General features: G+C 36.5%; 1 protein-coding gene across 2 annotated transcripts; it reads left to right on the top strand.

Moving 5' to 3' along the window:
• Positions 1-36,897: 36,897 nt before the first annotated feature.
• On the top strand, positions 36,898-138,678 carry ADGRL4 (adhesion G protein-coupled receptor L4). Of its 2 annotated transcripts, XM_039346567.1 has the most exons (16): positions 36,898-37,470; positions 38,386-38,550; positions 90,444-90,596; positions 100,393-100,548; positions 101,302-101,369; positions 102,689-102,865; positions 102,964-103,147; positions 105,472-105,588; positions 109,032-109,225; positions 110,928-111,104; positions 112,648-112,848; positions 113,646-113,866; positions 115,783-115,849; positions 132,354-132,445; positions 134,413-134,581; positions 136,542-138,678. In XM_039346567.1, the coding sequence occupies exons 1-16, from the start codon at positions 37,350-37,352 to the stop codon at positions 136,602-136,604; spliced, it is 2,325 nt and encodes a 774-aa protein (XP_039202501.1). In that variant the 5' UTR covers positions 36,898-37,349; the 3' UTR covers positions 136,605-138,678. The 2 variants fall into 2 exon arrangements, with proteins under 2 accessions (XP_039202501.1, XP_039202502.1); XM_039346568.1 differs by lacking the exon at positions 38,386-38,550.
• Positions 138,679-144,179: the final 5,501 nt, after the last annotated feature.

Raw genomic sequence — 144,179 nt, 5'->3', positions numbered from 1 at the left:
GAATTGAGGCCTTTGAACTATGGTGCTGAAGAAGACTCCTGTGAGTCCCTTGGATTGCAAGGCGTTCAAACCGGTCAGTCTTAGAAGAGATCAACCCCGATTGCTCTTTAGAAGGCCAGATCCTGAAGTTGAAACTCAAATACTTTGGCCACCTAATGAGAAGGAAGGATTCACTGGAGAAAGGCCTAATGGTGGGAAAGATTGAGGGCAATAGAAGAAGGGGACGACAGAGAATGAGATGGCTGGATGGAGTCACTGAAGCAGTAGGTGTGAACTTAAATGGACTCCAGAAGATGGTAGAGGACAGGAAGACCTGGAGGAACGTTGTCCATGGGGTCGCGATGGGTCGGACACGACTTCACAATTAACAACAACAACAACAACAAAAACTGAAGTTAACATGGATTTTACCATTTTATTAGATATGCCATATTGTGAATATATCGATGTTTACTCAAGCTGTGCCCTAAAATGCCCCTATGAATATAAGTGAAAGAAGCATTTTACAGGAAAAAAACATCAGGCAAAGACAAATGGTTAACATAAAGAAATTATTGGATAATCACTAAAGGAAATATAAAATTAAAACAAGAGACCAAGTAATGGCAGAAGAATATAGATGACAAGTTATCAGACAGATTTAAAATAACTAAAAAGACTCATGATATAAAGCAAAGTAATTGACAAAATTTGGGATGCAATTATGTACCAATGATGAACATATAATTGCTAAAATGTATAAACTTTTGTTTAAATTGGAAATGGAAAAAGTGGGCCAATAATTTTGATTATAATATACAGATGAATCAATGGAAAAATATGTGATTGAAAAGAATGAAATTTAAACTGTGTTCTAATCTTAAGGAGAATTTTTCTTAAATGATATGTCATTGTTACATAATGCCAGAAAAATTGTCTGGAATGTATAAAGCCATTGCAGATGTACTGTATGTTGGAAAGATGAACAACATGAAAGGAGATTGTATCCTATTTGGTGAATATGTAAGAAAGCTAAAAAAAAAATGAATTCAAATACACATTTGGATTTTAAATATTAATATTCAGTTAAACTATTTTTTTCTTTTTAGGACTGATGTTAGAAAAGAGTCATGGAATAATATTTCAATGTATGATTATTGCTGTGAGATAATATGCATAAAATGGAATGATTTGGCATTACCTATGTTGAAAGAAAAGTCTTTATCAGGGTCTATTCCAAGCCGGGAATAACCAAAATAGAGACTGCTTTAAAAAGAAGGTTGTAGTTTATTGAAGAGCAGAACCACAAGACATGAGGCTCAGGAGCAGCTGACCACATGTTACTGGGAATAGTGCATTTTTATATCTTTTTGGGCTTGAGGTTGTTTCCTGTTCCTATGGCATGAACCTTGAACTGAGTTTTTGAGTGTGTCCTTTTTGGTATTGGTGGGTTAATCTTATTGTGTCCTAAATGTCATGTTTTTAGAGTTTGGTGGGGTATGTAGATTTTACGGGGTTTTGTCTTCCTAATCTCATCAGCTTCCAGCTTCCTGGCTCCAACTTTCCTGAAAGGATTATCGAATTTGCATTTTTACAGACCTGCCCTCTGCCTGGGTTTCTGATGGGGGGGGAGTTTCTACCTTTTTAAGATCTTCTCCATTACTATATTCCTTTGGGAAATATAATATTCTGCCTTTTTAATATTCCCCAAAATATTTCTTTCTCTGGGGAGGGTGCTGTCTTTCCACACCTATAGCAAACCTACCATGGTTTGTGAAGTTGACTGAACTTGCTAAGATGGCCAGATGGATTTCTTTGATTGGAGAAAGATCATTATTAACATTCTTAACATTCACTAATGACTGTAAACCCCTTATGGACTTTTTGTATAAAAATAAAATTGCGATTAGATGAATCTTTTATGATTTTTATGATTAGAAATAATAAATTTCAGAAAGAAGGGAAATATGATGTACTCGTAGAGAAAGAGGCTTGATTAGAATGTATCTATAATTTCCTGAAGGATAAATCAGAAACAATTTCATATAACCATATTGATGTTTTCTGTTCTTTTATTTTTTGTTTTCTTTTTCCTTTGTCTCTTCCTTTTTCTTTTTCACTTTTACTATATATTTTTCTTTGAATGTATTTCTTATTACATACATTAAATCTTTTAATAAAAATTATTTAAAAAAATAAATTTCAGAAACTGCCTTGATACAAATCCTAACAAATGCACCGTCTTCTCATGGATGCTAAATAAAACTCTGCTTTCCCCAATATCTTCCATCAAAGAAAAATAATCCTAATCAATTGGGACATGAATGTGCTATATTTAATCTGAATGCCTTCCATATTCACATTTCTTCCTTTTAGCTAAATATTCAGTTTGTACCGAATTCTCCACATCCTGTGACCGAAATCCAACATTAACAGTTTCCAAATGTCTGCACAACCCAGAAAGTCAGACATAAAAGAATAAAAATTTGTAATCTGGGTACAATAATCTACTAAAGATAGTTCTTTGACAGTCCAGGCAGAGGAGTAATGAACAAAATCATCATCACTACGTAGATGCAGCTCATAAAAGCAAAAGTGCAGTGACATTTCAAGCCTGATTTGAGAATAACTGTTTCTATTCATGAATGCTCAACTCTAATGAGATAAGCCCCAAATATCCATGAAATAAGAAAGTATGGAAAATCAGATTTAAATGAGGACTGGCAATTTAATGAAAACTGATGCCAGGCGGTATTTATTTATTTGGGTCTATATTCCTATTTTAATTTTTGAAAGAAAGTTAAGGATGTATTGAATATATTCCATTAAATATAGTCATGATGACCCTATTTCATTTGGTAAATGTACTGAACATAGGAGAGACAGTGTTTGCTTTGGGAATGAGATTATTTTACATAGCCGTAAGAGATGTGATTTTTGAAAAGATATGCAAAGGGGACTCCGCTTTGTAAGCAACACAAAATTAGTATTTTTTCAGGACAATGGAAAAATGTGGAAGAATATCAAATGAAGAATTGATCTTTGCATAGTTTTCTCCACCAAACTATTTAATGTCAGAAGATGTGTAAGCATTTTCTTTCAAAAGTGAAAGTAACAGGAATAGTCCCAATGCAAGCTGTTAAGAGCAGGAACATTAAATTAATATTATAATTTCACAATGAAAAGCTTTTCACTGCGGTGCAATTTAATGCTCATTTGTTCAGCATGTTCTATTTAAGAAACATATTTCAAGAATTGTTCTGATGATGAACTGCAATTATATATATCCCTAAATATAAAGTTTCATCTAAAAGAAAACATTTAACATACTTAATGTAGGTGATTAAAATAACTATATCATTTCAGTAGTAAATTTCCAGTGTGATATGAATAAAAATAAAGAGCCAGCTTGAAATCAAGACCTGCTAGCATTGTTTGTTTTATTTTCATCTCCTGTATATTTACTTCTGTTTTTCAGTGAGATTTATTTGTTAGATTAAAGGACAGGAAAGAAAGTTAAGTAATGACCCGAAGAAATGTTGAGTATCATCAGAAACATAAGAAACATAAAAGAAACTATATGTTATAGAAAGAATCAGAATAGATAATGGATAATGAAGGAGAATGTGTCATAGAGTCCAGTGACATGTTGAACAAAAGGCGAAAGGAAAATAAAAGAATTTATCATTGTTGGGTGTACACATTTTTTTTTAACAAAAGAAAGGTCATTCTTCAGAGCTCCTATCTATCTACCCAGATCTTTTATCTCTCTTTCTCTTTTCTATAACTGAAAGTTGGGGGGAGAGGGGGATAAACTCTTTCAACTTAGAGAAATGACCAGCAAGTGGATGGGAAACACATAGCAACTTATCTCAGCATAATTAACAGAGCCGAATCCATGGAAAGCCGTCTCTAAAATCTGTGGCTTGCTACCAATTCTCTTGAGTTCTGCTATGCTATGAAGCATATAAGTCCACATGAATAAATTAAGTCACCACAACAAGGGTGAGTCCTAATGTTATATAATGAAAAGAAATAATTATTCAACAAGTTATTCAGTCTGTTTTATATGAAATAAACTTGACGTATATTTGCTGCAACAGACTTGGTACATTCAGTTCAGATTGAGGGTAAAATACAGGCCACAGGTCTACTGGTTAAAATAAGATCTGGAGCAGAGCAGTGTCAACATCCCTTACCATGTTCGGTTGTCTGCTGAGTTTCTTAGGCCAGGGATCTCCAAATTTGGCAGACTTATGGACTTCAACTCCCAGAATTCCCCACCCACCACGGGGAATTCTTCTAGGTGGTAGAATGTTGCACACATCCATTCTCCAATCAAGGATCGCCTAGCTAAACAATTGTGGTAGAATAAATAAAATTGCATCAATGCGCATATAACACTCATGAGTAGAAAGTTCCAAATACAAAGTTGAATTGCTAAGAAAACCTAACTTATTAGGTCACATATGAGCTACAGCTATCATGTGATAGAACATATAAATAAGCGGCAGAACAAATTATGAAATTTAGTTCTGCCCATTCTTCATTCTCTTCTTCCTGGGAGCAGATTGGTTCTCTTTTTCCAAAACTCTGTGAATCTTTGGATCAGAAAGCAATATAAGTGAAAGCATATTACAGGACCTTTTGATGGTTTCCACCAAGCTTCATTAAAAAAAATCCAAAGTTAGGAAAAGTGTGAATAAACTTAATTTTCTAGGAGTTATTATAATGCTAAATGATAATTTCAAGAAATGTGGGTGATAACGTCTCACAGGACACAAAGATTAATAGCTACCTAGAACATGTTTTTTCCTCTGTCTAAACGTATTATTACTCACAATCTGTAGCTTCTTTCTGCTTCTGCTGCTATAGAACTGTACAGAACTCCTGCACCTATTAGTCTGCTCCTATCTACTCAGTGGGCTTTCCTTCATGGAAACTAGCTACCTTATATTCTATTTTAATCTTTATAGCAGCCCTTCTGCTTTTTTTAGAACTTTGAGGAGTCCCTCTAAGTGTGATGATAATTTAGATTGGCACACTGAGTTAAAGTGGCCACTTGGCCCCAAGCATTACCAAGTATCTGTGATGAAAATAATTCATAATTTACTATATCTTAAGAGGAACAATCCCATTAATGCTTCTTTGGGAAAGAATTAATAATTAAGAAGGAAGCAGAAATGGAGTAGGATAGAAGAAAATGGGAGGGAGAAAGAGTAGCAAACTTTTTTTTCCCTGAGACTATCTATTGTCTATCTCTCTATCATCTCTCTCTATCTCTCTATCATCTCTCTATCTCTCATCTATCTATCCATCCATCACCCTATCATCTATCTAATGTTTAATATAAAATATTATATATATATGCATGTGTGTGTGTGTGTGTGTGTGTGTTTCTAATTTCATTAAAAACACGAATCCTGGGTAAAGTCATATTATAAAAATAAATAAACATGAACACCAGGAAAAAATTTAAACTAAAAACGTTTAATCTAATGCCAAGCTTTCGTCGGTAAACTACCGACATCATCAGGGCTTAAAACAGGTTGATGGGAGTCTCCTTTATAGTGTTGGCCAATTTTTGCGCACGGCTCCTGGACCTCGTCACCGGTCCACTCAATGGTCCTAATTGATTAAACTGTGTACTTATTTCCCTTCCTCCACTCTCCCCCTTTATGTGTATGCTATTATCTATCCCCCCCGCCCCAGGCTCCTAAAGCCCGCGTATTCCTTCCCCCCCTTTTTTGGCCATTTATTTCCTCCGTATATATCCAATTGTTCCCTCTCGCCCTGTTGGGCTGTGGGCTTGATATTCTTTCCTTGTCTTTTCCTTCCGTCATCCTTCTCATGTCTCCATAGCCATATCCTGTGCCTATATCACTTCTTATGGTCCCTACCCCCTCTTCTTCCTCTTTGGTATTCATTTCATTTTGTGTATTTGATCCTGCCCCCCTGTTCCTATCACTCATCTCCACCTTATCGAGTCCTGGGCTTGTTGTTCTTTCTCCCCCCCCCCTTTTTTTTAGACGTCCTTCTCGTGTCTCTGTGATTGCCCGCAGGGTTGGTTGCTGGAGTGACCATTCATTTCTCCCCCCCAAGCTGCATCAGAACGTTGTTTAAACGGATAGACTCTCACTGTAGCACAGCCAAAGCAAAAGCAGAGGAAAGGAACCATCTCTTCCATGTCTGCAAACACTACCAAGCAACTTTACAGCAACGTGGATGAAACTGGGTGAACCTGATCCTTTCTTTATGATTTTAAGACCTCTTCCTGAAAATCTACCCAAAGCACTCCCCCCCCCCTATGAAAGAGGGAAAGGGAATTTCCGTCCCATTCCCTCAGAAAAGAAAAGCGGTAAATTAATTACTTGGGGGAAATGGTGAAACCCATAAGACCTATTTGGAATTAATATACAGCTTGAAAATTTGGGAACTAAAAGTGTTTTTAAGACCTTTTTTTAAAAAAAAAGACTGAAAAATTTACAATATAAGTGCTGGATCTAAAAACTGAAAAGTGACATTGATGACATCTAGTGGTGAATTATGGCACTACAACTTGTTTATGCTTAAAAGACACCTGGCTTGAAGCCCAGAACTAGATAAGAGTGTGGCTGGCCTTGGAAGCTTTTACTATTGAAAATTTCAGATGAGAAAAAAAGGAACAGGAACTATCTGTGTGGCAAAGATGATAAATTTTCTAAATTTGGCCTGTCTGAATGTTGAACATAAATACTGACTTCAGAACTGTATTATGGATTTATTTTCTTGTAGAAGAAACATATAGAACACTTTGGATTATAAATCTTGATTGTTGAACAATCTTCTTTTTTATTCCTTACTGTACAGAAAAAATTGAATTTTACTTATATCTGCTTAGGGGAGACTCAGGAATGGACAGTTGGTTGGATAAATCTATAAAGACTACTTATAAAAAAATAAAATAAAATGGATGTTCCATACTCAGCATTAAATAGTAAAACATCATCTTTAGCATCCATTCCCTGTAGCCTTAACTCGCCACATTACCAAGAAAATACTGATGAAACACAGAAATAAATTCTTCTCATTTTGAAATTAATACAAAAAACAATTATTTTAGCTTGTGAGTAGGTTAATAATAACACAGATAAAAGAACAATTTTCTAACTTAAATCTACAAACTCAGAAAACAACTACAAAGAAGAACCAGCAACCCAGAAAATAGAAGGAAAACTAGAGAATGCTGATACAAACATTGACAATCTAAAGAAAGAAACTAATGACCAGACTCATATAAATGACAACTCAGAAAATACAATGATAATACTGGAAATGGAAAAGACATTTTATAAACCAAGGTTTAAGAACATACTGGATGACAAGGAAGGAGAGCTGATGGAATGGAAGATAAAGTTGTTAACAGAACTGTGGAGTGCTGGAGAAGGAGGGAGGCGGTTTAATGACTATCAATGGGCTAGTTCAGTGATGGCGAACCTTTTAGAGACCGAGTGCCCAAACTGCAACCCCAAACCCACTTATTTATTGCAAAGTGCCAGACCCGCATCAGCATTGTGGTGCCCTCGGGGGAGAGAAGACAGGAAGGCACCTCTGAGTGCCGCCTCTGGCACACAAAAACTGGGGGCACAAAAATGGGCCCCCGTGCTGCAAGGTGCAAAAATGGCCACCACCACGCCACAGGGTGCAGATACAAGGCACTGCACCACGTAAGAACAGGGCAGGGCTAGTGAGTATCACGCAGGCACTAGCCCTGCCTCATTTGCAGCACATGTGTGCTCGCAGCCCCATGCATGCATGCGTGCATGTAAAATGCTTCCCCCTCCCTTTTCTTCCAGTCCACCAATCAACAATGGTTGGTGAGCTCTGCTCTACCACCTCTACTCAAGCTTGCTAGTCGGCCGCTTCGCCTCCTTTGTGCTGGGTGGGGCTCCTGCTCTGGGCAGTGGGGGCAGCCTGATGGACCTGCTGCTGGTGACAGTGGCACGCGTGCTGACAGAGAGGGCTCTGAGTGCCGCTTCTGGCACGCATGCCATAGGTTCACCACCACTGGGCTAGTTCTTCCAAAAACACTTTACCAAATTGTTTCTCTTGTTCTAAATAATATATACAAAAATAGAGGAAGAATTATTTGATGATCCAAATGCACTGACTTGGAAAGTTAGTTGGCAAAGAAAGAAAGGTAGAGTAAGATTGAAGGAAACAGAAGTTTTGACCTATTAGAGGGGATGCCATATTATTAATTAGAGGTTTGAATATGGTTAAGAATAGATTGTTAGAAATAGAAGTATTATTATAACTAGATAGTTAGGATTTGTAATCAGGATATTATTTCTTGGTATGAAAAGAGTTATTTTCTTTCTGTTTAGCTAGTTTATACATAAATTTGACAACTCTGACCTTGCTGACCAAAGTAGGTACAGCACGTTTCCTTCATAAGGTAGTGTTTAGGGATTGTTATTTACTTTCCCTTTCCTATCTCATCACTTCCTATTACAAGCATTGATGGGAAAGAGAAGGGAAGCAAGGCCATTCCATTCTCCATAATCCATTCATAGAAATGGATTGCAGTTTTCAGCTGCAATCACAACTTATCTGGGGGTATCATAGGTGAGCAGCATCTCCCTACACATCTTTAGGCAGTTTAGGCCCTGGAGGATGTTGGGGCAGTTATATTTGGCCTGGTCCACAAATAGGCTAGGAGCATGGCTGATAGTTATTATATATTCATGTTGTAATCATATGCCATTGTTTATTTTCTTATAATTTTACTGGGTCTTGCAGCATTGAATAAAGTTTAGATGGTGGAATATTGTCCCCTTTATTGAATGGCAAGAAAAGTTAATTACCTGGATAGCTTTCCACAGAGCCACAGGGTTACGGATTAGCGAGTCCAAGTAACATGTGAATAACTAATTCAAAACTTGGACATAGCTGCAAACTTGCATGTGCACATAGATACATTCTGTAATCTAATACTGGTTAATATATAAATGCTTTCAAGATCTCAGAACCTTATTCATTCAACCTGCAGTAATTAAATGGTTTCTTTTCTGAGTACTTCATAAACCATCAATACCTTGGAATTTGGAATGATCTGTAGTGCCTAGCCTGAAGTCATAATCACCAGTATCATTTACTCTAAATAGAGTAAAAGTAAAAGACTTGTGAAGATCAGACAAAACAGGCCCATATGTAAACAAATATAAAAACGATGCTTCTGAAAAATAGTTTGTTTTTTCAATTTCTACAGTTATGAATTTAGCACTGTAGCAATAGTCCATGGTTTTTAAAATGACTTTCATTTCTACTGGAATAAACCTTTATTTTTTTTTAACTCTCATCCTTCCAAAAGGTGTCTTTTCAAAAATAGAAAAAAGAATAGAAAAAAGAAATGTCTAATAGTCTGGGAGGCTTATGTTATTATATTATTTTACCTGTGCAGTTGGTTTCCTGTTACTGTCTACATAAATATTTTGAAAGGTATCAAGAAAAGTAAGAATTCAAGCAAACCCTTGGATTTTTTTTAAAAAATGTACCACCAATATAATATATCCTTAGCTCGTGAACTGAAGTATACTAAACAGTGAAATTCTTCACATCAGCCAGTTCAGAAAGTCACAGTGGTCAGCAATATTGCTTTTAATAAAATGAAATTAAGCCAGAAAATCTGTCTTGGCAACACCTATTTTTTATTGTTATTATTAAATTTTATTTCTAATTGGAGATGAAACAAACACAAGCCTGAAAATATAAAATGAGCAAAATTCTCAACCCATTTTTGACTAGATTTTACTTTATAGAGAGAATATTCTACTACAATTTCTTCTTTAGAAAATAAGAACAGTAAAGACGTTTTCTTGGGACTTAACTAAACTGTAATTCCATGTTTATGTCTTGCAAAAAAAGACTCTCATATAACCCTCTTCAGAACAAAAATATTTTGACCATGATATAGAAAAGACAAGAATATTACAGTCAGTGGTAGGATTTAGCCAGTTCGCACCACTTTAGCAGAACCAGTAGCTAATTTTTTGTTGCCCAGGCCCAGAATGGACTTCCGGAAGCACCATTCACACAGAGAACCAGTTGTTCACATGTTTGAATTGCACCACTGATTATATTACAAAAAAATAACTTAAAGTATACTTAAAGAATTGTCTTGGTTTGGTTTGGTTTGGTATGGTTTAGTTTGGGTTGGGTTGGGTTGATTTGGGTTGGGTTGGGTTGGATTGGATTGGATTAGGCCTTTAGTAACGTCAGCCTCATAAATAGAGAGATACCTGGCCCTATTTTTGATTAAGTAATTCTGTCTTATTTCCAGCTCTACATTCTATCTGAGATCTCTGTAGAATCCCACAAAACCAGTACTACATGTCATTTATTATAACTGCAAGTGTCTATTTTGTGTTTTTTTTTAAAAAGTGAATGTCTTGTAGGTTTAGAGATGTTCATCCTGATCTATAAATAACAAAATAAACTTCATTGTGAAAACATCATTTAATGGAACCGTTTGTTGACCATTAATAGTTTGAAAATTCATTAGACTCTTGATTTCCCTTCCACAGTGAAGGAAGACTGAAGATAGTTTTGATAACTATTAAAAATATTGCTATGTTGAAACTTGCCATATGCTTGTTGGTAGGATCCACATAGCTGATAAATGCAAATCTATTTGTGTTCTTGTCACAATATCAATGTTTTAGAGGCTACAATGCTTTCAGTTTCATGAGAGGAAACTTTTATTATCTTGTTATGCTACAGTCTCTAGTAAATATTTCAAGGATAATCAGGTCAATAAATTCAAAGGTGAGAATAGGAATTCCCGCAGAGAGGTTTAGTGGAGATACAAAAGGTTAATTTAAACTTCACTCCTCCTGAGCAGGAAGTACAGAACAGGAATGAGAACCACTTGTGTTTCTACACAAAATAGTGTGTAAAATGTAATGTCTGAAAAATGTATCAAAACGTACTTCTTCTCATAGCCTAATTAGCATGGCAGAGGTCACCAACCTTTCTTAGTTGGCAGACCAGAGGGAAAGGGAGGGGGAATCATTTTATGTACACACGTGCACGGGGCCGTGAGCATCATGTGATGCAAATGGGGCGGGGTTAGTGCTTGTGTGATACCGGGTAGCCCTGCCCTGTTCTTGTGCACAGCACCCTGTTTCTGTGCCCTGAGGCGCAACATTGGCCCATTTTCACGCACCAAGGCATGGGGACATCCCATTTTTATGCCCTGAGATGCAGCATTGGCCCATTTTTGCGCAGCAGAGCAGTGTGGCATCTCATTTTTGCACCCCATCGTGCAGAGGCATCCCATTTTTGTGACCTATGATGTGGTGGTGTCCTGTTTTTGCACCCCATGGCATGGCAGCATTCCATTTTTGCACCCTGAGGCACAGCAGCAGCCCATTTTTGAACCACGCAGTGCGGCATCCTGTTTTCAAGCCTCGAAGTCATGGCATTAGCAGCCTATGGCCCACTACCGGGCAGCAGCCAACAGATTGGGGACCCGTGTAGTATGGTATCGGAGCTCTGTGTTTGTGTGTGTATATATATACATTTATAATAGAAAAGTGTATGAAATGTATATAATAGGGAGGCTACAATAATTCAATTCAAATGGAATTCATTCTATTAACATATTCATATTATATTTAAATGATTTGGAATGGATATACAAAATTCCATCAAAAATGCAGTGCAAAAATTAAATAATATAAATTGGATTGATTTGTAAGAATGATGTTATAATTCCCACTGTAGATGATCAATTGTTTCAGAATATGCAATAAACCCCTTTTTTACTCTCCAGGTATTTTGGTAATCCACATGACAAAAAATGAGGAACACAAATGAAAATTCTCCACATACATGGGATATCCATACAGTGAGCCATTTTCAAATTTTACAGCTTCATGTGCTACCCTAGTGAATAATTGTATCAACCATTGCTTCGGGGCATCTGATGGGGCAAATTATTTCCAATTTAGTTAGCACATTACACACACAATTTTGTTCTGTGTTGGGAAAAATAGCCCCCAAAAAATTCTTTCTGAGTCTGAAAGCATCCCAAACTTGCACCATTTGTAAGACAGATATTACCTCCTATTGCTCCAGGAATAAAAAACAAACAAAATGCTGAATATGACAAGTGCCATTTGCTTTTGAATGATTGATCTGGAAATGGTTGGAAAGATTAGGTTTTCTGTGACTGATGTCCCAGCATTATTCTGCTTGTTAAAATGCAGAGGTGGAACTATTATAGGGTAAGTGCTTATGTTATTCGACCCAATATGTTTCAGTTCTTAGGGCAATCTGCACAGGACACTCGGGCTGTTATTTGTGATTCACAGCTGGAAAAGCAATGGATTTATTTGTAATATATCCATGACTTTCACCACAGGCCTTTCTAGCAAAACTGAAGCATCTGTGAATCAAACTGTTCCCCAGCTGTTCATTCACTACCTGTGGATTCGTCTAGCATAAAATTCCTATTAATAGTGATGGCTACACTGAATCCCTGTTGAGCTCATATCACATTCTTCCTGTCCCGCTACAGTTAAATGCATTAATTCAAAACTAGAATAAAAGTGTTGATTCTTCCAGTCAAATGTTCTTGCCAGCTTTTCATAGCATTCTCTCCATATTTCAGCTGAAGTCTTTTCTCTTGTATATGCTTTTTTTATTATTTTTTCCACAAAGCACAATCACGCTTCCAGACAGAAACACCCAGGGTGGGTTTCTACACAAAGCACTAGAAAAATTTCCATTGTAAAAAAGGGAGGAGTAAAAAAAAAAGACGTCGGTGCCAAATGCATGTTACGTCAGTGCTTATCTTCTGATAGCAATATCATTACTCCAGAAAACTCAATAATTAACAATATTAATAAAACTTTTTAATATATATATATCTGTATTTAAGGTTTATTTAAAAAGTGTTCATTGATATTAATTTGAACCATGGTAGGTATAGGTTTCTGCAAGCCGTAAATCATTTTCTAAAAGTTAATATGATGGCTTCTGCTAAAAGAGATGAAAAATGGAGAAAAGTTACATAAAATTTTTAAAGGAGCTGGACTGTCATGTTGATATACTGTATTGTGCATATTTCTGTATAATCCTTTCTCACTTTTCAGCAACCATTTCTTCCTCTAGTGCCTTAAATGATTAAACAATTCATTGACATGTATTAACTATGCACAAAGCTAAACTTATACTTAAATCAAGATCCACAGAAATTCATAACTGTTTCCTACAAATGTCAACCTGTATTTTACATCTTTCTCTCAATATCTCAGTTTGTGCTGATCATAACATACATATTTGTATGTGTGTGTGTGTGTGTGCATGCACACATCTGTGTTTTACAAGCATATCTCTCTGATAAATTCATTTTGTGTGTAATTTCCCAAACACACACATACACACACAAATATACTATATATGGTTTTAGTAGGGCTATTCAAGCCTTCAGTTTAGCATTCTAATTCAGTGACAATTCAACTGAATCTACAACTGTTCAAACTGAATTGATGGTTCAGAAAATAATGTAACCAAATCAGATGCACTCAAATTGGGTTTGACAAACAACATTTGCACATACACAAAGCCTTGGATCTTTTGCCTAAATATTCAAAGCATTGATTTAGCTTGATTTCACAGATCAATTTGAATTAGATAATCGATCAAACTTAATTAGATTAAAGCAATTATTTGAACTGGGGATGAATCATGCCTGCTTACTTCTTACACAAGTTGTTGAATCAGTGAATCATGAAAAAACCCAGCATAGGGAAAAACAATAATAATGTTCTAACCTACTAAACAAAGCCCATTCATAGTAAAAGTCATATCATATATATGGAGGAGTGGAAAGGGTTTATTATTTTCTTTAGAGTTTTAGTCATTTGTTTATCTTTAACTGCTTCAAGGAGAGAGATAATATTCGAGATCTGAAGAATATTGTCAATCCTGCTGATCCAAATTTTCCTATAATCCATCTTTGTTATCATGTCCCCTAATGCTATTGAAATGGGAGAAGTAAGGAGATCATGAAAGCTAGCAAGGTGGAGGGAGCATCAAAAGTATCATCTCTCCAGCAGGAAGAATCTAATTTAGCCTATAGAATTATATCCTATTGATTTTACTCAAGACTATTCCTGTTCAGTACGAAGGCTACAAATGATCACTTTGTTAATATTACTATTGATAAATGTGAACCTATTATTCAGTGGACTCCTCTCAGTGCAATTAATTATTATAAGGTTATAGTAACAAAATATTGAAAGTCTGCATGAATTTTCTTCACTGTGTTTTTTTTTTTTCTTTAAGCAAAGCTTTGGAGTCTCATTAGACATATAATCTCCCTGAGTACCTCCAGGATTCTTTGCACAGAGGATGCATTATATATAATGCAATCCAATCTAAAGTCATCATTATTCCCTTGTTCCAGGAAGGTACTAAGGCCTTAGTCAAATTGTGCATCTGTAATTCAGAATAACCCCAAACTAATATGGTGTAATGGACTAGGTACTAGATTATGAGCATAGAGTAATATTCTAGTCTTCCCTTAGGCATGGAAGCTGCCTGAATGTTATGGTCATTCTCACTGAAGCCTAGATAGACTAGGAACTCCAAAAAACATCTATTTCCTGACCAACACTGGACCACCATTGTAAATTACCACCCATTATCTTAAAAGTAGTAGATAATTTTGGTCTGAATATATGTGTGTTTGTGGGCATACAAGTAGAGATATAGTGTGATCAATTATAACTTCAAAAAATTAAGAGAAATAATTGAAAGAGCAATTTCCAAACTTTTTGATATGAAAAACAAAATGAAAACTTGACTATCCTTCTTGAGAAAGAAAGATTAGCGATAATGACAATTGGGTCAAGAGGGCATAATTTGTTACAGTCAAATAAAAAGAAGACAATTGACCAGACAAACATTAATACAAAACACAGTCAGTCCTAAGCAATTCTAAGCGACAACTCATAGGAACATTTAACCCAGGTCAATTGCCTTATTTGTTCATTTAGCTTTCCAAGAAAAAGAACTGAACTAAATAACTAGTTGAAAAAAAAAAAACAATGCTATGATTTTTTGCCATAGTTTTTTTTTTAAAAGATGTGTGCTTTTACTGTATGCTTTTGGAGAACCTTTATTTCCCCTGTTTTAATTCCCCGTTTCCTATCATAGATAAGAGATCTCAATTTATTCAAAAGAGAAAGTATCTGTAAATTCCCCAAGAGAGAATGATAATTTCAGGACATTCTTCCTGGTGTGTAATTGTCTTTTGTTTTCTAATCATCTTTAAAATTATGAACACTCCAAAAACATTTTGAACAAAATAGTTTAAAATATTCATAATGAACAGTGAAATTGATGATGCTCATAAACAAAGTTGCAATGAGATCACTTTAATAATCTTTAATTTATTTAATTTATTTTAGTTAATTTTGTATTGTTTCCAAATTCTTGTATTTGTTAGACTGTGTTAATTAGTCATCTGTAAAATATTCATTAAAATTGCTTCTTTTAAAAAAATATTGCAAATTTACGATTCTAATCTCATAACTAAAATAAATGCCACAGGGTAGAGGGACTATATTAATTCTGATCAACCTTTTGAAAAGAGAAGATTGCACAATAAGGGTTAGGGTTATGAAATGTTTGTGTGTCATAGAACACAAGTAGCATGCTTTTTTATTGTCAGAAAAACAGGCAAAAACCTCAAAGATCCATTAAGAAAACACTTTAGGAAGATTTGTGATTCCCCCCTTATGTTGTGTAAGCTTAAAAGGAATCAATTGTCAGTTTTGTGAGGTAGCCAAACAAAAAGCACACAAAGAAGTACAAGCTGTGACTTTATTGTAAAGCTAAAATTAACAGAATCTTGCAAGTCTGAAAGTATATGTCTTTCCCCCTCAGTTTTACAGACTAGTGAAGGGGTCTTCTGAGATATTTGCATGATCACAATGTTTCTGTGGGCTAAGTTGCCTCTTATCTGTCCATTGTGTAGTCTGAGGCTCTTCTTCTGTCTCCCAAGGATGTTCCCACATACTGTTATTTACAGTAATTCATAGAAAATGAATATTAATAGATTGTGAAATAAACATTAAAAGGAATTTGCTGATGGTAAATTGATTAAGCTATCTTATGACATTGTATGATCCTGCTCAATAGAGATCTTTGAATAGATATTGATTGGTCATCTGCCTGAAATTTATTTTCCAGAAGGGCCTTGAACATTCTGCAAGATTTTATAAGTCTTGCAGAAGATGACTTCTGAGATCTCTTCTATGTTTGTAAGTAGCCATGTCAGGCAATATATTCCTATAAATAATCTCATGGGAAGAATAGTCCTTTCTTAATTTTGCAGATAACATCAGTGAACTTCCCAAGTATAGCTATGTTGGCTAGTGCAAATGCAATAATGATAGGTGGGTAGGTAGGTAGGTAAGTAGATAGATAGATAGATAGATAGATAGATAGATAGATAGATAGATAGATAGATAGATAGATATAGATTAGACCATGAAATAAAATAAATCTCAGGAAGTAAAAGATCTACTTATCACTATTTTTAGATTGCACATCTTCTAGATGGGCAAGAATTATCTTTTAATAGTCAAAGGTCATTTTAATATGTTACTGTTTTCTTCAGAAGCTTTCATATAGCACTCTTATATTATAAAAAAGGACTAATATATATATATATATATATATATATATATATATATATATATATATATATATATATATATATATATAAATAAGTCTCGGTACTGTGTTATTTCCAAGCTAGCCACCAAACTTAATTTATGTTCATCATTGGGATACCTATATTTTACAGTAAGAAAGTGTCACATACATTTATAAAAATACACGAGGAGACAATTCCATCTTGTTACTGCTCCTGGCAATGAAAAAGAACAGGAAAAATGACTGTTTATATTATTTATGCCAATATTGTTTGAAAAAAAATATTTGGAATCAGGGCATCGTTTAGCAAAATAATGCATAAATTATGGTCTATTTTCATCTCATTTAGATGATGTGTTTGGTACCTTTATGGTCACGTAGCTGCAATAAAACCTTTTTTTACTTTTTGTTTTCTTTTGTTAGTAAGAATAGCATGGACCCAACAGCAGTAGATGTTACTTATTCTTCCCCCATGAATAACTTGAAAAGAGTCCTAGTAAAAGAAAAAAGGGTCATGCCAACATTGCCAGTTAATTCATATGATTTATTTGGAAATACATACATATGCATAAATGTACATATATATTTTAATATTTTTATAACCCTGTAGTCCTTTGCTTCAGGGTGGAGTCAGGGAGACTGAATGGATCTGAGCATTTACTGGCCAAATGCCCTTCCTACTGCCTAGGTGGAGTTCACAGAAGATATTTTCTCTTTGTACCCTGATAGAGAAACATCTGCTTCTGCCTAGGATTCAATCTCAGTCTTCCAAGTGAGAGGCGAGCATCTTCACCTATAGGCTACTACACTAATCACATATGCACATACATATACATTTACATGAAATTATATATTTATAAATCACACTGATTTTAATGTCTATTTAGTAAAAATTTCCAAAGAAGATAAATATATCTTAAAAACATTTACCCCAGCAAAAGACATAATTATTCTTAGTTATAAAAGGAAAACAAATCTCATTTCAAAGAAGTAGAGTTATTATTAGAACTGCCAGAAAATGGGAGCTATATTGCTTCTTTTAAACAACTAAATTGTACAGTATTCTTTTCATTCCACCAGACTGTCACATTCTTGCCATTAATACAATCAGTGATTTGTCTATTCCAGACTAATTAGGGTCTAGGAACTGATATTCCAGGATCTTAATCTAATCGCTTGAGACATCTTATTTGGCTTCTACTAATATATCAAATTCCAGTATTGTAGCTTAAAGTCATATTACATTAAAGACAATAAAGGTTATCTATCTATCCATTTTTATTCAGGTAAGAGAAGCAAGATTCCAATACAACTAATGTATGGATAAAAGTAAACAAATTAGTATCATTATCATTCCAAATGTTAAAAGCATCTATAATTTAGGCATCTATGTATGAGCTCTGGTGGCGCAGTGGTTAAAATGCAGTACTGCAGGCTACTTCTGCTGACTGCCGGCTGCCAGCAGTTCTGCAGTTCGAGTCTCACCAGCTCAAAATTGGTTCAACCTTCCAGCCTTCCGAAGTGGGTAAAAGGAGGACCCAGATTGTTGGGGGCAATATGCTGACTCTATAAACTGCTTAGAGAAGGCTGTAAAGCTGTGAAGCGGTATATAGATATAAATGCTATTGCTATTGCTATAATTTAATGGTACAGTACGGGTTTTGCACATAGAAGTTCCCAGTTCTTTTTCCTGGGCTTGAAAAAGCCAACCCAGAAAGATTAGAGAATTGCTACTAATAATAACAAGAGAGCTATGCAAATATTTGAATAGGTGGCTTGTTTCTATGAAGTTCAAACTAAACATCTCCATGGAACATATTTCATTTGGCATCAAGAGTGGTTCCTGTACATGTAGTAATTTCCATCTAAAAGAAGAAGGTGATCAAAACTGATTAGGTTCTTCTCACCATTTTATAGAACTGAAATAACTTAGGCCCATTAATTGTTCCACTGAAACAAGATAAAGTAATACATCTCCATTAGTCCAAGGACCCCATTGATCTGGATTGGCTGCAGTCCTCAGAGATCCAATTAGTGACCATCTGCTATTTAATCTGGTAAAGAAACATCTGCAAGCAAATACCAAGCTCAGAGAGCACCAAGGACTCCATCTGTTTTCCTCTATTTAAGCCTCTTTTCATCTTTGCATGAACAGCTTTGTCCAGTGGACGTGCCAGAAGATGGGCAAACAACAGTGAGAATCCCAATATTAGTAGTCACTGCTCCCACTTGGAGCAAGAAAGCAGGAAAAGACGATTGAGAACATCCTGTTTATCAATGGCTGAAACAATAGATAGAACAATTGTTATAGCTTGGGTATATGTATTACTGCTTACTTGTTCTTCACAACTCATTTCATTTACAGAAAGCACATTATTTAGTTCACTACTTTAGCAATCTTAAAATACAGATTAAATAAAAAATGTCCCTTAACATCTTTAACACTGAAATTGATTTCCATATACTTGTATGAAATTAAAACTCTCCTACTTTCTGAATCTTCTTTCTGAGTTGAAAGATCCTCAGGTTCTTGCTAAATTTTGTAATTTAACCAAATACAGTATGTCCCTAGCCTGTGCTAAATATAGCTGCTGATTAATGTGTAAGAAGAGAGATTACCATTATTTGAGATAACGATTCAGGCACCCTTTTTCCATTAACAAATGTGTACTATTAAGATATCTACATGCAATTTCTATCACATCTCACTTTCTAAAGAAAACAAGAACAATTCAATATTATTCATGTTATGTGCGAATTATGTCATCTGGGATGAAACCCTTGAGCATTAAGTCAAAAGAAAAACTAACCACAAATAAATGTTTTATATCAAATTTTTATTTATCTCATTCACGTTGCACAGAATTGGATGCATATTTAATTTATAACTAAAGATTAGCACTATTCTGTTTACTTTTATGGCAATGTTTCTCAATGCTGGCTGAAGAATTCTGAACTGAGGTCCAGACATCTTAAAGCCACCAAGATTGAGAAACATTGGTTTATGGTCACATTCATTGGGCCATAAATGATCAGCACTTTCTCTGAGATTTCATTCTTGTGTTTCTTTGTGTATGCATAGCTGACTGTCCTCTTTCTAGCTCTTCTATGATTCCTTCATTTTTTCATTTATGAAGAATATTATGAATGAACTTCACATTTATGAAGAATACTCTTCACTTAGAGAGCCACGGTGATGCAGTGATTAGAATGCAGTATTGCAGGCTAATTCTGCCGACTGCCACCAGTTCAATTCTCACCAATTAAGGTTGACTCAGCTTTCCATCCTTCAGAGGTCAGTAAAATGAAGACCCAGATTGTTGGGGGCAATATGTAAACCTCTTAGAATGCTATAAAGCACTGTGAAGTGAGTATATAAATCTAAGTGCTATTGCTATTTCTTGTAAAAAGGCATGTCGAGAAGTCTCCTGGCTCATGATCTCCTTTAGCGAAAACTGCCACAAACTCTGTTTCCATATTTTTTATTCCTTTGATCATTATCTTCCTCCTGTCCTTCATTCTAATCCTATCTCATTAGTAGTTTCTCCCACTGCCCTACTTTCATTGGCATTTTATTCACTCTCTGTTTCACCTCTGTTATTCTTTATTTATCTTCCTCAGTGTTTCTCCTCTGTCCCTTTGCTTCTGATCTCTTCTCTTTCCACAATCAGCTTGATTGGCACTACATCTTTATAAAAGATGAATGGTTTTCTCTGACAACAGAGAGAGCAAAAGAAAAATCATACTGTTGACGGGGATAAAAAATATTCTGCATATTGCCAAGGCATGTCTATGTTTTTGAATGCAGCCTAGGTGGAAATGCTTTGGGAAGGCAGTACATTGAAATGGTTTATCCTTAATTTAACACAGGAGTAGTTTCATGAAAACATCTTAAGTCTTGGGACAATGTATACTGTATCCACATCAATGTACTCCATGCACGAATAGTTTGAGTTTTAGAATGGATCGTACAAATATAAATTGAGGTTAATACAAAGATGGCTTTATTGTGATTTACTGTAAACACAGATAGAGTAGTAAGTGTAAAATACATACTTTGGAAAAGGTCTGTCCTTCAGAACCCATTATATGGTTAACATATCCAGATTGTGAAACCTTGAGTGACTGGATCAGGAGGAAAGAGTTTGTGAACCATCTTTATAAGTGATCCTGTAATCATGTTCCTATGCTCAGCTGTTTAAAAAAAAATATGAATGCTTTGTTTTTCTTTTTCCAGACCTTTATCTTCAGCAGCAGATGATTTCAAAAATATATCAAAACATTGCTAATAATTTTGCTAATTTGTAAGTGGAGGTTTGGCTCACTGCCGCTCTTTTTTTTTAGTTTACCACTTTAAAAAAACTTCTTACAGCAAACTAGTTCTATATTGTATTGTTGTGTTTTTCCATTTGTATTTTTGAGTTTTCTTGGATTTTGCGTCTATGTCTTTCAATTATACACATATCAGTAGTTTTTTTTTTCAATTTTGGAGAAGTGAGAATCCTTGCTATATTATACTTTATTATATGAAAATTGTACAGTGGAAGAATGACCCCTCTTTAGATAACCTTGAATATATTTGAAAACATAACTTTCTATACAACAGTCAGCACAAATTGTTCACTTTTCTTCCTAACAGCACATGATTACTACCATGTAGTTTATTTTTTTCTTTGTTTCCCTCGAGAAATACTTTATAAAAATCTTTCCTTCTTCAACTGCTTTTATCTCCCCCCCCCCCCATTATTAATTTTGAGCTAAAATTGTTCTGTCATTCACATACACATACAAAACTAAACTGGGATAAGGTAACTCAGTGAAAAATAAAAAGTAGCAACTAACTATGAGTTTCACCTTAAGGTCAAATGGGTCTCTAAGAGGTAAGCAATAAAAGCAAGCAACAAAAGAGAAATTAAAAATCTTGAGCTGTTCCAATAGCTTTGTTTTGCGTACATAAAATCCTACTGTTAAATACAAAGAATATGACTCCATTTGCAGTGGGCTGACCTTTTTCCACTAAAGGTAGTCCTCTGCTTACAACCTAAATTGGGATCAGAAAGCAGCAAATGATGTCACAAGACTGTGGGACACTCCATTCAGTTATAAAGGCAAGACGGTTACCAGCCACATAAAATCATGTGACTGGGGGCATGACCTTTCCAGACCCATTTCAAATAGTTGTTAAGTGACCAGACATAAGTTGAGATAAGTTGTATCAAGATTTTGTTTGCTTGAGAACTGTTTACAACAAGTAGCTTATTATGACTTTGTGGCTCTACAAATTACCTGTGTGAGTTGTAGATTTGCTGAATTATAATTAAGAGTTACCATATCTGGCTGCAAAAATCTGATTTACCAAAGTGTTACAGTAGCAGGACCAAATTAGAGCTTTCTATGTTCTATTGCTGTTCTATCTACTGAGCATCCAGGTTTTTGCAGTGCAGATATAGTGATCCTAATAGAATGTCATCATTCTTAGAATTGCGATTGCCCTGCTCATGGCTTCCACCTACTCTCTTCTGCAATATTTCATTTATTTTCTCTTTTCCTTGTAAACTGATCATCTGATCCTAGTGAGAGGAGCAGAATTTTCAGTTCTGAACATCACCAGAACCATTCTGACAATTTCCATAAACTTTTGCTTATGTACCATGATCCATCAGACTGTTGATATGACCTAGTTGATAATGTATATTTTCTTTTTTTAAAAAAAGTGCTTGGATGAATGAGATACTCTATAGACAGCTATTAGGCCCAAAGATGCTATTAGAAGAAAAGAAAAGGCTGTATTTAGCTGGAGATAATAGGTCTCCAATGTAATATAAATTAATTTATTACACTTAATGTGATGGAATATCTGTACAAAAAAGGACCCTCAATGAGAAATTATCTCTTGCTGTCATATGATCATCTACCTTAACCATGAAGTGCCAGTAAAGATTACATCAAGTGGAAATGTGAGAGTGGTTCTTTAGATCCACTATTAATTCTATATAGTTTTGCTTCAGCTTGAGTATTCAGTGTCATTCTTAAAATAGTTTTCCTTGAAATCATGGTATAGTAGTAACATTACCAACTTTGATCAAATATGCCTGTTAAATATCTTCATTTCCTCAAATATGTGTAATCATTTTGGAGAATTCAGAAATGATAGGATCAGTTTTTTTATTCATCCTTGTCATGGTCCACTAAGGCAGATAAGCAAGGAACAAAACTAATCACCCTGAAGTTATACAGAATATATGTCATACAATACTCAACAAACAAGACTCATTCCAAAGTCATCCAGTTAGATAGAATCACAGAGAACTCCCTTGCCCTTTGCTCTAATTGATATAATTTCAGCTGCAGTTGCCTAGATTATGTACAGCTTGCATGGTATGGTGTTCAATGTCTCACACATTAGCTTTTTAAATACAGCCCTTCATGTAGTGCACATTGATTTAAGTAAGAACAAAGATGTTGCTTCATTGCAGTCTGCCTGCTATTTCCTGATGAAAAGAGGATGTTGGAATTTCTTCCCCCACATTTCTTCTGGGATGCAAGGAAGGCTACAACTGCCAAAGGAAATTGTTATTAGAAGTCTGCATTTCAAAACTGATTAAAAATAAATTCTCCATGTCTTACTGAAATTTATTCCATAGTGGGCCTTAATTTCTATCAGCACAAGCGTGAATATTCAATCCCCAGTTGTTAACTTGATTCACCTCAAATTTACCACAGCAGAATTAAAACAAACTATATATTTCATATATTCACTATTCTAGCAAGCTTCATCAGGGACAGATATAATAAAGAGACTTTTTGAGACTTTTTATCTTTATTTGCTAAACAATGGTTTTATTGTTCCTGAATATATTATAAATACCTTAGAATAGTAATAAAGGAGTCAGCTTCACTCTGTAATATTCAATATTTTGGCTCATAGACCACTTGAAAAATGATGAGGCATAATAAGAAAAATGCAAATTCCACCTGTCCTTGTTTTTTTAGGTACTTGGGAAGAAAAATGAAACTTTGTAGAATGTCCACATGCAAATTCATTTCATCTGTTTTTTTTTTCCTTTTTCTCTCATATCATTCCATCAATAAATAAGGAAGAAAAGTGAAATTCTATCACATGCATTTTATACATTTCACTTTAGCTTTCCGATGTCACACCTGCCATAAGTCTGTTATTGGCTGCATTTCAGTCAACAGACATTACCATTTGTTCATTGTACTTGTCTTACTGCCTTGTGAGACTTCATTTATGTAACACTTGAAATAAAAGCCCCAAGCTTCTATAAATGTAATATGCCTAGTGCTTGAAAGGTAGACAGTTGACATCAAGCTCTCTGCGGAAAAAATATTGCATCAAGTTAATTAATTGACAAAATTTATACCTTCTACACTTCAGCTGACATGTTCTGGGCCTTAAAACCCGACTACTGAGACATTTCATAAAAAAAAGAAAAACAATATCATTGATAAAGATCCTTTCACAGGTATTTTCTCTTATACGGCAAAATAAAAGTAACCAAGGAGCTCTTCCTTTAAAACACAAGTCTACACATTTCTTTCTGTTGTTTCATTTGCTTCAGAAATTTTGAAAGAAATAAACATATCTGTCTCTAGTATATTTATCAAAAAAAAAAAGGAATTCTCAAAATCTAACAGATTTCCTGGGGTTTTTTTGTGTGCAGTTATCTGAACAGTATCAATTTATTTATTTATTTATTTATTTATGAGACTTATATACTGCTTTAAGTGCAAGCACTCTCTAAGCAGTATACACCAGTAAGCAATGTATATATATATTTACATTGCCCCCAACAATCTGGGTCCTCATTTTACCTACCCCGGAAGGATGGAAGGCTGAGTCAACCTTGAGCCAGTGAGATTTGAACCGCTGACCTGCTGAACACAGTCAGCTAAAGTGGCCTGCAGTACTGCACTCTAACCGCTGCGCCACCTCAGCTCTTTGTATACTATTGTATACTATTTGTATACTATTGTGACAGAAAGTGATGAACCCAAAACTTTATCTGCGGTCCAGTGGAAAATTGAAACCTTAATTTCATTGGGTGCAAATGGATACAAACACTGGAAAAACTTTGGCAAAATGGGTGACTTTACAATGATTCATACAATATCAGTACGGATTACTTTCCTCTTGCAGGTATATGTGTCTCTTAGCGCATTTGCTATTTAAGTTTGTAGATAGATAATACATGACAGATAATGATAGATGATTGATAGATGGAAGATAAATAGATAGGTAGACAGACAGACAGACACTTGAGGCCATTCTTACCAATTTCTAATGGCCTCATTGGATGCATGTCACTCGTATCATGTTCCTTAAAATTTTACCAATATGCGAGACTCCAAGACAGAATTTTTCATTTGCTTGCTTTAGTTCTGAATATTTATATCGAGGACTCATAACCTTTTAATTAACTCTTTACCTTGTTTGTGATTTACATACAAAATTGAATACTGCTGCAGTAAACCCAGTGTCATGAATCTTTTTTTAAAAAAGGTTATTATACAGTAGTCTTATCAAACCTCTAAAGGCCATAGTTGTTCTCAGGGGCTGAGCATCCATTATAAGATAGCTTCCCAGTCACAGTTTTAAAGAAGCCTGATTAGTGAGGCATTCTTATCCCTTCTTTTGCTATTTCTGACTGTTTTCATGTGTCAATTATATTTTTGAGTGCAACAAGCATTCTATCAGACTTCTGTACAAATCTGATATTTTCTAACTTGAGAAAATCCTTAAAAAAATTATCAGGATATTTGCAATAAAACTCACTCTTAGTCTTCCATCCAAACTGATTTGGATAGTCATCAAAATTATAAAAAAGTAAAACATGATTAACTTCTAATATCACTTATTTATTTCAACTTTAATTGCATGAAATTTCAACTTGAGGGAGGAGTATAAAGCCAAGATTGTTGAAGCGAGGATGATTGTCATATGTTACGCTCAAAACCCTAAAGCAGGGGTTTTCAAACTTGGTCCCTTTATGACTTGTGGACTTCAATTCCCAGAATTCCTCAGCCAGCCAAGATGGCCAAGCTGGCTGAGGAATTCTGGGAGTTGAAGTCCACAAGTCATAAAAGGGCCAAGTTTGAAAACCGCTGCCCTAAAGAATTCCAACCAAATGTGCTGAACATTATGGACAATCAGCATTTAATTTGAGAATAGGTTAGAAAAAGTCAACTCAGAAATAAACAGTCTTTGTCCAATTACATATTCAAAGGAACTGCATGTATTCATGTATTTTTTTAAAAGAAAAAGAAAAACAAGTCAGATTGGGAGCTTAATTAGCAGCAACACAGACAGTCCAGATTAAACAAATTTCAGCTGAAACATTCTCTCCTGGTTTTAAGCTTATATACTAAAAATTAACTGTTATGTCCCAATGGTCAAGAGTCCAAAGTTCTTTTATGGGGCTTTGCCATATCAGTGTTGGAAAGATTTTCACCAATATTGAACTAACCCTAAGTAAGAACCTTAGTTTCTAAAGTCTAATGTTATATCTGTTTATATACTAGACCAGGGGTCTTCAAACCTGGCCCTTTTATGACTTGTGGACTTCAAGTCCCAGAATTCCTCAACCAGGCACACTGGCTGAGGAATTCTGGGAGTTGAAGTCCACAAGTCATAAAAGGGCCAAGTTTGAAGCCCCCTGTACTAGACACACTATTTCATTTGGTTAATAGAAAATTTTACATACAGTAGCAATAATTAAGTATATATTGGAGTCTATTCAGTATGAGGCAATTGCTCATTCCTAGAAAACCCCAATGCTATTTGGCAATTCTCAAAGTGTACCCTGGCCTCTCCCTCCCCCACCTTTTTGGAAAAGCATTTCTCCACAAAAAAGAAAAGCCATGTTGATTTTTTTTTTTTTTAAACCATAGCAATTCAGATTTTCCAGAGACTCTTGGGAATAGAAAGAATATTCTACAGTGTTGTCTTGTACATTATAGCTGTTTATTCAGAGATATTTGTTTTGATTTGCTATTGCTTATTGTTTTACTTTGATTCATTATTTTTATTTTGTAGTAATTTTTTTTTAATCTTGATTGATAAATCTATGCTCCACATTCAATTCCAATTTCTTTGTCAACCATCTCAGTGTCAGTCTCATGAGCTAAGCAACGGGCTGGGTATATACTGGCAAAACATAAAGAAAGAATAGGAACTTAGAGGAATTAAACATATTTCATTTAAGACCATTGTTTTCTCCACTCAGAAATTTGAAGCTTTTCCCCCTTAAAGGTCTGAAGAAGCTTGTCCAAAGACATAAAAGCACTAAATTATAGTATATAGACTATACTATCCCCAACTCATTTAATAAGTATGAAATTGATGAATGACAAGAAAATAAATAGTAAAATTAGTAGTTTTGATTCCCCCCCCCTTTTTGATGGAGTGGGGCTAATGCAATAATTGCATTAACATAAGATTCCATGTAAATTATTATTCCATAAAAATATAAGTTGTAGTTGGCACATTTCATTCTCAAAATAGTTTCTTGAGGACTTACATAAAGAAATAATCAGCAGCTGATCTATAACCATTTAAACTGCACAACCTTCAGTATGAAAGCAATTTTCTGGCAGCTTAAACCTATAGAGATTCCAGACACATTATTTTGGCCACTGCCATAGGCTTCCTCCATTCCTTTTAAATTGACCATCACAAACCACCATATGTCAATGATCTTGGCTGTGTCAAAGGTCTAACCATGGTTTATGTTTACAGTGAATGATCCAGACAATCAATTCCCATAATGCAAGCTATCTAGGTGTGGGAAAACCATCAGCCAACTATTGATTTTTGTACAAGTGTGAATTGAATTAATCTGATCAAAAATCAGTTTCTCTGGAGTCAATGGAAAAATTGATTGCAATTAAAGGAATATGTATTGTCTATATCAATCCATGTGTGAATGAGTTGTCCCTCTGGAATGCCATTTAAAACTGACTTATCTAATAACTAAATATTCTTTTCTTCCTCTCCTTCCCCCAGTGATATGAATCACTGAAGAAAATGCATAAAACTACAGATCAATTTTTGAGATAAGACTGCATTACAATTTTTGCCAAATGACTGAAATACAGACTGTGAACAAAGTATATTTGGCATTAAATTCAATAAGTCATTGTTAAAAGAAAGAATTTGTGTTCACGTAGGCACAAGTTTAATTTATTCTGATGTCAGCTATGTGAATCAATCAGAAACAGAATAAGATACTAAGGTTTATCCATCCTATTGACAAGGACAATGATGGGAACAGGAAATGGAACAAAATTAGTCTATTTACATGACAACCTAAGACTATAATCATATGGTTCCACTCAGATCCTACAGAAATTGGCATAAGAAGCATCATAAACAAGACACATCACAGCTTTCCAGTTTCTCTTCAGCACAGAGAAATAAAAACAGTGAAGAAAAAAAAAGGTTATCTCAAACCTTCTAACTTGCTCTAGAACTATTGTTTATAAGCTAAACTGTGCATTAAAATTGTTTTCATCCAGGAAGGGAGGGAGGGAGGGAGAGAGGGAGGGAGGGAGGATGGATGGAAGGAAGGAAGGAAGGAAGGAAGGAAAGGAAGGAAGGAAGGAAGGAAGGAAGGAAGGAAGGAAGGAAGGAAGGAAGGAAGGAAGGAAGGAAGATGTTTCAAATTTGCATTAGCTATATATAAACAATACTACAGTTTTATTTTAAAGATGTTGCTCTTAGATGTATCCAATTTTATGTGGATGGGCATAGTAGGAACATTAAATACATGTCACATATTTCCCAGAGTTGCTGCAATGAATCTTGCTAATTCACTAACTGGGCTGCCATTCAGGTACAACATGTCACACACTGCCTTGTTACTCAAATGGAAATTAGTAAAGCAATATCCCATTTTGATGGATATGGTGAAAAATATCAAGAAGGTGGTTGCAGCTCTGCAATCTCTGCCCTATCTGTGGTGTGTGTGTGTGTGTGTGTGTGTGTGTGTGTGTGTGTGTGTATTTGTGTGTGTATGTGTGTGTGCATATGACTTGTGCATAAAAACACCCTTGTTAAGCTGCCTGAAGTTACTGAGAGTGAGTTGGGCAGCCATATAAATTTTATTAAATAAATAACAGGGGGAGATTGAATTGTACCATCATGTCACTATATTAACTTTTTATAACCAGATTCTGCTGACACCCTTGCCCCCCTCACCCTCAAATCTAGTACTAACCTACAATTATGGTTTATTATTCTTTTCTAAGAATGTTTACTAAAGTTTTGTAGGAAGTCAGCACCCTCCCCCAGAGAATATTTAATATTTTGAGGAATATTAAAAAAGACAGAATAATAGAAAGTCTTAGGCAGAAACCACCCTCCCCAAGTCTCTCTGCCCCAAGCAAAAAACAGCTGTTAGAAATGCAGATTTGGTGGTTCATTCAGGAAGACTGGGGCCAGGAACTGATGGGATTAGCAAGACAAAGACCCCTAAAATCTTCATTCCCCCACCCAAAATCTAAAGACATGACCTTTGGGACACAATAGCATTAACCCACCACCATTAGAAAAGCAAAAGGGCACACTGAAGCTCAGGTCAAAGATCATTGCACAGGAACAGGAAGAACCTCAAATACAAAGCCACAGGAACAGGAACAACTCCAAACACAAAAGCCCAAGAAGGTATAAAAACCAACCACTCCCAGCTCCAGTTTGTCAGCTTTCCCAGAACTGCATGCTGTTTTTGTTCTGTTCTTCAATAAACTGAACCTTCTTTCCTAAGCAGCTTCCATTTTGTTTATTCCCGGCTTGGACTGGACCTGAAGATTTTTCTTTCAACAGCTTTATAGGCCCAGAGTTTTTATTTTTAGAGGAAAAAAATAAATTTGGAAGCTGCTCTTTTGCTTTGTGGTCTTTCAACTTTATATTTATTTTTACATTAAATTAGATGAATATATTATTAACAATACTATTGTAAAAATCACCATAAAGTTGACTGTGGGCACTTCAGTCCAATAAACATCATGTTCTCAAGATTATATGAAATCTCTTAATCCATGTTTAAATAGTTATGCCAGAAAGTAAATAAAAAAGAAATAGATATTGTGTCGTTCAATGATAGTTGTTTAGATGAATAAATAACTTTGCATGCATAACACTGAAACAAAGCCTACCTGTTTCACAATCCTTATTCATATCAATTATGCTAATTATGCTAATACAACAACAACAACAACAACAATAATAATAATAATAATAATAATAGTTGGAAGGTACCTTGGCGATCAACTAGTCCAACCTCCTGCTCAGGCAGGAAACCCTATACCATTTCAGACAAATGGCTGTCCAGTCTCTTCTTAAAAACTTCCAGTGTTGGAGCATTCACTGCTTCTGGAGGCAGGTTGTTCCATGATTAATTGTTCTAACTGTCAGGAAATCTCTCCTTAGTTCTAGGTTGCTTCTCTCTTTGGTTAGTTTCCATCCGTTGCTTCTTGTCCTGCCTTCAGGTGCTTTGGAGAATAGCTTGACTACCTCTTCTTTGTGGCAGCCTCTGAGATGTTGGAACACTGCCATGATATAGAGAGAGCATGTTTGTTAGAATGGCTAAGGTGCTGGCCTAGAAACCAGGAGACTGTGAGTTCTAGTCTTGCTTTAGGCATGAAAACTGGCTGGGTGACTTTGGGCCAGTCACTCTCTCTTAGGCCAACCCACCTCATAAGGTTGTTGTTGTAGGGAAAATAGGAGAAGGAAGGACTATTATGTGTGTTCACTACCTTGAGTTACTTGTAAAGTAATAAAGGTAGGACACAAATCTAATAAATAAATAAATAATAACATACAAGTGTGTTCTATAAAAAAAAAGTCAAGACAGTGGCCACAACTGTATAATTAAAACCCCACCCTTCATGTAACTGAATTTATTATTTCTATGTGATTCTGTCTGAGAAAATCTTTGCATTCAACATTGATAAATGCACAAAATAAAATCTATTCAAGAGGGTACACCAGACATGTCCGAATGACTCCTTTTTAATAAATATATTCCTATACAATTACCTAAGAGTAAGTACCTCTGCACACAGTGATACTTATTTACAAATAAATATGCATATAGTATAAACATTGCAGTCCTAATCCAATTTTCTGCTTCAGGCTTCATATAATGGTTGTTGTTTATTTTTGATGTCTTCTTTCTTATTAATTTTTAATCTTAATGTTTAAACATCTTCAATGTGGTAATGTTGGTTATTGTTTATTTCTCTTGACTTGTCATAATTTGATTATGTAGTTTTTAATTATGCATTTTGATTTTGTTGTATACCATCCTGAACATTTGGTTGGAAACAGGCATAAAAGTAAACAATAATGTCAGACGAATGTACCTAATTCCTTTAGCTTTCCTTTTTTTTCAGCTTTCCTTTTTCTTGAGGCTGAATTCCTTTAAAGACTGTAATCTTACTTGTTGCTGCACTAAACTTCTGTGTGATGTTTTTTTGAATCACATCTGCCTGAGTGAAAAATACTCTGCCACGATGTATTCTCCTCCTTCCTTCAAAGCTTTTCTCCCCCCCCCCCCCATGAGAGGCTCAAGTTTCTGATTCATTTTCAGGTTATTTTTAGAATTTCTTTTGGTGGCATTCTAAGCTCACCTTTGTTGAGAGACGGTTGATTGAGGAAGCTCCCAGTTGTTGTTTTTCCTACTTCATATCTCTCCATAGCTCAGCGGATCCTTGATTGCCCCCACTTCCTGATCTGAAAAAAGCCACAGCAGAGAGATTATTGCGTGTCCATTTCCCTTGGGCTTTAGGATAAGTACAGAAAGCCAGAAATGCTGCAAAGCATTGCAAAGCTGATTGTAAATAAGAAATAGAAAGCTGCAACCAAGATAAGCACAAGATCTCCACGTTTTACAAATGAGAAACCTTCTCCTTTGAAAACCTGTCTGAAAGCAATTTGCTTCCTATCAGCGTATATAAAAATGCTGGATATGCAAAAGAAAGTGAGCAGCCCCACAGGCTGCTTACAGTTGTATGAAAGACCTCAAAACTTAAATAATTTGGGTGCTATGGAGGCAACTGATCTTACAGTTGTATGAAAGATCTCAAAATTTAAACACAAATAATTTGGGTGTATGCCTAATTTGGATGCTTATTAAGAAGGGCAAACTGTTGTGTTTGTGTAACACAAGGGTGTACACAACTGCTGTTGTGTAACAGCAGCCCAGGCTTTAAAGTTGGAAAACTCCAACTTTAAATTGCTCTTAAAATATTGTTTCTATATAATTCTTAGTTCTGCCTGACATTTCCTCTATTCTGCTGTTTGGAACTGGAGCAAGTATTGCAAAATTTATTAAAATCATAACTTTTTTCTTTTCTAGTGACAGATGCTGGTTTAATTTAAAAGGATCTCCTGCTTGAACTTCTAGGAGGTTTTACAATGTGAATTATAACTGTCTGAAACCTGGAGGCTTTCCTAAAAACGTTGGCAGGCACAACAGTCTGAAACCATGGGAAATCCTACCTTTGCTTTAAGAGGTCACAGTTATGCAGTTCACAGAGGCAAAGGTAAATATTACTGACACCGCCTCACCTAGCCAACATGGGAGAATGATGAGGTAAATTATGTTTTTAGAAAGAAAAGGCAATATGATGGGCTTTTCCCTCCCAGAAAACCATGTATTGTGAGCAGGCAGCAATAAAACACAAAGGAATCCAAAAGCACAAATACAGAGGCCTTTTGGATAGTTCACTGAAAACATCAGCTCAATATGCTGCAAAGGTCAAGAAGGCAAATGGAATGTGACAGACTATTAGGGAAGAAAAATTACAGACAATCTAACAGCACTGTAAAATTTGCAGCTGTGCAAACTGCAGATTCTACTTTGAGACGGGTTAGGATGGCTGAAAGTTTGACAGCCCACCAAGGAAAGTAGATCATGGCTGTGGTGCAAAAGGGGTAGGACCTCTCTCACCAAAATAAACAAATAAACCAGTAGATGCAATCCTCTACCCAGGATTAAATAACACAGCTTGGGGTTATTTTGGGTGAGAAATCATCCCCCTGTCAAAAGCCTGTTGCACATGGAATATAAGGATACATTATTGAAGGGAAGATATCTAAATCTTGTCTGGCCTAGCAGAGTCAGTCCTGATTAATAGTTTGACTGGAGGCTCCCAGGGCTGTAGAAGACCACGCAGACCATTTCTGTCCTTTTGCCCAGAAAACTGCACAACTATGTTGAAGATTCACTAGGAGTTGAAGTCAGTGTTAAGGCATCTTGAACAATGAATCACAATCCCAATAGTCCTAAGGCAGACAGATACAGTATGCTGATCCATATCAATTGAATGTCCTTTATTTATGTGGGTAGGTTGCAAAAATCTGTAATATAATAACCCTTTTGCTCCCATTCTAAGGCAGAATTACAAGAAAATTATAATGCATATTTAGTTCCAACCAATTTTATGTCTTCCAGGAACCCATCTTTAGTAAAGTGACAGGAGTCTTAACTGGCCCCTGAGCACACAAAGGAGAGATCACAAAAAATAGCTCTTTCTCCCAAATTACAACTAAACTTGAGGAGGGGAAGGTCGATGACATTACTATTCACAAGATTCATGCAAAGTATTAACAAAGTCAAAATGGCAACCATAATGATGCTCTGCCCCATTTTTATTTATGGCACATGTTTTTACAGATGTCACATGTCCAATGTACAAAAGGGACAAGTTTTTAATTGTGTGGTCACAACTTCCATTTGGACTTTTTTGACACTTCCCCCAACAACAAATCTTTCTAGTTGTTCCTATAATAAAATAATACCAGTGCTGTCCTCAGCAGCTGAGGAATTCTGGGAATTGAGGTCTACAAGTCTTAAAGTCACAAAGTTTGGAGACCTCTGCTATAAAGCATGGCATATACTGGTGCAGAAACCATAGTTCAAGAATAAGTGTACAATGTTATGCACTTAAATATAATGGAGATTGTTTCTAAGTAAACATAGGACTGGCAAATCTGAAATGAAAGGCCAAATCTCCCAAAAAATATGTTTGCTCTATTATTTGCTGACCAACCACTGTATTCTATAGGCTTGCTTTTTTGAGGAAAAAAAAACCCTTACATTTAAGTTTAAATTTACACATGCAATATTCCATAAAATATGGAAGCTTTTCCTGTATCATCCCATAATTTATGTAACAGTTGCAGTAAATTGCTCAAGAAAGATTTTTAATGTGATTCACCCAGCTTCCATACTTTGACATTTTCCTTATGCAGACTTTTTAAATGCAAATGTTATTGCATATGACTTCCACTAGCACGCGTTCTCACTGGCACTTTTTTTTTCAGATTATTGATTGTAAAAAGACAAACACTAGTCCATTTTGTTTCATGCTAGGATTTGTATCTCTGTTGAAATTCAGACACTAAAATTTACTGCTGACCGAACTGATGATTAGAATGTTTTTTACGTGCTTAACCAAATGCAGATTTAGCATTTCGCGCTTTTTTCTCTATTTGATTATAGAGAAGAGCTTAACATTTTCTGATTTTTCACTCAGGAAGGTTTCCCTCTCTCCACTGTGATTTCAGAGTCACCAGAAAGATAATACAGCCGATTTTGAGGCATTTTTTCCCCCATACTCTATGGTCTCTTTCTCAGGTGTCACTCGACTCTTTATCCCCATATACAGATAGATATGATCGCTAAATCCAGGTGGTTTTATCTCCCAAATGTCTCTAAAATCTTCCATTTCCTCTTCATTCTCACCACAGAAATATAAAACTTGTCAAGTCCATCATCCTCTTCATCCTTGATTATTGCAACCTCGTTTTCTTCAGGTTCCTGCTGATACCCTCAACATTCAGGTTTGCCACTAATCCGTTGTGAAAATAATCCTCCATTAAGATAGTGCTGTGACATTCCTAAATTGTCATCTCTGCCAGTTCTCTATTGCCTGCTACATCTGATGTAAGCTTCTTGTATTATCCTTAATAGTCTTATGGGTTGACCCCTTTCCTGCTCCCGTCTGCTTTTCACTTTTCATTCCTGTCTTCTTGGCTCATCTAAGCTCCCCATCAAATTCTGTCTTTTTCCCTCCTTTCCACCTCTGAACTTTTTATGTGGTTTTCTTTCTTCTTTTTCTTTTTTGTCGGTCTTATAAATGATGGCGAAATACAGCTGAAAAATATGACAAGGGAAATGGAGTGAACAATTCCAATTATCCAAGATGGCAACAAATTAGAGCCAGCAAATGAATTTGTGCACCTTGATAATGTATTTACTAAAATGACAAAACTGATGGGGGATGTGGAAATACAGGTGGAAATATTGTAATAAATTAAAGAAAGGGTGGGATCTGTTGTGAGGATGAATGTTAACTAAAAGAGAAATTGGCTAGGTTTAAGGACATGCTTCTTCCTGCTTTGTTATATGAAGTGAGACTTGTTATAGACAAAAACACTCAAGAACACAAATTTCCCTTCATAACACACACTGCAACCAAGCAGAGATTAATCTAAGGCATTCTTCCTGCATGATAGGAACCAATTATGCCAATGTTTACTCAATGCAGTTTTTGTGGACATGAAGTCAGAACTTTCCCCATTTTATTTCTGGTCCTTGTTTGTTTGTGTTGGATTTTTTTTAGTGGGGAGATTGAAAATGGGAAAATCTCATTGACAGGCATAAATGCTGCAGCTGCAGCAAAAGCAGCGGGATTTTGCTTTAATATCATTTCCTACCCAAAACCTCCTCATCCAAAAAGTGATTGACAGCTTGATGTACTGTACCTTTTTTGTGTAAAACTGGACAAGCTGAGGAAGGTGGCTCTTAAACGGTTTACAGACTAGTTATTTATAAATCCCTTGTAAAATGAAATACAGTCCAGATAGAAAACAATAAGATGGAAAAGAACCCCATCTGTCTCAGTCCTTTTGGGAGTGAATTTGGGAATCCATTTTCACTGGAATTTATGGCAGGAGACTTCTCACTACTAGCACAACAATTTTAAAGCTTTAAAAGTTGTAAGAACCCATGGGTCTGCTTTTCATCTTAAAAAATATATATTGGCACCCATAGTATAGTTTAGTGAATTTTTCCAGACTAGAAAATTATCCTATCATATTATATGGTTTTATATGTCTGGGCATTTATTTCATTCAGTCATTGTCCAGGCAGGATAGGTATAAAAAAAAAGGAATTATTGGACATCTGTGAGATCATTACAGTTCTCCTTTTCGGCCTTTCAGCTGTTATTTATTGCTATTGGTACTTGTGTAAACTATCCCTAAAATGAACAAAACATGGCAGGAGAGTGATAGGCAACAGACAAAAAAATTGCTTCCCTTTCTGTAGACTTCTTTTGTAGAGAAGCACAAGCAAAATGGCATGGAGTATGTTGGAGTAAGGATGGTGTATATCCAAAAAAGGGGAAAAAATCCTTTCCCATAAGCATCACGAAAGTGAGGATTGATACTTCTGTCAGTCCAAGATCTTCTGAATTTAATTTCTTTTGAAGAGTTTGCTCAAAGTGAAACAGGAGGCAGCTTGAGAATACACAGTAAGATTTCCCACAGCTTTTGTGCTTAGCGGAAACTACATCCAATTGGGAGAAAGAGCCCTCTGCCTTCACACATAAGGCCTGCACACACCTCATTATTAATATTATATGGTATTTTCAGGTAAACATTGGAATACTTTCTCAAGAACTCTTGAGCACTACATCTTATTTGTAGTCAAGCTTCTATTCAATCAAAGTCTTGGAAGATGATGCCATAAAAGAAACAATGAGGTATTCCTTATGTAGGAATGACATTTCAGTACATCACATTGGAAGAGGTTTACAGCAAGCTTCCAAAGAGTCACACAGACCAGAGGCTATAACAGGAATTAACACATCAGAGATAAAGAGAATGCATTTTTTTCATCATTCTTTGTTTGGTCTAAAAAAATTATTGTTTCCCACTTCCCCACTGCACAATATAGTTTCATTGCTCCTTTTATCCCTTAATTATTGTGATGTCACCTCCTTTAGAATTTCAACCTATATCTCCCTGCGTAAGTTTCCCTGCTGGCCCTGAAATTCTTTGCTGCACATTCAGTTTCCTGCCTACTTCCTTCCAGAGCTTTACAACTTTGTTTTCCACACAAAAGAAATCTTAGTGGATTTCCTGTACCTCCTTCTTATACTGCTGCTGTTAAAGTGACAACATTTTACATAGCAGCTGGGATATTTTGGATACTCAAGGCAAGCCATCAACAAGGCAGAATCAGTCAGACTTCACAAGCTTTGAGGATACTAGAGTTTTGATATGCTCAACCACCTTCAACAAAGAGAGATAATAAGTTAGCACCTGCTTTGCTCCTTGTTTTTATTTCTGCTCTGTTCTCCATAGCCTTCCAAAGCCAAGTTTGGTTTACAGCTCTTTCCACAGCCCTTAACATCTCAACCTCTGTACTCATCTTCCATGCTGATCTTGACATTCCCATCTTTTCTGTTAGCCTTTCTATATAACTCTTTTCTTTTGTCTCCCAACTCGTTATTCACCATTTGAACCTACCTTGCCCTTTCGTTAAAAGATCTGGAAGAGCATATCTAAGGATACATGTCATTGTAAGGTCAGCAGTTTTACAAGGATTTTGTCTTCTGTTGACATGTATGGATATTGGGCACATGAGCATGCATCATCCAACAAGATTCCTTCATTTGTAACAACAGAACTCAAAACTGGACACTTCGTAGAAGCACCATCCATGAAGCTTCTCTTGCTTTTAGGTAGGTGATTTCCCTTTCTGAATAAAGATTAAGACTAAATTACAGTTAGGAAAGAAGCAAGGTTCTTATAACAATACAGAAATCCCTTTATGGTAGTTGCTACATTTGACAAGTGCAACAGATTTTTAGCATCTGTAAGAACTGGCATGCAAGAATCATTATGAATTCATTGTCATTGAATCTGGAGGAGAAATTGCATTGTAATAAAACACAGCCAAAGAAGATTTATTTGTTTATAAATGGCCAGGTTTTTTTTAAAAAAGATGCATTCTTTGCATGAAAGAATATTAATAATGTATAAAAATGCCACAGAGGATATGAGCCAGTTCAACATTATATTTACAAAGTTATTTAATCTTAAGCTTTAAAGAGGGTTGTGTTATTGAACAGATATGCCCGGGATTCACATTTTTGCAGTTATCAAAACTTCTTGATCATTAAACTATAGTTTGTTTTTAAAATGTGGGAGTAAATCCCACTGAATGTTTGTTCATTCTTTTTTCTTTATATTAATATCCACAAGCAAACATGTACATATATTTGTATACGTATGTGTGGGGAGATGTACACACACACACACCTATAAACACATGCACACATATACACACATGTATACATAAAACAAAGGAAAGAATTTTTATGAAAGCATGGAAAAAAACAGCAACATAAAATATGACAGAGACAATAAAACATTCCTAACAAAAATATTTTGAAATGCTTACTGAGATATATAACTATTTTTTAGGAGAGCTTTTAAAACTTTAGTTGTGGGAATGTAATTTTCCGTTTGGGAATAGGATGCCTCAAGTTCATGCTAGCAAGTCCCAAACTTATTGAAGTAGAGCTAGTTTTAAAATTCAGCATGTGGTTTACTCTTAACATGAGCAATTTTGTGTTGCTTTTCAATCCCTGTAGTGTTTCTTGCCACTCTGCTGGATAGTTGCTACAGCCTCCAGAACTGTACCAACCCATGTCACAAGTATGCAAAATGTGAAGTTCGCAATGGAATCCATGGTTGTTACTGTAGCCCAGGATTCACCGGACCTGGGATTGATGCAGATGGTAACAGTGGTTGCTCTGGTGAGAGACTAGCTTTGTTTGATAACTTTTCCTCCTTTTGATAGTCTTGTAATTACATCCAACATCGTATGGGGGAGAACATTAAATGTAGATATATGAAGGTTGTATAATAATATTGTAGAGCTGGGGATTCTTTTGCAAGTCATTTGGAGGAAATGCTTTGAATCCTGCCCAAGTGCAAGCACAGCAGTTACCTGTTTTTAAAGCAGACTTTTTAGATTTCCATCTAAAAAAAAAGATACAATTGATACAGGCATTAATTCATTAGAATTAAAAGACTCTTAAAGCAACAGCATCCGTTCTGTTAAGGCTCACTCAGAAGCCCAAAAGGAGATGTGGCTGCTTTAAATGGTAAGGCATGGAGAGGGGTTGTTGGATGTTGTGTTCAGTTTTTTCTGTATACAGCTGTATAATGTAGTTTGTTCCTGAAATTTTGGCATTTCTTAAGGCTTGTGCAACTGCTCAGGCAAGCATATCCTTAATTCTGGAATTCCGGTAGAATGTTGTGATGTCGTTGCAGTTCATGAGAAACAAGCATTAGCAGTATGAGCTTTTCCAAACCAAGAATAGATCACATAACGCTTAGCACAATAGATTGTTAGCCAGATGAAAAATTCAATGGCAATAAAAATTATACTTTACAATGCTAGTTTTCTGAAAATTATATCCTGTTTGTTCAACAGTCACCTGCAAAGTTTTTACTCACTGCCACTTTGCTTTGAAGTAACTTTCATAATAGAGCAACCGAAGACAGAATCGCTGGAGAGGGATAATTATTTGTTGATTCCTCTCTAGGTTTTAGGTGCTAATGAAGGATTTTATCTATGGTTTAAGTTTTAATAAATGCTTAACCTGTCAATCCTAGGCATGCTTATTGTAAAATTATTCCCAAATTATTCAGAAAAGTTCTTCTTACTGAATAAGCTTTTACAGGATAGCCATATCGGCCTATGATTCTGTGCATGTTTTTGACATGTCATTATTACAGCTATTAAGCTGCCAACGTAAAAACACAGATTAAATATTCATATTTATACATATTGCAAGCACATATAACAAATATAGAAAATAATCTGGTTGCAAATACAACAGATGGCAAATTAATGCTCATTTTCATGATTATATTCATGATACTTTCTATCCAATTATAATAAACACTGTTCTGTGGTGTTTCTCAAGATACTGATTACGGTAATATATTGCATTTTTGCTGTCTTATCTAATTGTTTTGAAATTTATGATCAACCTTCTCCTCAATTAATAGAAAACCAGATTCCATTTTAAACTCCCAAAATGCCCAGGGGTGTTGCTGTATACCTGGGATATACAAAGATGCAGCTTTTCATGTGAAGAGTACTCCAAATCAGCATGCAGAATTTCTGACTAGATTTTATACTTTTTATTATGAGATCCTTTCTGAGGATCTAGGATAGCTGAAATTACCATTGTAATATTAATTAAAATAGAAATAATTAAATAAATGATATTAATTTCATCGCACAATCAGCCAAATGTTCAGAATGGATTTGGCATTTTTATCACTTATTGAGTTCTTCCCAAGGACCTGGCTAGGGAGAGGTTGATGTTTTATTGTGTTAGATGTATGTTTTCCTTATTTTCTTTTTGTTGGCTTCCTTGAATATTTTGTGCTGGAATGCAAAAAAGAAGTAGTTTAACTAAAAGAAACACTTCCCACAGCAAGGAAATATTATGTCTAAGAACAAGATAATAGAGCACTTTAAAATTAAAAGAAAAAAATGTTTCTGGAAGGCAGTAATAGTATGGGGGTTAATATTTTCTGTCTTCTAAGAACATATCTACTATCTTGTAATTGGATAAGATCTTGGAAGGATTAAAAGACAGTCAGGATAATAATTAGCTTGAAGCTAAAATATGGAACAATGCTTTGACTTAATGATATGTTAGATATTGTGGTCTATATGCCCCCCCTCCCAATTTCTTTTTTTCATAGAAAGACTTTCACTGTTGTAGAGATAAATGCTGGCTTCATTTTAATTGATAATCTTTGTTAGCAGTTATTCTTCTATCAACACAGATTCATTTTCATGTGCTCACAGGAATCTTAGTTCCCCAAATAGCACCCACAGTGAAAGCATATTAGTTAGATAGGTGGTAACGTTCACTGTTACTGTTATTAGCATCAATTTAACAATTTTGCACCTGTTCAGTAATAGCTAGTTTTTAATGATATTGTTAATGATGTTATTTAAATACTCATTTTTCCCACTCTATTTCTGGCACTATTTTATTGGAATAATCAAAGAAGCCACAGGAGCTATTGCTTACAAAAATAAAATTCAACCTTTGGAAAAAAAATAATTTATCATGGTAAAGAAAAGATCAAAGTTATAAATTTAATTTCTTCTAAGCTTATTCAATTATAAATCTAATTCTTATCTGTTTGAAAAAGCAGGAGAATTGCAGTCTGAGTAAAGTTTCAGTTCTCCTTGAGCAGAAAGAAGTGGCTGGGAGCCAATATTTGTCATTTATGCTTCACCTTCCAGACTTGATTGCTTATCAGTTTACAAATTGACTATTAACAATCAGATTATTATTTAACTATTAAGAGCAGCATGTTTCTATCACCTCTTTCTTTTGCAGAAAGCATCTGCCAATAGCTTTGGGAACTTTTCCTTCAGTCATTCTTGGTCTAATCTATGACTGCAATCTGTCTTCTCAGAATGACAATGACAGGAAGTGGCTTGAGAACTATACAGTATAAGTTTTATTATCCATGTGGCAAGTGGAATCTAAAAATCAAGGAGTTAAAATTGCTGCCAAATCTCTAGGGTTTCTGCAATAACTCTTAAAATCTTTTTTCCATGCCCCAGAATGTGAATCCTGAGAACTTTCACATATATAGTCAGATCTTCAACAAGAATACATTTGTACATCAATACATGCACTCTCTTTCTTTCATAAAACACATGCACATATACAAATCTATAATCAAATTAAGATTACTTTTCCCAGTATATGTGCATAATGATGCAGAGGGGACAAATGATAAACTAAGTCACTTGTAGGCAATTCAATAGTTTAGGTTCACAAAGAGCTCTTCACTTAATTTCATTGTTAATTTCAAGCAACAAATTCAGATATTTGGTGGTGATCCATTACACCTTTGGGTATGTAAGAAGGGAAGGGAAGGAAGTTAAACAGGATGTGGAAAAGGGTGAGAAGGAGTCAGATGAGGGCTTTGTATTTGAAGATTGAACCATTTCTGTAAATTACAATTACAGTTTTATCTTTGATTTAAATATAAATCAAATATTTGCAGAAAAATGCAGAAAAATAAAATTAGTGCTATGTATAATCCCTATTCAAAAACAATTCAAGTACTGTTAGATACCTAAGGGTGACAAAGAGATAAATGAAATGCAATGTTTGGAATGTTTCCCTTCCTTTCCCCCATATTAGAGATAAAAAGAGCTGACATACAGTCTGTTTTGTAGCTTTACTATTTTATTATTCCTTATCTTTTGACTTGCCAATTGCCAATTTGCTGTAGAAATAGCACAGTACTCCACAGTAGCAAAATATTCAACTAGTAGTTGAATCATAGTAGGGTTTTTTTAAAAAAAAAACTTTCTAAAGTATGTCAGGACAATGAAGCAAAGTTGTTTGTTCAATTGAGCCCCACAGGGAGAGTGGAGACACAACAGCACAATATTATTTTGCAAATATGTATCACAATTTTCATTCTTACAAAACAAATCAATCTCCCCTGAAAAAGCAGAAGCAGCTTTCCTAGATATCAAGAATAGGGTAGTCAGGTCTACTTTAATTCATATGTAGCTATTTCTCTGAAAAGTTATAGTACCTCTCTTTCCAAATACAAAGCAATTGTATTTGCTTTAGAAGTAATTCTGCAACTCAGGCTATCTTTTAAGAGAACCAATATCACAACATTTAGCATACATTCTGAAACACACCAACAATATAATGCATGAGATGTACACAATAAAGATATTGATATCATGTGTGAGAGTTGCTTTGATTTCAGATCAGGTGATTTTCCTTTAGCTCTCTATCATCCAAAAATATTAACAACTGTGTTGAAATAATTATTAATCATCTCAGTACTTAGCTGTTGGTGTTTCTTGTTTCTTATGAGTAATGGGCACTAGTTTTCTATTCTCTGTTGCAGACTTCTGTCATATCTCTTGAAGTATTTTTTTTTATTTATCATATTTATATACCCTCTCACTTCACAAATGTAAATATTGAAGAAAATATGCTGAAGCCAGAGATATATTGCAGCAAATATCAAAAAGATCAAGCTCGTTTTGACTCCCCCCCCACCCCCGTTCATATTAGCTTCCAGAATGTTTTCCTTGGGTAATGTCAAAATCTTCTCTAAAAAGATGTCCTTTAAACCTGTCTAAGGAGTCCCCCTGCAGATTTTACTTCGCTAGTCATTGCCAACTATAGTCGTTGCTCATCTCTGTTTCAAGGCCATTGAGCCAACGCTGTCCAAAGACATTTCTGTGGTCATGTGGCCAGCATGACATCACAGAGCATGGTTACCTTCACACCAAAGTGGTACCTATTTATCTACTCGCATCTGAATGCTTTTGAACTGCTAGATTGGCACTTGCTGAGGTGAGGACAGGAGCTCACCCTGTCATATGACACTTGGGTCTCGAACTTGGGCTGCCAGCTTTCCAGCTGACAAGCCCAACATCTTAACCTCTGAGCCACCAAGCTACCATTAAACCTGTCTAGGGTTGAGAAGATGAATTACAACAGAACATTACATTTGCCAACTTGATTTCATTCAAATGTGCTTGGACAATAGATAGTCAACAAAAAGCACTGATATGTTCTGAGTTTCCAGGAAAATTTTAAAAGGAGAAAAAAAGTGTTACCTTCTGTTGACTAACATTGGAGGGCTGCTACCATTTGAAGTAGTTCCTTCTAAAGAAAAATGACATAGCTCCTAAAATATTATTTGCTATATTTCTAGCATGAGAAAATATGTGGCCTAAACCTTAGTGTAAACCTTAGTGCAGGCATGTTAAACTGCAGGCCCGTGGGCCAGATGTGTCATGCTGAAACTGCGCCCACCCCATTGCTGGCAATGGGGAAAAAGTCATGATATGTCGCACGACGTCACATGACATCGTGAGTTTGACATGCCTGCCTTAGTGTCTACCTTAGTTAACTATGCCTTAGCCTCAGGTTACAGTCTGGTTCTGGCAAAGTCTGGCCCAGGGGTAGGCAACCTTGGCTCTTTTATGACTCGTGGACTTCAACTCCCAGAATTCCTGAGCCAGCTTCCCTGGTCTGGCCCAAGGCATTGTACATCAAACCGACAAGTGCAACCAGATGATCAAAGTTCCACCACTTTATATTATGTGTTCCATCCATCATCCACATGTAAAAAGGGGTTGTACCCACTGTTTTGATGCCACTGATCCATTCCTGCAGATACTCTGCCTATATCCCAACCCTTCTTTACTCTACCAAAAGATTCTTAAACATTCTAACATACAAATCTGCCAAATAACAGAAAGCAGCAATCAATTCTACTTGAATATTTGTTCTTCTCCATAATTCATTCTTTAAGAATTGCAAAGTGAAATTCGGTGCGAGGTGCTCTGTGCTCTGCTTGCATAGTTTCTATGTAAATTATATTTTAACTTATCTGAGCAACTTGAATAAGCCATACCTATCACAAGTTCTTTCATCCTTCATAACTGTAAACTCAGAGAAAAGTTTCAAGCACATCATAGTAGACCTTGGGATTTATTGGAAGACTCTGGAAAATTCTGCAGAAAACACCATGACTTGGGCAGAAAATGCCTCAATTTCATGATTCTGCTATGCAACAATTTTCATTTAACCAGACACAATTCTCCATAAGCTCAGCTGATGGGAAGCTAAAAAAGATGAATCCATACACAGTAAAAAGGTTGTTATACTTTTTGCTTTAGGTGCTTTTTCCTTTTTATTATTATTTTATAATATAGAATACAAAAATACAAAAGAAAACAGTAGGAAAAATAGGGGATGGAAAAGGGAAGGGAAAAGTGTAGGAAAAAGGAGAAAAAGAATGAAAAGGTGTTGATTTCCAACTCCTTTTGGTGCAGATAATAACATCAAACCTCAACTTTTTAATTTTACATAATAATATAAACTAGCCATTTCTATTACAACAAACCTATCTAATTGGTAAAACCCAAAATCAAGTGTTTTTCCATCTCAAGCACAAAGTCCAGAAACGGTTTCCAAGTAGAAAAAAAAGTAATTGTGTTTTTTTCTTTAATCAAAGCAGTCAGTTTAGCCATCTCTGCTAACTCCAACAACTTTTGCAGCCATTCGTCCATTATGGGAATCAAAGTATCCTTCCATTTTTGTGCATAAAGTAATCTTGCTACCACCAACATACATAACATCAAAGTTCCATTTTTTTTCAAGTCTTTTTTCCATTAAACTCAAAAGAAAAGTTTCTGTTTTTATCTTTATATTCACTTTGAGAATCTTCTGTATTAAGATGTGAATCCTATTCCAATATTTCTTTGCTTTATCACATGTCCACCATAAGTGATAAAAGGTCCCTTTTTTACTTTTGTATTTCCAATATTCATTTGAAATATTTTGCTTTAGATGCTTGACGTATTGGAGCAGATTCACGCCAGGTTGGGATCCTATTCCAACTGGGGATCCAATGCTGTATGCATCCATGCAATATTGCTCTTTGCCAAACGTAGAGTTTGCAAGATAGTCCACCTCTGTTCTGCAGGCATAATTGATAGTTCAAAGGAAATATACATGATTTATGGCAACCATCTTCCCTAAAAGGAGCCCCTGTTAAACTAAGTGAGACTTATTTCCAAGCAAACACGTTGAGGATTGTACTGCATCTTATATTTCTTCTTTTGTCAACTTTCTCATTAAACCTTCACATGCCAGTCAGTCTTTTTATGCTTCTCCATCGAGATTTGCAGTTGCAGAGTGAGAGCAGCATGGTGAAAAGAAAAATTTATTTTACAGACTGTCTAAATTATAATTACATGATTCACTAAAATGCTCAAATATTAATAGTAACAGTTCTTTTAAAGCATCTTCATCTATCACTCCTATGAACGCAGCTTCAGCACCTTATGGTAAATAAAATAATATCTAGTGAAGCCACAATAAAAAAAAACATTTGAAAGCCATGAAAAGGGGGGATGTAGTTGGGAGTGTTGGAAAGATAAAAATACACTGAGAATAAACTCTAGAAACAATTGATTGAGACACTTTTGAAAAGAAAGACTGATGATGGCAAAGTGGAAATATAATGTTCCACAGTAAGACTGGATCACAGTGACAGAATCCCCAAAGAGCAGGCAATTATAAGGAATTCAGAAAGAATGCATTTATTTAAAGCAATAAATGCATTCATAAAAGCTAAAGCAATATCACTCTCAAGTCCCTAGGTGGTAAACAATAGCTTGATTGTTCAAAGCTGCCATAAAGCTGAATCATATTATTTTTCATAGGTGATGAAAGTTGGTTTTGATTGAAACTGCACTTTTGCTTTGTTTTTTTTTTAAATTCCACTGTAACAGATCTTGAATGGAAACAGCTAACAACTTAAAAACCCATTACCTAGATTGACTGTGTTTATTTGGTCACAATGGAAAAATGACCTCTCCATGTTAGAGGGAAGTTTTATGGTTGATGGGTGTATTGCCCATACATCCATGAGTATAGCCTACAAATTGTGATTATAATAATTTGTTAATACCAGTCATCATATGAAAATACTGGTATATTCATTTCTTCCATATGGGCTTCATTTAAAAATCTGGATGGAAAAAGGAAACAGAATATGATAGATTGCTGGTTTGAGCCAACAATTTCCTTCTTATGCTCCTGGTTGGAAACCAGGGGCGAATTGGCAAAGACTGCATGGAATGATACTGTTGCAGTTAAGAGGTCCTTTGTGGTGCCATCTACAGTACATGAAAAATTATTTTATTGTTTAACAGTTTGACCTGACCTTGACTGGTATTGTTGAATCAATTATTTATATTGGATCATTACAATATTGTTATGCCTTCTATATAGGGTTGCACTTGACATACAACTGATCCAGAAAGTAGCAGCTTAATTTGTAGCAGCGGTTGATGTTTTAAAAAATTTATTTATTTATTTATTTACTTACTTACTTACTTACTTACTTACTTACTTACTTACTTACTTAGTTAATTTATTTGGAGCCTTCCAGTTAATATTGATTCTTAAGTCCTGCAATTTCTTGGCAAAATTTCAGAAGTGGTTTGCCATTGCCTGCTTCCTAAGATAGAGTGATAGTGACTTCCCAAAGTCACTCAGTTGGCTTTGTGTGTAAAATGGGACTAGAACTCACAGTCTCTCAGTGGATGGCTTGACCACTACACCAATTCTCACTAGTTGCTTTATTCATGTAATATTACTACTTGTTATTACTAAGCATCTGATATAAGCCATTGAAAATGCTGGTTGTCACTCTTGAACTTGCTAATGACTCAGGGGTTGTGTAGCTTTGAGACAATCTCTTTCAGGGGCTCTGACCACCTAATCTAAAAAAGAAGGCTCCCCTTAGCTCCTTACTCCAGGGATTGACATCTGCAGAATTTGTACAGTACCCTACATGTTGGTAAATTTGCTAGGCTAATTTTAGTTTAGACCAGTAGTCTATAATTGAAATAAATGGCACTAGATTTTAATTAGATGGTGCTAAGAAACTATAGTCTGGATTATTATAGTTTGGATTAGTGTTTTTTTTTTTCACTGTTAACAGTCATGTTAAAAACACAGAATTCATCATGTACTCTAGTGTTAAAAGCACAGATTAAGAGGTTTGTTTTGCTAGAATATGAGTAAACCAAACAATGTCTTTATTATCTAAGGAATAGGTTCTTCAGTGATAATCTTGTAGTAACATCATAGTATTTTCCAGACATTTGTAGCTGGAACATGCAGAAGAATAGAATTTCAATATAATATGTTTTAAGTACATTCTTATGTTGTTAGGATTATTATGTACCTTATATCTCTCCTTGTTTTTAATATTGACCTTGGTTATGCTTTTGTAATTCATTCTTCATGAGACCGTTGCCATATTGTAACCATTCTGTTACAATATTGTAATCATTCTGTTTTTATTTGGGCCAACATCCTTTTCCTTTCCTAATTAGAAAAACATGATTACTTTTGCCTAGAATTAGTTTCCATTTGTTTTGATCAAATAAATAAATACATTGATGTTGTAATTACTGTATTTGATGGGGCAATTTGAATCCTGTTCTCAGTTAATACCTGTGATGTATGAGGCGTTTAAAACGCTTTTTCTTGAGATAATTAAATTGGACGTGGTTTTCTTCTTGGTTTTCTTCTTTGGTAAGTAAGGCGAGCCAAGTGAGTTTAGCACTGCAGCATGCCTTCATATGTATGTTGAAATAACATAGAGACTCTTTAAGGTCATCTTATGAAGAGTTCAATTAAAATTGCAGTGTTGGAGGGGCATGGTCAAAGGTTTAGTGGATAAATAATAATAGTTGTTTTCATTTCTCACGCAGACTTCTGACTCATTCAAGGAATTATCCTTTCCTATCTACTCTAATAAAAGCAGCATTTGGAAGACGCATATTTTCACTCAACCCTAGCATTTGTTTGCTTATTTGTTATCGTTCTTTAATGTATCTTTTTAAACTGACCGTTAGTATCTCAACAATATCTTCCATATTACAATGATGTTATATTTCTGTTAAGAATGCCAATCATTAAATGTTCATTAATTGTGTTGTGCCAATATGGCAGCAGGGATAAGCTTTAAACAGTGCATGGAAATGGAAGAGAAGCCTATTGTCATAATCTGAATTCCTCTTTTATAGACCTGGGATTTATATCAGAGACATAGCTTTGTTGTGACAAATGGCAATGTATTATCTTTTAAAATACATGCTATATAGGGGACACATTGCCTCTCAAAAATGGAAGTTTGGACATATTAGTCACTGAGGCTAAGGGAAAAACTCAATTTGAGTTCATTTATGTTACCTTTACAATTTTTTTTAAAGAAAACATACCTTCGTATCGTATATACCATTTAGAAGTGCCTGAGTATCTTGTTTTTAAGGATCACCTAGAAACGTGTATTTATGGAGAAAAATGCATAGTCAGTCTTTGAAAAGTATATGAAAACAACCCAGAAGATAGTTTAGATCGTCTGCAAATATACAAACTTAAACTCAGACAGCAAATACATACAGAACAGCATTTTGTAACACAAACAGAATGAGATCTCAGGTCTTTTTGTTATGATTTAATGTTGGACATTTGTTACCAAGGCACCAAACTTTTGCTTTTGCAAGAAAAAACTTGTCCCCCCCCTTAAATAAATGGTTATTTTCTTTCAAATATTTGAATCCAATCTTTGTATATTTTAGAGGCAGCTGTGTAATGGGTGCTGCAATTTAGAAACATAGCTCAGGTGGAAATGTGAAGGTCTGATGCTTTATTCATAATGAAAGCTATTCACATGGGCAGCCATCTAAACAAGTTATTTTAAGAGCTGGCATAAGCTCTTGTAGTGACTAGCATATTTCTTGATTTAATACATATTTCTTATACAGACATTCTAGATTTCTTGGAAAGAAATTGTGACTTAGGCAAGGAAAAAAATGATGTTTCTAATTGCAGAGCAGATTGTCCCATACCCAAAATAAAAACAACAATTTTTTAAAGAGAATAGTAAAATGTTTACACTGGCTATGTCATATCCTCTATAAAAAAAACATGCTAGAAGGTATTTATTAAGAGAGAAAAACAATATGAAATATAATATATTAATTTATATTATTTAGCATTAATGCCAAAGCCGTTTTGGTGTAGTGGTCCTGATATCTAGTTAGAAATCAGGAGACCATAAATTCTAATCCCACCTTAGGCACAAAGCCTGCTGGATGACCCTGGGAAGGAGACAGGAGTGAATCACTTCCAAATGATTGTCAAGAAAGCTGCAGGAACTCATCCAGTTACCAGGACTCAACACTGACTCAAAGGCACACACACACATACACACATATAGAAAGAGAGAGAAAAAAAGTTAACTGTACTTCTTACCCATTCATCTGCACCTGCAACAGCAGTAATTAGGCTTATAATAGATAAATGAAAATCTACTCTCTTATATGCATTGTATTTCCTATTAGCAATTCCTAACTTTGGGACTATCTATTCACTGTATTGTTTGCAATGGCTCTGGAAAATGCTATGATCGAAATATAGACAATACAGATACAACAATAGCGTTATTAAGTGTCCTTCTCCTTATCTGTTGTTCATATCTTTTTTCGCTCTCTACTTTTGTTGGCTCTTTTATCTGCTTTTGCCAGATAATTGTTTTTGATGCTTGTTGATGTTTAGGAAATAGACATTGGATTATATTTTTGGGAGCTGAATCCAGTGGTGCTTCTTCTTGTTTTGATCTGGGTGCAAAGATTGACTGGAAGAAGAAAGAGTTAGGGGCTAATATTAAGATGTTGAAAGAATTTGCTGATGGTCTGGGTGAATAGATATAATCTTTGAAAAAAAAACTGAAAATTGGTGAAATGCCAGACTAAAGCAGAATGGCAAGCATTGTCCTTATTTTCAAGGAGAGTTTGTAAAGAATTAAAGGAACTAAAGAATTCAGCTATAGGGAGATCTGGATTCAAAAGGTGAATAGTAATTCAGGAAGTACTTGGAGATAAATGTAGTACTTGTGAGAAGTTTGTTAAGCTAAATTTTTGTGAAATGGGTGGGCATATAAATTTGATAAATAAAGACATAAATAAATATAGAGAGGGCCTATTCAGTTGGCTAACCTTGTTTGAGTCCAAAGAGAGGTTGGTTTCACACACACACACACACACACACACACACACACACACACACACACCGAAGACCTGCCAGGCACGCAACTTGGGTGTCCTCCTGGACTCACAGCTAAATTTGGAACAACATCTATCGGCTGTGGCCAGGGGGACCTTTGCCCAGGTTCGCCTGGTGCACCAGTTGCAGCCTTATTTGGACCGAGAGGCTTTACTCACACTCACTCATGCCCTTGTCACCTCAAGACTGGATTACTGTAATGCGCTCTACATGGGGCTACCCTTGAAGAGCATTCGGAGGCTGCAGTTGGTTCAGAATGCAGCCGCGAGAGCGATTGTGGGCACGCCAAGGTACGCCCACGTGTCACCTATCCTCCGCGAGCTGCACTGGCTTCCTGTGGGTCTCCGGACGCAATTCAAGGTGTTGGTTATCACCTTTAAAGCCCTTCATGGCATAGGGCCAGGTTACTTACAGGACCGCATACTGCCGCACAGTTCCCAGAGACCGGTGAGGTCCCATAGATTGGGCCTCCTTCAGGTCCTGTCAGCCAGACAATGTCGGCTGGCGGGCCCTCGGGGAAGGGCCTTTTCTGTGGTGGATCCGACCTGGTGGAATCAACTTCCCCCCGAGGTACGAACAACTCCCACCCTGCCGGCCTTTAAGAAAGCCATTAAAACTCTCCTGTTCTGGCAGGCCTGGGGCTGATGTCCCCGGGGGGGGCAGGATATGATCGGACTCGCAGTATGATTGTATTATTTTATTGTTTTATTGTTAGATGATTGTTTTAATTTTGTACGCCGCCCTGAGTCCTTTGGGATTGGGCGGCATATAAATAAAATTAAATAAATAAATAAATACTTTGGCCTAGGCCTTCCCTGCAACCTAGATCAGACTACTTCTAATAAGGACTCTATCTTGCTCCTTGGTTTTGAGAGATGAAACACCTGAAGCAATGCTTAAAACATTGTTTTTTGTTTTTTTAAAAAAAAATTTTTTTAAAGTTTTACAAATAAACAACCAACCCTCACCCATCCCTCCCAAGCCCCCCCCCTCCCTCCCCCCTCCCCAAACTTCCCAGAACTGGATACAGGCTTATTTAAAATTTTAAAAAAACCTAAACAAATTTTTACAACTTATAAAATAATTAATAATAAAATATATATAACATAAGCATTTAAAAAAAATACTTAAAAAAGAAAGAAAAAAAGAGAGGAAAGAGAGAGAGAAAGAAAAAGAAAAAGGGATAAAAAAGAAGAGAAAGAAAAAAGAGAGAAGAAAACAAAAGACAGGAAAAGAAAAAAAACAATCTGTAAAATATCAAAAAAAATTTATACAATTTATAAAAAAGCTAAATGATATTTTTCCATATCCAAATTATATTGTATAAAATTTATCCATTTTTCCCATACAACAAAAAATTTCTCTTGAGATTGCTCCTTTAAGAAAGCCGAAATCTTTGCCATTTCCGCCAAATAAGAAACTTTATAAAACCACTCTTGTAGGGTAGGCAAAGATTCCTTCTTCCAATATTGTCCTACTAGCAGCCTTGCGGCTGTGATCAAATTTAACATCAATATAACTTCCTTAGCATCACAATCCGTAACAATACCTAATAAAAATAATTGCGGGGTAAATTTTACCCTCCTTCTAAAAATTCTTTGAATATTCCACCATATCTTAATCCAGAAAGCTTTTATATTTTTACACGACCACCAAATATGATAATAGGTAGCATCCAAACAACCACATCTCCAACATTTAGGCTGTAGATCAGGGTACATAATAGACAATTTTTGTGGGTCAAGGTGCCATCTATAAAACATTTTATAAAAATTCTCTCTTAAATTCTGCGCTTGTGTGAATTTAACATTCCTCACCCATATAAGTTCCCAAGTATCCAGTGGAATTGGTTCACCAATATTTTGTGCCCATTTAATCATACAATCTTTGATTAATTCAGATTCTGAATCCATTTCCACTAAAACCCCATAAACCCTCTTAATATGAGTTGGTCTTTGATCCCTTACTTGTTTAAAAAGATTTTCATCTTCTCTAAGCCAACCCATATTACAATCCATCTTCCATCTCTCCACTATTTGTCTATATTGAAACCATGAATAAGTAATATTTTCATGTATTAGATCTTCCAAAGATTTTAACTGCCAATTTTGACCATCCCATCTAAGTAGTTGTATATAGGAAACCGTATCCATCTTAACTCCTCTCTTTATCCCCTCTATCGCATGCCAAGGTATAGCCCATAATGGTATTTTTAAAATCACTTTGATAATATTTCCTCCATACCCTAAGCAAAGAAGTCCTTATAATATGAGATTTAAAAACCCGATCCACTTTTTTATTAAAAATTAAATAGGCATGCCATCCAAAAAGTAAATCCCAACCCTCCAAATGGAGTATTTCTACATTTGTTAAATTCACCCAATCACTAATCAGTGTTAAAACCACAGCATCATAATATAATTTCAAATTTGGTACCTTGAGTCCACCTCTCTCACGGAAATCTTGCATAATTTTAAGTTTTACCCTTGGTTTTTTTCCCTGCCCAAATAAATTTGTTAATACCTTTCTGCCATTCATTTAAGTTAAGTTCATTCTTTAAAATAGGTAACATTTGAAACAAAAAAAGAAATTTAGGTAGAACATTCATTTTGATAACTGCAATTCTACCCATAAGAGATAACTGTAAGTTATCCCAATTCTTTAAATCCTTCTGTACCCCAATCCACAACTTTTCATAGTTATTTTTGTACAATTTTACATTAGAAGCAGATAATATGACCCCCAAATATTTTACCTTATCAACAACTTCAAAATCTGTTAATTTGACCAAAGTCTGTTTGTCACAATTAGTCATATTTTTAGGTAATATTTTAGTCTTATTATTATTAATTTTAAAACCCGAAACACACCCATATTGATGAATCAATTGTAATAATTTTACTACCAAGTAAGTAGGTTGAGACAAAGTAACAACCAAGTCATCTGCAAAAGCTCTTAACTTATATTCTTTTTTGTTGATTTCTATTCCTTTTATATCTTGCGATTCCCGAATTTTAATCAGCAAAATTTCCAATGTTAAAACAAACAGTAACGGAGATAATGGACATCCCTGTCTTGTACCTTTTTCTATTGTGAAAACCTCTGACAAGCCCCCATTAACAATAAGTTGAGCAGTCTGTTTTTGATATATATTGGATAAAGCTTGTAATATGTTTTGACCAAAATTCATCTCCTTAATTAAACTTAACATAAACTGCCAATTCAATTGGTCAAAGCTTTTTCGGCATCCAAAAATATCAGCCCTGCAGAGACTTGGTTGTAAAACATTGTTGAAGAAAGACAAAATGTGTCATGACTTCAGATCCAGGCTCCAAGATATAGGGTGATCAGGTCCTCATTGGCCCCTGTGATTCAGCAGCCATTAAATGAAATACTGACACTGTTTCAGATCTCTCCTAAACCAGCAGTGAATCTTCTTTATCCAAGAACCAGGGCAAATTACCTCAGCCTGAGAATCCTGTACCCCATCAAAATAAGTGCCTCATTATTTTGTATAAGATGCTGACTGCAAGCAAGACTAGTGCTTCATTTATGGCAACAATTGAGAAAGGAAAACCCTCAGATCTGTATGTGTGGCAGAGAGAGAATTTAAACTGTGCAGGGACTACCTTCTGTTGCTGGAAGCATGTTTGGCATCTGGTTTTGCATTTTGTTTATACTTGTGTCTAACCTATGCTATGTTTTTGACCTTGGTATGTTTCCTGACCAAATCTCTGCCTCTTTCCTCGATACTTTTTAAGACATTGTAAGTTTCTGATTATGGACTGTTTGACTTGGATTATGTCTTCCCCTCAGTCTCTAAAAAGCTGTTGTGCACAAGCACACTCATCATCCTACTTTCCAATTCTTCTTTTGTTGACCCTCTACCTGTCTGCTGCCATCTCACCAGACAAAGTTTCTGATGCACAGACAAGTCTTTCTATGCATATTCTGCTCCAATCACTCTACTCCAAACATCCATACCCACATTTTCTTCTCATTGTATTTTGACCAAGCTCCCTCCACAGTGTGTGTTCTACCACCCAGCATCTCTGTAAGCCTTTTCTCTCCCCCATGTGCCCACATTGCACCTGCATTTTGCCTGCCGGTTGTGTCGGTGTTTTCTCCCTTTGCTGAGGCCAGGACACAAAAAAAGCAAATCTGATAAAATGTGAAAAGAACCCACATTTTGACCTACATCTTGATGATAAATAAGAGAGCAAAACATTATTTCTCCTGTCTGATTGTGTTTGATTCTGTTACATCTGAGGTAGTAGACAAGGTCCTTTTATTTGTTAGTTCAGTGATCTTTTTGTTATATCTTGGCCTACCCTAGCTTATTAAAACAGCTTGGGAGATAACCAGAGGATGGGTTCATATGGTTGTGGGATCTTTGAGAGAGTGGATGATCATACCAGCCTTGAAGGAGGCGATGGTAAGTCCCCTGCTAAAGTGATCATCACTGCTGGAGAATTATTGGCAAAGGTTATGGAACAGGTGACTGAATGACAGCTACAGAGGATCTTGAAGGAAATGGATGAACTGGACTCATTTCAATCTAGCTTTAGGCTAGGGTAGATTAGACACAGGACTGATTGCACTTGCTGATGACATTTAGTGGAGCCTGGCTTGAGGTGATACAGTACATTCATTCTAGTTCTTCTTGGTCTCTCAGTGCTTTAGAAACTATCAACCAGTATATCTTTCTGGTGTGGCTATGGGGATTAGGAGTGGGAGGCCCAATGCCCAGTTGTTCACCTTCTTCCTAGGGAGTCAGTTCCAGTCAGTGTTGGAGGGTAAGAGATCACATATACAGCCCCTCATGTGTAAGGTGCCCCAGAGCATAGCATTCTCCTTTTTCCTGTTCAGCATCAACATGAAACCAATGAGTGAGGTCATCCACCAGTTAGGGGTGTAATATTAATATGCTTATGATATTTCTGTGCCGACAGAAATATAATTTATAAACCATGGGATGTATTTGAAATGTTGTTTGGTTCCTGCTTCAGTGTTTTTATTCAGTTTTGGGTCCTCATTTGAAAAATGATTCAAATGTTCTGAGCCAGTTCAAAGGGCAGTAAAGATGATCAGAGCACTGGATACTAAATCTATGAAAAGAAATGAAAGGAATGTTTAAGGTTTAGCCTTAAGAAGAAAAAGCGGAGGATCATATAATAGCCCACTTCAAATACCTGGAAGGAGGTCAACATTTGTTCTTTATCAAGCAGAGTGTAGGTTACAAAATAATGGTTATAAATGATAGAAAAAAGATTCTGATTAAATATTTTAAAAATAAACCTTCTCAGAAGTAAGATACATAAGAAACGAGGGGTGGCAAGCTCCTCCTTACTGAATATTATCAAATGGAGCTTAGATAGCTATCAAATTCTAAGAAATGTTTTAATTTGTATTATTGCACTGTGTGAAGGCTTGGGTTTAATGACCTAGAGGCCCTTTTTCAGATCTGTGATTCTCTGTATCCATTCTACTGATAGAGATAATTGAGGAAGAACAAAGACTATACATAGTTGAGTTAGACTGTCAAATGCCAAAAATAAGACATTCATCATTCCAAGATATCTTCCTGTATCTCTTATTCCACATTATTAATCTTGGAATCAAGAATGTTACAGTTGAAGAAGAAATAGGTGTCCACTGCTCTGATTTTTTTTAATCAGTGTTTTTATGTCTAGCTGCTTTCCTATATAAAGATTATCTCCAATTTTAATTCTAAAAATGGCCCATGAACAATTTTCTATACTTGCTGGTTGATCTTTCTTATGCATGGTTGAGAGGTTCTGGATATAATTGAATGAGCAGATCGTTGCTTTTTTTTAATGCTCAATCAATGCAATGCTTAATCAATGCACAGAAGTGCTTATGTACACTGAAATCAAGTTTGGGGTAAATGAAAATTGCATCATTATGTCAATAATGATGATGTTGGTAAAATAACAGGTTTCTCCTGCTTGATAACAACTTCCAAAGAAGAGCAATCAAACAAAAACCCAGTAACTGAAGGAAAATTTTGTTAGGGAGAATTCTGTAAAGATCCCTATTACAATCCAAATACTATATTCTTTATATTTCTGTTAGTGTCATGTATTTTGCTATAGTAAGCACTGTATGCTTAGAAGATTATAAATCTAATGCTTTAATGACTGAAAACCAGATCTTTATTCTCTATTAAGAGAAATATAGTGCAGGCATTTAAAAGAACTTTTGTTAATGAAACGATACCACTCCTGCAACCATGTAAGGTGTAAGCAATTGACATTGCACAGAAAAAAATCTAGTTTCCATAGCAAAAAGACAGAATAGAATAGAATAGAATAGAATAGAATAGAATAGAATAGAATAGAATAGAATAGAATAGAATAGAATAATGTCACTTTAAATCAGACCTGTCAAACACAAGCCTGGGGGCCGGATGCGGCCCACAAAGTGGTTTCATGTGGCCCGCGAAGCCATCCTGGAAACAGTGAGGGAACGGCCCCTGCTGCCTTGGCCCTGGCCCAGGCCAGCCAGGAGCCAATGTACAATTTTGTGGTGGTCATCTATGCTGAAAAGCATTCAGTTTTAGCTCCACAAGGCCATCTAGAAACAGCAAGAAACCAGCCCCTGCTGTGTTGGCTCTGCCCCCTGGATGCATGCTGGGGAGGTGTCACCCTTTGTGAGGAATGAAGAAATGCACCATTGCCTGGAAGTAGCCAGCAAATGGCTCTCACCTACTTCACATATCCAGCTTGATGGGCTCCGGGGGAGGGTTTCAGCAGGCAGTGGGGCACTATCCTCACAGTGCCGGGCGGCGTAAATCCCAAAAGAAGCACAACGCTGCCCAGCCCCCAGCCTGCCCATTTTCAGCAGGCAGCATGGCGCTCTCCTCACAGCGCCAACAGCTGAGCTGGGTGGCGCGAAACTGATGAGAAGTGCAATGCTGCCTAGCCCCCAGCCTGCCCAGTTTCAGAAGGCAGCAAGGTGCAAAGCTGGTAAGCTTCGCACCACCCGGCTTAACTTCTTGGCACTGTGAGGAGAGCGCCCCGCTGCCTGCCGAAAACGGGTAGGCTGGGGGCTGGGCGGCATCACACTTCTTTTTTCATTTACGCCACCTGGTTCAGCCTCTCGGTGCTGTGAGGAGAGTGCCCCGCTGGCTGCCAAGACCGCATGGCATTGCGCATGGCCTGAGAGGAATGGTGAGGCTCCTCCAGTAAACTATGCCTTGGCAGTTGCCCTGGTCCCACCCCCATCTGACAAGAGACCCTCAGATCTGTCCCACTCCTGCCCAGGCCCCACAGGCACCCTTGATGCAAGCAATGTAGAGCTGGCCATGCCCACCCTATAGGCCACACCCACTCCATCCACGCCCACCCAGTAGGCTGCACCCACCCTGGCCACACACCCCCACCCCCCCAAGGGCAACCACAATGCTGATGCAGCCCTCAATGAAATTGAGTTTGACACCCCTACTTTAAACGTACACTAATCAGCATGCATTAAAAAGAAATTTCATAATGTTCAAATCAAATAGTTTCAAAAAATTATTGACAAAGTTATATTCAGAGAGGAAAATTTCTCAAAGTTAATAAAACTTTTTCTATCCTATTTAAGTAGCAAGAGAAACTGAAGCCTAGCTAACCATTTTTCTACCATATTCATTTTCGAACACATTTTATGCAAGTAACATAATCCACAGTGTTTAATTTGCAAGATTTGCTATGATGATTGATTCTGAGGAAAACCCTAAACTCCTAAAGGTGATCCTGGACCCGTATTTTATAAAACCATATGACTTATACTATTTTTATGGTAAATGTAGGATATTGAAAATGGTTTTGAAAAAAAAAGGTATAGATTGAGTTGGTGTCTTTGTGCTCCAGTGGCTGCTCCAGATGGAAGAAATGCAGACTGTGAAATTTATTTACACAGCTGCCTGGTGTAGAGGAAAGGCTCATTAGCTGAACATCTAGTACATCCTTTCATGTAAACAGGTAGTTGGCTCACACTCTCTTGTGTTTACAGTATATTCAAGGAGTTCTACCTTGGATGGGTGCTCGTGTAAAGGATGTGCATTCTTAAAACACATGATTTTTTCATTGAATTTAGAGTGTCAGAAATTTAAATAAATCTCTCTATATAAGACCTGCATAACTTGTGACTCATCTAACCGTATGCTGCCTGCCAATATAGATATCAAGTGCAGATATAGATTGCTCTCTCTCCCATGACACACACACAAACACACATGTTGTTTAACAGTCAATCAGGAAAAGCATAGGATAATTCCATCAAATACTAAAAGTTCTGAAAACTCAGGGTTACTTTTGGTTTGGGAGCTACATGCTTCACCAGCATGGAGCAACATTAAATATTGCCTTTTGGGTGGCTGGCAATATTTATCTCCTCACCACCAATATACGATTAGGGCCAACTCTACTTCCCTTAGCAAAATGGTTATCACACCCCCCGAGGAATTTAGGTCCAGTTAAGTGGAATTCCCTTCCAATTGTTTTAACTATCCTGTTTAGTTTGCCATATATATACATATATATCCACATATACATATATGTGTATATGTTTTTCTGTTTTGATTTTATAAAGATGATGATGATGTTGTTGATTGGTTACATTTTATAAATGCTTATTTTTATTGTGTGGCTCCACAATGAAATATAATAATAGTCTTCATGTACAGGTAGTCCTCAACTTACAATTATTCGTTTCACGAACATTCAAAGTTACAATGGCAGTGAAAAAAGTAACTTATGGACGTTTCTCACAGTAACGGCTGTTGCAGCATCCCCATGGTTAGGTGATCAACATTCTTGCAACTGGTTCATATTTATGACGTTTGCAGTGTCCTGGGGTCACGTGATCAGCTTTTGTGACTTTCTGAAGAACAAAGTCAATGGGGAAGCCAGATTCACTGATCCACTGTGTCAACTACTCTTATGCTGTTGTTCTTCAACAACATTCTTTTAAGAGAAAAGAAAGTATCTAAATGCCTTTGCTGCTAGTGGTAAAGCTCTGTTGTCCCAGGAAATTCAATAATTAAATAAGTAGATAATATCCTCCTTATTGAGAAGATTTAGGAAATTGCAAGGACATTAGATTATTGCAGTGCTTAACATCAGCAGAGGGAGAAGAAAAGCATTACTACTGATTTTATTGGTTATAATACACATGCAGCTATTTTTCTTATTTTGAGGACCACAATACTAAGCAGCTTGTATCACAGTTGTTGCTGATGTTCACTGTTTGGTGGCTAAAACATAAATAACCTGCGAAATTGATAACATACTATTAAAACACAGTTTCATAAAGGCATGCAAATATTTTTTTCAGGCCAAAAATCCCAATACAATTCCACTCTGCCACAGAAGCATCATAAATTAAAATGCTTAGAACTACCTCCTTCACTGTATAATTACTATTTTACATATGAAGCATCTTATCTGCATCTTAAGCACATTTTATCATTTAAAAGATAAATTTGTTTAATTAAAGCAGGTGATGAAGAATCTTTAATCCACAGTTTTATTTTAAAATGGTTATTAGTTAGTGCCAGAGATAGTTTGTAAACATATTGTAGATGAGGCAGATATTCATCTTTACCTAAGTGTGTGTGATATTCATCTTTAGCTAAGTGTGTGTGTGTGTGTGTGTGTGTACATGCACACAAGCACACAGACACAATCATTCTATTGATCTCTGGGAACAACATGACAATAAGGTTCATATTTTTTTATTCATGCAGAATCAAGCCCTGGAACGGACTACTTGATTTTAATCAAGCAATTTATGTTGAAATATTTTCAGATGATATAAGGTTTGCAGACGTACATGCTAATGTTTACATCCTTACATTATCAGCTCCAAATATCTTTAGTGCAGATCTTTTTTAAATTCTGAATTGCATGGAGAATCAAAGGAAAGGAAATGCAAGAAAAAATTGTGGGGAAAGTTGGGGGTTGTCCAAAGAATCAAAATGTTGGTCCCAGCAATACAAAAAAGCCTCTGCCCCTTTTGTACGTGTATCAATTTTCCAAAGTTTTACAAAGGGGGCAGGGCTTCAATTACAGTGTCACAGCAATCAATCAATCAATCATTCAACCATTCATTTTTCATTTATTTGAAGACTTTGTATGCTTGCCTAATTCTAGACAGATGTGACTCTGGCCTGCTCACAAAAGAAAGAAAGTTGAAACAACAAACACAATCAAGTAGACAAATGGTGAGCAGGGGGACTGTATTCAGAGTGTTCGAAAGACTAAGGGTAAGGTAAGGAATAGAGCAGGACCAAGCACACCTCTTGTATCCCATAAGATGACATTGTTTTAAGGAAAGGGACCTGGAGTGTGCCTGTCCTAGAGGAACATGTGGGGGCAAGCCGATGTCCTCAGCTGTAGGCAATCCCACAAATATCAATAGCACTAGCAATAGCACTAGCAATCAGCATGTTGCTCTCAATAATCTGGGTCCTCATTTTACTGACCTCGGAAGGTTGGAAGGCTGAGTCAACCTTGAGCCAGTGAGAATCGAACTACTGACATTTGGCAGAATTAGCCTGTACTCCTGCATTCTAACCATTGCGTCACCACGGCTCTTATAACCTAGTCTTATGCCACATAAGGCTTTATAAATGATAACCAGCACCTTGAAAGGAGATGACTTTTGAGACCTCCCAGAGATAACCAGAAAGCTTCTTTTTGCATAATTATATTAAAAGGCGTTTAATCTAAAGGCAATTATTGGAACCCTTTCCCATAGTTTGTAATACTTAGTACAAATTGTAATGATTACTAAAAATTAGCTTTTGGGATTTGTTTTTTTTTTTTTTTTAAGGTCACGATACCAGTGACTCAAGATTGAATCTTAGTGACTACATGGGCTTAACCGCATACTAATTTTGGCAACTGTGCTGCAGTAGTTATCAATTTCTTCTTCAAAGTTTTTTTTTCTATTTCCTAGTCTAGCCTACCTGTCCTTTACATGTTCTGCTAGAGTCCCAAACAAGTGTTAACCAATCCTGGGTCTGCTCAGTACTTGACCTGTACTCCTGGCTGAAAAGACAAAGAAAAGAACATTTAATATTCAATATTTGTAATAATGCATTTGCATTAGAAGAGTGGAATAGAGAATTGGTTTGGGTTGTATCGTTTTTCCTTCAGTACCAATAAGGCAGTATATATTTCAGTCATTTTTCCTCTTATCTTTCAGCCACAACAAAGTTCACTCAGTGAGTTTCCGTGCAGAATGAACTTGAACCCAGCTCAATCCTAGTTACTACACTGTACTGACAGCCATTCAGTTACAAAACTCTGATTGGGAATGCAGTCATAGACCTCAGCCTGTTGCTCTCTGGGCCAAGAAAGGCAAGCAGGCAGTACAAACCTCATCATAACATTTCATGATGCATCGTGGAATGTGACATTGATTGACATCCCTTAATAGAATTGCCTTGCCTTCCAGGTGCCAACATTGGTAGGACAGCAGTGATTGTTCCCAGTCACTGCGTAAGTAAAGAAATATGCATTGCATATAAGCTGATTTCGGTTATTACAGGTTTGAAAATAGTCACTCAGCAGGCTCCATCCATCTCTGATCTCTCTGAAGTTGAGTTTTATGTTTTGGTTTCTTTCTCTGTTTGTAAATATGCATGTTAAAAAGTCAGGATCAATGTGTGCAGTGGTGCATCTTGTCCCTAGTGCGTTAGGGTGACCAAGATTAATGTTACCTTTTGCCATGTAGGAGAAGAGACCATTAGTCTATGTTAATGTTAGTCTATGGTAACACAAAAAAAATCAGTAAATCTGTTTACAGTACTACCAGATCCCTTTTGATTTTTTTTCTTACTGTCATTCATGAAAATTTACTGGGTAACATTAGGCCACTCATTCTCTCTTTTTCCAACATATTTCAAAGGTTAGTCAGATAAAATGAAGAGAAATCACTCATTTTGGGCTCCTGAAGAAAAAAGATGGAATATAATTTTAACAGCATAAAATATAAAAGGGAATAAAGACCTACTCAGGTATCTTGGGGGGGTCTGGGAGATTGGGCTCATTTTAATCTGGCAGACTTGAGTGAGTCATTCATGACATGGATATAAAATATGCATTTGGAAGTAATTTATCATGGATACTGGTGGGACTGAGTTCCATCTTCGTTATCTGGTTAGAATTGTTACAGGGTGTATCTAGAGTAACAATGTCTTCCTGAATTTTCAATTTTTCAAGAAAGGAGAAACTTCAGAAAATCATGCAGAGACCATTCCTTTACTCACTGTGAGGTAAATTTGTCCCTGCCTTGGAAAAGTCTGAATTAAAGATCTTGAGATAACTGATACATTTTATTATGAAATTTTAGAAACACTTATCCAATTTTTCTTGGCCAGAGTACAGAAGTCAGATTTTTATTTTTAAATCGAGTTTGGTCAATTGGTATGGTAGATACTGACAACCTCCCTTTCTAGTACTATTCAGACCTGACTCTATTTGGTGTTCCAAGATCAGCCAAGGTTAGCTAAATTCACTATGGTCAGTTTTAAATGACATTTTCTACTTTGGCAGAAAACATTTACCAGCAGTATGCTCTGAAATTTAAAGCTGCATTTGAAGTCGCAAATATTCTGGACGCCCCCCCCCCTCCTCATTTTGCCACATTTCCTCTGGTAAGAAAATGCTGATATACTTCAGAATAAGGTATATTGTGAGAAAGGGATAGGGAAATTCCCAGTTTCAGGTAGCAGAAACTCTGATCAAGGAGTTTGTGCTAAATGTTTCATTGATTAAGAACTAAAGTGAAGTGTAATCAAGAACTTATACAATTATAAGGGGTTTGGAACTCACATAGCAAACACTATGGGGATGCTTTGAAAATGCATTCACTTTGCCAAACAATGACTGTTTGTAATGTATGGAACTACTTATTATGTTGCTCCCTACAGTTCTATTCTGAAAATCCAGTGGTTGCCATCACTGAGGGCATTGAGATGGCTGCACACCCACATAATATATGATTCTACAAGTTATGACTGGGGCAGAAATCATTTATCACAGGGAGACCATTTTTAGCACTATCCTTTGGCTAACCGCAATGACAATTCCACGAGAATAATGGAATAATTGTTTAGAAATGGGGGAAAAATGATAGAGGCAGCAGGAGATGCAAGGCAAAATAGAAAATGCAGCTCTTGCCTGAACTTACTTGGTATAGAATTTATCGGCTATGATGTACTGCAAACTTACTGTGACAATAGCAACATCAGGTCATGAGTATCTAGAGAAAAGCTACCCCACTACAGCCCATTTCTATTGCCAAAGAATTGTTGCAAGACAGGATTGAAATAGAAGGCTAGAGGCTATGCATGACATCAACCTTACTTGTCTACAGTGGCCAAAATACTTCAGACAGATATGGCCTTAACTTTTTCAGGTAATGGTAGCAATATGCAAAAACTAGATGAATGCCTTATGACAACATTCCTGTTTGGCTATCCAACATACTAAATCTTTTCCTAGCCACTCTTTTCAAGGATTGAAAATTATATGGTAAACAGGAAGCTTATTTGATTTGTGGGTTGTTTTGATTCTAGAAACAGTAGAATAGAGATTTAAAAATGCATTAAAGCCATGATAAGATTTCTTGTCCTTTCGTCTGGGCAAAAGAGATGAACTGGACAACAAAATGGAAAGAGAATCTTAAAAAAGCAATTATCCCTCTAATTCCGAATCAGAATTAATAACGGTATATAATTAAGAGATGTCTTCAATCATCTACAGATATGATATGCTTTAACACTTTTGATAGATTAGATCAGATATGTCAAACTCATGACATCACGTGACATCGTGAGACATATTGGAACTTTTTCCCCATTGCCAGCAATGGGGTGGGCACGGTTTCCTCATGACGCGTCCAGCCCGCAGGCCGGCAGTTTAACACCCCTGGATTAGATAGATGATAGATAGATAGATAGATAGATAGATAGATAGATAGATAGATAGATAGATAGATAGAGACAGACAAACAGATAGACAGACAGACAGATATAAGAATCCAATTCCTCTAGAGAAGTTACTTCTTCTTGAATTAGACCTATATTTTGTTGGGTTGCTGTTGATGTTGTCATTTTTTCATATGTCTTCACTTGTGTGATATTTAAAAATATCAGACTGGCTTTATTAGAAATCTTTTTATTAAAAAGAGGTAGCATCACAGAGATGCTGAGACGGCAAAGCTCTGTTTGCTAATTCTCATTTGGCAGGACAATTTTCAAAAGAACAGAGGATCTTTAAAAAAATAATATTAGCATTCACAGAAATAGATTGAAAGTTATTTGTTCTAGCAGGTACCCAAATTTTCAAGGAATAACTAATGCATGCATTTATAGTTAAGGAAGACAACTATAGCATAAAATATTAAAGCTACACTTAACATATTATATCATATTAAATAGTATTTATCTTTTGTACTCTCCCACTTTCTGAAGACTTTCATATTTAGTTTTAATTTCTAAATACCAGCCTTTAAAATAATGGCAGTAATTTATATTTTGTATACCACAAATTTTGCCAACATATATATTTAAAATATTCCATTAACTAAGATTTAAACCATAATTCTAAGCAGTCTGTTCACATTGTACACTGGGAAAAATCATTTTCTGGTCTCACTTACAATAACCTATTCTTCTGATAATATAATTAAAGAAGTGTTATCTATTTTGAAAGAAGGAAAAGAAGAATTTCCTCCCTTAAGAAAGGATAACAAATAAAGAAAATCTCTTTAATGGTGTCACATCCACCCACTGGAAAGAGCCTACAGTGATTAAATAAGCCACCTTGTTTATATTATGACAAAAAGTTTGCTGTCAGATAGTAACTTGCAACAACTTCATATTGTGAAAGTTTACTTTCTCTTAGTGTCATAGCCCTATTCTTGCCATTGTTTGACCCAATGTTTTCATAGTCCCTGTTCCATAGGAAAATGTGAGTTAAACCTGAACCTTTGTACTTTCTTATTGTGAGCCCTTTTCATTGTTTTTATAAATTATACTGCTTCCTCAAGTGATTCATAGGTTCCAGTGCTTTCAAGGACATTATGTTCTTTTCTATCTAAAGGAAAAGTATTAAAAGTATGATTCAAATTACTTTTTAAGAATTCTGTAAGTATATTCAGACATGCATATACAGAGAGAATATAATTATTCTGAATGATTTCTTCAAAATTAAGATAAAGACTAGTTTGGTCTACCTTTACAAGGCAGCCAGTGTTATGGAGGACCTCTACTTATTTATATTATTATATTAAGATTATATTATATTATATTAAGAGATATATTATCTCTTAATACGGTTTGCTGTCTTGGAACGTAGATGAACAAAAGCCCAAGTTATAGACCTAAGAAAAATATTGACCATCTTGAAAGAGCATTGCCAGACTAAATATTAAACAATAGTATTTGAGTGTTAAATATTGTATTTTAGCCTGTTCAGATTTCTGTGATAATCTTCTATTCACCCTTTATCCACAAGAAAACCTATTTGTATTAGACCTTTGCAGCTTTACTTACTCTAATGAACAAAGATTGTTCATCCACTGAAAAAAACTAATAAATTATTAGTATTAGTTCTGTTGATCTGTTGTTGTCAGTGTTGATTCAGAACTGAAACAACATCACATGAAGGCATTATAGTTAATTCTATTTGCACTAGGAAGAAAAATGCCTCATTTCTAATATATAGTTCCTCTATGATACTGATAGAAGCTTGCAACCCCAGCAATTATGTCCAGTATGACATAATAGAAACTTGAGAAATTATTTTCACACACACATAGTTTGTGTATTTATAATATTCATTTCATGAAAAAGAGAAACATATTTTATGTTTTCTGAAGATTCACTGTTTTCCTTTGTCCATTGAGAAAGGATGCAAGTAATACTATTTTAGTATGACATAATTTGATCCACAATCATTTCCAGTTATGTGGTGCCTAGCTCTGGTCCAATAGCATAAAAAGCCTTATTTTCCTCCTCCTGCTTTTTGTGGGGGTCAAAATATTAACAAACATGGCTGCCATGGTTAGCAATTGTCTTGGTATAACAGTCCTGCTGGCTTCTGATGGGAAACAGAAGATTTCAAGGTAATCATGGGTTGTATCCTGAGGCAGCATATCTCTTGGCTATGATTGATGGAGGAAACAACTGAAAATATCTGACTAGTTGCAAAAAAAAAGTACTATCAATTTGGTTTTAACATTTGGTTAAAAACAACACAAATATTTTAAATGGAATGAATAGAGGAAAAATAATTAATTTATTTTGCTTTGAATCTGCTCCGGTCATACTACAAACAACTTCATTCTAAGGTTCATACCCTGATCTTTTCTGTTTTTGGGATTTAAAAAATGTCTGAAGTACAGATTAGCAACCTGGAATATAAGTAATATCCTTTCATGGAGGAATAGATTTAAATGTGAAATGAAAAAAAAAAAATAACCCCAATTATGCTTCAAATGAAGTTCAGGGAATAAACAGCTCTATAATAAGACCGATAATCTTGCATAAAGATTTAAAACTGAGTGTAGTTTTCAGCTTTGAAACCCCTTAAGGGTGTTTTTTTTTTTAAGATCAGTGCTTTGGTGCAATATGCTAAGAGATCAGTGTTTTGTGCAACATGCTAACTCCATTTAAAATAAAAAAGTTAGTAAATTGCACCAAAGCATTGGTCTTTCTCATCTACTATTGCAAAGCAAGAACAATTTGTGAAAAAGTACCAGTGCACTTCACACTATAAGTTCAGTATTTCTACAGGATCACATATAATGAGGTAATAAAGAATAGGCAAATATGAAATGGGAAAATATTTTTAAAAGCATAAAGTATATATAAAATATAACCTATATATTTAAATCAATGAACAGTGTTTATCTCAAATATTATGACCTTACTTACCTTAATTAATAAATACAAGCTCACTCATGAATGAAGGTAAATACACATTCCCAAGCTCACTCAGAACCATTAAAACCATGTTTCCATACAACATCTGTAGGTCTATCTGAATCTGAATAAAACAAATTCTTCAGAAGTTGAAAACAGGACTACAAATCCTAAAATAGTTCTCAGGTTTGTCAATTCCCAGACTGATAGCACTTAGTACTTATATACTGCTTCACAATGCTTTACAGCCCTCTGTAAGTGGATTACAGAGTCAGCATATTGCCCCCAACAATCTGGGCCCTTATTTTACCGACCTCAGAAGGATGGAAGGCTGAGTCAACCCTGAGATGGTCAGGATTGAACTGTTGGAATGAGCAGTAAGTTAGCCTGCAGTACTGCATTCTAACCACTGTGCCATCACAGCTGTAACAAAGTGCAAACTCTAAGACCATCTTATCTCTACCTCAGGCCAAACTCAAACTCATTTATGAATGTAATCAAATGGTCTTCCATAAAGGGCAGCATATTTTCCCATTTCATGCCTTCTGCATAAAATTTTGCACTGCATTGGCAATCCCTTATCTTGATTCAGTGTCCTATGTAACTTGATAAAGGAAATTAAATTAATAATCAGTATAATTATCCTAAAGTTAAACAAGTGTGCAAATTAGGTATAAATCCCTTGATACATAGCCCAATCCAGAAATGCAGACTGCTCTGTATAGTTAGTAATCCTAGCCTAAGGATGAAGACCTATAGCAGTCTATCGACCAGCTGAGTGGTGAGAAAATAATTTAATGACTTGTTTCCAAGTGCACATTGTCATTTAGGTATTTATCAAAGTATCTAATTTGGATTCATTGTTTCTACCCCCTCCAGTTCAAGGGAATTCATGTATTATGTTATCCTCCAACTGTATTTTGTGAATTTTGCATAATGTTATAATAGTAGGGCTTTTGGCAAAAGTGCAGTCAATGTATTGGATGCATTTACTGATGAGCTTTTAATTCAGAAATTTCAGTATTTTTCCAATTAAATTTGAAAATTGTTTCATTTCAAAACGTGTGCTTCACTGGCTTTTTCTGTAGAATTAAATTACCTTAATCTTTTGGGGACTCTGTTTCACATTATCTGGGAGATTTAGATCTTTTCCTTGGCAATTACTGGGATGAAGCTTTTCTTGATGTAAATAGAAATCTTCTGTGCTATGTATTTCCAAGAATTCCTGGACCAGTTGTTATAAAGAATTAATCTATTCACTACATGCAAGCATGAAAAGAATTAGATGGGATGTTTTCCAGTTTTACTGCAATATTGCATTTTTTTTAAAAAAAATGTTCCATTGTGTTTAATTCTTGGTGATTGCCTGGACAAATTCCTGCAGTTTTCTTGACAATGTTTTTCAGAAATGGTTTGCCATTTGCCTTCTCTCTAGAGTTTATAGAAAGTGATTGGCTCTAAGATCTTCAGCTTGCTTTGTGGCTAAGGTGGACCTAGAGCTCATGGTCTTTCAGTTTGTAGTCTGTTGCTTTAACCACTGCACCAAACTGGCTCTCTTTGCATCTAGACCTAAGGTTAATTAATTATAGGGCAATCAAAAAATTTCCTAACCTAGGGGCAAACCCAACTGAATATAATGGAAGGTTAGAGAAAGATATATTTCACTGATAAAATATTCCTATATTATTTTCGATCAAAACAGAATGCAAGATAATTTAAGAAAAGATGTGTTTTGACTGACAGTTTCCAGAGCATCTGTCTTTGTTTGAGAAATCATTTGTGATAGGAAGTAACATTGTACAAGATAGGATATCTTTTGTGAACTTTGTACAATTTGTTCTTTTGGGTAAGAAGTCACTGCCACACATAAAAAAAGATGACAGATTCTTACATTTCCTGCTAACTCATACATCTGACACAGAAAAAAAGTTCTAATTGTTAACTTTAGAATTCAGGCTCTATAATGAGGCAAAGTAAAGTGGTGTGGAAATTTTTCTGTTATATTTGTAATCCAGGTTGGTTTGCTGATACTTGAAACTCTATTTGATATAATAATTGTGGACATCCTTGAGTGATGAATATCTATTTGTGAATGTAAGTCTAGTACCCTTCATCCTGAAGTTGGACACTGAACACTGCTATCTGTCTTTGCAATCAGAAGAAGTAGGTAGTCTCAGGAAGTATGTATATGATTATAATGAATCATTTAATCTGACTTCAATTTAAAAGGAAATAGACTAAGAGAAGGAGGAAAGCATATCAAAGGCATTTCCAACTAGGCAAAATAATTTTTGCAAATGACCCATTTATTTCCCATTACCTAAAGTAAAACTAATATTTTTTGCTATCTCGTCTAAACAATCAAGTGTATAGCCTTTTACCCAAGCATTGTTTTTGACATCTGACCAAATGTATTCTCTATTGTATATAGTAAAGTTATTTTTTCCAGTATTTATTTAGGAATATACTTTCTATGTAATAGCAAATTATTCTGGTAAGCATTCATTTTCTCCTTCCAGTAATTTTTATCCAGTTTTTTTTTTCTTAAATCTTTCCATATTCCTTATGTTACAAGGAAGAAATGGAGAGACAAATTAAGGTATCTAAATCTAAATTCTGCCAACATTTTTTCAAAATGGAAGCATTGAAATGGTGGAATGTAATTAAACACAGGCTTAATAGAGAAGCAAAACACATACAATAAAATTTCATATAACTATCCTGGCCATTTAGCATAATATAATAAAGGACATTATGTCATACTTAATATCACATGTATAAGTATACATATTCATATAATCATATATTTATCCTGAAATTTTTGTATATTAAAAATATCTGTGATGACCCACATGTTTAGTTCAGATGAAAGCCTTGTATGATATACTAAGCTTAGTGTTAACTTTGGTTAAGGTTTTGTGGCTTAGATATCATGCACATTTCCTTTAAATTTTAGCTTAGTGTGCAAACTCATAAATTGGGTTAATTTAGTAACCATGTCAAACTTGTGTGAATTCAACAAGCATTATCATTTCTGAAGAGTCAAAAATCACATGACTGTTCTATTTCTTAGGAGGTTTTCTGATAACTCCCTTCACTATAAAACTCCAAATATAGATAACTCAGACAAGACCCCCCAAACCTGAAGGATAATAGACTAACACTTTCACATAATAGATCTCTAGGAGGAAAATGAAAGGAAATTTAAATTCTTTAAGACACATAACTGTTCTGTGATCAGTGTGGTCTGTTACAGAACCATTCTTCTATCATTCTGTGATTCATTTGTAAAAGTTCCAAACATTGCAATAAAATTCTCTTTTTCACTCAACAAAATAACTGTTCAGTTGACTTTGGATGATAACAAAAAAAAGACACCAGTTCTGTTTCAGTTTTATCGGAAGCATCAGACTGTGTCTTCCTATTTCTTTGGGTCTCCTCCAAGATGGGCCCAAGGAAGAGACTATAAGTTTTTGCTTCAGTTTTGATTAATTTCAGTTTATTATTATGCTGAAAATTCTAACTTATGGCTAACCTTAACTAGAACTTTTTTTTACTAATAGTAGTATATAAATTTAATGAGTAATTGGCACATAAGAATAAGTCTACAATATCTATCCATCTGTCTAGTGTGTATAGTGCAAAATCAAGAAAATGAAATTTAGCTTATTGATAGGTAGTTTTTGTTTGGCTACAGGCTGGTTCTTTTTGAACAAGATATGGCTTCAGTTACTATTTAACTTCCTGAGTGATTGAGAATTCTAGTCTATTTTTTTCCTTTCATACATTAAAAACAATTCCCAATACACTATTAGCAACATTTCAAGAGTGGAACCATTATTCTAACATTTCCTGGATTAGCCATGTGACTCTGTAAAAGTCCATCATCACATAGCCATTTTCAAAACTGCAAATAATAGTCTTCTACTTTTCAAAATGCTTGAAGCTGCTCCAAGTATATTGATCTTTTAAAAGTATGAAAAAAAGAGAAGATACTTTCTGAAGTTTTGAAGTTAGTCCAGTGTCCATGCATTTCTGGCATATTTCTATAATAGATTAGAAATTTGTCAGATCTTTTCCAAAAAAATAATATATAATACATAATAGGGCCTCACCTAGATTATTAACCTTTAACCAGATTGCTTCTATAACTCACATCTTGAAGTATAAAACATTCATTTGAATCATAAAAATTATTGAATACAATAAAACAATAAGATAGTCTGTGTTAATCTTCACAATTTCCACAAATTGAGGGTTGCACTTTTTTGAGGTTCTAAGAATAGTTCTTCAAGTTTTGAAATTTACTAAACTCACTAGTATTAGTTGGAAAACTGAACAACCACAAATCTTTATTTAGTAATGGTGAATAATTATGGAAAGTACAATTGTGAACCTGATTTTGTTTCTGTATAATTAGAGCAGTAGCTGAAGAAGTAATATATTCCAGATTGCCCGCTACATGGAGACCTCTACGCTAGCTAAATTCAGCAAGGTGAATATCGCTGGGATTTGTTTTACAGGAAGACTTCATTTTCTTGTTTTGGAGGGGTTAAGTGAGCAACTTCAACCACTGTTTCCCTTTGGGGAATTACGCTACAGAAAACATCTCCGATATTCCCAGAGAGCAGAGAAGCAGTGAACGGCTGTCAAAGAAATAGAGCTGGATGCCATGAATCAACGTGTTCCCCAGCCACCTTCGCTCCATTCACTTTCCAACCAGGGCTGTCCAGCTTTGTGCAGTGACAGCCCCTCAGCGGCCACCAGCCTGAAACTGTCAAATTCACCCTAGACAGGTTTTGATCACAGGGGACCCTATGTCCAGGTTATTCTGGAGAGAAAGAGGTGAAATATTTTGTGCCTTACTAGTCTTTTTTGATGCTAGCAAGGGGGGGGAGACTACATCCTTAAGTTCAGAAACTTTTGAGCAAAGTCTGTCAAAAAGTTCTCGGGTGGAAGCACCATTGAAGAGAATGTAAGGCTGTAAGAGAAGCAAAGATATTTATCAGCAGGTGGCTAATTACTTGAATATGGGATGGTTGGCAAGTAGAGGGCCTCTTAGAAGATGACCTCAGGGACAATTTAACATAAAATTATAACAATGTCAAGTCTAATAGGAGGTCAGTACAATGGATTCGTATAATGGCTGATTTCATAACTGATGCCACCTGCCTACGCAACCTTATTATCCTGTCTATACTACCTCCATCCTCCATGTACCATTTCATTGCTCTCCCTTAATTTCCACACACATATCATATTCTCATTGCTCTATGTATTAATTTCCTTCTCAAAACGAAACAGACTGTATATCTCCAACCTGCCATCTTCATAATAGCAACTATCTGACATTTCTGGTGGTAGTATGAGAACACTAATGATGACAATAGTTGAGAATGAGGATTCAAGGTATCCCTTATAATCTTGAGATTGCTCATATCTAGCTTTGCTATTATAAGAGATGCTTGAAACTACATTCTCAATAAAACAGTAAACACATTACTGTTTTCTTGTAAAATTGCCATGAAGAGTAATCCAGGGCCCACTGAAATTCATAGTAATTTTTCCCTGATATTTTAGAAGCATGAGAACAGCTATGAATATTCAGATGATACAGCTTTAAAATTATTGCATGTGAATTATGTGGTTATGAAGAATATCCATTTTTGTTGAATATTAAATATATACAGTCGGCAAGCAGATTTGCCTGGGAGACAGAAATATATGTATAAGTATTCCATAAATTGCCTTGCTTTATCATGTTATCATTTTTAAACATACTTATGAGGAAAAATAGATCCACCATGTTCATTTAAACTTATTTCTCAGTCAGCATTATGTATAAAATTACAAATATGCTATGTAAAATATCTGTGGTTATGTTAAACTCTTTGTCCCATAGAGTTTGCATTCTCATATTTATAAAGTAGTAGCAGAAACAATTGCATTGTTCCTGGTAAATTAATGTTGTACAAAGGTATCTTTCATTTATGTTGGCTGAAAACAAATTAAGAAGGAAAATCTGAACTGCCATTTTTTCTGAACTGAGTTAGGGAAAGTAAATCCCAAAAGCTCTGACTAAGATGTGGCAAACTCTTCCAAATCTTGAAGATCAGAGTCAATTTGACATTGAATTAATCCTTTGGCTTTTGTTGAATCTTGGTTGTTTATATTCTTGAAATCATTACATTATAGCTTTTCATATTCTGCCACAGTTATCTTTCTTGGGTTTGAATTAAGCGAAGTTCTGTAACTGAATTACTAATGATTTCTGCTCTAGTTAGAGCTACAACTCCAGGGAAGTAATCTGCAGATAAGCTTGTAGAAGTCTATTACATTCCTGATGAGATTCTGAATCTGGTCAGCAGCACTGCCACTTAATAATATAGGCAGTATGGAATTATTGAACAAGGCCAGCATATTACTTTATAATCTACACACAACATGATCTAATCAACAGCCCCTAATGTGTTTCCAAAACCCCTCTTCTTTCTCCCATGGTGGGTATGTTTCCCGTAAAAGAACTAAGGTTGAGGTAGTTTTAATACAGAAAATTTTATTTTACTATGAGCCACACTGAATTTACTAATCTCAGATATTGTTGTTTTCTAAATAAACAAATTAATATAGCTTTCCCAATGGAATATGTAACTGTACTATATTCCACAATATTAGACATGGCTCACTCAATCTCATTCAGCAGCTGATAGTGTGACTAATAATTAACTATCAAGATGCCATGTGAAGAACATTTATGGCCTCAACTTTTCCTATTTGTGCTGGTTCAGTGCTAACATCTGCCACAAAGTTACCTTGTCTTATTTAAGCATTTAAGCATTAACAATGGTGAGGATTCAATCCATTATCCAAGGCCATCAAAGGAAAAAAAAATTACATCAATACATTAGGTGTACATTGCTATAAGTGCTCTGAGATTTCTCAAATGTCAGAAACAATTATTTCCTGTGATCGCTTTCTCTGTTTTTTTTCCCCAATGAAGAGAGTCATTCATTGTGCATATTAAGATTGTGAAAAGCTTTGAAGGGATGCTTCGATTTATTGAAGCTTTGATCAAGTCACTCCATCAAAGGAGATTCATGAATTGGTGTGGGGAACCTGCTTGGGAGCAACAGATCAAAACAGGTGGCTTCAAAGCATATTGTAGCCTCTGGAAACTCATTACAAATTTCCTGTACATTTCTACTGCTTGTGTGATATACAGTGTTTATTTCCATGAGGGTGGAGGCTGAGTGGCCCTCTGAGATGTTTGACATTGATATCATTAACTAGTCAAGGAGGTTAATCTTATCAAATCTAGGAGGTATTTTGTTTTTGGAGGGGGTTAGATGGCAAGAGTGCCATTGTTTAGGATTTCATTCCTTTTTTGTAGCTCTCAGCTTCTTTGAGGTGGCCAGTCATAAATTCTATCCTTGTCTTTCCTACTTGGTAGTGGTGCCAACAACACATTTTCTAGTCCAATGCAGCAATCATTATGGCCTCAAGGCTAAATGATACAAGGCTATACATCCCTGGGTCAAACAACCAGGTTCTCTTAAGTTGTACACTTTACGACACTCAACTGTGAATGAATTGGCACTGGGATAAAACACAGAAGCATTATTCTTTTATTAACAAGGACAAGAAAATACTACTGTTTCTTCAGACAACTGCTTTCTCTCCAGTTTGTCTCTTATAGTAATGTATTCCACTGTGCCAGCCTGTTTTGTTATCTCTCTTGAATTTTACCAACAAGTCACAACTCTGGCATAATCAAGTTCTTCCAATGAAGAGTGGTTTCTTCCCAAGATAGGCCAATCTTGCAGCCAACAACTACTGACATCAAAACACCCCTACACATTCCTGACAGCACAAAAAAAAAACATGTGAAAGAGTAAGGGATTGCTTTAAAAATAGTTTTAAAATCTAAATTGAGATACTTTGTATGTTGACATCCTTTCCCGATCCTGTTTTGTCTGTCTTAAAAGTGGAAATTGTTTAAAAAAAATTAAAGTGGTGATGTTCTTAAAGATATCCACCAAAACCTGACAGGGATAATGTCCCCTAAATGGTCTAGCATTCCTGCACCTTTTCTCTTATTTTGACCAAAAAATGAAATCACTAACTGTATTCATCTTGAGGCTTCCCCATGATAACACAGAGACTAATGTTTTTTTTTAATTAAATCTCAAACCACAAAGCAGCTTGAGAATCAAATGGGTTTGTTCTCCAATCAAAGATTTAAATTGAATCATGTCCTTATCAAATTTCAACTATCCAATTATAATTACATCAGAGTAGAATTGCAAAGGTCTCATGTACATTCATGTTCATGTGAAGGTGCACTTGAAATTCTTAAAAATTTCCAGCACAGTATCCACACAAAAGCTGAACAGAACTGCACTGAGCAGTGATAAGAAGATATTGATTTGCCAATGATATACAGTGGGGCAAAAAAGTATTTAGTCAGCCACCAATTGTGCAAGTTCTCCCACTTAAAAAGATGAGAGAGGCCTGTAATTGTCATCATAGGTAGACCTCAACTATGAGAGACAAAATGAGAAAACAAATCCAGACAATCACATTGTCTGATTTGGAAAGAATTTATTTGCAAATTATGGTGGAAAATAAGTATGTGGTCAATATCAAAAGTTCATCTCAATACTTTGTTATATATCCTTTGTTGGCAATGACAGAGGTCAAACATTTCCTGTAAGTCTTCACAAGATTGGCACACACTGTTGCTGGTATGTTGGCCCATTCCTCCATGCAGATCTCCTCTAGAGCAGTGATGTTTTGGGGTTGTCACTGGGCAAAAAGACTTTCAACTCCTTCCAAAGGTTTTCTATGGGGTTGAGATCTAGAGACTGGCTAGGCCACTCCAGGACCTTGAAATGCTTCTTACGAAGCCACTCGTTCGTTGCCCGGGCAGTGTGTTTGGGATCATTGTCATGCTGAAAGACCCAGCCACATTTCATCTTCAATGCCCTTGCTGATGGAAGGAGGTTTGCACTCAAAATCTCATGATACATGGCCCCATTCATTCTTTCCTGTACATGGATCAGTCGTCCTAGTCCCTTTGCAGAGAAAGCCCCAAAGCATGATGTTGCCACCCCAGATCGAGGGAAATTATCAGTGGTCTTGTATGTCTTCCATTTTCTAATTATTGCTCCCACAGTTGATTTCTTCACCCAAGCTGCTTGCCTATTGCAGATTCAGTCTTCCCAGCCTGGTGCAGGTCTACACTTTTGTTTCTGGTGTCCTTTGACAGCTCTTTGGTCTTCACCATAATGGAGTTTGGAGTGTGACTGTTTGAGGTTGTGGACAGGTGTCTTTTATACTGATAACAAGTTCAAACAGATGCCATTAATACAGGTAATGAGTGGAGGACAGAGGAGCCTCTTAAAGAAGAAATTACAGGTCTGTGAGAATCTTGCTTGTTTGTACGTGACCACATACTTATTTTCCACCATAATTTGCAAATAAATTATTTCCAAATCAGACAATGTGATTGTCTGGATTTGTTTTTTCATTTTGTCTCTCATAGTTGAGGTCTACCTATGATGACAATTACAGGCCTCTCTCATCTTTTTAAGTGGGAGAACTTGCACAATTGGTGGCTGACTAAATACTTTTTTGCCCCACTGTATATCATTGGCAAATCAATATCTTCTTATCACTTAGCAGGCAAACTTTTCTTTCATGAGTTCTTTTAAATGTTTCCTTTTTAAAGCAAATCTTGAATTCTTCTCAAAAAGTTTATTCCTTGGTGCCTGAAGAGTATCCTTGCCAGAAGTCATTTGGTTGTGCATAATTAAGCTAGATAGTAATGCAGTCATGGAATATATGCTTGGTTGCCTTCAAAGGTATCCTTTTTAATCAAGATGAGAAAAACAAGCTTGTTTAAAAAGTTTACACATTTTTCAATCTATAAACCCCACAGTTGCTATTTCCCTTGAAATAGCATAGCGTTCAATAGTATAGTAAATTATGATAAAAAGTTAAAAGATAAATTTCAGCCCTTAGGTTCCAGAACTGATTTATTGTGTCTTGCGTCTTTGATTTATTAAAAGCATGATTAATATGCTCTACAAGAAATATAAAGGAATATTATAACCTAGATATTCACAATGCACACATATGTTCTTCATTCCTAATAATATTTTTATTTGGAACACCCTTGTTAAATGTCACCCAGGATTGTCAATATTGTTAACTTTGATTCCTAATGGCTTACGAACCTAATGGTTAAATCAATACCCCTGAAACTTTCATATAACTTGACTAGGACTATTCCAATATGTAGCTTTTATATTTTCCATATCAAATTTTCCCCATAGTTATACTTTTTAGCTTCATCAAATAGTTTCTGATATAGACGTAAGATAGAAATAAAAATGCAGGGGGGGGGGAAGTAAAATTCAACCTGGAAAGGTATTCAATGTATCATTTGGGGTAGAAGTGGGAGGCTATACATTACTATAATTTTTTTTAAGTATCCAACGAAGCACTGACACTTATTAGAAAATAAATTGAAAGCTATAATACCATCACAACTTCCAAAACTGATTCCCCAGTTTTAAATAAGACACTGGATATTGGAGCAAATTTATCTAAGTCTCTTATTCCTGCAGATTGCCTCTGAAAGCAAATTAATTCCATAGAAATTTAGTTAGCCTGTATAACTAAAGAAAAGCTAGCCTTGAAAAGTTGACAATAAAGAGTTTGTTGTTTCTTTTCTGAAAATGGGAAGAGATATCCTTTGTTGGAAAGGACATTGGCCACTGAAGACGATCTACTGTCTATAGATCCATTAAATTTTTTACAAGGACTTAGCTATATGGATTGCTGCAAACACTATGATAAAATTAATAAGCAAAACCTGTAAAGATTTTAATAGGGACTATTAAGTGCCAGTTGAAAGCATCCCTTGCCTCATTTGAAGGTTGAACCATTTATTTATTCATCGTGAATAAAATTTATATAGCCACGCATCTCAGAAACTGCATCTCTAAGCAATGTACAACAATCCAATAACAACAAATACAAAATCGGGCAATTTAAAAATATAAAATTCAGCATAAAGTAAAAATTATAAAAAAGCCAACCATACACAAAGGGAGGATAAGAATGGGCATATAATAATAATGGAGCCCTGGGGACCTCAGACCTAATTACATAACCAGGTCTTGAGGGAGTTCTGGAATATCAAAGGAATGGAGTAAACTTAATTTCAGAAGGAAGAATGTTTCAAGCCAAGTCTAAGAATGGCATAGAATAACCCAGAGTCTTGCCAGACTAAACTTATATTACCCTCAAGCTAAATGATATACCCTGGGAGATTCTATGGAGTGGATCTCCTAACTCTCTTCATCTGCCTTCTGTCTCACTCCTCTCCTTGGAATGAGTTCCCTCCTTCACAACTGCCACTTCACTGAAGTCGATCACAATGCCTACCTTTTTATAAATATAATCGTCAGAGAATGTTCCATAAGGCAGGTGCCACAGCAGAGAATATGTATCTCCAGGGAGTCACCAAATTTAGGTTCCCACAGTAAAAGCAATCTTTTTTTGCACTGTACCACATTTTAGTCCATGAAAAAACATGTGATGGAAATATTTGGTTTGTATTTGAATAGAAAAAGAATGGAACATAACAATTATAATTAGTTGAAAGCAACTATGTTGTCCTGGAATATATTCTCTCATTCTCTTGGGAGTTTTTCACCCAGTTGAGAATTCTAAGATAATGGTTTCCTTTTTTTTCAAAATTGCATCTTATGTTTGCCTTATATAATCCAACATTAATCTAGGCCTTATTATATGATAAGCCTCTCGTGTCAAGAACACTTTCAATCACTGCAAGAGAGATGTTTTGTATAGATTACCAAAAAAAACCTGTCTCTCTAGCATACATCAATGAAGAAAATGTTACCCATGATCTGTGCCCAGCAATGCTCCCACATCTGTAAGAAAAATAGAAATATTGTTGACTGATTGTTCCATGGGAAGAGTTACAACTCTATGAGTTGAAGTAACTCAAACAGGAATAATAAATAAAAAAATAAATTCCCCAAAAGTACCTCTGCCTCTAATCAACAATGATCAAAGGCAGGACATGAAAGAACTGGGGCTATCAGACAAATCCAAAAAGAGCTTTTTCCAAAAAGGCACTTTGGGACAGACAACCGGACTTTCTGGGTTTTTCTCTGAAAATTTTTTGCTTCTCATCCAAGAAGCTTCTTCAGTTCATGGTTGTCCCAAAGGTAGAAAAAGTCTAGATGATTGAGAATCTTCATAGACATCTGAAGAATCATTTTCTTTTTCCATATTAGCCTATCCAATGTTTATATTTTTTGTTCTACAGTTAGGGATATTCATTTGATTGTGATCCAGATGAGGAGATACTCTACTGTGGCCTTCCCAATGGAAAATAATATTCCCTAGAGCATGGCAATTTCCCATTATGAAATGCTTTTGCCAAGAATCGAAGAACTATTTATTTAATTGGGCATTCAACCATATAAAAATGTTAGCAATGAAGATTTTATGGCTATTACCTTTTTTACTAGTGTATATTGTTGAACAATTTTATGTAAACAGTTTTGGGATTTAGGATGAAAATAATCCATGGTATTAGGGAAATATCATAATGCTCAGGAATACCCTGAGATTTGCAGAAGTATCCAAAATATTTCAAAAAGAATTTTAAAGTGCATATATACAAAAATGTAGCTTGTAGCCCTAAGTAAAATATTCTGCTGATAATTACAGTATAGGCACAGATTATCAAATGTTGAAATAGAAAAGCAAACAAAAAGTGAAAAAATATATTTGGGAGACAATGCTAGAGAAGGAGAGAAGCAGAATAGATGACAGACTGAAATGCCAGAGTAGGATCAAGATCTGTAAGGAGTCAAGAAACATTTTTTCAAAAGGTTGCAAGGTTAACAATGTCTACCTGACAATGGATATACCCGTTGGTGGGACTCATCCAGTTCGCACCAGTTCGGCAGAACTGGTAGCTAATTTTTTGTTGCCCAGGCCCTGTATGGACTTCCAGAAGCGGCATCCACACAGAGAACCAGTTGTTCACATATTTAAATCCCACCACTGGATATACTAGTTCAGTGAACTCACATATCGGTTGTTTGAATTGTATATACACCCCTACCATAAGTGTCACATATTCAGAAATGCCCTCCTTTTTCTTCAAAAGATTCACTTAATTTATGTCTTACACTCAATAAGGTCCTTTACCTTACACAGATATAATCCTATCACATTCCTCTTAGACAAAATATTTTAAGATTTTGAGGTTATGACTTCAGTGTCAAATCAATAGTTTTGAGTTCATTGATTATGAATTTAGGAAAAGCTCTATTATTTTCAAGACTAAGTCTTGCAGTTCACAACATGGAAAATTCTTGATATGACACAGGTGGTTAAGGCAAGGCAGACCTCTAGAAAATTCTTTATTTCTCTTAACAAATAGTCTAGCCCAGGGGTAGGCAACCTTGGCTCTTTTATGACTCGTGGACTTCAACTCCCAGAATTCCTGCACCAGCCATGCTGAGGAGAAATGGAGAGGTTTCCATGCTGAGCCATGCTGGCTCAGGAATTCTGGGAGTTGAAGTCCACGAGTCATAAAAGAGCCAAGGTTGCCTACCCCTGGTCTAGCCAATGGCTCTCCAACAACCGGCAAGTCTCTACATTAAGGCTACCCTGAAAGCAGCCACCCTTAGTCCCCCAAACAACAGCCCCTATAGTACAAAGAGTAAGGAGCACACTCACAGAGCTCCAAGTCCAGTCCACCAGGCAGGGTCCAGGCACAAGACTAGGGCAGTTTTCAGGACAAGAAACAGGTCCCAGAAAAGAAGCAATTCCAAAGCCCCATCAATTCCAAGGCCAAAGTAGGCTACAAGAGAAGGGTGAGGCCCAAAACAAAATTCGAAGAGCAATCTTCCAAGCAAGGCAAGGCAAAGAGCAACAGACACGAGTAAAAGCTGGGGGAATGTAAGCCAAAGCAAACATTCATTCCTGACAAAGACTAATTCCCCATGGCTTTTCCTTAAGTTACTCCCCTCCAGATGTTCCTTGTGAGGAAGCATGGGGTGACTTCCTCCTGAGTAGCCTTACAGACCTTTTCTGGGCTTGCCTACACTCCATTCTTCTTGCCCTTGGATTGAGTGGACCAGGCAGGTGTTTGTCATCAGAGGAGATTGGCTGCCTATCAGCACCACTTCCAGTGTCTGTGCAGGCAGACAGCTCTCCATCTACTCAACCATCTCCCCCAATGCCCAAAAAGCCCAGGACATCATTGTCCTTAGCCCCTGGCATGCCTTCCCTTTCGGACAGTCCTAGCTCCAACTCTTCCTTCTCCTCTTCCTCTGAACCAGCCTCTGAGGGGGCTGTGACAATTCTGTAGCTCTCTTTCATTGTATAAAAGTTTTGCCAGACATGTTCTCTTCATTCTAGAAATCTCCGTGAATACCATGTTTTATTTTTTTTAAATTTATTCGCCTGCTGTATTTAATTTGCCATTAATAGCAAATAGGTGGGAGATTCAGCTTTTTCAGGCTTTTGAACATTCTATTCACATTCTACTTACATTCAAGTAAATATCAAGAATGCTCTGCAGAATACTTAGCACTTCCTGAGGGTCAATAAGCTGAATGGTTTATGCCAGTGATGGCGAACCTTTTAGAGACCAAGTGCCCAAAAACTGGCCCCGCTCCTGCTCCACCCACTGCCCTGCCCCTGCCCCGCCCCTACCCCGCCTGCCCACAGGGCCACTCATCGCCTCCAGGGCCTGCTGCAGATCACCCAGCAGTGCCATGGCAGCCACACCCTCTGCCTGCACCCCGCAGCATCAACTGTGCATGATGGGGCCTGAAGGCAGAGTCTTGTCTGCACTGCCTGGCTGCCATGTCCTTGACTGCACTGCTACACGTGGGCCACACTCAGGGTGACTCTTCACCAGGAGGGCTGCTGGTGAGGAGGGTGTAATGGGGGGAGGCAAGGCTGGGACAATGGCACATGTGCCCACAGAGAGGGATCCGAGTGCCACCTCTGGCACCCGTGGCATAGGTTCGCCACCACTGGTTTATGCCATAGGGATGCCATGGATCACACTGAACCCTATCCCCAGGCCCACTATTGAATGAGAACCGCTCTCTTTCTCCCCCTCTCTCTTTCTCTCTCTCTCCTTCTCCCACCACTAAATGCATGAGTAGGGTAACAGAGTATTAGAGCTTCAACCCTGGAAACTAAGTTCTGTAGCATTCTATCAACCTAAAACAATAATACATACATACATACATACATACATACATACATACATACATACATACATACTCCCTTGACTCGGCTGGCAAAAAGGGGAGGAGAGCCTGTGGCTTGGTGGTTAAACAACTGCCTAGCGTATAAACTGTCCAGGTTCGAATCCCATAAAGGGTGTGGCTAACTGAAGAGAGCAAATGAGCTCGAAATGGCCATCTTAGTCTCCCAATTTAATTCTTTAACTCTTTGTCAGAAAAAGAAATTTGGATTTGTAAATGTTTCACAGTTGCAACTTGAGCCTAGTTGGGGGGCTGCAAGGCAAAAAGAGATTGTAAAAAGTAGAACTGCAGTATAGCAGTTAAAATGCCAAGATGTAATCAATCAGACCGCTCTGTCTGAAAAACTTCATATATATATATATATATGAAATCCAAGACAAAGAACAAGAAAACGGCAAAGCCATCCTCCCATACATAAAAGGCATCACAGACAGAATCAGTAAGATCCTCCATAAACACAACATCAAAACAGCATTCTGCACAAACAGAAAAATATCCACCATCCTTAGAAACCCCAAAGATAAAATTGAATTAGAAAATCAAGGAGTATACGAAATCCCATGCACCACTTGTCCCACCACATACATCGGACAAACCAACAGAAGAATAAGTGCACGCATTGAAGAACATAAGAACTCATCAAAAAAGAGGAACCAACATCTTCCCTGGTCCAACACCTTAAAGCTACAGGACATGAAATTGACTTTAAAAATACCAGAACCATTGCCAAAAGTGAACATTTTAATAACAGAATAATCAGAGAAGCCATCGAGATAGAAAAACGCCCACACAGCATGAACAAGCGAGATGATACCTCCCGCCTACCAGCCATTTGGAAACCCGCCCTTATTGACAAACGACTCCCTAACACAAAAAATGATACCAGACCCACACTCACAAAAACCACACAGGAGGTCACCACCAAACATCCACGCAAAAAACAAACCCAAAGCCACACTGACTATGAGGCACGACCACAAACCAGAAGCCAGACCACAGCTGCATCATTAGCCACTTTAAACCCCCCAATCCATACATGAAGCAAACTGACACCCTCCATGAAGAGGAAGCACGACCACGAACGCGAAGCCAAGGAATGGCAGGGCAGCCCAAAATCTTGAATCCCTCTGCAACTCAGACTAACCTGAGCACAACCAAACAGAACACTCCCCCAGCCAATCAGAGCACAGCCAACCCCCCAGCCAATCAGAGCACAGCCAAGCCCCTAACCAATCAGAACACACCTCCACCCAATCAGAACACAGCCAAGCTCCCACCCAATCAGTTCATACCCCCACTGGCAGTTAAAAGGAAGAAACAGCTAAGACCACACATTGCTGCTCGAGCACGAAGCTGAAAGCACCAGCCTGAAGATGACGAATGGGACTTCGTCGAAACGTCGCCAAGACACTTCCAATTTTACGTGGGAGAAAACCCGAACAACCAAAGACCTACATACAAATACCGCGAAAACCTCAGAAAACAAATATTAATATATATATATATATATATATATATATATATATATATATATATATATATTAAAAAATAACATTAAAAATTGAAGAATAGCGATTCCTGGGTACATACATTTCAGTAAAAAAGGAAAGCGATCACCAGGAAGTAAAACACCAAGGTTTTAATAAATAAAATCAAGCTTTCGATGGCTAACATCTGCCATCATCGTCAGGATACAAGCCAGTCAGTGAGGAAACCTGCTTATAAGCATAGCCACACCTAAACTCTATGCATGGACCTTGTAACAGGTCCAAGCCAACTAATCCTTACTTTACTTACAGCCTTCAGTGATTCTTTCTTTTAGCTCTTACTTACATCCACCTAGCTTTCAATGGCTAGCACCTGCCATCATTGTCAGAATACAAGCTAGCTAGTGAGGAAACCTGCTTATAAGCATAGCCACGCCTAAACTCTACGCATGGACCTTGTAACAGGTCCAGGCCGACTAATCCTTGCTTCACTTACAGCCTTCAGTGATTCTTTCTTATAGCTCTTACTTACATCCACACAACCACCCACTTCCTCCCTCCCTTTAGTTCCTGAGTCATATAGGCAATGTGTGTTTCTCAAAATTAAAGGGTCCTCTGCACTATTGAATTGATTCTTCTTTCTGTGTTCCTTGGGATGTTTCTCTCCTCCACTCCTCCGGCACGCATTGCACTCATTTGCATTCTTCAATCCTGTCACTCCTTCAATCCCCCTACAATCCTTGCCACCAATCTCATCCACAATTTTATTTCCCCCCACTGTTCCCAGCATATCGCATCCTCCATGCTCCTCCTTCATGCCACCTGGTGCGACTCTCAATCCGGTTGCCTCTCTTTCAGTCTTCTGTAACGCCGCTCTCCGGGAGCGCGTGACCACCCCCATAATGGGGCGGCTATAAGTATTGATCTTCTGTACATCCATTGAAGGCATGTCTCTGTCTCGGTGGCTCTGATCAGTGTGGCCGCCTAGCAAAGGTGTTATTCTGCCATCGCTCATGGTAGGTGTTGCCTTTTTTGAATTCCTATCCATTTCCAAGGCGCCAGCGACCAGATGCGTTGTAGCGGGGGCACCATTGGGGACAATGGAGCCGATATAGTCACTGGGGTAGTGAGTTTGTTTTGTGTTGATTGGGACACTTGTTGTTCTTATTCTTGAGTATTGGGTACAGTGCAAGGAGGTGTCTGGGGCATCCGAGGATGGGCTACTAATATCAACAAATTTCTTAATTGACGGCGGATGTACACACGAATCGTTAACTAAAGGGGGTCTAGATTGTAGATGTCTCTCTTCTTTGTTGCCAGTTTCATCTAATGGACACCCAGAGTTTTTGTTACTCAGATGTTTTTTCCCAGGTCGTCTACGCATTTCCCATGCCTTCATGGTCTGATATGCCGGGCGTAGGTCCACATGTCGATTGATTGACATGCTGTCTGAGAACCAGGCTTCTTTGAGTAACCTACCACTCTTGGAGGTGTCACTGGCAACCACCCTTACGTCGTCAAAATTAAATTTATGACCAAACTCCTCCATGTGAGTCAGTATTTGGGAGTACTGCTCACCTCTTCTTATTGCCAGCTTGTGTTCCTGCATTCTTGTTCCGACCCTTTTGGAAGTTTCTCCCACATAATTGCCTGGACAGTCATTACAGTTAATCCTGTAAACGACTCCAGATCTCTCAACTATGGGGAGTGGGTCCTTTGGTCTCATAATGCAGGAACGCAACGTCCGGTCAGGTCTATGTGCAACCCTTACACCATAGGGTGCCAATAGTCTGGTGGTGGCTTCCGAGACGTTGCTAATGTAAGGGAGGGTAATACGAGTCGTCTGTGATGGTGCCATCCCACTTGATGGATTTTGGGATGGTTTGGACAGAGTACTGTGGCGTCTGATGAATTTCATGGGGTACCCATTGTACCTACAGAGACGGAGGAGATGTTTTCTTTCCTCCATCCTAGCTTCGGCTGTACTGCAGTGGGAGTCCACCCTCTTAAAGAGGGTTCTAATGCAGCTGACTTTGTGGGCCACCGGGTGATTGCTGTTGTAGTGCAAAATTCTATCGGTGTGCGTGGGTTTGCGATAGACCCGGGTGGTTAAGGTCCCATCTGGCTGGCGTTGGACTAAGACATCAAGAAATGCCAGCCTACCCTGATACTCCTCCTCCTCCGTAAATTGCAGATCCACGCACACCGAATTGAGTGTGTCCACAAAGTCAGCTTTTTGACTCCTCTTAATTATGACAAACGTGTCGTCAACGTAGCGGGCCCAGAACTTTGGGCAGTATTGAGTCATCGCTACGTGTTCCAACTGCTGCAATACAGCCTCAGCAATAACACTTGAAATAGGTGACCCCATGGGGGTGCCCTTTATTTGCTCATACATTGTGCCCTGAAACGTAAAATACGTTTTGAGGCAAAGGACTAGAAGGTCCACAAGGTCATCAGAGCGGAGTGAATCCTGGTAATGTCCTGGTCCTCTGCGGCTCAAAAGATCTTTGATCGTCGCAATGGCCAGGTCCTGTGGGATAGAGGTGAAGAGGGAGATGACGTCAAACGACACCATCACCTCGTCATCCTCTATCCTCAAAGTTCTTATCCTACTCAGGATAAGATCCGCAGATCTTACCGTGGTCTGGTTGTCTGCGACCAGGTGGCCAATGCGGTGGCTTAGCCATTTGGCCAATTCTGATGTGGGGGTACCCCTAAATGCTACAAGAGGGCGGAGGGGAACCCCTTCCTTGTGGACCTTGGGTAAGCCATAAAATCTAGCGGCCGCTGTGTCGCTAGGGCGTATCCTTGCAATGGTTTCATCATCTAGTCTTTTGCCTCGTTTCAGGGCATTGAGCACTTTATTGACCCAGTTCTTAAGGGTCACCATGGGGTCCCCACTTACTGGCATTTCTTGATGTCTTAGTCCAACGCCAGCCAGATGGGACCTTAACCACCCGGGTCTATCGCAAACCCACGCACACCAATAGAATTTTGCACTACAACAGCAATCACCCGGTGGCCCACAAAGTCAGCTGCATTAGAACCCTCTTTAAGAGGGTGGACTCCCACTGCAGTACAGCCGAAGCTAGGATGGAGGAAAGAAAACATCTCCTCCGTCTCTGTAGGTACAATGGGTACCCCATGAAATTCATCAGACGCCACAGTACTCTGTCCAAACCATCCCAAAATCCATCAAGTGGGATGGCACCATCACAGACGACTCGTATTACCCTCCCTTACATTAGCAACGTCTCGGAAGCCACCACCAGACTATTGGCACCCTATGGTGTAAGGGTTGCACATAGACCTGACCGGACGTTGCGTTCCTGCATTATGAGACCAAAGGACCCACTCCCCATAGTTGAGAGATCTGGAGTCGTTTACAGGATTAACTGTAATGACTGTCCAGGCAATTATGTGGGAGAAACTTCCAAAAGGGTCGGAACAAGAATGCAGGAACACAAGCTGGCAATAAGAAGAGGTGAGCAGTACTCCCAAATACTGACTCACATGGAGGAATTTGGTCATAAATTTAATTTTGACGACGTAAGGGTGGTTGCCAGTGACACCTCCAAGAGTGGTAGGTTACTCAAAGAAGCCTGGTTCTCAGACAGCATGTCAATCAATCGACATGTGGACCTACGCCCGGCATATCAGACCATGAAGGCATGGGAAATGCGTAGACGACCTGGGAAAAAACATCTGAGTAACAAAAACTCTGGGTGTCCATTAGATGAAACTGGCAACAAAGAAGAGAGACATCTACAATCTAGACCCCCTTTAGTTAACGATTCGTGTGTACATCCGCCGTCAATTAAGAAATTTGTTGATATTAGTAGCCCATCCTCGGATGCCCCAGACACCTCCTTGCATTGTACCCAATACTCAAGAATAAGAACAACAAGTGTCCCAATCAACACAAAACAAACTCACTACCCCAGTGACTATATCGGCTCCATTGTCCCCAATGGTGCCCCCGCTACAACGCATCTGGTCGCTGGCGCCTTGGAAATGGATAGGAATTCAAAAAAGGCAACACCTACCATGAGCGATGGCAGAATAACACCTTTGCTAGGCGGCCACACTGATCAGAGCCACCGAGACAGAGACATGCCTTCAATGGATGTACAGAAGATCAATACTTATAGCCGCCCCATTATGGGGGTGGTCACGCGCTCCCGGAGAGCGGCGTTACAGAAGACTGAAAGAGAGGCAACCGGATTGAGAGTCGCACCAGGTGGCATGAAGGAGGAGCATGGAGGATGCGATATGCTGGGAACAGTGGGGGGAAATAAAATTGTGGATGAGATTGGTGGCAAGGATTGTGGGGGGATTGAAGGAGTGACAGGATTGAAGAATGCAAATGAGTGCGATGCGTGCCAGAGGAGTGGAGGAGAGAAACGTCCCAAGGAACACAGAAAGAAGAATCAATTCAATAGTGCAGAGGACCCTTTAATTTTGAGAAACACACGTTGCCTATATGACTCAGGAACTAAAGGGAGGGAGGAAGTGGGTGGTTGTGTGGATGTAAGTAAGAGCTATAAGAAAGAATCACTGAAGGCTGTAAGTGAAGCAAGGATTAGTCGGCCTGGACCTGTTACAAGGTCCATGCGTAGAGTTTAGGCGTGGCTATGCTTGTAAGCAGGTTTCCTCACTAGCTAGCTTGTATTCTGACAATGATGGCAGGTGCTAGCCATTGAAAGCTAGGTGGATGTAAGTAAGAGCTAAAAGAAAGAATCACTGAAGGCTGTAAGTAAAGTAAGGATTAGTTGGCTTGGACCTGTTACAAGGTCCATGCGTAGAGTTTAGGTGTGGCTATGCTTATAAGCAGGTTTCCTCACTGACTGGCTTGTATCCTGACGATGATGGCAGATATTAGCCATCAAAAGCTTGATTTTATTTATCAAAACCTTGGTGTTTTACTTCCTGGTGATCGCTTTCCTTTTTTACTGATAGTATATATATATATATAGATATATATATATATATATATATATATATATATATATATATGTTTTCTGAGGTTTTCGCGGGTATTTGTATGTAGGTCTTTGGTTGTTCGGGTTTTCTCCCGCGTAAAATTGGAAGTGTCTTGGCGATGTTTCGACGAAGTCCCATTCGTCATCTTCAGGCTGGTGTTTTCAGCTTCGTGCTTTGAGCAGCAATCTCGTGCTGCTCAAAGCACGAAGCTGAACACCAGCCTGAAGATGATGAATGGGACTTCGTCGAAACGTCGCCAAGACACTTCCAATTTTATGCAGGAGAAAACCCGAACAACCAAAGACCTACATATATATATATATATATATATATGTGTGTGTGTGTGTGTGTGTGTGTGTGTGTGTGTGTGTTGTGTGTGTAGGTCTTTGGTTGTTCGGGTTTTCTCCCACGTAAAATTGGAAGTGTCTTGGCGACATTTCGACGAAGTCCCATTCGTCATCTTCAGGCTGGTGCTTTCAGCTTCGTGCTTTGAGCAGTCGAAACGTCGCCAAGACACTTCCAATTTTACGTGGGAGAAAACCCGAACAACCAAAGACCTACATACAAATACCCGCGAAAACCTCAGAAAACAAATATGTATGTATGTATGTATGTATGTATGTATGTATGTATGTATGTATATATGTATATATGTATGTATATATATATAGGCATGCACACAATATACATACAGACATACACTCACACAACAACAAAGACATCCAATTTAAAGCTAGTGATTTTAAGATCTTTAGATAAATTTTAAAAATGAAAATCTACTGAGTACATCTTTCTGTATTTAAAAAAAAAAGCAAAAGGAAGTTATCATCATAGCTCTATGCCAGAAACAAATGTTTACTATTCCTGATCACGAGTATTTGCCTTAGAATATGAGTGTGTTTGTGTGTATCTCTGTGTGTGTGTGTATGTGTGTGTATATGTGTATGTGTACGTGCACACCAGACTCATACACACACGCACACAAACCCCTCAGCTATCTAAGTAAAAGCATGAAATCCATTATTTGTTGGAGTTCCTGAATCATACAGACTTTTGATACCTGGATTTATTTTAAAGTTTTTATCAATAAAAAAAAGTAGGAGGGAAAGTCAATACCACTTGAAAAATCTCAGATTTTTTAAAAAGTCTTCATTTTGGAAGGAGGGAAATCATTTTAACAGAGCAAATCATTTTGTTTATTTACAGATGATAATGAATGTGCAAATGCCACACAACTTTGTGGAGAAAAGGCAAACTGTACAAATACTATGGGAAGCTACTTCTGCATGTGCAAAGATGGATACAAATCTAGTAATGGGAACACAAGCTTTGTAACCAATGATGGTACTTCTTGTAGAGGTAAGATCCCAAGAGATATTCTGTTCATTTACTGATATTTTATTCCTTAACCATTATGTCCCTTTCTGCCTGTTGTTAATTTACTTAAATACTAGGTAAAATATTAAGTGCTTGTTACATGTAACAAATACTTAATACTTTACATGGTATTTAATTTTGTATATAACCTTGAAGAAATTTATTTTGCATTAGGGGAAGGAATATGATACTTTTCTTTTACTTTTCCAGTCCAGGAAATAATAAATCAGTTTATTTTGGGGGCAAGTATAAAATCCTCTGTTGATGTTATCTTGTTTAAGTAACATCACTTTAAAGTAAAGAGATGTGACTTGAACAAAATAATATCAACACAGTGATTTTATACTTGCCCCCCAAATAAACTGATTTATTATTTCTAGGACTGGAAAAGTCCTGAAAAAGTATTTTCCCAAGTGAAATAAATTTCTGTGCAGTTATATGTTTTTCCTATGTAAATTCTACTGTATTCACTGAAGTATGGGGGATTAAAAATTTGATTCCCTAAATATTTTCATGTTAGGCCAATTACATACCAAAATATACATTTTGTTTTTCACAGTTTAAAAACATATTGAATTAAACCAAGCTCAGGAGCCACTGAGAATGCCTTTTGGTTTATGGCATATGCTCAAGCAGTGGTATGTTTTGTCGTATGACTTACATTTTTACATAGCTAATGATAGAGTTCTCCCCCCCCCCTCTGCCATGAAAAGCCAACTGGGTGATTTTGGGCCAGTCATTCTCTTAGCCCCAACCTACCTCAAATGGTTGTTTTTTGTAGGGAAAATAGGAAGAGGAAGGTGTGTTGGATATGTTTGCTACCTTGTGTTATTTGTAAAATAATAAAGGTATAATACAAATAAATAAATAAAATTTTAATTATAGAATTTGTTGTGGGAAGCCCCCTCCCCCGAGAATGAAATATTTGGGAGATATTAAAAGAGGCAGAATATTATATTTCCCCTAAAGGAGAAGAGGAGAAACATGTTCTTAAAGGCAGAAAGCAGCCCTAGTCTTTCTGCTATAGGAAAATAGCCTCGAGCAGAAGAATGAAGAGGCCAGTTTTTACAAGATTTTGAATCCATTCAGAAAGATTGGGCCACTCTATTCATAAGCAAAGAGCAAACAGAGACTCAAATAAGCAACACAATTAGGCAAGTTGGCAAGAGTAGCTCAGATAAATACCTACGATTTGCATTTCCCCTTTTGCCTGTAGAGCCAGCCATGATCCCTACATGACCCCATAGGAATCTGGCAACAGCCATTAGAATATTAAAGGACATGTTCTTGCACAGGAACAGGTATCTCAATCACAAGGCCCCAAACAATGTATAAAAGCCCACTTATCTCAAACCCATTTTGACAGCCATCCCGGAAACATGCTGCTGCCATTTTAGTTTCTGGTTACCAAATAAACAGAGACCTTCTTTCCTGCAGCCTCCATTTTGTTTTCAGCATATTTCTCCCAGCTTGGAATCAGATCTTATTTTCTTCCCACAATCCCATATGTAAAAAACTCTAGTTTCTGTAACCCTTAACTTCATAAAATAGTGCATAATAAGGCAACAATTTTTGAACCAAGGTATCTCAAATCAGCTAATTTATAGGATGCATCTAGAATCCAGAACCATACCTCCTGAGAGAAGGAAATTTGAGGAAATTGCAACTGCTTCAGTACTGCTTGACTATTGCTACTGTTGCTGCTCCTGCTGCAATCACAATACTCATGTTTTACAGGAAGGAAGGAAGGAAGGAAGGAAGGAAGGAAGGAAGGAAGGAAGGAAGGAAGGAAGGAAGGAAGGAAGGAAGGAAGGAAGGAAGGAAGGAAGGAAGGAAAGGAATGTAGTTTTTCATGCCTCTTTTTCTTACTCTCTTTCTAGTTTATCCAAATTTTTCAGCAGCTGTGTAGTTCAGTACATAAAAAATTTAATTTATCCTATTATCATGCAGAAGAGTTAACATTTCCAGTTTCTCAGAAGTTTTGTTAAATGAAGCCATGCTTATATAAGCTGGACTTTTATGAAACCAAATTTTATAAATATAACTAAACATAAACACATCCACGTAATGTTATATTGTTTTCTCCAAAGTAATATTATCAAAATATTCTAAGATCCCACATGGCAGATTCCTAAGGACTCCCATGCTAATTTAACTTTTTAAAACTATAACTCACATTTTTTTCAGGAGTTCTTAATGTTGGAAGGTTGTGAGATTGTAGAGCAGCCTCTGAAGGCTCATTTGACTATCAAGACTCAGAGATCTCCAAAGTTGTTACCAAACTTATCTATTTATTGAACATACATCCTATCAAAATATTATAATTCTTGGCAGTTCCCAATATACGCAAGGAAAAAAGATAAGAGTTTCTTCTATCCTATGCATTCATCTGAATTCAGATCACAAATTATTTCCCATTAACAATTAAAATAAAGGTAATGTAAACTTTATATTACAGAGTGCTATTTTAATTGTTGAATATTTAATTGATATGCTGCCACATCTTATCAACTCCCAAGAAGTTACAGTAATTTAAAATGCAGCAACAGTAAAATGTTCACAGTAAAGTACGATATAAAATGATTTAGCCAGCACAAATCTCAGTTCACCCTCGGACATTATCCGAAGCAATTCAGTTTCCTAACTAATGGAAGGCTGCTTCAAATGACACTAATTGTGTACCTTATGAGAAGTTGTTCCAAATCACCACAGCATCACCGAAAAATAGTTTCCTTGACCTCGGTGCTCTTTGGTCCCCAATGGAATAGCACAAATCATTCAGTGCTGACACATACATATAGGTAATCCTTGACTTACAACCACAACTGAGCCCAAAATTTATGTTACTAAGTGAGACATTTGTTAAGTGACTTTTGTCCCATTTTACAACCTTTATTGTCACCGTTGTTAAATGAATCACTGCAGTTGTCAAGTTAGTAACACAGTTATTAAGTGAATCTGGCTTCCCCATTGATTTTGCTTGGCAGAAGGTCGCAAAAAGTGATCACGTAACCCCAGGACACTGCAACCATCATAAATATGAGTCAGCTGCCAAATGTCTGAATTTTGATCATGTGACCATGGGGAGGGTGCAACGGTCATAAGTGTGAAAAATGGTCACAAGTCATTTTTTCAGTGCTGTTGTAACTTGGAATGGTCACTAAATGAACTGTTGTAAGTTGAGTAGCACCTGTATTAATATCAATTCATATTTAAATATATTTAATGTAAATCAATATTAATGCCATTAAAGTTAAAACTAGTAAACATTTGGAAGGGATGAACTTTCTGAGCTTTAATGGAGCTTTAATTATCTAGATTAAACTATACACCAACTGATAAGTGATAAAAATTACATCAATATTCAATAGATTAATTTGAACTGTATTATTTCCAAAGATAATAATCTCAGACCTATCAAATCAATTGTGGAATAATGCAACCAGTTTTTTTCCCTGGCAGTATATCTTTGGCCAGTCTACTGCAAGTATACGCAGAACTACAAAGTAATTGTGGTGCATGTGCATGTTTTGATTGTTAATAAATCCATATCATATTATCCAATTGTATTATTACAAAAGCCTCGCTTGCATTGTCCACCAGCAATAAATCCTTGAACTGCATTTTGAGTTTTTTTTAAAAAAATTCTGAATGATACCTTGAAAAATACTTATAAATGATTCACATTCATAATTAACCTCTGTCTTTTGCACTGATAAATTTTGAGCTATGGTGAATTATTCATGTCAAATTATGTACAGTGTTTATTATGTTTTAGGGGAAAAGTGCTGCTAATATTAATGTATGCATTAATTTTTAATATTCTATTTATAACTGCCTTTTTAAACCTGACTGGTTTGCAGTATATTATTTTGTCAATCACATCAAAAATCCCTGTAGCCTGGTTTAGGTCCATCCCTGGAGAAGCAGCTATACAGTTTTATGGGATGCATTTAGGATACAGCCTCCTGTATGCAACTAATATGAAGAAAAAAACAGTTTTGATAATGAGATTGGTCCCTAGCTGATCTTTGCAACCATGATGAAAATGGAAAAACTTGCAATTGGTCTTTTGTGTAAGTTTATGTCTGTCTGTGTATATTTGATAAACTTGAATTTTTTTTAACGCACATGTACCATATACATTTTAGTAAAGCAGTTCACCTTGCTTAAAGATTCCAAATCTACAGTTGTTATTCTGTATGGAAACTAATTTTATCAATAGCTGAAGTAAAAAAAAATGTTAACCAATAAAAGAAATAGGACATTCTGTGTAGCACTCTAACTTTGCACTCTATATTGTATACAGCATCATAGAAGGGATGGTAGAATTCAGAATTATTGTCCCAAATAGTAAATGAAGACAAGCAATATAAGAAATCCTTACTGGTACTACAGTGGAAAGTGAAATCACAGCAAAAATATTTTGTCTATACAGAGGGCACCAGATAACCGTTAACAGTTTTTTAGACCAACTTACCTGTAACATGAATGGATCTAATAAGCTGCCTTGAATGTTGAAAGAACTGACATTAAACTTAATAAACAGATAATTATGACCCAGTGACACTTCTGCACTTTACTAAAGAGTAGAAGAAATCACCAAAAGATAATTGGGAAGTGATTTCAGAAAACGTCAAAGGCTTTAAATAGATGCAGACGTTCACAGCCATGACAGCTTAACAATATCAATTGCTGTCTTTAATCAAGACTTCACATCATTGATTGTAGCGCAGATAATCCTTAGATGATATTCTAGAATCATGTTCCAATTTTCAAAATGTCGTGTTTAATGTATTTAATAAACATCATTCAGCAGCAATTCACTCAGAAATTTGAATGTGGTTCCCAGGGAAGAGAAAATATTTTATATCTCAGGGGCTGCCATAAAGAAGAGGGAATCAAGCTATTTTTCAAAGCACCTGAAGGCAGGACAAGAAGTAACGGGTGGAAACTAATCAAGGAGAGAAGCAGCCTAGAACTAAGAAGAAACTTCCTGACAGTGAAGACAATTAATCAGTGGAACAGCCTGCCTCCAGAAGCAGTAAACGCTCCAACACTGAAAGTTTTTAAGAAGAGACTGGACAGCCATTTGTCCGAAATGGTATAGGGTTTCCTGCCTGAGCAGGGGGTTGGATTAGATGACCTCCAAGGTCCCTTCCAACTTTATTATTATTATTATTATTATTATTATTATTATTATCATCATCATCATCATCATCATTCAGCATTAATATCATCATAGTGATTAGCCCAAAACAGGTGAAAAGGGTGTATACTAAGGTCCACCATTCTTTGCATAAAGAAAAAATAAGTCATATAAACCATAAAATGTTCAAATACATTACAGGTTCTTATAGATAACCATATTAATTTATCTTTTTACAATTAAACCTCGCATTTTTCAGTGCTTCTCAGTGTTGGGAAGCTTTCAGCTCAGACCATCTGAGGCCTCAGAGCTTTATGTAGCTGTCAAAAGCTTTAGGCACAAAACGGAGAAATCTCTGAAAGTTGTTACCAAATTTAATTAGTTATTGAATTTATATCTCACTTCAATCTCTTGGTAATTTACCGTATATGGATTGGGGAATGAGTCCATAGTATGATTTAAAAAAAACCTAAATCATAAAATCAACAATCACATAGCAATAAAAAACAAAAGACAGGCAGTAAATCAGAGGTATCAAACACACAACCTGCTAAATACCTGCTGACCATAACACTCCCAAGTGTGACCTAAACCAAATTAAACTACAATGGGGAAATTTAACAAAATGAATTTTAAAAATTATAATGAAACATGTATAATTATAGTAAGCAAAGGACAGTCGTTTATCCAAAAGCTATCCTTTAGATTTATTTTTTAACAACTCACTTTTGACCTTTCTTCTGGATTTTTTTCACTTTTACTGTACAAATGATACCCTTAATTCAGTCTTTCACACATTGGTGTGAAAAATATGGGACTGAATTCTCTCGTTAAAATAAATTTATATATACTGTTTCAGATGTTTATTATTAGAATATGCATTTTGTATGCTATCTTTATTTTGTTATTGAATTTCCTTTTGGAAAGCTAAGTTATAAACATAAACAATATAAAATGCGGGAACCGTAAGCATAATGGTATGTTTTAAAACTTGATATTTATTTGAATTAAATAAATAAGTTCATAGCTTCTTTTCTTGTAAATGAAAAAGAAAATAGAGCCAGTTTGTACTTCATAAGACTATACATCTATCTATTATTTCATTTTTATACAGCTACACATTGTGTGGATTCCTGGCACAATGCGTTAAAACCAGAAGAAGTCATCAGGATAATGATCTCAAATAATGAAGGCACAATGTTACACTAAAAGCATAACATCATTAATTAAATTACTCCATTACAAACACAATTATAGGCAAACCAATTACAGTGCTTAACCTTCAGAACAACTCTATTTTAGTTGCTTTTCTGAAAGAGACGATTGATGTTCTACAGTACATTGTCATGTGGATTTGAAATTTCAGCCGACATAGTAGAAGTTTTAGATTCAGGTATAATAAATTAAACGTGTGCTCATTATTGCTCTTTGCTCATGGGTTTTGTAGAAAATCTGTTGTAGATCTATATTTCAAGCTTTACCCTTGAGCTCATAATAATCTGATTGAATAAGCATGTGTTAGATGTCTTTGATAAAAATGAACATGCAGGCAGGATATAGCCCTTCCTCAAATCCACTGTGATTTTGCTGAATGCCTGCTTGGGGGCCTCTGTGTAAACAGGGATTTCTCCCCCCCCGCCCCAGAAATTTGCAACCTAGAACATCATGATTGCCCATTTCATTGAAATATTTCCATACATATATCTGAACTCCATGCAAATATGTAACTTCTATTCCCAATGTGTGCTCATTGGCTATAGATATGAAAACAGATTTACTATTTAACACACAGGAAAAAAGTGTTACAAACATATTGGGAGTCTTTTTTTTTTTAAAGAATAGTTGAATCCAGGCTTTTATAATTAATCTCTATGCTTTTATTTAAGATTTTCTCTCCCGTCTTATTTTCTGTCATATTTTCATTCCATCTTATTCTAATTTATTCTGGCTTTTCCTTGTGCAATCTACTTCCTGGTTCACCTTTTCTAAATGCAGAGCTCAAAATATCAAAGAAACAGAAGCTGTGTTTCAGACCTCCATGTTTGTGATGAGCTATTCACCTAAATCTTTCAATACTATTGTACCTAAACAGATGCTGGATTTTTTTGGCACTTATTAAATCTTTCTGATATAAAAGGACATTCCATTCTACTACAGTTTTGTGTATCTCTGGGATTGTAATTTAGTCTGTAGTCCTAATTCCTTGGTTTCACTCCTACAGGTAGAAACTATTTATCTGCACATCTTCCACTAAGGTAGTCATTATCAGTTTATTATGTTTAGTACATACAAGTAGTCCTCGACTTATGACTGCAATTGAGCCTAAAATTTCTGTTGTTAAGTGAGACATTTGTTAAGTGAGTTTTGCCCCATTTTACAACTTTTTTGGTTCAGTTCTTAAATGAATCACCACAGTATATAATTTAGTAACATGGTTGTAAAGTGAATTTGGATTTCCCCTTAACTTTGTTCGTCAGAAGATCACAAAAAATGATCATATGACCTTGGGACACTGCAACGGTCACAGATATGAACCAGTTGCCAAGCATGTGAATTTCAATCACATGATCACAGGGATGTTGCAAAAGAGGTAACTGTGAAAAACTATCATAAGTCATTTTTTTCAGTGCCGTTGTAACTTTGAACTGTCACTAGGTGAACTGCAAGCAGTAAGTTGAGGACTGTAGATTGTGGGATATTTCTCTTTCCTCCAGTATTTCTTTGGCCAAAGTAATATAGGAAGGTTCCAAGGCAAGAGTTATACCAATATAGGTAGAAATAGCCAAACCTTTATGATGAATCTTAAAAGTCATCAAAACAACATTGGAAAGTGAAAAATGTATGGTAGAATAGTAGCTAACACCTGAATAAATTTAGCAATCTGAAATAACTGTATCACAGATTATGTTCAGACTGAATTTCAGTAGATCAAAAGGTTCTTCTTATCCAAGTTTGATGAGTAAGAAATTCTCATTTGGATGGGGGGGGGTTATATCTTCTCTCTTCCTCTTTGCTTCCCTTTCACTATTTTAGAATGCCCATGCCCTCACAATGACTTAGGGTTCTCCTGATACAAATGCTTCTGGAATCCCAATGTGTTTCACATTGGAATCCATTATTATTTAATTAATTAGTTACTCAGTTATTTTATATCCCACTTGTATTATTTTTATAAATAATTCAGCAACCAAGAGGCTTGTTTTTCAACTGGACAGAAGTAGGATAGCAAGACTATAGAGGTTTATTGGTCATTGGTGATGTTGGAGAAAGCTCCTGAAAATATTGTGGATCACCAAGAAAATAAGGAGAAGAGAAGAGAAGAGAAGAGAAGAGAAGAGAAGAGAAGAGAAGAGAAGAGAAACAAGATGGATAGTTAAGTTGCAATGCGTGCACCTTTAGATAACCTATAAGACCAGGTTAGGATAGATCATCATGGAGGAATTTATCTAAGTGATTGCTAAGAGTTGACAACTTGATGGCACATAATCAATTTTCAACTAGACCATTGAGTAAAAATAACTGAACCAAGATCACCTAATTAGTTGCTGTGCCTAAAGAGTGTGAGTCTCCCTGTTTTTGTCCATCACTTTAAACACTACACCACACTGGTTCTATTCTATTCTATTCTATTCTATTCTATTCTAGTCTAGTCTAGTCTAGTCTAGTCTAGTCTAGTCTAGTCTTCCAATCTATGCCAAAAAGCAAAGGGGAAACATTTTTCAGAAGGAATGAAAGATATACCATATAAAAATTGCACAAGCTCCACTCATTACCAGATATTTTAATAACTTTATTTATCATTCTAATAAAAACAAAGCAGATCACATAAACCTGAAGTTGGTCCACCGTGGCCTATATATATATTTGTCAGTGTGACCTGGATTGCACTAAGGAAAGGCATAGCATTAAACTGAATGCAAAACTTTTGATCCATTTGAAATGGGAAAGAAAGCTGTTTTACTTATTTCAGATAGTTCAACATGAATAATTCACATTCTGCTATTACAATAATTAATATGCACCAATTTCAAAACATGAAAAGGTATAAATTAATAGTAAGATATCAAATCTTGCTAACTGTTATACAATTTCAATGTCAAGAATTCTTACTTCAGAAAAAAGGTATAAATGGGAATTCAAGTATACAAGGTTAAAGGATAAGCTTAGTTTGGTACTTTTCTTGCTTATAATTTAGTTGGGGAGGAAAAAGCTTTTAATGGAACTTTCAACTGAACGTGAAATATATAATAAAGAATAAAGATATTGTGACTCTTTGTGAAGGGCATTTCATTCATGCAAGAAAACTTTGTGTATCACAAACAAACTGAAATTAGAGTCCAGTTTACAATTAACAGACAAGTACTTTCCAAACAGGTATGAGGCATTGCACCATCAATTTCCTAAACTAAGTACTGCTTGCAACAATCTTGAGCTAGAATTATAATGGCATGCATGTTTTCATGCTAGTTGGATGAAGAGTTTAGTTTAGTTTTCCTAACATTATTTTTTTTAGGACTCACTGTATATAGGAAGTATGGATATGTTGCTGATTTGCTATCAAAACAGCAACAACGTGTTTGTATGTACAAGCTTTTTTTAAAAAAAATCAATTTCTCTCATAATTTCCAGATATAGATGAGTGCAGTGAACTGGGAACCGATGCCTGTGGAGATCATGCACAATGTGAGAATATGGATGGAGGATACAGCTGCACCTGTAACGAAGGTTATCAACCATCCACAGGAAAATTACCATTTAAACCAAATGATGGCACTTCCTGCCAAGGTAAATGATATTATGGTTTATCTGTTATTATAGAAGTGTGTCTTCTGAGAGGCCCACCAATATCTGTCTCACTTAGATTAATCAGCCCGATATGGAAATGAAGCAATGCATGAATACTCAGATTTATATATTTTTTTAAAAAAATGTATGTTTGCCTGTTGAAATACAGAAGTCATTTCCCTGCATACAGTGAAAGTTAAGTGGATTTCAACACTACTGGCTTCACCTACAAGAAATCAAATTCCTGCAGTGCTTTACATGTGGGTAATCATGCAATTATGCAAATGTCACAAATGGCCTCTTTTGCATGATGGTGTCATCCAGCAAAGGCTGTAAATTGGGGCACATCATGCAACAAAATGCTTTATTTACACAAATGATAGGAACCGCTGCAGGGATGCACTTTCATATGTAATGCATACTCTTGAAAAAAAGCCAATACACACACACACACACGCACACACTAAGTCAATCTCCTAAATCATGAATTCCCTGTCATTATAAAATAGAAGTTTGCTTTTCTTCTAATTGTTCCAACCAATGTACTGTTAAACAGACAAATACACTGAATAATTTTCACTAGCCTACTTTTAGCAATTAAGGGTTATATATTTGTCTTGGAGGAGCACTTTATACACCTTGGCCTTTGTGAAAGCATAAAGTCACTGAGGCTTTCTTTCACTGACTGGAAATCGACTATGTATAATTATTACACTATGGCAGGTTAATTACTCTATTTTTTCATTGCTACAGCAATACCAGCAACAACCTGTGAACTGAACAACTGTATAGCTAAAAGCATTAACCAAACTTTAGCTAAAGTAAGTAAGATTTACATAGCTATATATTTGTTGTCAGATTTTTTTAGCTTGATGTCATGCTTAGAGCATTAGATTGGGACTGGGAAGACCTAGGTTCAAATCCTCATTCTGTCATTAAATTAATTGGATACTTTTGAGTTTATTGGTATTGGTCTATATCATCCCATAGGATTGCAATTAAGAGAACGTGATAAAGTTCAAAAGTTTCTGAAGAAAAATAGACAATAAATGTAATGAATAAGTCATAATTGTCATATTCCTACAGTATACATTTATTGCAATCCTTTCATATCCACTTATGATAATATACCAGACACAGTGGCTTGTAAGCCTCCATTAATTTAAGACATTTTATAGGCATCTGATTCATTGACCTAACTTATGTGGTCAAAATGACGGAGCACAGAACTGCAGAATGAAAATATCCTGCAGTATGTGGCAAGAACAAACCCAAGAGGGTTGGTTATCTGATTTTTGAAGTAAGTACACTTGGATTCATTGTAGTTTCCTTTAGTTACTTTAATTTTATGAAAGCTTCAAAGACTCTATGGTGCCACACCCAGAATAAAAATAAAATGGACTTCCTTCATACAAAGCTAGTATTCATTTCTTCTGGAAGCTAGAGAACCACCTCAAAACTTAATTACAACTTTCTTTCCCAAACGTTTGATACATTGCCAATGCACTTATATTTGCAACAAGAGGTTTTATTTATGTTGCCTCATGGAATCAGGCTGTGATTCAAGCAAGATTTCAGTTTTTATATTCTGATCTGAGAATATAGATATTTTACAAACATCTAATCTATTTTTAACATTAATGATATTTCCCACACTAAATTTTCTCACAAGAGAAAATAGAGAAGTAGTATATATTTAGGTATCTTTCTTGTTTAAGCATGTGGATTATTGCAGTGGTAGTCCAGCCACTGAACTAGTCCATATAACAGAAATACCCTGAAATTGGTAGATGGAATTGATAATTAGAATTAATTAGAATTAAATTTATCCTGATCCAAGGGTAAGAATTTCTGGGTAAAAAATAGGTATTGAGCAAAACATTCTTAGTGCAACATTGTGAGATCACCTGACTTAGAGATATTTATTCCTATCCAGAAATTCATGGTAAGGTCACATTTGAACCTATGCCTTCTCTGTAGACAACCTATATTTTGTCACCATACAATTCTCTCTCTTTCAAGCTCAGCAAAAAAAGAGTGGTAGTAGCACTTTTTAAGTACCAATTGAGCACCAATTATGACTCTTCATTTGAAATGAAATATTAGATGACATGCATAATGATTTAAAACTTTCTTTCAGATTAGTGAATTAAAAGATCCTCTGGCTGTATTACAAGAAATCAAGAAGAACAGCATAGGACCCATTACACCAGCTGAAATAATTTCTTATGTTGAAATGTTATCTGTACCGTTTTCCTTGATGAGTGTCACAAATTACACAATTTCTGATAAGCAGCTTCAAGATCAAGCTCTTAATGTGAGTGAACTGGGATTTAAAGTTTTGGTTACTTACAAGATGTCTTATTCAGGATACAGCACACAAAGTTAACATAATATTTTTTATTAACCCAACAGGAATTTGTTAGTAGTGTAAATAATTTTGTTCAGGAAGATAAGAAGACAGCTTGGGAAGCTATTCCAGCAGACAACAGAAGAAGAAGCCTTACCAAATTGATGCACACTGCCGAGGAAACAACAGCTTTGCTATCTGAGAATTTCCCAAAGATGGCAGAAGTAGAAGTTAATGCTAGTGATATGGGTATGCACAGGGAAACAAAAAAAAATAATGAAGGTTGTATGTTCTATTTGTATCCTTGCAGACAAATTGTTGATGATAGAAGCGGCATCATAAGTTTGTTTGAAATCCAATGGATGTGAACTGTTTATTCTTGGTATTTAGAACTGAACGGAAGGCTAGATAACCTCTTGGCTTTGCACATCTAATCCTGACATGTATTAGGGAGAAGCTTAGATAAACCATTCCATTTACCAGAGATGGACAGGCCCCACTTACTTCTTTTCTTCCCTGATTAATGGTCCCATTTCTCAAGGCAGACAGCCTTTGGCTCCTGGGTCACATGAAAGTCTTCGAACTCCCACAATGAGGGAAACAGCCCCCCAAGCAGCCTATGAATTTGTTTCATTACTGTCTCTTAACTTAACACACAAGGGGTATACAGGTAGTCCTTGACATACAACCACAATTGAGCCCAAATTTATGTTGCTAAGTGAAACATTTTAAAGTGGATTTTTCCCCATTTTATTATCTTTTTTTTTTTGGCCACAGTTGTTAAGCAAAACACTGCAGTTGTTAAGTTAGTAACACAATTGTTAAGTGAATCGATTTCCCCATTGATTTTGCTTGTCAGAAGGTTGTAGAAGCTGATCACAGGACTCCAAGGCACAGTGCAAATGTCATAAATATGAACCACCTGCCCAGAATCTGAATTTGGATCATGTGGCCACGGGGATGCTGCAACGGTCGTAAGTGTGAAAAATGGTCATAGGTCACTTTTTTTCAGTGCAGTTGTAACTTTGAATGATCACTAAATGAGCTGTTGTATGTTGAGGACTACCTGTAGTTCTTTCAACTGGCTAAATGCATGAATCAGAATAGGAGAAAAAAGCCTACTCTTTCCTGACTTTCAGACCATCTGTATGCTTCTGAAAATATCCCTCAACATCTTTAGGAAAAAAAGAAAACCTTTTTTTTTTAAGCCTTTAATAACAGCCTGCATATTGAAACTATCGTTCTTTCAAAATAAATAACTAAACAAAAATTCTGCATAAGAAGGAGCATGCAGCTTAGTAATTCCAGCCCATCAGTCAAACGTTTGTTTTGTTTATAACAAAATTGTTCATTGACTTTTCCATTGTTTTAAAGCACTGGACTGGACTGAAATGTAAAGCTAAAAGATTTCACGTGCTACTTTCTCATTTCTACACTGCGGTGGGGGATGGGGGTTGATATTGGGACTATTTATTTTTGACAACAAATATCATTATAGTCCAATGCAGTTGAATTGTATGCCTTTATCTTCATATAAATGCACACTGAATAGATTGCAAAATAAATACTTTCAAAGGTATTGTCTCCTGTGCTTTTAAAGAAATTGGTATTCACTTTCAGAAATACATTTTTAATAAAGTGGAAGCTCTTCTGAAAGTAGCTTTTGTTATTCTTTACCAAACTTCGCTTAATGCAAAGCAAATTAGAGGTTACACTTCACCCCCCCCCCAGGCAAAGAATGAAAAGGTACAAATATGGAATTAAAGGACATCTACCTACAGTACTATGAATAAAGTGGTCCTAGGGTTTAAAGCACATGAGCAAAATGGTAAAGGGTTATGGATGCGTGTTAGGGATGGGGGAAAGAAGGCAAAGAATGAATTATATATGTCATGCTAATGCATTATGCGTTAATATCAATGTCTAATATTAATACTGACATATTAATTTATGTACTTGAAAATTGGATACAAGCACATAATAGGATCATGCGCATAATAGGATCACTACACATGTGCTGTTATTTTGGCACCAATGCACTTTGTTGTGGAGTTACTGGATTGAGGGGTGGCTTTTTTTTGAAAGATTAATAACAACATCGTGCTTTTCAAAGCTGTAATAACTGTACAGCCCAGTGTACAAGTAGTAGCCGACTTACAATATTTCATTTAGTGTCCCTTCAAAGTTACAGCCACTCTGAAAAAAAATGATTTATGGCTTCAACCATGGCCACTGAAGCATCCCCATGGTCATATGATCAAAGTTCAGATGCTTGGCAACTATATATATGAAAGTTGCAGTGTCCGAATCTTCCTTTTTGACCTTCTGACAAGCAAAGTCAACAGAGAAGTCAGATTCACTTAACAACTGTGTTACTCACTTGACAACTGCAGTGATTCACTTAACAAAGGTCGTAAAACAGGGCAAAATTCACTTAACCACTTCTTGCTTGGGCTCAATTGTTGTTGTATGTCGAGATCTGCCTATAATTGTTCTTGCAGAACTTTATGTTAAGTTAGTCTTCAGTGTAATTGTCTACTTGAAAAGTCATTGTTCCCCTTTTTCTTTTTCAGCTGTAAGACTTTATACTTTTGACCCAGAGAAGGTGAACCTTATCCACCAAAATACTCAGATGGGAGCAGACAGCATTAAGGTCTCTGCAAAGAAAAACGAAATATCTTCTGCTAAAGGTTAGGATGGTGGTTTGGGGTTGTTGATACAATAGTTGGACTCAGTGGAAAATCCTCCCTTTTTCTAAGATTCATCATCCACTTGCAGTATGAAAAAAATCCAATATAAAGTTAAGTAGAAAAAAAATCTGATGCCATTCTGAGATTTTCATTTTCACACAAATAAATCTTCATAAGTATTTTATGATCCATAGCATACATTGACTGATAATGAACTTGTGAAAACTACATTTGCCTATAAGGAAACCTTTTTCTTAGATTTCAGGGGAGCAATCACCTGCAAGCAGTCCCCTGTCTCCCATGAATCCCAAGCAGAATAGTGTAGAGCAGTGTTTCTCAACCTTGGCAGGTTAGAGAGGGGTAGACTTCAATTCCCAAAAGTCTCCAGTCAGCTTCTGGAAGTTGAAGTCCACCCATCATAAGGCTGCCAAGCTTTAAGCCATCTTAAAGCCATCAAGCTTTGCTGGCTGGGGAATTCTGGGAGTTGGAGTCCACCTTTCTTAAAGCCATCAAGGTTGAGAAACACCGTTGTAGAAGAAATTCTCCATCATTTTGGTCATGGTTTCAGTTACTAGTTTCTCATTGATCCCCTTCCCATCCCTCAAATCCTACTTAGAGTAGCTGAAGAGAAAGCAGGTTTTAATAAGTGATACATGGGCAGCATATCTTGGGCTGAAATTCTAAAGGATAACTAAGCCTTAAACCAGGGGTCTTCAAACTTGGCCCTTTTGTGACTTGTGGATTTCAACTTCCAGAATTCCTCAGCCAGGCTGAGGTTGAAGTCCACAAGTCATAAAAGGGCCAAGTTTGAAGACCCCTGCCTTAAAGGGATGGGAGAAGCTGGTAAATGAAATACTGAAATCACAAGCACAAACTCCTTGGGAAAAACGGGGAATAAGGAAAGCACAGTGTCAAAAAATAAAATGGAAATGGAATAGAAAATAGGAACAGGGATTAATAATTAAGGAGGAACACAAACTGCTAGTGCAAGGTTGTAAGGGTACACTCAGGAAGGCTAAAACTCAGAATGAAAAGAAGATGTGGAAAGTGAAATTGCCTGGTATCTTATTAGTCTTCTCTCAGAATAAAGAGTTTCTAATAAAATTGAGGCAAACAGGGAAGACTGCTAAAGGAGTTGATGTGTTTAGCTCTCAAAAGAAAAGATGAGAAATAAAACACAAGTCTACGTACTATATATATCAAAGCTTATTATATTGAAAAGGGAGATTGAGCTGCTATCTGTTGAGGCTGAAAGTATGACAAAGAACAACAAGTTAAAATTAAGAGATGGATGGATGGATGGATGGATGGATGGATGGATGGATGGATGATGGATGGTTGATGGACAATCTGAATATTTTTTTAAAAAATCAAAATTCTAAAAGTAAGAAAAATAAGCAGCCTGCCTAGAACAATGGTAGAATCTCTTTCACTGGAGCTTTTCACATGGAATCTTCAAAGTCTTCCTGTTTTGATGGGTTCCTGCATTCATATGAGAGATGGACTGGATACTCCATAAGGTTCCTTCCCATTTTTAATGTGTATAGTTTTCTGAAAGCAGGCAGGAAAGGAAATTTGTGAAAGTGTATTGTTGGTGAGAAAAAGGAGGGGATGTAAAAGAGAGAAGTCTAACAGGAGCTGGGCAATCTGAGTCTTCAGGGGCAGATATTTGCTCATGTAGGATATTTAATATACCAATATATAAGGTACTTTCCATTCCTTAAGTAGGTCATTTATTCCCATAAAAAAGAGATATCATTTTGTACAAAGTGATAGAGTAGTACATGATCTGGGGTGTATCATGCCCCTTGAATCTAACCACAGGACTATAATCCCACAAGTGTCATTATATTTTTAACTGTACACTGGAGGATTGTTAATATTGCTCTTTTTTCAAATTTTGTTTTGTTTTTGTTTTACTTGAAATTGATAGTTTAAAAGTTTTTTCCCCCAGTAGAATGGACCTTTAATTTAGATGGTCTTGTTAATGCAGTCTGCAAAGTATTCTTTTCCCTATTTTAAAATAAATTGGAATGGAGTAGGAGGAATGCCAAAGAAATTAAACCTATAGTTTACATTTTGGCTATGTCACATATCTTTTACATTACACGTGATTCATGGACTTAATTACAATGAGATTAAAAGTTTCTGCATCCCTTGATGGACAATTAGAGGGGTTTTTTTATGTGATCCTAGACAAAATGTAGCTAGCTTACAAGCCAGTGTCAAACTCTGATTTTTGAGTTTGCTGGCCTAATCACAGCTTGTGGTTCAGAGAAAATGTGGTTAATTGAAAATGGAAGCAAATATTTTTGATGCCATTCTTGCAGCTATGCCAAAGTATCAGAGTCTGCTTATGAGTTACATTGAACTCTTTGTATGAGCTGATCCCGAAATTAGCCTTCTATTGATTGCTCCTTCTCCATACTGTACACAATATTTAATCTGACTTCTATCTCAGCAGGAGCACCAAACATAAATGCTTTCAGAGCTTAGTGTTGATCATAACAATAGGGGGAGGCAAGATTCTTGGCAAGGTATAAATGTGTTTGAATATACTGTATTTAAGTTTAAATGACGAGAAGTAAGGAATCCAAATTACTGGATTTTAAAAGCATTTGCTGAGGTTTCTTACATTTTAATCATTTTGATCACTCTTCTGTCATTACCATTTCCAAGCAAAGTCACTTGTTAGGAAAAGATATTCAGTAGGTCACAGTAGTGGGATTCAGCCAGTTCGCACCACTTCGGCAGAACTGGTAGCTAATTTTTTGTTGCCCAGGCCCAGAATGGACTTCCGGATGCGGCATCCACACAGAGAACCAGTTTTTCACATATTTGAATCCCACCACTGGTAGGTCTACATTCAGAATGTTGCCAGTTTATAAGAGATATATTGCTTGTAGAATTATGAGCAGGGGATGTGCAAGGGCATAAAAAAAAAAGACAATGGCAGTCATGACTACACAATCAAAATCTTGAACCTTTTTTTTTTTTACTTTAACCTTTTGGTTGATGCATCTAAACATGAGGTGGAGATTCACTTGCATAGTTGCAGTGGCTAATGTGGACACCCCTGTGTCTGGGATTGGAAACTAATCCCCTGATGCCTAGAATTTAACAGCCTCTTAAATTGTATGGTTGGAAGATTACCTTCCCAAAATATGGACAATATTCATGGATTGAATTTTTTTATCATTAAATTTAATTTCTAATATTGGCGCAGCCCTTATTGCTTTCAAAAGCAAATATTTCCTCCATTTCTTTAGTCTTTCCATAAGTGTTCTGCAAAGTTTCCATTGATTTGGTATTCTTGTCAGAGTTTTACAAAGGTCTTTTGATCACTGTTTCCTTGGTGTTTTTTAAATGTTGTTTTACTATTTCCATTTTAAAAAAAAACCCAACAATTCTCAAACATTAACCATGTTTTATTTGATGGATAGGCACAGTTGCAGTTGTGTTTCTGCGATACGACAATATTGGAGCTCTGCTTTCATTACCACAGAACTTGTCCCTCATAGAAAGTACAGAGGATGGAGAAATAGTAGGTTCATCAGTTATAGCTGTTGCAATTAGGTCCACTCCACCTGGACTATATTCAGCTGAGAACATAATATTTACTTTAAAACATGCACAGGTAAGCTTTCTTTTTAAATTGTCTCTCACTTAAGACTGTAATTATTCTGTTGTGTGTTGCAAAGGTTGCTTTGGCAGTATCCTTATAACTCTGTTGTTTAGCCAACGTGGCACAATATAATTAGAAGGGAAATTACAACATTGAATTTAGCACAGCAAGGGCAAGGCAGGGAGTAGGAATAGGTAGCTACTGAAAAGTGTGGCTAGAAATTGACAAGAATAATGACTGCATGGAATTCTTATTACATATTTGTCAACAATGTGCAAGTGCAATCCACGCTTTTTCCCTTGTTGGAGATTAAAGTGTATATTGGTGTTTGTGAAAAAGAGAACAGCACCCAAGAAAGAATTAAGCACATTTTGTAAGTGTAAAAAAAAGATTGATTTATAGAAAATGCATTATAGGAATAAGTAAAGCGTAGATGGTTGGTTCCTACCATATACCCAGGAAAAAAGAAAAAAAAAGAAATATTTCAGATTAGAAATCTCTTAGACAAGCAGTAATAGGTGAAGTAAACCCCTTAACATTCTGCTGATGCCCTACTGCCCTCTGATAATCAGTAGATTATGAGGTCCTAAAAGATCAATGCCAATAAGTTTGTACTTCCAACTGTCAATTCTGAGCATTTTTCCCTTGCAAAGTGTGAGGCTGTTGCATTCCTTATATTACTTAGCAAAGTACAGCAAACACAAAGAATAAAATTTAACAGGGCATCTAAGTGAATAGTGCCACTGTTTCTTATATCCATCAGCAATCACAGTGACAGTTTTACAGAATAGCTGTATAAGTCTGGATATTTCATGTTGGATTACTTGCCATTATACAGTGATAGTACATAGCAGCTGAGGGCTACAGAATGATAAATGTGGATTGAAAAGGCGACCATTCTAATCCACACATAGCCGTAAAACCCACTAAATGGCAATAGCAATAGCACTTAGACTTATATACCTTGCAGCCTTCCCTAAAGGGTTCACAGAGTCAGCATATTGCTCCCAACAATCTGGGTTCTCATTTTACCAACCTCAGAAGGATGGAAGGCTGAGTCAACCTTGAGCTGGTGAGATTCGAACTGCTGAACTACTGACAGCCAGCAGCCAGCAGAAATAGTTTGCAGTGCTGCATTCTAACCACTGTGCCACCACAGCTCATATAAATATTCTTGGAAAGTAAGTGCTTCTTGATTTAGGCACTCTCATGAATGTCAAGGACCTATTGTGAATTATTTGGAGGAAGTACAGGGTATAATAATAACAACATCCCATGTGTAAACTTTGGAGGTAGAATAAAGGAGAAGGGATGGTGGAAGGACATTTTTTAAAAAATAGAGGCATTTTTCATAAATGTTAGAAGTTCAAGATTGAAAGCAAGTCAAATATATCCAACAGAAAATGAAGTATGTATACCACCTTGGCAAGGTGCAAGCAAAGAATAATATACAAGGTGCAAGCAAAGAATAATATACTGATTTTGGATGTCTAAAAAAAAATGAGACAGCAATCAATTTTTTTAAAAAAGCTAACTGTGATTCCTTATGGATTGTCCAATAACATAAAATGCAACTAGCATCCTGGCCCAGGCACTAAAGGAAAAGCCAGATTTTTAAGACCTGCCAAATTTCAGGAGTGAGGTTGTTTGTTAGAAGAGGCTCACATAATTATATGCCGTTTATCATTCTTAACACATTTTGTTTCTGCTCCAGACCGTAGGCAAAAAGGACGTTAAATGTGTATTTTGGAATTATTCAGAAGACACTATGGAAGGGAAGTGGGCCACAGAAGGATGTGAGAGGACCCACTCCAATAGCACACATACCTCATGCAGATGTAACCATCTTACTCATTTTGCAGTCTTAATGTCTTCAAATGGCTCTAAAGTTGTAAGTGGTTTTTTTTAATTTAAAGACTAATTTTCTAATTAGTCTTTTCTATTTTGGGATCATAAACCCCATAAGGTATATTTTCTGCAAACAGATTAATCTCCTCCTCCTCCACTTCCTTCTTCAGGATTAGATATTTCTGTGGCTAGGTTGACCCTGAACATCACATTCTTAAAATCTCTAGATAGCCATCTTACTTTCTATGCTGGAGGGTTGTTTGCTGCTCATTTTCCATGGCTTATCATGGAACACCTCATTTTTTTTAACTGGCTAGCTGTTCATTTACTTTTTGATGTGTCTTCATTTAAAAAAAATGGGCCGCCTTATGCTTTACAAAATCTGAACTCGAAATGAATCTTCCATTTCAAAAGCTATTCTCACCTATACTTAGTTGGAAGAAAGGTCCAATGGAAATGAGAGATCTATACGTGCTATGAGTCCATGCACTATGTTTCACAGACAATAGAAATTGCGACAGTTGCATGCCAAAGTTCCAGCATCCCTGGTAAAATTGCATGGATCAATGAAGTCTCTTTAACAATCTGACTCTGCAATGTGACAAAGAGCATTATATTTATCTACAGTTTAACCTATCTTCCTGCAATCGCTACCTTTTCCAGCTGCCCCACTGATCAATTCTCTGAAAGTGAAAGAGAATTGATTGGTGTCCAAACTTTTTTTTTTTTCTTTTCCCTTGCCAAACTTATTCTGGGCAAAAACTGTGGGTTTCATTAAAAACACTTTTCTACACTTCTTTGTCTCTGTACTTTATCTCAGAAAGCCATTAGAAAGACCCTCATTTGTCCTTCATCATTTTTAATATTCACAGTGTGTGCTCACTCCAGAGGTTTAGAATGAAGAACACACAGAAGTTTCACACTTTTCACACTTTGGAGATGGCATTTCAAAAATTAGACTTTGCAGCGCTGACCCTGAGTTATGCTAATAAATTACATGAAAAGTAACTAAAGTATGTGTTTCAGTTTTCTTCATATGCATATCCATTTCCGTGCCAACATTCTTCATTATAACTTTAGAATATCTTTTTTTTTATTTATGAATGACATGGAAACATTCAGAAATGTACAAAGATTATTTTGATATTCAGAAAGGGTACAATTGACATTAAAATGAAACCAACACTAATTTCTCCTTCCTCTGTGCCAGTCACTTTCAATAATTTGAATAATAACAAAAAAGAGAGAGAAAAAAGGAACAGAGACAAGGGAAGGGAGGGGAGGGGAGGGGAGGGAAACAGTCATCTGCAATCAAGACTGAAATGGATAATCAAGACTAAAATAAATAAACATTCTAGGCAAGAGATTTTTATTCATTTACTGTATTTCTGGAACCAGGAAAAATCCATACAATGATGGAGCAGGTGCATCTGCCCTTTACATGCTATAGCACGCGCGCGCACACACACACACACACACACACACACACACACACACAATGTGGAAAATCTTTGGAAAAAGAATAAAAATAAAGTTTTATTCAAATGATCATATAGACTATTCTTTTCTCTTTTTTTCAATCCCAGGAAACTAAGGATTATATTCTTACAAGAATCACTCAGCTTGGAATAATTATCTCATTGATTTGTCTCGCCATGTGCATTTTCACCTTCTGGTTCTTCAGTGAAATCCAAAGTACGAGAACAACAATCCATAAAAATCTCTGTTGCAGCCTTTTCCTGGCAGAGTTTATTTTTTTGATCGGAATTAACATGAACACTAATAAGGTGAGTATTATTTCTTATGCCGAAAATGGTACCTTAAAGTAGCCATTTTCAAAGGTGTGTGCCCTAATGGGCCTTTGTGGAACTATGTGATGTCATTTGCCTTGTATGTCATCACACAGATTGCATCATTTTTCTCATTTATGCCATGATGTACAGGTGTGTATATAACAGACACTACCTGTATGGTATCACCCAGTCTTAAGGTAAATATTGGCATTTAACATTATTATATCACTAGAGGGGTTTTAAAATTCTCATCTAACAGTTCCAGCCAATTCAGTTCAGTTCAGAGTATACAAACTCCATTGAATAGTTCTTCTGCCTCTGGACTTCATGGCGAATTGAGATTTTCGTTAATGAAAGTGGAGGCAGACTCTTAATTGTTTAGACTGGCAATGTTCCAATATCAGCAGGAGTTCTGCCAATTTGTTTTATTGGTCGCTTTATTTTTAATCAGTATAGAAAAATGTTGCTGTAAGGAAAGCAAGAGAAGTCTAACTCTATCTCATGGAAGGGAGAATACATTAGCCTGCAGTTTGCATAGTCTGATGTGTCAGGGTGAATATTTCGAGCTAGAAATTTTACATGGGCAAAACAAGCATATATGTTGCTTCAGTTTTCAAATGACATTGGTCCAAGTGTTTCCTTATACACATTCAGACAAACGATGACAGGGTCTTAATGGTCTTGTATTGAGACAAAATTTCAGAAATACCGGTGCTTCCTCTGTACAGGAAGAATAATAAATGCACTATTTTATATTAGTCACTTATACTGTTCCTTTTTCCCCCTTCTAGCTATTCTGTTCCATCACGGCTGGACTGCTCCATTACTTCCTCCTAGCAGCTTTTGCATGGATGTGTATCGAAGGCATTCACTTGTATCTTATAGTTGTTGGAGTAATCTACAATAAAGGATTCTTACACAAGAATTTCTATATTTTTGGCTATGTAAGCCCAGCAGTAGTGGTTGGCATTTCTGCTGCACTGGGATATAAATACTATGGAACAACTGATGTGTAAGTTACTATTTACATCGTAGATACTTCAAACATAGTCCAAATACAGTCTGTCAGGATGCGATGGCACAACCATGCTTTGGCTATGATATTGTCTTTGTCAATATTTTTAACAAATCTAGTCATTTGACACTGACAGTTTTGAAATATCATTAACACTTTTGACTTCAGTATTCCTCATTTAAGAATGAGTAGGAGACCCAATAAGGGATCAGTGTTCCTGTGCTGACCATCCTCATTGTGTCTCGAGTGCACTTGATTTTTTACGAAATAGCAGAAACATTCGTAAGATCCTTGATAGTGAGGGAAGAGATTTAGCCTCAGACGCATATCTACCTATGCTTCAATGTATAGACACTTTATTCCAAAGTTCTGTCTCCTCTGTTGAATTGGATGAAACCCAGTCTAGCAATTCAGGGGGAAACTGTCATCTGTAACCAAGTCTAAATGAGATAATCAAGACTGAATGTTTACATTCTAGGCAAGACATTTTTATGTATTTATTTCTGAAGCAAGAGAAAATCAAATGATCAAATTTAGTGGTCTCATCTATAAAGGTTTCTCCATTCATTTCCCTGGAAGAAGGCAATTCTTAGCAGCCCTGGTTTGATATTATATGCTGTATATCTATTTCCCAAGCTTTTTTCTTATTATAGATTGCTTATTACGTTTTCTGATGTATAGTAACTTACTCTCTCTCTCCTCCTTTCTCTTCTCTTTTATACAAGCTACTGCAAAACTAATTTCAATGCTATTTCAACATTTAAATATTGGATTTTCAAGAAAAAAATTATCTCCCTATTATGTAAATATGTAGGTTTGTTCCCTTATCTTTTTTCCAATTCAAATAATTTCATTCTGGCATGACTTTATCTGTTTTCTTTGTAACCTGCCCAAACAGGGTTGACAACACCGTATTCCTGCACATGAAGGCAGTCAACAATTAGAAACTAGCAATCAGGCATTGATAAAATTTGGCCAAATTATCTCCTTTCAAAAAAAATATTTTTGCCTCAAATTTCATTCAAATTATTCTGAAAAGGCAGCTCTGTCACTCTCAGGGATGGAGAATTCTGGGGCCTCTTCCATATTTTGTATCAATTTTTGTTCATTACTATCTGTTCACTGACTCCTTTTTCCTCACCTCATTCTTCTTTAAGGCAAGACTATATCATCTAACAAGGAATAAGACCTATCCAAGGTGGTCCAATTATGTGTCAGCAAGGTTCTTTGAGACATTTATTTGTTTATTAGATTTTTATCCCACCTTTAGTACTTTACAGGTAACTTAAGGCAATGAACATACTTAATACTCCGTTATCCTCCTATTTTTTCCACAACAACTATGAGGTGTGTTGGGCTGAGAGAGAATCACTGGCCTAAGATCACCCAACTTGTTTTCATGCCTAAGACAAGACTAGAACTCATAGTTACTTGGCTATTGTCATGTCATATTACCATGGAAGTAACACAATGCTCCTTGTCTAGGTACCTCCCATAGCCTTTCTTCCTTATCATCTCTTTCCTCAGTTCTAGAATTTGGAGGATACAATGTCTTTCTCCAAAGCTTTTTCTGACCTATCCAGTAGCTGATTGCCTGACCAGGGATTCAAACAATGTGAAGTGAAGTGACATGGCTGATTCACCTCCCTTTTTAAATTAGTGTGCAGTGCTTTTCTAAAAAGGTTTGAAAGTACGCTTCTTCCAAGCCTCTCTGGAAATGAAGCATGACTTCGAAACACTATACATGTCTACAAAAAATGGGGAGCTAATAGTCCCAGGAACAATGCATTCAGTAACATTTGTCTAGAAATAAGAATACCAAAGTAAGATATTTTGCTTCAATATCAATACCAGGCCAAGATGGTTTAATCTGTAAATGTAGTTCAAAATATTTTGTCCTACTTACCTTACAGATGTTGGCTCAGCACAAAGAATAACTTTATATGGAGTTTTATAGGACCAGCATGTTTAATAATCCTTGTAAGTATGCTTTTCTTCCCATATTTATTTTTTTAAAAAATTGGGATACATAAAATAGTAATAATAGGTGTGCAATCATTACTTACCCATTGATAGCCCATCTGTGAATGCTTAAATATGGCAAAATGAACTATTTTAAAGGCTTTTATATAACTGGCTCTAAATATATTTACCTCTTGTATGTCTAAAACATATGTTTGATTAACTAATATTTCAGTTGGGGATTTGTTTCTTCTAACCCGATGGCTGGAGGGAACAGAATTCTCTATAGCAATTCAGTTGTGTAAGATGTAGCATCTTTACATGTCAGTTGTATCTTGGCAGAACTCAGCAGGAGAGGTATACAGACATGATGCCAGGAGACAGATAATCTGGTATTTCAAATGCTGAGTTACTTAATCTTTTATCTGTGATCGGTCATCTTTGAAGATTAGGCTGTCATCTTTTTGATTTTTTTCATTCTCATGTACCCTGCCATCATCAAGGCTATTTTAAACAAAATTGCCACATCAGAGACAAGAACCTGCTATTTCACACAGACAGGCAAGTTGAGAGCTGATAGCCTATATTTCAGATGGAAGGAGACTTTTTAATTCCTCTTGGAATTGTTTTCAGACTTGATCATTTGGAAATATTTGATGGTTCCAAAGTGCCAGGAAGTTAAACATGTAAGACCTACCTTTAGATCAAATAAGAAATGTTGGACTGTTAGGTCAATGATATAAATAACTCCTGGTCCTCATTTGCTGATAAAATTTTCATTTAAAATTTATTTGCACATTAGCATGAAATACAGTAAGCATAAATCTATTACCAGTTTGGTATTGAAAAATGTAAGAATGAAAACAATCTGTTTCACATTATGAAACTGTAGTAAAGCAGATAAAGTGGTTTATGCTGATCTAGATCATTCCAAATTTCACACACTTATAACTCCTTCACTCAGGCGCTGTTATAAACGTACCAGCAATAGCATTCTTTTCAATCAATTTGGTGTGGTTATAAAGTGGGATTTAAGGTTTAAGCATGGGCTATAGATAACTATTCCAAATGACCTCATTTAGACAAAGGCCTTAAAGAAATACTACCCCCCTGCTTTTTCCAGGTGTCTATGTGACCACGATCTGAATAAAGCATAGATCCCACTAATCCCACTGACCAATGAATTTATATTCAAGCCAAACAAGCAATCGTGCTTTTTGTCTAAAGGATGCAGACTAGAAAGAAGCTGATGTGTTTTCCGTTTGGAGCTGAGCTCCATGTATTTTCATACAAGTCCATGAACAAGTCTATTCTAGCCATATTACCCAAATGTTTAAGTTTTATTCCAAAACATCGCATGACCTTTTTCATTTCTAGGGGTTGCTTTTGCTAAGAAGCTACTGAAAAAGGGAGATTTTTGCAATGTTGGAAAGAACATGAAAGAAGATTTCAGTGGGTCTTAAAACTGATACTTTGTAAGAATTTATTTTTCCTTGGTTGAATAAGTTGCAGAGCCAGTTGGCATTTGTAAGGCATTGTCTTGTATGCAGCCATCTTTTAAAGAAAAATGCATTTTTTTAGTTGCAGTTTTGCTGTATATTGGAGAATAGAACTAATCTGTCTGGTTTAACAACATAGCCAATCTATCTTGCTTTTCAATGTGGCATTGCTGTTTTGAGCACTGGAATGGTAGAAAGCTATTGCTCAGCTAATACAATATTCCACAACCAGGAAGAATGTTCACAAATATAGAAATAATCTTAACAACAGCGATACATGTGGACACTTGATCTAGAGAAAATATTCATATAAATTTCATATGACCTTTCTACTAACTTTGAGCTGCAACCTAATGTAAAGAAGGTAATAATTTCATAAACATTTCTAGTCAGGTCACCTATGCCTAAAGGGGAATATGATTTTTCCCACTGAGAGGAATAGGCCCATTATGTAATCAAAATGCTTTTACAAAAGAATCTGACAATATAGCATAGTGATGTAATAGTTGAGAAACATCCTGATTTTTATTAGGATGGTGGAAAAAGCACTAAATACCTGGAATCCATAATATTTTAAATAAGCCTTTGGGGGGGGGTGCTAGGCTTTTTCTAGATAGTTCTTTATAAGTAAAGAGGGAATAGATAGGGGATAATTTGATGAGTTAGAGTATATCACAATATGCCTTGGAAGTTTCACATATCTTATTAAGGTTATAGTGACCCTACAGATTTGCAAGAGTTACTTACAATACCACACTTTGTTTTAAGTAGATGAAGCATTTTTAATATTAAAGATCTGGTTTTAAAAAGAGACTCATTTCAATGTTCATCAGTATACACTTGTTCCCTTCCAAGTGTTTAAACAGTGCTCACTTTTCTGAAATATTTATTCATTAATGCCTGAAGTACTATTAGAATTCTGAAGTATATGCCTGTGGCATAATTGATCCTATCAACATTTTAATTATTATTAATTTCTTGATGAGAAAACATTAAAAAAGCACTTCGGGTCAGCATGAGTGTGCAAAGAGGAAGGAGTACTTAAACCTTTGTAAAACAAGCTGCATGCCAAAGATAATTTCGTCAGCTTGCTTCTCTTTGCAGCCTTTAAAACCACCACCAATAATTCTGAGACTATATTTAAGATTAGATTAAAGCTTGGCTGGGTAGAAAGTTTGCAGCTGTAATAAAATTTTAAAATAAAATAATGACTTTGACATAAACTTTCAGGAAATAGAGAAAAGCTGCTTGCAGGAAGGGTTGAAAGTAATTATGGCTACAAGCGATATAAAAGGTTAAGCTAAGCCTGCTAACTTCTGTGCTGTGATATAGTATTCAAACACTGTAACCACTCCTGAACAGAAAAGAGATTGGCAAAGCAATCCTACATGAAAGGATATTTATGAAGCATTGGGAAGTCAGAAGTTCTGCAATATTTACCTCCTCCCAGGCTGCTGTCAGGAGGGTGGAAATGAAAGCTTCCATGAAATCACTGGGAGACAATATATCTATAGTCATTAGAAATAATGCCATGGGCCCAAGAATTGCTTAGTTCCAGCAGATCCAGTATTTCTTTTCTAAAACATTGGTACTAACTTTTTTCAATATTAAACTCAATTTACCAACGTTGGGAAAAAATTAAATAGACAGATGATCAGCAAAATGGAAACATTCTTAGGTCAGATTTCTTTAGAACAGAAATTGTCCAGGAGAAGGGTATGGCCTCAACCTCTCTTAGAAAGGCCACTGGAACCTAGTTTTTCCAACAAGACTTGGGGACCGAAATATGATGAAGTATTCCCTCTTATAATGAGATATTTTGTTTTGGAATTGAGTCAGTTTATGGTACCTGGTATAGAACTGGGAGTTAACTGAGAGTTAATTTGAGAGAGATTTTTATGTGTAATTTTTAACCTTTACTTAGGGAATACAGTATGTCAAGCTGCTCAGCATGAGTGATAACTGGAAGTGCATATAAGCTAGTAAAAAAGTAAACAAATCCCTCTCTATATCTCTGGCCAAGAGCGAAGAAATCATATATGTCTCAATAGCCATCCCAGTATTACAGCTAAAATTTTTATACCATTTATCATAAAGCAAGAACAGATCTTACTTGTGTGAGGGTGTCCTCCCACAATTATTAAGGAATGGGAAATTTTGACAAGTCTATGTAAATTGATTATACCAGTAATCCAGCTGCAGAGAAGAATATCTGATTGCACATAAGCTTTTCATTTTAGATTCCCAAATACCTTTCAAAAAAAGTCCTCAGTGATTTTCTAGTGCTTCTTTCAGACGGTGAATGCAAACTATGCAAACTATAAATCTATATCCATTTAAGCTAATACTGTATATATTCAGTTATTAATCCATTGTATAGAAATTCTTGATTATTCTATTTACAAAGATAAATAACTACTAGAGAACATTTTACAGAGGCTGTCATAGGTGGTGCCATCTTGAGGCGGATCCTGGACATAAAAACTCCTCCCCTCAGGACATCACTAGAGGGCATTGCATGCTGAAACAGCTAGACACAAAGACAGAGGTTTTTTCCCCATGCCACCACTCTGCTAAACACCTAATTTCTACAACACTTGTCTTATACCTAAGGATATTTACCCATATAGTAGGGCTGTATTGCTATTGTTTTTCTCATCTTTCCTATTACCTTCTCCTATCAGTATCTTATGATTTATCACTTTGTAGTTTGTATCTTGTGATTTATTATTATACCTTATGATTTATGGTATATCACTTTGTTGTTTATATATACACGGAGAGCTTATACTATATTTTTCAAAGATCCTGGAGCACTGGGGAATTACCAGAGGACTGGAAAAGAGCTGATGTAGTTCCCATCTTCAAAAAAGGGGAAAAAAGGACCCAGAAAATTACAGACCTATCAGCCTGACCTCAATACCTGGGAAGATTCTAGAAAAAATAATCAAATAATGAATCAGCGAACACCTACAGGCAAACAAAGTCATTACTAAAAACCAACACGGGTTTGTCAAAAACAGATCATGCCAGACAAATCTTATTGCATTCTTTGACCAAGTGACAAAATTAGTGGACCAGAGGAATGCTGTGGATATAATTTACTTGGACTTCAGTAAGGCGTTTGACAAAGTAGACCACAACCTACTACTTGATAAGATAGAAAAATGTGCGTTAGACAGCATCACCACCAGATGGATCCATAGTTGGCTGACCGGCCGTACTCAGCATGTGGTCCTCAATGGAACTGCGTCTACATGGAGGGAAGTGTGTAATGGGACCAGTGCTCTTCAAAATCTTCATCAACGATCTGGACAAGGGGATAGATGGGGAACTCATCAAATTTGCAGACGACACCAAGCTGGCAGGAATAGCCAACACTCCAGAAGACAGGGTTAGGATACAGGAGGATCTGGACAGACATGAACACTGGGCTCTATCTAACAAAATGAAATTCAATGGTGAAAAAAGTAAGGTTCTACATTTAGGCAAGAAAAACCAAATGTTCAGGTATAATATAGGGGGTACCTTGCTCAATAGTAGTAACTGTGAGTGGGATCTCAGAGTCCTAGTGGACAATCATTTAAATATGAGCCAGCAGTGTGCTGCAGCTGCCAAAAAAGTCAACACAGTGCTAGGCTGCATTAACAGAGGGATAGAATCAAGATCACGGGAAGTATTAATACCACTTTACAATGCCTTAGTAAGGCCACACTTGAAATACTGCAACCAGTTTTGGTCACCACAATGTAAAAAAGATGTTGAGATTCTATAGAAAGAGTACAGACAAGAGCAACAAAGATGATTAGGGGACTGGAGGCTAAAACATATAAGAAACAGTTGCTGGAATTGGGTATGTCTAGTTTAACGAAGAGAAGGACGAGGGGGGACATGATAGCAGTGTTCCAATATCTCAGGGGCTGCCACAAAGAAGAGGGAGTCAAGCTATTCTCCAAAGTGCCTGAAGGCAGGACAAGAAGCAACGGGTGGAAACTAACCAAAGAGAGAAGCAACCTAGAACTAAGGAGAAACTTCCTGACAGTCAGAACATTAACCAGTGGAACAACCTGCCTCCAGAAGCGGCAAATGAGCCAACACTGGAAGTTTTTAAGAAGAAATTGGACAGCCATTTGTCTGAAATGGTATAGGGTTTCCTGCCTGAGCAGGGGATTGGACTAGATGACCTCCAAGGTCCCTTCCAACTTTATCATCATCATCATCATCATCATCATTATTATTATTATTATTATTACTTATGCACCAGAGACAAATTCTTTGTGTGTCCAATCACACCTGGCCAATAAAGAATATTCTCGTTCTCATTCTCAATATAAATAAATATAAATACCCAAATCCTCATGTGATAAATGTACAGCTTTCCCTAACAATATGCATTTTGTTTTAATTCTGTCTGCAAATTTCCATCCCATATATATTTCAGTCTGCAACTTTCCCCAGAGGTGGATTTCCTGAAGATGGGCATTTTTTTTTCTCATCAGGTTTGAGTGCAGATTTAGTTCGCTAAAATTTAAAAGGATGCATGTGCTGTTATAAGATTGTTCTTTCCTGCTTAGCCTTCTGTCTCGTGTCTGCCATCAACACTTCTTCCTGTTGTTGTTCTTAAACATTTTGCAGTTGTGTCAAACTAGAACAAATAGCTAAAGCATTTGGGCAGGTGTATCCACCTGGGAGATGATAATGAGACAATAAGACAGCAGACATACTTTTCTTTGTTGACTGACAGCTTGTGGGCAATTTCAGGCAATTAATATGGCATACATTTTTATTGACTGACTTAAACCATTCATAGTTATCAATTTAACTATCTTCTACCCTGCTGGAAACAGGCCTGAAGCACCCTCATTTCACCAGCCATTAGCCAGAAGACAGAAATCTTTCTCTTTTCACACTGGCTGCACTTCACTAGCTTATTATTTCTAACATTGATAATAAGGGTCATGGGGAGAATGATGTCTGTGTAGTGACATCAGACATGTTTAAGGAAACATATCTAAATAGTGCATACTTCATCACAGTAACTGCAACCGACTTTAAGACTAAAGAGAGAAAAGAAGAATGGATGGGAACTAATCAAAAAGAGAACCAGGCTAGAACTAAGGAGAAATTTCTAATATTGATAATAAGGGTCATGGGAAGAATGATGTCTATATAGTGACATCAGACATGTTTAAGGAAACATATCTAAATAGATTTTAAAAAAAATAAGAGAAAGAAAGAATGTGACTTTAAAAGGCAGGAGGAGATAACTTTTACTAAAATTTAACATCAGCATATAGTTTCATCAATTATTGAATGAGAATCTAGGTTGGTGAAAAAGGGATAAATTGGAAGTTTTATTTCTAAAGTTTTGAATATAAAACACTGAACAGACTAAGAAATACTATGTCAAAATCTTCAGAATTATCTCTTTCCTATGCCGAAAGAATGCCATAAAAGTCCCGTGCTTATGTATTTCACTTCCATACCATACAGCTTTCAATATTATTTTATTACTGGGGAGATCTGGAGAGGAATCACATTTTCCTCTTCCTCCCTTTGAATATGCTCATGTTCAGAATAATTACTACTTGACTTCTTCAGCTGCACCTAAATTATGCTGTTTAAAGAATGATTTAGATAGCACCTGATGTAAGGAATTGTATTTTACTTTAGCTAATGCATAATGCCTTTCTTTTTCCTTGTCTCCACAAGGCAGGTATATAGCCTGTTTTGTGACACAAATAACAAGAATGGAAGAATTGAAAAATTAGTACTTAATCTGCTTAGCTATGCATACATTGTACCAATAATAAAGTATTGTAACATGAAATTTCAGCTCCAGTTATCACTCCCTACCTTAGAGCTGCAGCAGAATGAAGAAGGCATTGCCTTTGCTTGTCATGCTACCCGTTACCAAATTGACCCTGGTGTCATCTTTCCAGTCTACTGTGGCAGCAAACAGGATGGCAATAGTCATGGATGTTCTTTCCTCATCCTTTGCCAGCCTTGTCAGGATGTGTACCATCCCTGCAACTCTTAATAATACATACAGTTGTAAATGTGCATACTTCATCTCAGTAACAGCAACTGTCTTTTAAGACTAAAGAGAGAAAAGAAGAATGGATGGGAACTAATCAAAAAGAGAACCAGGCTAGAACTAAGGAGAAATTTTCTGACAGTAAGAACAATTAATTCAGAGGAACGACTTGCTTCCAGAAGTTGCAGGTACTCCAACACTGGAGGTTTTTAAGAAGAGATTGATAAACATTTGCCTGAAATGGTCTGGGTTTTCCTGATTGAACTGGGGATTGGACTAGAAGACCTCCAAGGTCCCTTCCAAACCTGCTATTCTGTTATACTTGCTTTAATAATGCATATGAAAGTAAGCCATTAAACTAAATAAAACAGTGCACTCATGCGGCACAAAGTTGCAAGGCTCAACCTACATATCTGGTTGCAAGTCCTAAATTTTGAGGCCTGTTTTGGGAGCGAACATGTATGGTAGCTTGTGGTGACCAACAAGGCAGTGCCTATCTAATTTAAAGCAGGTAAGTCTGAGAATTGCTACATAGAACTACAATTTGAAATATATGAAAATTTAGCATCTTATAAGAGAGAACTGTGCCTTCTGACCCTGGAGCCACACCTCCCCCAAATCATATGCATTAACAGATTTTTTGTAAATTTTAAGCCCTTAGTCCTCAACTTACAACCCATTCATTTAGTGTCCATTCAAAGTTACAACCACACTGGAAAAAAGTAACTTACGGCTATTTTTTACACTTATGACCATTGTAGCATCCCCATGATCACGTGATCAAAATTCAGGCACTTGGCAACTGGCATGTATTTATGACAGCTTCACTGTCCCAGAGTCATAGGATCCCCATTTGTAACTTTCCTAGCTGGCTTTCGACAAGCAAAGAATCTGGGAAGCCAGATTCGCTTAATGAGCACATTATTCACCTAACAACTGCAGTGATTTGCTAAACAACTGTGGCAAAAAAATGGTGCAAAACTCATTTAACAACGGCTTTGCTTAGCGACATAAATTTTGGATTCAATTGTAGTCGTACTACCTGTATTCAAATATGGTTTAAATCTGGTGTCTGATGAGCCAAGACTTTATCCATTTGTATTTGGAAATCCCACAATATTTTAACCTGCTCATCTTCAACTACTTCTTCATGTTCTATGTTCCCACCATCCATTTTCATTTCTGGCACATAATCATTTTTACAGATGTTTTTGTGAATCATTTTGGTGACTGTGCAATGTTTGAGAATGAAGTATTCTTTTTAATCAAGAAATCCTTTTTTTCTCCTTAGAGTATTTGAATGAAAATATAAGGCATGCATACTTTATTACTTTCAAGGGAGAAATGTCACATGAAGATGTGGGAAAAGGATGTCAAATGGACAGAAATAGAAATATTCCTTTCTCCTTGTTATTTTTTTTCTTTTTTATCTCTCTCTGTCTCTTTTCTTATTTATTTTAGTTTTAGAATCCAACAAAACCAAAAGTTTTGGAGTAAAGTTATGATAATGTTAAAATTAATAAATATTCTAATTATAATTGATATATCAAATTACCATCCAAGATAAATACTAATGACATTTAATTAAGATTAAAGGCATGGTTGAGATAAAACTGCCATTAGTAATTTTCTAAATGCTATGAGGAGTTTTATGACCCTTTAGGGTGAACTTTGAGAAATTCAAAAGTGTTCCAAAAAGTATCATTTTTTCTTCCTAAAAAGAGTCAAAAATCAACATTATCGACTTTTATCCGTGGGAAACTTGGAAGATCTCTTCTAATATTGGATCGAAGTATTTTTTGTAGAAGAAAACATGACTCTTAATGGGAGCTAGGATATTACCATGTTCAAGAGCATCTGCAAAGTCCTTCCATGAAAATTAGGTATCTGTATATTATCCTTGTAGAAAAGGGATTTTATAAATGGCTCCCTTAAGTCCAGCAATAATTCTGACATTAGATGTTATTGTACACCAGCAACATCTTGGTTCTTGCAAAAGTATGCATATACAACAACCTTTTCTTCTATTCTGCTGTTCAAAATGCTATCCAGTCTTTGAGAGTGAGAGGTTGTTGTTGTTGTTTTTTCCTTTTTCACTACTGATAAGCCTCCTGTATTCTTTGCACTGGGTTTTGAAGTGATTCGTCAAGCTACGACTATCTTTTTAAGAAAATCCCTGCTGTGAACAAGCAAAATATTGGGGTTCATGGCACTGGCTGGTGGCCAACTTTTATCTTCTCTCACTGATCAAGTGGAGAAAACACTACTGTAGCTATCTCAGCCTGAGTTTTTGGAATGATTACATAAGAATGATTATTTATTCATTTATTAAATTTCTACACTGCCCATTTCACCTAAGTGACTCTGAGTGATTTAATAATAAAATAATATAAAATAAAACTAAAAGCACAGTCAGACATAAAATTAAAAGCAAGGTTAGAATGTACATGTTAAAAGCAGCCCTACCATTCAGGAAGAGGAATCAAATGAGTAATTTACTGAAGTTCCTACATAAACACAAAAGGACAAGATCTGAACCTCCCTCCCCCTTTGAATGCTGTTGGATTTTAACTAGTCTTTCACAGGGCAAGCTGCCTGTCTGAGAAGATCCCTGTAAAACTGGCACAGAACAATAAAGTAGCTAGTTGGTACTATATACATGTGGGTCCAGTCATTCGTGCCTGACATAATCAAAGTTAAAAAATTCACCAGGCTAAAAGGTGAACAAGGTGGAGAAAGTGCTTTCAAGTCACCAGCCAAGCCCAGGGTTGCATAACACTCTTAGACCACCAAGTTATTGGCAGAGCAAGTACTTAATACTCTTCTGGAAAAGAAGAGTGGGGACTTTGGGATAAAATGTTCTAAGCAAAGGCATGGGCAACAGCAGAATAGGGCCTCTCCTTGATCCTGACAGTCAAAGTTCTTTAAATGATGGAATTCACTGATTGACCAGGTGGGACAGGTCAATGTAATTGAGATAAGATGGCTCCTCAGACAACTTGGTCCCATGCCATGAAGGGCTTTAAAGGTGACAACTAACACCTTAAATCTGACCTGGAAGTAAACTGGCTTCCAGTGTGCAGCTTGCGTAGTAGGGCTGTTAAATGCATAACCCAGTGATGGCGAACCCTTTAGAGACCAAGTGCCCAAAACCTGGCCCTGCCCCTGCTCCACCCCTGCCCTGTCCCCGCTCTGCCCCCCATCCCCTGCCCCACTTGCCCACAGGGCCACTCACAGCCTCCAGGGCCCGCCGCAGATCACTCAGGCAGCCCAGCAGTGCTATGATGGTCATGCCCTCTGCCCACACCCTGCAGCGTCAACTGTGCAGGATGGGGTGTGAGGGCAGAGTCTTGTCTACGCTGCCTGGCTATCATGTCCTTGGCTGCCCTGCTCCGTGTGGGTCACGCTCAGGGGTGACTCTCCTTCAGGGGGCTGCTGGAGAGGAGGGGGTCATGGGGGAGATGAAACTGGGGCAACGGCATGTGTGCCCACAGAGAGGGCTCTGAGTGCTGCCTCTGGCACCCATTCCATAGGTTTGCCACCACTGGCATAACCCTAGAAGCACTCAATAATGAGCTATTTCATGGAGTGAAGAATGTTGAAGAAGGATAAGGGATGTTAATAGTATAATTTTACATCCTGTGTCAGTAAGTGTTTACTATTTTATTTGCAAACTGCCCAGAACCACGCAAGTGTGATGGGCATATAGAAATTTGATAAATGAATAAATAAATGTCCTCAGTTTTTATACTGAAAAGCAGAAATTTCATCTCTTCAGTCATTATATTTATTTATTAAATTTATTTGCTGCCCAGCTCACCATGAGGTGACTCTGGAGTAGGATGAGCAGGGGTGGACATAGGATCTGCTACTGGCCCATCAACCATTTCCAATGTGATACACTCCCATTGGGGCCCCAAGCCACCGGCAGAGCCAAGTCTTTAGACTGTTGTGAAAGGTTAGGCGAATGGGAGCCATTCTCACTCTGGAGGGAAAAAGATCTTTGCAATATTGCTTTATTTCTCATTTAATGTGAAATTATTAATTTATTTTTATTTGCCTATAAACCATCCTAAGGTCAATGGGCAGATTAAAGCAGAATAGGAATAATTTGTGTACTGAAAGGGGAAACAAAGCAGAGACACCAACAGAGAAAAAAAAACTTTTGTTCATTTCTCCTGTAATGCAGCATTCTATCTTTTCCAAGAATGACATATTTTATTTAACCCCTCATTCATTTCTCTTCTTTCTAACTTATCTCTCACTTAGAACTTTACTTTCCTAGTTCCACCCTTTATCTCAGTTACTGAGATAGGATGCAATGTCTTTTCGTCAGCCTAAGACATTCTACCATTTTTTGCCTGAATACACCTCCTCCCAGCATCCCTTAATCCTTATTAATAGACAGGAAAAAGTGTCTTTCTATTGGATCTGAGATGATGCAATATATCCTATATATGTGGGGGTTTTTAATGCCTAGGGAAAATGGCTTCAGAAAATGAACTAAATGCTTCTGGGCCTTTAAAAAAAAATCATAACAAAGTCTATGGCTGGGCAAATCAAAATTCAGTTCTTTTTCCTGTATGCCAACATAAGGCAAGAAATGCATTCAAAGCCAGCTGTTTAAGCAAACTGCCAATAAAAGACAAAATGCCTTGTATTCCTTAGATGTGATCTCAATATGTAGCTGTCTGGCTGTCTTACAACTCAGTCATGGATCCTAATGCAAAATCTAACACACTAGGATATCGTGTGGCTTTCTGTTTCTCTCCAGAGGAACTTAGAATTAAAAAGATTTGTACTTGCTGTTCTCTCCATCAGAAAACAGCCACTACAGAGTTAATACACTGGAGGATTTATTTATATACTGTAGCGTTCAATAACCTTTCATTTAAAAGATACTTTATTTTATTGTTGTTTACACGAAAGCTGCTGAATCAAATAACCCAAAGCATATAAACCAAAATATGGACAGCTTTGTCTTGGTAAATACCATAGGGGTCAAGAAGTTTGAAAGATTTCATAAACCAATACGAATTCAAACCCACAGCCGGCTTTCTTCTCTCTGGGGGCCATAATAATTACAACTGGAAAGAAGTTGGATATTTTAAGTAGAAATCATCTGAATTCTGATTCTTATATATGAGAATTTACATGCAGTCCTTTCTCTGTTTATGAAATGTTTTCCATCCTTTCCCACCATACTCCAGCAAAGAGGAATTCTTGTACTGTGTGGTGCTAAATATCTATCCATTTCTATATCAGTCTGGGAAATGTTTCTTAATCTTCCTTAGGAGTTCTTCATTCAAATAGGGTTACTTGGCCTTCCATTTTGATTCCCTCCTAAGAATACACATTCTTATTGGACTAACTGTCATGCTTTATTATCACAAAAAATAATAAAACAAAATAAAATGATAGAAGAACATTGAACAATGAAAACCAGAAAAGGATAATGAATATTGAGGATGAATAAAATCAACATAATCTTTTAGCATTAAAAAATTCCCATAAAGAGTGTGCTACTAGTATAGCACATTATTATATCTTTATATTATCTCTTCATGTATTCAGCTACTAATCAATAGTCTGGTATCTTATCTTATTATTCAGCAAGAAACAAACTTCTCTCCCTTCATTCTGTACTTCCTGTGTTGTTGACATAATATTCTATCCGCCCCCCCTCATCACAGGTATTTTCATTAATAAAAGGGAATATACCATATTTTCTGGCATATAAGACAACTTTCTAAACCACAGAAATCGGCACCAAAGTCAGAGGTCATTTTATATGCTGAGTTGTCTTATATGCCAGAAATTACGGTAGTTTCTAGTGGATAAGACGACTTTCTAGGCATGGAAATTGGCGCCGAAGTTGGGGGTCGTCTTATACACCGTGTCACCTTATACGCCTGAAAATACAGTATATATTTTTCTAATTAAAAAAAGTTTGGATTTTGAGATTTGTACATATTTACCTAAATATGAAAAATGGAACATAAATATAAAGTCTAATTTTAAATCTAATGTACATTGTGATCGGTTTACATTTTACATTTAAGTTGCAGGTAAACCAGAGACTATCAGTTTTCTATTGTTAATGTGAGGATGGGTTGATGGTGTTATTTCCATGACCTAAATAATCTTCTTTTAGCTGCTTTATATCAGATTTTTCCAGAAATGCAGTATGCAAAAATCACTAATAGAGCAAATTGCAGCAGTGCAAATATACCACTGCAAACCTATAGATCAGGGGTGTCAAACCGCCGGCCTGTGGGCCGATTGCATCATGTGGAGGCCGCGCCCACCCCAGCTCTAGCAATGCGAAAAAAGTCATGATACATCACTACATGTCACATGACGTGGCGAGTTTGACACCAGTGCTATAGATGCTCCTTTGAATGCCTGAATGGAGACCCAGCACCAGGATTACATTAAAATGTTCAAATGGATTCTCATGTTCATGACTGAAAGTGAAACCTGAATAAGATTAATATAATATAATAGTGGAAACAGCATCAAGGAGCAATGGCTTCTTCTTTTGCATTAACTGATTGTGTTGTTTAAAAATTTCAGTTTCTTTCTTAAAAATCTCTTTCCTTCTGAACTGAATTAAGTAGGTATCTCTGTTGCTTAAATGTTAAATACTCCTTCCAACCTATCAAAGGCTCTGAGTGTGATGTTTTCTTCCTCGGCTGCTAGAGCTCTACTCATAAGTTAGCCACAAGTTCCCTAGGATCATGTGAATTTTTTCATGTGGCACTACCAACCAGAACTCAAATGAGTGATCTCACAACTTTCTCCTTGTCTCAAAGAAGATCAATCAGCCTGGGCTCAACCCTTGGCTGCCAATCTTTGCATCAGCATTGTCTCCACAGTGCGGAAGTATGTTAATCCATCATGATCTCCATCCAGAAGCCAAAACTTAAAAGGTGTTGATGAAATATATTTCCCAGCTGCCCCAGCAAGTATAGTCAATGTGAAGGGACATTTCACAGAGGCACAGTTCAGTAATAAGATAAGTCATAATTTCCTCCTCCCTGTTCTAGAATGTATTTCAGAGAATATTATTTTAATCCTTTCCTTTCTTATTTTCTCTACATGATATGCACTCAGTTTTGGAATGGCATTGTTGTCATGGCCCCAATGTTTACCTCAAACATACAACCATTGCAATATCCTTTTTCATTAAATTAAAATCCAAGATAAAGGAAAACATAGCTAATTTAAATCATAGCGCTAGAAGGAATGGTTGAGGTCAACTCCATGCTCAGGAGCAAGATCTTAATTAAAACATTCCAGATGATGAAGGTCCTTCCACCTCTCTAAATAAGTGATACTTAGTTTAGGTTCTTAAACTGGTCTTAGTTTTGGTTTGGTTTGTGATATTGTGTGTATGTGTATTTGCTTTCCATAATAACTGCTGCACAGATTGCAACATCATTTGTGGTGTGAAGAAGAAAAAAAAAACAGTGTCCTTTCTACTTACTCTAGTATCAGGAATAAAGGATAATTTTCAGAAAATGTGCTTTGCTGAGGAGCTTTCAAGACCTTTAGTCTTGATATGTTCCTATAAAGACCCCAGCCTCAGAAAGCAGAAAATGTTCATTCTTTCCCTTTCCTATAACTGGAAGTAGCTATTGTGACTTCATAAGGAGAAGCAAAATGTAATCTCGTTTTCAGGCAGTTTATTTGATAGGGATAGTTGCAGAATAGCCCAAGTATTATTGGTAGAGAAGAAGCTCTTCCTGTCTCATATGGGATAGTGTTATCCCATATGTCTCATATGGGATACTATTATTCACTGAATGCTGAAGTTTTATATTTTTCTTTTACTAGTTGCTAGTGAAACAAATATAACATTTTTAACCAGTTATTAGTTTTTAATATTTTCAAATTTGAGGAAACAATATTCATTTGTTTTTCTGTTTCTTTTACTAAATTGTTTGATGAAGAGAAAGGTATTGCCAGATTGACACAGAAACTTTTAATGTAAACATATTGCAAAATCCTCATATACGTCTATATTCTGTACTCAAAGTTTCTATAAATAAATCCTATTATTGGTGTTGTATTTCTGGCAATAAGGGGAATGCAAAATACTTTAGGTTGACCTTTGTCTAATTTGGTTTGGATTAAAACCCAATACAGTATAAATATTTGTATTTTATAGTTATATTTAGGATGAATTTCTGATCTCCAAATAACTTTACCAATTCATTTATTAAACATTTAAAAACTGCTTTGAAAAAACACATTGAATTACAGTGCCATTCTGTTTCATTATTGTGATTTCTATTTTCCTGATTTTAAACTGTATCAGTTGACTTATTTGCTAATGTCAGTAATGCAATATATTAGAATAAAAATTGTATTAAATATGTGCTATTAAGCACCAGTTAGATTTATTACATAGCTCCCTTGAAATTTTGGCAAGAGCTTCATCCCAAGTACAATAGAAATATTGTGATATTTCCAACACCTAAGTTGCTTATACATTGTTGGGTAAGAAAATAAACGTTCCTAATTGAATGACATATTTTAAATAAAAATGTAAATATGTTTAAAGATGTAAATACTGTTTCAGCACTATGTAAAAGTTGACAAAATACGATATTTTTTCCCCTTTCAGATACTTTTTGTTTTGTTTTGTTTTTGTTTTTCAGTTTTATTTTATTTTTCCACTATTCATACCATTTACTACCTTGTGATGTTTATTAATTATAAATACAATTTATATGTACTATGTTTCCTTTTCCTATTTTTAATTGTAAGGAAATTAATAAAGCTGAGATTAAAAAAGGATTATACTTCTGATTTGCGCAAGTGCAAGACTTACTGCTGCTTTATAAAGTGGCTTTTCCTCCTCAAGAATACATAAAATGGACTTATTTGTTGGTTGTTGTTGTTTTATGAAAATAATGTAAATGTGTACTGGAAAAGCTTTTTTTTTTCTAAACTAAAACATCAATCTATATTTCTCAAGGTGAATTGGATGGCATTTGGAGTAATTATCTATAAAGTATTTCGTCAAACAGCTATGCTAAAGCCAGAAGTTAGCTGCTATGAAAATATAAGGTAAGATACATCTTTCAGAGAATTCTTTGGCAACGTGTTTTAAAGTGTTACCTAACAATGTTAGTCTTAGTTAACTACAAATCTTTGAAGCATTTTCAGTTTCTTAATGTAATAAGAAAAGACACTGTATTGCATTAAAGTATTTATTTTGATGACCAATGCCTAAATTTCACAGGATGCTTTTGTTTACAAAAGAATATTGATGTTCTTATATAAGGATCTCTTGGGAACAAAATAAGAGGGAAACAAAAAGGACTTCCTCACATTTGCAAAAACATTATTTCTTATTATATCAATATTTTTAAGGTGTGTTAAGGTTCTCAAATGAGAAACTTTGGTTGCTAAGTATTCTGGTTCTGCAGCTGTTGGCTGGGAAGATGGTCCCTCTAGATCACAGGTGTCAAACTTGACGCATCAAGTGACATGTCACGACGTATCACGACTTATTTTTTGCATTGCCAGAGCTGGGGTGGGTGCAGCCTCCATATGATGCAAACTGTGGGCCAGCATTTTGACACCCCTGCTCTAGATCATCCTTCAGATTTAAAGCTTTGGGAGGTTTTGTTTTTTACAACCAATGTTATATATGGGAAAGAAACTAAATCTGAGATTAAATCTTACTGTTGAAAGCCAGATTAAAGCTTTCATATCGCATAAGAATCCAGAGATGAGAACTTTTAGTAAGGGGAGCCAAACATATGTTTAGCTCTCTTGTTCTAAACTCTCAGTAGGGCTTTTGATGTTTCACTCTATTTCCAGAGAGATTATAGAAATAGGTGTTCCATTTTTATTTCCTCCTTCACCAGGGTTTGCGTTTTATTGTTATTCTTTTTTTTAAAACCAATTTTATTTCATGGGCTGCTATGATTTTTCCATCAATCTGTTTTCTTTAAAACTGATTTATAGAGACCTTGAAAAGTATTTGTGCTGGAAAAAGCTGGAATGTGCTATAGGGACCATTGAAAGCAACTTACTGTTTTTGTTGCTTGGAAACATTCACATTGTTTCAAGTCATTGCACTAGATTTATAGGTAGGATTTAGCAGCTCTTTGATTGATCACTTTGCTCCCCTTCTCCACCTGATCAGCTCTCACAGAGGGCTAAGTCTCATGGAGTCAAATACATGTCTAAGGAAGCAGCATGAAAAGAGAGGTGATGGGGGTGGGAGATTTGTGTGTGTGTGTGTGTGTGTGTGTGTGTGTGTATGAGAGAGAGAGGGGGGGGCTTTCTCATGCAAAGGGAGATCAAAACCGCTGTGCTGCAAATGAAACAGAAAATTAATGACTGAGTCCATATGCAAAAGCGCATTGTGTAATTTGTCTCAGCCCATGAACAAAGCTGGAGAAACTTATATTACAATGTGTTAACGTAAAAGGAGAGAAAAAAAAATATCAGGAAACAGATCTGTGAGTTGTTGGGAAGTCAATATCTTGACCCTGCAACAATTTAAATCTCCTTTGCATCGTGAAAGCAAAATTGTTTCAGAATAAGGAGAAAGTCTGTGTTTTGAACAAGCTAGCACTATCTCTGAGGCTGAAGCTGAAAAACAGCCCAAAAGTTCTCTCTGATGCCTGGCACATATGCTGACCTCAGAGCCTACCATACATTTTTTTTCCCAAGGTTTCTTAGGGGGTATACTTCATAACAGACATATATTTTACCTTGGGGAATTGCACCAACAGTAGATTTAAAATTAAATCATATGGTTCTGCAGCACACTAGAGAAAACAGATTTGAAGATTAAGACAGCCAGTGTTTAAAAGCCATCAGCGTTTCCACTTTTGTTGGTGACTCTGCTCAGAAAACAAAAGAGGAACTTTATTCCAGCCACAGTACTGCAGCACACCCTAAAGCAGAAGCCATGTCACTGCAAGGCAAAACTCAAGGGTTTGTCAGGGACTCACATTAAAGGGAAGGAACTAGAAAGAGAAACGGGGCTAACAGCTCTTCTTTCTCTTTCTCCCTAGATCCTGTGCCCGAGGAGCACTTTCTCTCCTTTTTCTCCTGGGGGCTACGTGGATTTTTGGCGTGCTTCATGTCATCCAGGGATCAGTGGTCACGGCATATCTTTTCACAATTTTCAATGCATTTCAGGGACTGTTCATCTTTATATTTCTTTGTGTGCTGTCACGAAAAGTAAGGGTTTTTTCAGTGTATATAAATAGACCATGACATGCATTTATACAAAATTATCCTTAAAATATTCTTCTCCTTCTTTCCTTCCTTCCTTCCTTCCTTCCTTCCTTCCTTCCTTCCTTCCTTCCTTCCTTCTATCCTTCCTTCTGTCCCTCCCTCCTTCCCTGTCTTTCTGTCAATATATTACTTGCTTACGTACTTACTTAGTCACTCACTCACTTAGTCACTCACTCACTCCCTGTCTTCCATCTTCCCTTCCTCCCTTCCTCCCTTCCTCCCTTCCTCCCTTCCTCCCTTCCTTCCTGTAAATAGCAGCTACTTGAAAGCCAGAGCTGTTTCAGAAGAGCTTGAATAAAATTGGCTCTTGGAAAGTTTGGGTGATTAGTCACCCAAGCCCCAGTCTCGATAAAAGAATCTTCCCTGAAGCTCCTACTTGCATTTTCCAAGTAGTGGTCCTGGCACTCAAATGGCAGATCAAACTAGTAAAACTTCTCCAATGGCTGCACTGCACTGTTTGACCACCCATAGAATAAGGGCAATACTGGTAATTATGTTCATTTCATCATTTATATGGTTTTCAACCTCTTATGCAGGATGATCTGCTCAGTGCAGTAATCTAAATTAAAATATCCCAAAGAAATATATATCCTGTCATATTCACAAGTAACTGTTCAATTATCAAACTGCTCTTCCTTACAGAAAATTTTGCCTAACATTCAATCAATGTCTACCCATCTATTACTTAAGGCCCTTATTCCATAATTTGCAATCTGTGATAGGGGAACGTATTTGATGCCTCTTCAGATACTTGAAAAGTGCTAGCATATCCACTCAATCATTTTTTCTGAAGGTTAAACGGACTCAGTTACCTCAATCTCTGTTTGGAAATATTAATGTATATCCAGACTGCAAATGTTAAGCTGAAACGTATAGTTGATAAGATGGTAAGACAGTACCCTGGTTTAATTTGTGCTATTCCTTTTCTGTGTTGGCACAAGAAAAATGAAGGGGAAGGATAAAGAGTGGGGAAAGCCTCTTTGGGTAACAATTACTGGCAAGAGATGACCCATGGGGTTGAACTGTCATTAAATTATCATTCTAGGAATTAGTTACATGGCATCAGAGCAGTCTTCTGCTGTCAGTTTTCTAATCCTATGCAAGCATTACTTCTTCAAATTGGAAAAGTGGCACTAAAAGTGCCATTTCTCTCCGCCACTCATGACAAAGAGAAGAAGTAGGAGGAGAATAAGAGAGCAGGTCTGATGCTGCTGGCTGTCCAATCCCACGGCTTCTATCTGAGAGGCTCTAATAATCTGTTCCCCTCTTGCTTCTTTCAATGCACTCCCACAAACAAAAGGAAACAGGGTTGGAACATCTCTTTAGCAGCCATCTTCTCCCCCACCTGCATGACCAATCCAGGCAAGACATTCAGTCTTCCAGAGACTTGGTGAATAGTTTTCTCATAAGGTGGTGTAGTCCCTTCATCCCCACCTCCCTTTCCTTGACAGGTGGGAAAATAACTGAACACATTTTATCTCAAATGAGACACTGCAGTTGATCCAGACATCAAGGATTCTATTAAGAGAAAGTAGCAGAATTGCCACCCTGCTTGAATAAAATAATTTATGCACATGCATAATTCACAGTCATGTATTAAGACTTTGAAATCTGATTTATGTAATACAGATCTGGGATTTCAGAAGGCATTTCAGATTATACATCAGTAATCCTATGAAATAATTAAAGAGGTTCACTAACTAGAGTCATTTGATTCTGGACTGAAACTTTTTGTGTAATGTTCAACAACTTACATTGTCAAAATCTCATCAGCATCTTTTCTAATTCTCTGCAGGGCCAAATTCTCTTCTAACAGAGTAAGCCACATTTGGTAGAAGATGCTTAAAACATATACATTTACCTGTTAGTAAACCAAGGTGCTCATGCTATCTTTTCATTTCAGATCCAGGATGAATACTCCAGGGTGTTCAGAAATGTCCCTTGCTGTTTTAGATGCTTAAGGTAAATTGAAAGCCAAGATGAGCAGCTCTGTGGAAGGGAACAGAAAACAAGAGGCTTTCGAAAAATTGCTATATTGTGAGAGTATGAAATGTACTACTGAGCTGTCATCTCTCTTAAATCAATTATTTTCTCTCTGGTATAGGTATTGTACTTAAATGTGCACTCAGGCACACTATATTGTGTACAAAACTGCATATCTGTACAAGACAGACTGGTTTATTGTGTAACAAATAAGGCTTCTAAAGGTGCCCAGGACTCTTTAGGGCAAACAACTAAAGCTTGAAAGAGGGAAAAATGAATCCAAGGTGAAAAGCTTTTTGTTGCTGTTGCTGTTAGAAGATTGACTCTTCATTTCATATCTAATGCTTGGAAATGAAATAATTTCACTTATTGACATTTAAAGAGAGTACAGCCCATTAGAGTGTTTAAAAAAGGTTTTACCTTGGCCAGAATATCGTGTCCCACTTTGAAAGGAGCTAAGTTAAAAAAAATAGCAATGTGTGTAGTTCTTTAGTTCTGATCATAAAGAGAAGACATACAGCAATTTTGCTAGCTGAAAGTTTAGATGGAAGGCTCGCAGACATCTACTAGCTCAGAATCCCTCAGTCATGATAAGTGTAAGATGGGTGGACTTCAACTCCCAGAATTCCCCAGCAAGCCATGCTGGCTGAGGAATTCTGGGAATTGAAGTCCACCTATCTTAAAGTTGCCAAGGTTGAGAAACATTGTCTAACCCTGCCCTGTAAGTGGTGGTGCATACTAATCATTCATTGTCCACATGGGATGGGAAGGGGATTCCCTGTGTCCCACACAGTTCTTTTAAAGTCAATGATCGGGAGGGGGGTTGACATGGCATGGTCAATAGTGATACATAGCCTACCAGTATTCATTTTTCTCACCTCAAAGGTTTTACTCAAAACAACAGATCTACATAGCAAAGAAAAGGTGGGGCTCCTTATGTTTGACAAGAGATGTGTACTTAAAGAAAGGCTTTTCTTATGCAATACTGCCTTAAAATATGCATTAGGCAATGTTACAACAGTGAGTAGACCACCAGTATGGAAAGCATTTGAAAGGGCAACTTTGCAAAGCATAGTGGTAACCTCTCCTTAAAGCTTTATGGAAGCCATGTCCAAAGAAGGCTCAATATGACTCTTTGAAAGTTTCACTCAATTGCATACACACACACACACACACACACACACACAGAGAGAGAGAGAGAGAGAGAGAGAGAGAGAGAGATTACCTGGAAAAAGGTACTGCAAGAACTCATTAATGTTTTCCCATCCCCACATCCAACATAGTAATCACAGTTATTGTGATGAAATTAGTAATTGCACCAGGTGGGAAACAGTTACCAAAATTCCAAAGTACTATAGGATGTAAGTCAGCATGTTAAGAGCAGGAGCATAGCCATGTATTGTCATTGGACCTGTGTGAATTGATTTAAGTTTGCTTTAATTAATTGAATCAGATGATGGAGACAATGTGATTTATTTTGCTGAAATGAAGAAGGCATCCCAATCCCTTTGCCAAAGTAACGTTGGTAGTCTCAAACAACTGAATCTCATTAGGCGGGGCTAATCTGTCACTGCCCAAAGTATACATTGGACCTTCCCAGCCCAGATGGGGTAGTAGTGAAATTTCAACTGGTCATTCCAAGGCATGGTGCCCGAGCCAAATGCCATATGTAGTTACAGATGTGCCTCCTTCTGACTGCAGTTCTGTATATGTTGCATGTATATGTGAAAACTGCATTGTATATAACAACATTTGCTTCCAGCAAGACCTCTTCAGGCCAGTATGATCATTGGAAGACTAATTTCAAAGAGTTTAAACTCATGTGAAATCTACAAATAAGAGGTTTTCCAGAAATGCAGAATTTCTCTGGTAGGCTTCAGTGAGAAACAAATTTAGAAGACTGTATAAATGAGAGGTGAACAGGAATGCCTAGATGTAAGTGTAAATCTGCTTATTGGATTAAATAAATCCTTTCAATTAAGAATATCAAAGAGAATGTTGCTGTTTTCCAAATGTCAGAGCATCTATATAATAATAAATCAAATCTATGTTACCAAGAACTTGAGCATTGTCATAATAATTTTACCTCTTCCACCATTCTGTCTTGTAATTTCAAAGACTCACAAATCTCAGAGATGGTAGGGAAGGCTGGGGATAATCTCAGCAAAACACCGGCAACAGCAACTGGGCGAATAGGTCCCCTCTAACCAGTATTTGATGTAAAGAAACAAGTTACATAAAAATAGTTCTCAATATTTTTCTAGTCCACATCTCAGCTGAATTGGAAATGCACTAGGTGGTGAATCTCAAAGATACAAGCAACGCAAACCTTTCTTTATACATCTTTGATTTTTTTTTAACAGAGGGACTTTCTGTTTCTTGTTGTTGTTGTTTTTATTTCTTCTTTTAGTCCAACTCTTTGCAATTCTCTCTAATTCTTCACTTTCCTACTGAATGGCAACTCTTAGTTATGGCGATTTATCCTATCGTTCAAGTCACCTTGCAACCAAAGGATTATATCAGTAATGTAATTTTAATGTCAAGTTATTATTGCATTACTTTAGAAACTTTCTGGACACAATGCAGCAAATTAATTATTTGCTGGTCTTGCCCTCAATTCCCCTACAGGATTATATTTTATTTTCAGTCCATTATTCACACAAGCTTCTTTATCAACACAAGCCATCTCAAGAAGTCATCCAGGAGGTCTGCCATTACAGAACCCTTTCGTTGTTAGAAAAGTGTTATTATTTTTATGCATGATGATGGAACTTGACAAAAGCTAAAGTCTATTCATATTCAACAGGGTTTCACAATCACTGAAAAAGGCATTATTTTACTGCACTTGAGTGGGCAATGTGGAGGAAGGGCTAAAAAGAACAACCTCTGTTGTTGAAGTCTTTTCTACACTTCCCATATTCATGTAGCACATATAAACTCTGCTAAGATTTGGATCAATATAAACAGATATTGTATCCTTTTTTTTTTGTATTGGTGATCCAGTATTCGTGTTACCATCAACAACTATTAGTCTATACCAGGGGTGTCAAACTGCCAGCCCGCGGGCCAGACATGTCACGAGGAAACTGTGCCCACCCCATTGCCAGCAATGGGGAAAAAGCTCCAATATGTTGCACGACGTCACGTGCCGTCGCGAGTTTGACATGTCTGGTTTATACAGAAAGGGATAGAACTGACTGATTGTTCATGCCACCTCCTATCTCATCAGTTTCTGTTCTTGTCCCTGTTGAAAACAAAAAGGGTTAAGTTAGCCAAAAAAATTAGAAGTCTGGTAGCTCTGTTGGTTCATTGGTTTTAAGAGCAGCAACTCACAAAGATTTATATCATTTTAATATAAGATTGATTAGTCTAAAACTGTGCTTCAATCTCCTCCAGATGTTTCTTCTATTAACTACTGACCAGCAGAAACGTTCCTTCAAGAATCACATGCTCCTGTAGTGGGAATGAAGGGGAAGTAATGAAAAAAATGTCCACATGAATTATTATTAAAGTTCTGACTCTAGGGAAATGTATTCCTGGGATAATGAACCACCTGATCTTTACCAAGATAAATAATTTTAATGTTTCTTTGGGCAGAGTTTAAATTGAAAAAGAATATTTTCCTCATCTAGTAATATCTCATTCAACAGCTTCTTTCCCAAGCTGTTTTGTTTAAATATGAAAACCCAATAAGTTTGTCTATAGTGGGTTTTTGTGGTTTCTCAAATTATCAGTCTTCCCTCTGAGCCTTCTCCAACCTTGGGATTGAGGTTTCCTTCAAGCTAGCAACTCTTCCATTATTGTCGTCTATGTCAGCTCTGCCTGATTCACCTTGGCACTTCACAGGCCTCTGCCAGCAAAGGCTGGAAGGGGGTGGAGGATGAAAGGGCAATAAAGCTGTGTGCATACATGATGGGAAATCAGGAATGGGGAATGACAAGTGATAAAGACCAGAGCAGCTGGATCCTGTTCATACCAACATTCCAAGGCCAAGCACCCTGAGAAATATGTGGATTAACCCTAAACATCTCAGCATTCTCAAAACATCCTGGTGAGCTCCAGCTGCCTGGAAATGGACTGCTCAGGGGGGGAGGAGGGATGAGCTATGGGTGAACCTTTTTTTGTATCTTGTGTGCGTGGCTTTACTTTACTGCAACCAACACCTTTAGTAAAAGAACCATTTGCTTTACCCAAATGGAGTCAAGGGTCTTTCTTTCCTAAGGGATTGGATTGGGTCAGGTCTGACACTCAAGGCTCTCCACCAATAGATCCTTTTCCCTTTCTTATTAAAGACCTGCCTGTCTACCTATCTATCCAAATTGACTGCATAATTATGATATCTAATATTGGTATATTGCTTATTGATTCCAGGAACTAGGTAACCTACATCCCAAAGCTTTTCTTGCTTGTTTGGTTGAGTGTCCTCCCTGGCTCTATTCCATTATGGAGTTATCAGTGGTGTTATCCAGGCAGTAAAATTCTATGCTGCAGAAGGTTCAACTGATCCAGTTCTTAAGAGATAACACTATCTTCAGCTTAGTTTTTGACCTTGGCAAAACTTGAACACCATATATAAATGGTTCTCAACCTTTTTTCACTACATAGCACACATCTCTTAATCAAGACTTCCAGGTGGTTCATTGATGTAGTACACCTGTGGAACTTTTGTGCCACACAAATGTGCCATCTCTCTATGCTGTTCATCCTCTCACTTGCTATTGGTATTATCACCCTTATTTTCTGTTTACCTGCATTCCTCTCCTTGTGTGTGATTTTATTTTTTGTTTATAAATCTGATGGCAAGAGATGTCTCTAACAAAGTCAGTCATTTGGGATACATACAATGATCTGAAAATGAAACTAACAAAGAAGATGATAAAAATGGCATCCAAGGTGAAGGCATTACATACACATTATCCAATATCCACATCATAGCAATACACACCTGGAAAATAAGATATTCAGCTACTTTTTTATTAGCTCATGTAAGTTAAGACATAAGCACTGCCTACTTGACTGAAAACATAATTAAGCAAAATGAATGAAAGTGAAAAATATAATGATTCACCGATTTTATTTAGCCTTTGTTAAATTATCAGATGCAGCATAATAAAGTCACCTGATTCTGTTTTCGTCATGCTTCCCTGTCACAAGGATAAAAAGATATAAGCCATGCTAATTTTATTTATTCACTAATTTTAATAGTCGGCAGCAAAGCAATTTAGCCAACATAAAGTTACAGCTTTCTTTTAGACTGTAATTCTGTCTTTTTTCAAGAAGAATATGCTTAAGAAACAGGACATTTGTGTGGTTGAAGAAAGAAAAAAAGCTGCATGAAGGAATATCAGATCCTCCAAATTACAAGCACTATTGAGATTAATCCATTGCATCAAACTTCTTGACTTAACAACGGTCACTCTAAGAGTGTTGGTATTTTAAAAAAGTTATTGCTTATGTGATGAAACATGTTTAACACTTGTTCAAGGGCATAGGTAAGTTATTCCTTGACATTCTTTAGTCATTTTACTGTACTCCCCAAATAAGATAGAATAATGTGAATAATTACTCTCTACTTGGACCGGGAAGTCAAACAACATTTATATGCCAACTGCAATTGGACCAGAATGGTAAACTATATTACCTAAACTTCAACAAAGCAATCATCATCCTGCAATGAAACGATCCAGGCTGGTCACATGAAGAATGTTGACTGAATGGATCTTTTCAACCCAGAATATACCAGAAGATTCTGAGTACTGGATGCTGAAATTGTACAGAATAAAACTATGCATTTTTGTGTATGCAACATTAGACATGGATAGTGCCAAACCAGTCCAATAGCTTAAACGAACCTAAATTACTTAGATTCAAACAAATAGAGGGTTAGGTCAAGCCCAGAGCAAAGCTAAAAAAGAAGCAGAAAAAAACCCCAAATGAGTTGATTAGTTGGATTAAGTTTTTATAGGAATAGGTACAAACAATTGGGGCTCTCTAGCTTAGAGAAAGGATACATTGAGGCAAATATGATAGAGTTTTCAGCTGCTGCTGTTAAATGCATTCCTGACCTGTAATAAGGATTTCCTCATTTGTGATTTAATCGGAGATGAGGGGTTGACCTGGGATGCATTACAGGTACTCCTCAACTTATGAGCACAACTGAGAGCAGAATTTACAATTTCTAAGCAAGGTGGTTGATAAGTGAGTTATGCCCAATTTTATGACTTCTTTTGTAATGGTTGTTACACAAATCATTGTAGTTCTTTACATGGTTGTTAAACAATTCTTGCTTCTCTCCATGGACTTTGCTTGTTGAAAGCTAGCTGGGAAGGTCACAAATGGTTATTATGTGACCTGGGATACGGCAATTGTTATAAATACATACCGATTGACAAGCACTTAAATTTCGATCAGGTGACCAAGGGGATGCTGGAACAGTTCAAGAACTAGTCATAAGTCACTTTTTTCAGTGCCACGGCAACTTCAAACTATCACTAAACAAAATAAAGAAAATTGAAGACTACCTTGAGTCCAATCTGAGTCCATAAGAGAAGGTGACCCAGCAGAATTTTCGGTTTGCCATCAGCTTCTACCACAGTTGATAGCAGCAGTGTGTTGGCAGTGCTGAGCAGCATAGCTATGCTGAAGTGTAATAAAATTCCCATCATCATTCTGAATGTTAGCCCATTTGAGGTACCTTTATTGACAAAGTTTTCCCTATGATGCAGCATTTCACTCCATTGAAGATAACAAATTATCAGGCAAACACAGAAGTTTTAGTAATATATGGATACAGTATTTAGATAAAAAACAGTAAAAAGAATAAGTTATTCAAGTCAAACATATATTGAGCATTTAGAACAGGGATCCCCAACTCCCAGGCTGTGGCCCACTACCAGGTCACGGCCTGTTTGGAATTGGGATGTGCAGGCGATGGGCAAGCACATGCATGCGATGCTTCCCTCATACAAGTAGCGGCTGTCTTGCGCTTGCACATGAAGCTCCCGTCGTGTGAGCAGCAGCCACTTGCTGTCATGCATGAAGCTCCCCTTGTACAAGTTGAGGCACTTGCCCTTGAATGCAAAGCTGCCCTTGCACAAGCAATAGCCACTTTCCCTCATGTGTGAAGTTCTCCTCACACAAGTGGTGGCCATCTTGGGCTCATGTGCGAAGCTCCCCTTGTGCAAGCGGTGGACATTTGCACTTGCACACAAAGCTCTCTTCACACAAAGCTTCCTTTAAACAAGCGGTAGGCGCATGCACCTACTGCTCACACAAATGGAGCTGCGCACCCTTGCGCACACCTACATATCACCTCTTCCCCCCCCACTGGGCCGCCAAGCCAGAAAGGTTGGGGACCCCTGATTTAGAAACTCATCTGGCAAATACTAAGGCTCTTAGTATCTTAACATACTAAGTGTTAATTTAGCAGTCTATTCATTCTCAAAACAAGAATTTTTGCCATGTTTAACAAACGTGAAAGACAGGTTCCATCAGAGAGATGGAGCATGTGAACCAATGAAATAAGTATATACATAGCACACAAACTATTGCTATGCAC

Source organism: Crotalus tigris, unplaced genomic scaffold (genome assembly GCF_016545835.1).
Source record: "Crotalus tigris isolate CLP2741 ecotype Arizona unplaced genomic scaffold, ASM1654583v1 scf7180000018011.1402602, whole genome shotgun sequence".
NCBI classification, from domain to species: Eukaryota; Metazoa; Chordata; class Lepidosauria; order Squamata; family Viperidae; genus Crotalus; species Crotalus tigris.
Note: the sequence above shows the minus strand (reverse complement) of the source record. Positions and strands in the feature narration are given on the sequence as shown.

Excerpts from the sequence above, each read along its gene's own strand:
- ADGRL4 (XM_039346567.1), top strand. The coding sequence starts at position 37,350 with ATGTATGGATATTGGGCACATGAGCATGCATCATCCAACAAGATTCCT. Across the intron at positions 109,226-110,927 it reads TTACTTTAAAACATGCACAG|ACCGTAGGCAAAAAGGACGT; the intron begins GTAAGCTTTCTT and ends TTTCTGCTCCAG. Across the intron at positions 115,850-132,353 it reads CAGCATGTTTAATAATCCTT|GTGAATTGGATGGCATTTGG; the intron begins GTAAGTATGCTT and ends ATATTTCTCAAG.